The 143,054-nt window shown below is 34.9% G+C and overlaps 10 protein-coding genes, 1 long non-coding RNA gene and 3 pseudogenes across 21 annotated transcripts; 8 read left to right on the top strand and 6 right to left on the bottom strand.

The window, feature by feature from the left end:
* Positions 1 to 2,829: 2,829 nt before the first annotated feature.
* On the top strand, positions 2,830 to 7,276 carry LOC111021628 (phytochromobilin:ferredoxin oxidoreductase, chloroplastic-like; annotated as a pseudogene).
* Positions 7,277 to 7,462: 186 nt separating this feature from the next.
* On the top strand, positions 7,463 to 12,018 carry LOC111021629 (serine--glyoxylate aminotransferase-like; annotated as a pseudogene). The gene is made up of 5 exons (XR_015791199.1): positions 7,463 to 7,467; positions 7,563 to 7,818; positions 8,093 to 8,102; positions 8,279 to 8,645; positions 8,745 to 12,018. The product of XR_015791199.1 is annotated as a serine--glyoxylate aminotransferase-like (transcript).
* Positions 12,019 to 13,807: 1,789 nt separating this feature from the next.
* Positions 13,808 to 18,319, top strand: HY2 (phytochromobilin:ferredoxin oxidoreductase, chloroplast / phytochromobilin synthase (HY2)). The gene is made up of 8 exons (XM_022298678.2): positions 13,808 to 14,240; positions 15,584 to 15,700; positions 16,318 to 16,412; positions 16,906 to 16,999; positions 17,103 to 17,234; positions 17,359 to 17,463; positions 17,782 to 17,832; positions 17,907 to 18,319. Exons 1-8 carry the CDS (start codon positions 14,049 to 14,051, stop codon positions 18,093 to 18,095), a joined length of 975 nt encoding a protein of 324 aa, XP_022154370.1. The 5' UTR covers positions 13,808 to 14,048; the 3' UTR covers positions 18,096 to 18,319.
* An 848-nt stretch (positions 18,320 to 19,167) lies between these two features.
* Positions 19,168 to 25,532, bottom strand: LOC111021641 (NAD(P)-binding Rossmann-fold superfamily protein). Its single transcript, XM_022298664.2, has 9 exons — positions 25,044 to 25,532; positions 24,665 to 24,777; positions 24,390 to 24,443; positions 22,983 to 23,067; positions 22,594 to 22,699; positions 21,786 to 21,872; positions 21,553 to 21,650; positions 20,579 to 20,688; positions 19,168 to 19,459 (listed from the first exon to the last, which is right to left on the bottom strand). The coding sequence occupies exons 1-9, from the start codon at positions 25,327 to 25,329 to the stop codon at positions 19,397 to 19,399; spliced, it is 1,002 nt and encodes a 333-aa protein (XP_022154356.1). The 5' UTR covers positions 25,330 to 25,532; the 3' UTR covers positions 19,168 to 19,396.
* A 4,081-nt stretch (positions 25,533 to 29,613) lies between these two features.
* Positions 29,614 to 33,233, bottom strand: LOC111021605 (uncharacterized). 3 transcript variants are annotated; one of them, XR_002602851.2, is made up of 6 exons: positions 32,752 to 33,233; positions 31,755 to 31,922; positions 31,063 to 31,099; positions 30,758 to 30,824; positions 30,458 to 30,573; positions 29,614 to 29,818 (listed from the first exon to the last, which is right to left on the bottom strand). It is a non-coding gene; the product is annotated as an uncharacterized LOC111021605 (long non-coding RNA). The 3 variants fall into 3 exon arrangements; XR_002602850.2 differs by lacking the exon at positions 31,063 to 31,099 and having other exon boundaries at positions 32,752 to 33,231; XR_002602852.2 differs by lacking the exons at positions 31,063 to 31,099; positions 31,755 to 31,922 and having other exon boundaries at positions 32,752 to 33,230.
* Positions 33,234 to 52,199: 18,966 nt separating this feature from the next.
* LOC111021655 (indigoidine synthase A family protein) lies at positions 52,200 to 58,269 on the top strand. Of its 3 annotated transcripts, XM_022298681.2 has the most exons (12): positions 52,203 to 52,397; positions 52,479 to 52,593; positions 53,072 to 53,182; positions 55,114 to 55,196; positions 55,489 to 55,548; positions 55,661 to 55,721; positions 56,396 to 56,502; positions 56,595 to 56,672; positions 57,186 to 57,231; positions 57,368 to 57,488; positions 57,686 to 57,771; positions 57,992 to 58,269. In XM_022298681.2, exons 1-12 carry the CDS (start codon positions 52,293 to 52,295, stop codon positions 58,063 to 58,065), a joined length of 1,047 nt encoding a protein of 348 aa, XP_022154373.1. In that variant the 5' UTR covers positions 52,203 to 52,292; the 3' UTR covers positions 58,066 to 58,269. The 3 variants fall into 3 exon arrangements, with proteins under 3 accessions (XP_087982185.1, XP_022154373.1, XP_087982186.1); XM_088126059.1 differs by lacking the exon at positions 53,072 to 53,182 and having other exon boundaries at positions 52,200 to 52,397; XM_088126060.1 differs by lacking the exon at positions 52,203 to 52,397 and having other exon boundaries at positions 52,560 to 52,593; positions 53,072 to 53,178.
* Positions 58,270 to 61,147: 2,878 nt separating this feature from the next.
* LOC148210651 (putative LRR receptor-like serine/threonine-protein kinase At5g10290) lies at positions 61,148 to 62,372 on the bottom strand. The gene is made up of 3 exons (XM_088124708.1): positions 62,359 to 62,372; positions 62,176 to 62,198; positions 61,148 to 62,115 (listed from the first exon to the last, which is right to left on the bottom strand). Exons 1-3 carry the CDS (start codon positions 62,370 to 62,372, stop codon positions 61,148 to 61,150), a joined length of 1,005 nt encoding a protein of 334 aa, XP_087980834.1.
* Positions 62,373 to 62,388: 16 nt separating this feature from the next.
* Positions 62,389 to 63,096, bottom strand: LOC148210650 (uncharacterized; annotated as a pseudogene).
* Positions 63,097 to 69,678: 6,582 nt separating this feature from the next.
* Positions 69,679 to 72,070, top strand: SCL3 (scarecrow-like 3). Its single transcript, XM_022298679.2, has one exon. It carries the CDS (start codon positions 70,389 to 70,391, stop codon positions 71,802 to 71,804), a length of 1,416 nt encoding a protein of 471 aa, XP_022154371.1. The 5' UTR covers positions 69,679 to 70,388; the 3' UTR covers positions 71,805 to 72,070.
* Positions 72,071 to 73,893: 1,823 nt separating this feature from the next.
* On the bottom strand, positions 73,894 to 91,191 carry LOC111021638 (PHD-finger and DNA binding domain-containing protein). The gene is made up of 10 exons (XM_022298661.2): positions 89,120 to 91,191; positions 88,370 to 88,978; positions 86,750 to 87,785; positions 85,240 to 85,525; positions 85,012 to 85,136; positions 83,139 to 83,590; positions 80,659 to 80,687; positions 79,486 to 80,115; positions 75,292 to 79,339; positions 73,894 to 74,537 (listed from the first exon to the last, which is right to left on the bottom strand). The coding sequence occupies exons 1-9, from the start codon at positions 90,763 to 90,765 to the stop codon at positions 79,137 to 79,139; spliced, it is 5,016 nt and encodes a 1,671-aa protein (XP_022154353.1). The 5' UTR covers positions 90,766 to 91,191; the 3' UTR covers positions 73,894 to 74,537; positions 75,292 to 79,136.
* Positions 91,192 to 94,155: 2,964 nt separating this feature from the next.
* ABH1 (ARM repeat superfamily protein) lies at positions 94,156 to 126,816 on the bottom strand. 2 transcript variants are annotated; one of them, XM_088124967.1, is made up of 19 exons: positions 126,446 to 126,816; positions 126,295 to 126,354; positions 125,961 to 126,017; positions 119,475 to 119,546; positions 118,608 to 118,670; positions 118,278 to 118,454; positions 117,502 to 117,633; positions 116,516 to 116,582; positions 113,964 to 114,163; positions 107,949 to 108,022; positions 103,585 to 103,669; positions 99,806 to 99,874; positions 99,528 to 99,646; positions 98,255 to 98,393; positions 97,445 to 97,945; positions 95,770 to 96,069; positions 95,421 to 95,602; positions 95,195 to 95,303; positions 94,156 to 94,525 (listed from the first exon to the last, which is right to left on the bottom strand). In XM_088124967.1, exons 1-19 carry the CDS (start codon positions 126,527 to 126,529, stop codon positions 94,412 to 94,414), a joined length of 2,604 nt encoding a protein of 867 aa, XP_087981093.1. In that variant the 5' UTR covers positions 126,530 to 126,816; the 3' UTR covers positions 94,156 to 94,411. The 2 variants fall into 2 exon arrangements, with proteins under 2 accessions (XP_087981093.1, XP_087981094.1); XM_088124968.1 differs by having other exon boundaries at positions 107,949 to 108,019; positions 126,446 to 126,815.
* Positions 126,817 to 127,061: 245 nt separating this feature from the next.
* Positions 127,062 to 132,145, top strand: LOC148210649 (uncharacterized). Of its 5 annotated transcripts, none has more exons than XM_088124914.1 (6): positions 127,062 to 127,387; positions 127,476 to 128,461; positions 129,304 to 130,022; positions 130,104 to 130,825; positions 130,910 to 131,195; positions 131,281 to 132,145. In XM_088124914.1, exons 3-4 carry the CDS (start codon positions 129,852 to 129,854, stop codon positions 130,734 to 130,736), a joined length of 804 nt encoding a protein of 267 aa, XP_087981040.1. In that variant the 5' UTR covers positions 127,062 to 127,387; positions 127,476 to 128,461; positions 129,304 to 129,851; the 3' UTR covers positions 130,737 to 130,825; positions 130,910 to 131,195; positions 131,281 to 132,145. The 5 variants fall into 5 exon arrangements, with proteins under 5 accessions (XP_087981040.1, XP_087981038.1, XP_087981039.1 ...); XM_088124912.1 differs by having other exon boundaries at positions 127,062 to 127,391; XM_088124913.1 differs by having other exon boundaries at positions 127,062 to 127,391; positions 127,459 to 128,461.
* A 1,742-nt stretch (positions 132,146 to 133,887) lies between these two features.
* On the top strand, positions 133,888 to 134,790 carry LOC111021631 (uncharacterized). Its single transcript, XM_022298654.1, has one exon. It carries the CDS (start codon positions 133,888 to 133,890, stop codon positions 134,788 to 134,790), a length of 903 nt encoding a protein of 300 aa, XP_022154346.1.
* Positions 134,791 to 134,910: 120 nt separating this feature from the next.
* LOC111021633 (uncharacterized) lies at positions 134,911 to 135,312 on the top strand. The gene has a single exon (XM_022298655.1). The coding sequence runs from the start codon at positions 134,911 to 134,913 to the stop codon at positions 135,310 to 135,312; it is 402 nt and encodes a 133-aa protein (XP_022154347.1).
* Positions 135,313 to 143,054: the final 7,742 nt, after the last annotated feature.

Below are 143,054 nucleotides of genomic sequence, written 5' to 3'. Positions count from 1 at the left end.
TGGTGACGGTGGAGGAGACGTAGCTAGCGCAACGTGGGACCCGCCGCCGAAGAAGAAGACGATGATGGCACACAGAAAAACGTCGTTGGAAGACAGCGGGAGAGAGCGAGAGATGAGGGGGAGAGGGAATGAGAGAGAGTGAAAGGGGGAGAGAGAGGGGGAGATCAAGAGGGGGAAACGAGAGAGAGAGAGATCGGGGGAAACGAGAGAGAGAGGAAGAGATCGAGATCGAGAGGGGAAATCAGAGGGAGAGATCGAGATCGAGAGGGAGAGAGATAATTGGGATTTCGAATTTAATTTAATCACTTAAAAATCTATTTATAGAATGAATAAATTTCCTAAATTATTGAATAAATATTTATGAATTTATAAAGTGAATAATTTAAAATATTTTGAAATAAAATATGGTTTATCTTATTTATCTAAATAATAATAGTAATAAAAATAAATTTTGGTTAATTTAAATGAAATCATAAACAAAATTAAATGAATGGAAAGCAAATAAATAAAATTCGAAACAGTTTGATCAAATTCAAAATGATTAACAAATAATGTAAGAGATTAAAGATTTTTTAATTAAAAATTCGAAAAATAAAATGAAGGAAACAGAATCTCAACCCCTTGCTTTCTCCTCAATTTCCTTAATTTTAGTGTTTTAGATTTGAAATTTAAACCAAATTTGTTTAAGATTTATTTTGTCTTCCTTAATTATTTGAACTAATGATTTGGAATAGGAAATAAATCTATGTTAAAATTTAATTCACTTTGTTTCATCTCGAATAATTGATGTTAAAGTCTCAAATTTAAAATTTAATTAAAAAAAATTATTGATTGTATCAATTTTCCCCCTATCATTATGTGAAAGAAAAAAAACAATGGCCTAGAGAGAGAGCGAGAGAGTTTTTCTTTTCGTAAAACCCAACTGGAAAAACAAGAATGGAAGATTATTTGTCGAGAACAAAAGTCTAGAAAACATGAGTTTTTTGGCATATGTCTCTAAAAGTCAGAAATTCGAACCCTCACTCCACACGTTCTACTAAAATAAATAAATAAATACTGTCTCTTCAGGCCAAAATCGCATGAAAAATCCTTATTTCAACATTTTACCAAAATCACATAGCTCAGCAATATAACACTCGCTACAAAAAAACTTTTTTGCTCAATTTCACCAAAAAGACTTTGAAATCACGCACGAAATTTGATCTCCTTAGGAACATTTGACAAATCAGGTTACAAGTACAAATCAGAGGGAGGCACATCGAAGATCTTTAAGGGATCATTGCTAAAAATGTCTGTAACACTAAAGAATGGGCTGTATGTTTTGAATGGACACACTGTCACATGTTTATTTAATGTAGCAGACTAAAAAATAAACAAGGAGGCAGAATTGTGGCACCAAAGACTAGCTGATGTTAGTGAAAGAAGCTGGTAGAACTATTCAAACAAGGACGGTTGGGAAAAATCAAACCTGACAACCTTCCTTTCTGTGAAAACTACACAGTTGGCAAATCAACAAGGCTAAAGTTCAACAGGTCAGTTCACTCATTTAAAGATATCCTAGATTATATTCACTCTGATCTTTGGGGGCCAACTGGGGTTCAAACACTTGGTGGAGCTCGATATTTTCTTAGTATTTTGGATGATTTTTTCAAGGAACTTATGGGTGTTCACTTTAAAGAACAAGACGGAGGTGTTTGAAACTTTTGAGCAGTGGAAAAAACTTGTTGAAAACCAAATGGGGAAGAAGATTAAATATATTTGTACTGACAACGGGCTTGAGTTTTTAAATGATAATTTCAATCATATATGTAAGAAGGCAAGCATCCAAAGGCATCTTATAGTTCCTTACACTCCTCAGCAAAATGGTTTGGCTGCGAGATTCAATAGGACAATTCTTGAAATAGTCCGATGTATGTAAGGGAATGCCAAGTTACCAAAGTGTTTCTGGGGAGAAGCAGTAAGCACTAGTGCTTACTTGATTAATAGAAGTCCATCATTAGCTCTAAATTTCAAGACACCACAAGAAATTTGGACTGGGAAGCCTCCTAGTCTTAAGCATCTTAGAATATTTGGATGTGCAGCCTATGCACATGTCAAAAATGATAATCTAGATTCAAGATCCCAAAAGTGTATTGTCTTGGGATATCCTAAATGCATAAAAGGATACAAATTATGGCTTCTACAACCCGACGGACAAAAATGCATTGTTAGTCGAGATTTTAGCTTTGATGAAACAAAAATTCCATGGGCTGAAAAAGAAGATACATTTAAGTTAAAGGTGGGGCTTCTGCTTGGTGGGAGCAATTGGAGATAAATCGCAACGGTTTGGTAAGTTACCCATAAGAAGATGGGAAAAAATGAGAAAACTAATGCGAGCCTGATTTCTCCCTATTAACTATGAATAGGTTCTTTACAATCAGTACCAAAATTGTAGACAGGGGAGTCGAACAATTGTAGAATACATTGAAGAATTCCACATATTAGGTGCAAGAACCAACTTGGGTGAAAATGATCCATACCAAGTTGCTCGGTTTGTGGGTGGCCTTCGGACAAACATCAAGGAACGAAGACAAGTTCAACCTATAGGGTTCTTGGATGAAGCCATTGCCACATCAATTACAATCGAAGAACAACTAGACAATATATTTAAATACTAATATCAAAAGTTTTCTACTGATGCAAGTGCTGTTGGTTTCAAGAAAGGAATGGCAGCCACGGATAAACTCCTAAACCAAGACATCGCCTCCAGTTCTAAAAGTAATAGGGGGTGATGAAACCAAACTAAGGGAGCAAACCAAGAAACTCACTAGTACATATGCCTGGCACACGATGGGCAAATGTTTTCGGTGTGGCCAAGTTGGCCATCAATCGAATGAATGCCCTCAAAGAAAGGCTATTCATGTTATGGAGGAAGACAACGATATTGTTCAAGATTTGGACCTTGAAAATGAGGAGGACAGACTGCTTATTGAACCTGATGAAGGGGAACAACTTTCTTGCATCCTTGAACGAATTCTCCTTACTCCCCAGACCGGTTCCTTCCTGCAACGACACTTTTTATTCCAGATCTGCTGCACTATCAATGGTAAGGTTTGTAATGTTATTATAGATAGCGGCACTACCGAAAACGTAGTGTCCACTAAACTGGTAACAGCTTTAGACCTTAGAACTTCTCCCCACCCCAATCCATACAAGATAAGTTGGATTAAGAAAGAGGGAGAAGCCCATGTTACTAGTATTTGCAGTATACCTTTATCTATTGGAAACAATTATAAGGATCAAATCATTTGTGATGTTATTGATATGGATGTTTGTCACATTCTTCTTCGTCGACTATGGCAATATGACATCCAAGAGATCCATAAGGGACACGATAATACATATGAATTTTCTTGGATAGGTAAAGCAGTGGTGCTCCTTCCTTTGACAGGACCCTCCATATCCAAACCTAAAGAAAAAGGGCACCTGTTTTAAAATAAAGGCAAACATCTTATGGTGAACAAGCATGGTCCAGTTTTTGGCCTTGTCATCAAAGAGTTAATTCAACAACTATATAAAACAACAACACTACACCATTTGCCATAACGAACTACTGTCTCAATTACCAACCAAATCCGAATAAGGTCGGGTGACGAATGGAAAACAACCTTTAAGACAAATTAGGGTTTGTTCGAATGGCTAGTCATGCCTTTTGGCCTCTCAAATGCTCTTAGCACCGATGAACCAGGTTTTTCTTTCCTTCTTAAATAAATTTGTTGTTGTTTACTTCGGTGACATATTAATATATAACAAATCTAAGGAAGAACATGTACATCACCTTCGTTTAATATCCAGACATAGCTTAAGCCAGGAGTATTATCAGCAGATTCATGGTGTTTCTGACTCAGATTCTCTAGTAGGCTATGTGGATGCAGATTTTGCAATTGATTTGAATAAAAGGGGATCAACTACAAGATATATTTTTACTTTTTTTTGGTAATCTTATAAGTTGGAAATCTTCACTTCAATCAGTGGTTGCACTTTTAACCAATGCAACCACTAAATAGAGTATATAGCCATGTCAGAAGCAGTCAAATAGGCTATTTGGTTAAAAGGACTGATTAGTGAAATATTGGGCGAAGAATCAGTACCTAAAGTCTACTGCGACAGCCAAAGTGCTTTGGCACTTTCGAAAAATCCCCTATATCACAATCGTACTAAACACATAGGTGTAAAGTACCATGATCTGAAAGAGATGGTAATTAACAATACCATCAAGCTAGAAAAGATACCTTCAAGCAACAATCCGGCTGATATGTTAACAAAATCGTTAACAAGTTCTAGAATAACATATCTATGTGACCTACTGAGAGTAGGTATCAGCTAATATCAGAGGTTCCAAAAGTTTATAGTAAGGTCTTGAGCAAAATTTTACCTCCACATTATCGTATTCTCAGGGTCAAGAGGGAGATTTGTAATCTTTGTGCCCCTATTCTAATCCAATGTGTCAATTAGCTGAAGTCTACAAGGATAACTAATTTCTGTTTTAGCAGCTGTAACTTTCAGTTAAGTCAATTATCCCAAATCTGTTATGTACAACTTGTAATAGATATAAATCAGGAGAAAAGGGCTTAAGATCAGAGTGTGGTTGTATTAGAAATTAGAGAGCAGTACCCTTGTACAACATTCAGAAATTGATAAAGAACAGAGCTCACCTTGCGAAAGTGGATGTAGGCCACCCATGGCTGAACCACTGTAATCGTGTGGTTATCCTTCTCTTTCGCTTCTTCGATTCTTCTACTTTGCTATCACAAATGGTATCAGAACTTTCGTGTTCCTAGAAGAATACTACTCAGAAAGAAGGTTTGAATCAAGAACGTCAGCGAATGCTCTATTTTTCGCAAAAAGGAAAGAAAATTCTCAGAATTCCAAAATTCTTGGATCAACTACAGAACTTCAAAAATTCGAGAATGGTTGCCAAGTTTGAACTTGAAAAATTCGATGACAAGGGAGATTTCAGTCTGTGGAGAAAGAAGTTGAATGAACTTCTCGTTCAGTAGTTTAACAATGTAGGCCACCTATGGCTGAACCACTATAATCATGTTGTTATCCTTCTCTTTCCCTTCTTCGATTCTTCTACTTTGTTATCACACCTTCATATAGTTTAAAAATGACTTCCAAGAGAATTAGTATCAATGCTTAATAGGTTTCAGAATAATCCTTGCTCGTTAAATTTTAATAAAGCCATTGTTTGTAAAAACTCATTATAAGAATTATTATTGATGCTTATGAGGTTTCAGAATAATTTGAATCAACTTTCAACAAATTTCTTAACCACAATTTATGCAGCTATCTGGAACATAAAACGTAAAACCTTTTGTAACTTTTTTCTATGGTATGTAAATTGAAAACCTTAAACTACTAAAATTCACTTAAAAACCTGTGTAGGTACAAGTTTGGTAAGCATATTTAGTATCTATACTCATTTTGTAAGAACTGTTTCTTTTCATTTATGGTGCAGGTCTTGGATTTTCCTGTATTCCCATAACCAGAATTTGATGTTCCCATATTATGTGCAAATATTTTCTCTACTGCAAGTTCAAGTATAGTAGTCCTGTAAGCTTCTTTGAAGTTCTAGAGTCTGATAAGAGAAAGTAACCTATAGAATAAATAACCTTGAGCTTCGACGTTCGAAAGTCTACATAAATTATCACATCGTCAATCATGGCGTCATGGGAACCAAACTGCTTAAATTCGTTTATTTCTTATCTGCCACGTATCTATTCAGAGATATCTGCAGTTCTCCTACACTCGACAGGCTTAGTAAGTTACATGATCGAAAGAAGGCAGATATCGCGCTTCTGGTTTAGCGAGGCAGACATCACGCCTTCTAGTTTAGAGAATTTTCTCGAGTATTTGTTGACTTTGATATGAGATGAATGACCATGAAAAAGATGAGGATTGATCCTTTAAATAGGTTTTTTAGAAATCGAAATCGAGCTCGGGTTTTAAAGCAAACCATACATTCTTTTAGCCTAAATTATTAACTAGTGCTGTTGATCTTGCTAGAACCTAGATTGCATACGATTTGCATTCGTTGAGAACGCTAACTCAATTTTTTTGCAAGGATCTCAACTCTTTGCATGATGTCATCAACCAAAGAGATTATAGAAGTACTATGAAAGCTTATTGCATCTTGGAACTAAATATGCTGAGGTGAATGTTTTTTTGTACAACATTAGTCATATTTCTTGTATGACGTTTGGTATAGTCCATTCTAAATTTGATGCTATGATTATTGAAACAGAATTCCTGCAGCTCTTACCGTGGGGTGGAAAGTTTACGAGCAAATCTTTAAAATTTTTCTTATCGATCATGATATGGACTAAGTTTCCCTCCATCGAGTCCAAGTAAGAGATATTATTTTCTGCATTCGACGATTATTACAAGGTAGATGAAATTAATTAAGCTGCTACTTAATTCTAGCTTTATAGGTATTTGGAATATTATCTTAATTAGAATATATCTAATCTTATTTCGATAATGTTACCGAAAAGTTCCAATTTATTACTAGGCATTGCTTGAGCTCATGAACAATGCTAGGGAGGAAACGAACTCGTCTCGACTTATGGTTAATCGAGAAGTGCAACATAGATACCTGTCATGGAGGGTAGAAAAGGTTGTTATCTTATTCATACCATGCATCTCTTGCTCTCTCCTTTTATTATGTTTCTCTTTTTCGAAAAGTTCTTTGACTTAGCTCTCAAGATAGAGGAAGAAGCACTGGTCGTAGATGTATGGATGTTACCATAAGTTAGTTAGATAGCTACTGAGAGTTGAACTTTGGTAGTCATTTTTATTCTTTTGGTAGTTTCCTCAAAGCTAAAGCTGCAAGATCATTTATGAGTCTTTACTGTATTGCTTTTCTCTTCACAACTTCATCCAACTGTCTCTTTTGTTCGAACGCCTGCTGATGTTCTCGACATAACATTTGCAAAACAGGATCCGAGACATGATCTTCTAAAGAGATTAATAAACTTGCAAAGGTAACAAACACAAAAACTGTCGATATTCTTGCATAGTTCAAGATTCATTCTTTCACTTTGCATATAACTATTAGGATTTGCTGAGAAACTTCCTATTCAATGGCGTCGACGAGCTCGGAAGCAAAAGATTAATGGATTACTTTCTCGAGTACTATTGTGAAGACGGTACGATCAACACAAAACGCAACATGATTGGGAAGTCTTACGAGCATTGACCTTGGGATAAAATAGGTGAATTTGTTGGGAATTGATCAAAACCTGATGTTAGTCTCAGTGCTCTTCCTTGCTGATGCTTTTGGCTCTCTTATTTTTGCTTCTTAAAAATATGCTTTAGACTTGTAAAGTGAATTGGTGTAGAGTATTGTGAGAAATTATAACTATGTAACCTGTAAATTCGAACGAGCTCAAATTTTGGTGAGTTATTTTTTAGTAGTTGGATGCAGTTGAGTAGTAATTGAGAGCTGATTTGCTAACCTTATCATTTCTTGTTTCTCATTCTCAATTTTGAGAAATATAAGTCATAAGTATTTGGTAAAGTGCTCTTACAAACACACTGTCTCTTGGGGATAGGATTGTGTCCTTTCTGATTGGCTAGTTCAGCCTCCTTTGGATTAATCAGCAGCAGTGTCTTAATTTCAACATTGATATTGTCAAGAGTGAATGGGGCCAAGGTGCCGATCTTGATGTTCTGGAATCGAAGCTTGTAGCTGACGTTGCACACACAATCAATGCAATTTGCATTGTCCATAATGAGACAGCCACCGGTGTCACCAACGACTTGCGTTCCTACTCGGTAAGAACAGTCACATATTAAATTATAATTTTGGTCGATAAACTTTCAAAGTTATGTTTAATAGGTTTTTAAACTTTCAACATTGTAGTTAATGTCTAATAGGTCTCTCTGTTTTGTCAAATAGATCCCTGATTTATGAGGGACTAAAGTTCAAAGACCTATTGGACGCAAAATTCTAAGTTCATAGACTTATTAAACACTTTTTAAAGTCTCAGAATCTATTAGTCAGAGCATTGAAAGTTTGCGGTCCTACTAGACATTTTTTAGAGTTGAGGAACTCATTTGTTACAACTCTTAAAGCTTAGAGACCAAATTTGTAATTTAACATATTTTGCCTATGCATTAAGAATACGAATAAATTTTTAAACATACCATAACCTATCAACTTAAATTTTTGGATTTAGTAGTAATCTAACACTATGCATTATTAATCACTTTCCTCTTTCTCTACTAAATATAGGTAGGTACAATGATCCTGCTCTTTTCTTAGTCGACGGAGTGTCGTCAATATGTGCTCTTGATTTTTGGATGGATGAATGAGCAGTCAATGTGGCTCTAATCGGGTCCCAGAAAGCTCTGGCTCTCCCTACAGGAATTGGAATTGTATGTGCCAGCCCCAAAGCATTGGAAGCATCCAAAACTTCAACATCAGTTAATGTTTTCTTTGACTGGAAAGACTACCTCAAATTCTACAAATTGGGCACATACTAGCCATACACTTCTTCCATCCAGCTCTTGTATGGACTAAGAGCAGCTCTCGATCTGCTTTTCGAGGAAGGTCTTGACAACATGATTGCGAGGCACAGCCGTCTCGGGGTAACGACAAGGTAAGACATCAAGATATCTGAAGTGAAATTGAATTAGCATGAGAAACTCCATGGTTGTTATATGTAATTCTGAAGTTTTGAAATTGGAATACAATTCAGGCTTGCTGTAGAGGCTTGGGGGTTGAAGAACTGTACACAAAAAGAGGAATGGTTCAGTGACGCCGTGACTGCTGTTCTTGTTCCTTCTTATATTGACAGTTCAGAGATTGTGAGAAGGGCATGGAAGAGGTACAATCTCAGCTTGGGACTTGGCCTCAATAAAGTTGCTGGCAAAGTCTTTAGAATTCGTCGCCTTCGAAACCTTAAAATTGTAAACGTACAGTTTTCTTATTTACATTAGTATGTCTTAAACTGTTGGGTAATTGTGGATTCAAAACAAGCTAATTAGGCCTAGAACTAAGGCCCAATTTCAATAGGTTTTTGCTAAACACTTATATACATATATATGTTTGCTTTGCCATCAAAATGGGAGTAGTGTTGTTGCACACACGTTGAGCTGCGGCCGAGAGAAGTTGCAAAACCCTTTTTTTTGGTGTTGTTGCATCAAAAGAAAAAAGGTGGCAATAGTGGTGTTTGGTTGGTAGAGGAAGAAAAGAGAACTTGATCTGTAGAGCGTTGTCGGCAGCCCGTTATCTTGAGGTTAGTGAGGTTTTTGATTATGTATTCCTAAGTAGCTATTGTCATAATGCTTAGAAGCTAGGTGGCCATTGTTGTAGCATCTAGAGAGAGCTTTGTAGAGCGTTTGTGAGGTCCATTGTATTTATCCCAAAATCATAGTAGAACCCATTGTTGCGGAAGACTAGACGTAGTCCATAGTTGGGGTGAACCATTATAAATTGCTTGTGTCGTTTTCTGTGCTTTCCCCATTATTCTTAGTATTGTGTGTGACTTAGTTTTCACTGACGAACTGTGGAAAGGGAAAATATTATTGGTGAGTAAATTTTCCCAATAAATGATATCAGATCTAGGTTTTCAGAGTCATGGGAGACAAATATCAAGCACACCATTACTATGAAGGAGTTCTGAAGTTCAGTAGAGAGAATTTCAGTTTTTGGAAGATGCAAGTAAAGGATCTTCTTACGTGCAAGAAGATACACAAGACTTTGGGGGAGAGACCAGCGGATATGACAGACAAAGCTTGGAATGAGATGGACGAGCAAACCGTTGCAAATATCAAAATGGCATTATCAATGGGGTATGCAGTCTCGTGGCGAAAGAGACGACTGCAAAAGAGTTGTTGAAGGCCTTGCAAGACTGGTATGAAAAACCTTCTGCCAATACAAAAATATTTCTATGGACGAAGTATTTTAACATCCACATGGAGGAGGGAACCTCGGTGAATTCCCACATTAATGAGCTCACCGATATCTTGAACAAATTAGAAAGGATGAGTGTCAAGATTGAGGAGGAGGTGAAAGCTATGAGGCTGTTGACGTATTTGCCTGACAGTTGGGAGACGATGAAGACCGCGGTATCGAATTCGCTAGGAGAAAATAGCTTGAAATTTTCAACTATTTGTGATGCCGCCTTATCTGAGGAAGCGTGGAGAAAAGGAAAAATGTTTGTAACTACTTCAGGGGCAGAAAATGGGATTGAATCAGCTTTGGTAGCTCAGTTTAAGGGGGAGAGCAAGATGAAGTACAACGGGAAGCAGCAACATAGGAATAATAGGGGTAGTGAGAGTTCCAGTGGAGAAGTTGAATGTTTTTACTGTCATAAGAAGGGCCACTTCAAGAAACACTGCAGGAAGTTTAAAGAGGATTAGGAAAGTGAGGACACTCTATATTACGTGTCAACGGAGGTGTTAGCTTGTATTGAATGTAACAAAACACATGTAGACCGGTCATCAGAGTGGGTAGTGGACAGTGCAGTTTCGGTGCATGTAGCTTCAGACAGGAGTTGGTTCACGTCCTTTACTGCAGGAAATCATGGCGAGGTGAGGATGGGAAATGAGAAACTCTCTAAGATCAGAGGAATTGAAGATGTGCATCTGAGGACTGACAGTGGGACTAAGTTAATACTGCATGATGTCAGATATGTACCCAATTTCAGGATAACTTTGATATCAGTGGGGAAGCTGGATGACGAAGGCTACAGAAGTGAGTTTCCAGAGAACAAAAGGAAACTCATGAGAGGATCCAAGGTAGTGGTTGTTGGCCACAGAAAAGCTTCAGTGTATGTGTTGAGGTTTGGTGTTGCCAGAAGATCAGAGAGACATGTTATGCACAGGGCTGCAGATAGTTCAAGAGGAGACTTGAAAGAACTAGCAGCATTGACAGTCGGAACAGATCAGAAGAATCTGCCATCAGTTCAAGTATAACAGCTGGGAAGTAGAGGAAAGGGAAAAGGGGAACAACTCAGTGAGGTGTTCGACAGACTGTCAGTTTTGAGCCCCAGTTGTCAGACGGATTAGCGAGCTGATGAAGTCGCGTAGTTGAAAGGGTACATTGAGAAAGACTACAGTTGGTGCTGAGGTCGATGGTGAAGTCTTTAGAGTGGCAATGGACTTGAGTGGGAGTGCCAAGTCATCAGTATAAAAGCTTTCCTGCAAGAGTCGTTGGATGCGAGTGAAGAAGGAAGCGTCATAGACCACTTAGTTCGAGTTAGAGCACGTGGATGTGTCTCTAACGTATGGGAGACAAGACCACGTATGATTACTCAGTCTCAGGACAATCACAGATGGAGCCTTAGTTGGTGCTAAGAAGAAGTTAAAAACTGTCGGTGCAGTGGGAGTTGAACCTTGGTTGGTTCCAAGAGGATGTTGATCAGTTAGAATTTGTTGGTGCAGTCAGAACTGAGTCATGAGGGACACTGTTGTTGCAGTGAGAGGCGATATTGTTGTTTTGTCTCCAAGTGGGAGATTGTTGGGTAATTGTGGATTCAAAACAAGTTAATTGGGCCCAAAACTAAGCCCAATTTCAATAGGATTTTGCTAAACACTTATTTATATATATATATGTTTGCTTTGCCATCAAAATGGGAGTAGTGTTGTTGCACACACATTGAGTTGCAGTCGAGAGAAGTTGCAAAACCCTTTTTCTTTTGGTGTTGTTGCATCAAAAGAAAAAAGGTGGCGGCAATGGTGTTTGGTTGGCAGAGGAAGAAAAAAGAACTTGATTTGTAGAGCGTTGTCGGCAGCCCGTTCTCTTGAGGTTAGTGAGGTTTTTCGTTATGTATTCCTAAGTAGCTATTGTCGTAGTACTTAGAAGCTAGGTGGTCATTGTTGTAGCATCTAGAGAGAGCTTTGTAGAGCGTTTGTGAGGTCCATTTTATTTATCCCAAAATCATAGTAGAACCCGTTGTTGCAGAAGATTGGACGTAGCCCATAGTTGGGGTGAACCAGTATAAATTACTTTGTGTCGTTTTCTGTGCTTTCCCTATTATTCTTAGTATTGTGTGTGACTTAGTTTTCACTGACGAACTGTGTAAGGGAAAAATATTATTGGTGAGTAAATTTTCCCAACATAAACACACTAGAATTTAGTGCAAATTTTTCAAGCCAACGAATGAGGGGAGTATATGGTAACCTATTTGCTTAAGCTTTTATGTTTATTGATATTTTGACTTTTGTTCGTACATAAATTTTTTATATAAAAAGAACCTTGAGGTTCATTTAGTAACTCTCTCATTTAGTAACAATGTTTTACAAATTGTTAATCAGTTCTTATGGGTAACCATCATCTGTGTAATTCTTATCTCATGGCATTTATCCTTTTTGATAACAAATTATTTCTTGAGCATTTATGTTTACTTACATAGCCTCAAATTTGAAATATTCTATTCTATTCTCTGTTATATATTTTTTTTAAATAATTTAATAAAACCTAACATAGATATATATTACATACAAATGAATTTAATTATTTATTTCCATTATAATTTTAACATAACACTTGACGTGTTCATTGGCTGATCAATGTCGGTTTTTGGCGCACAAAATTGTTGTGCGCCAAAAACTTACCATTAAATTTTTATCAGTCGAAAACTTATATTTTCTTACCTTTGTACAGATCGACTAATCGACCTATAATTTGGTCGGTCAGTCTTGATTAGTTTTTGGTATATGCTGAAGGAAGATTCGTGCATGTTCTGGCTGTGTGATTGAAATGCAGAAACGTGAGAGGGAGAATTAGAGATGAAGAAGAGGGAGAGAGATGAAAGAAGAAATGAAAGCGCGGAAACAGGAGAAAGAAGAAAATTTGTGAAAGAAAAAAGAGGAGGGAGAAAAAAGTTTAAACAAATATAGAAAGTAAAAGAAATATGGATATCAAATAGGCAAACAGAAGTGTAAAAAGAAAAAAAATAATATTAAAATACCGCAGAAAATTTATGGCAGGAGAATCATTCTTTCTTCGATCCATTTCTTATAGCATCAGCATTGTATTGAAAATGATGCGTGGTTCATTCATTCCATTGATTGTATAAGTAAAAGGGAGTATGGTATTCCCATAATAGTAGATTTTTTTTTTATCAGCATTCACATGAATACGTGAATGATGTAGTAGGTGCAAATTGCAGTTTTTTTATTAACAAATCGGTTAGTTGGTCATTTTCTTTTATATTGGATGAGCGATCAACCGATTAATCGAATTTTCCTTTGATTCTTCTTTAAACCAATCTACCGACATCGATTTAGTTGGTTTTCATCACTCGAATCAGTTTTCTAGGTATGATTGATCACTTCTAGTAACACTTCACTCACTAAATTTATTGAAATTAGTCATAAATTTGTATTTAGGATTAATTTTCAATGTATATAAATTATTTAAAGCCAACCTAAATATAACTTATGTCATCGATATATCATCAATCATTAAAAAAAAATTTACAGATAAGATTTGAAATTGATCCATTTTTAAAAAGTAGAATAACAAAGCAGACAACAAAAGTAAAAAAAAAAAAGATTTAGAAAATAAAGTTTATAAAGCTTTAAAATGAAGAAAAGCTAGATAAAAAAGTCAGAAGCACCCAACCAAAATAATATTTAAATCGAAATGAAATAATATTAAAAGCTCAAACATCTAAGCGAAATCTAGTCCTAAAATCCTTTTAAAAAAAAAAATCCTAAAATAATTCTATCCAGATTCTTGTCTTGTCCAAAAGATAAAAGGTGAAAAACACGCAGAGAATCCCATTCCTACTTATCCTCTGTCAAAATTTGAAGAGAAAAATCAAAGCAAAAAAAAAAAAAGGTAGATTTCCTCCATAGCCATGAAAACTCCTTATTGGATATAACACTCGCTAGAAACAAACATTTTGCTCAATTTCACCATTTTCCCAACGTGGGTCGATCACAGAATCCACCACAAAACCACCTCAAAAACCCCAACAATCTATCGACAGAAAATGGGATTTTGGCAACGCAAATGCTGCAACTCAATCTTCGGTTGAAGCTTTTCCGCCATGGATTCATGTTCTCGTTTGTCCTTCTGCTCTCCCTTCAACTCTCCACCATTTTCAAGCAACTGTAGTGGCAAAAACAAGTGCAGAAGAGCTTCGTTCGTCCCAGTCTCTGCAATTTCGTATCAGAAATTCGTTCAATTCGCTTTGGATGAAACCAAACTCCATACCCATCTCTGCCCCACCCCTTTGCAGGTAATGGGTATCTAATCCAATTAGTTCTGGATTTGGGTTTTCTGATTATGCTTCACTTGAGCTAATTCTCTAATCTAGTTTGGAAATGCTTCAACAAATTGGCTGTTCTTCTCTTTAGATTGGTATTTTCTCTGTTGAATAGTGTTCTTCAGATTGGTATTTTCTATGTTGAATAGTGTATTTGTGAGAATAGGGATGGTTTCTGCTGTGTTTGTTGTAACCTAAACTTCTTCCCCTCTGTTCTACTATGAGTTGTTGAACAATGAGGTTTTTTCAGGGCATTTCTCTGTCAAGGGTTCTTATTGGTTCTGTGCAAAGAGGTTTATGGATTTGGTTCTGTGCAAAGAGGTTTATGGATTTGTTGCTTTAGATCAGTTTTCTTTTTATAATTAGGAGTTAGGAGCTTTGCTCTCCTATGACCAGAGGCACCGGGTACTAACCTCACCAAAAAGTTCGAACTTGATACCTCTAAGTCAGGATGGCCAGGAGACTCCAAATCCTTAGCAACTTGACCTGTCCCATTGGGAGTTCTACTTCTCATTGTTTAATCTTTTAATGGAAGACTCAGACTAGCGTTGACTCATTCTAGCAAAGTGTTATGAGTTCTTAACTTGTGACAAAATAATGTGTCTTTTGCATCATTTTATCATTTGTCATGCTAAATCAGCCAATATTTGTAAATTAGACCTGTCACACTGATAATGGTATTAATAATATGGCCTAAATAAGATTGGCGAGGCATGCAAGAGGCATCATGTTGGCGGCTGAGGTGCCACAAGTGTGCGGCTGCTTGGCCAGCGAACGTGCTGCTCGGCAGCTAGCTCCGTGCCCTAGGTCGGATGTAACGTGCCACACCTCGCCATTGGGTGAGGGAGAAGACTGTGGGATGAGTCCAACTCGGGGCTTGTCTCAACATTGGTCCTTTGGTCTGATGTAACTGAAACTTTTGGAGTAACTTGAATCATCAACTAAATTTGTAATTTAACCTTTCTTTTTCTTTTTTAGTTATTATCATTTTATGTTTAAAAAAATCTCAATTGTTTATTCCCTATTCATGTTTCTATTTCTTCAAACTTGCACTCTTCTTGCTCAAGAGATTGTCAGATTGGTCTCTTTTTCTTATGAGTTTTTGTAAATCTTTCCATGCTAGTTTATAACAGTTTGTTATTTATATTTTTCTATATAACTTCCGCATATCTTTTTTTCTTAGTTGTTGCAATTCTTGAAGTGTATTTGGTTAAAGTTTTTAAACCCCTACTAATAAAATCTTTTCGAATGGTATGAAGTCAGATACTAATCATTATTTCTACCATCGTAACAATATAACTATTTTTATCTTGCAGGAAAAATATAATTCCATGATTTCCATGGACAAAAAAGCCAAGCTTCAAATGTTATCTTTTCAAGCTCCAAAGATCAGACTTCTTCGCAGTTTGAATATTGAGAGTGAAGCAATGCAGGTTTTACTTCATACTTCAATCTTCCTGGGAAGAATTTTATTTGCCGTGCTTCATTTAGAGTGTTCCTTTTAGGTGAAACACTTTTTATACGAGCACTTTTTTTTTTTTAATAAGAAACAAACTTTTCATTGATGGTCACCTACCTTAGGAACCAATAATTCCTACGTGTTTCTCCGCACCAATATTATTGAAACTACTTTTACCATGTGACCTAACACCAAAACTCCCCAAAATCTTGTCAAACTCGCCCTTCATATAGTTGAAAAATGACTTTCAAGAGAATTAGTATCACTGCTTATGAGGTTTCAGAATAATCTCTGCTCCTAGTTAAATTTTAATAAAGCCATTGTAGAAACTCATTATAAGAATTATTACTGATGCTTATGAGGTTTTAGAATAATTTGAACCAGCTTTCAACAAATTTCTTGATCGCAGTTTATGTAGCTATCTCGAACATAAAACTTAAAACCTTTTGTATCTTTTTTCTCTGGTATGTAAATTGAAAGCCTTAAACTGCTCAAAATTCACTTCAAAACCTGTGTAGGTACAAGTTTGGTAAGCATATTTAGTATCTATGCTCATTTTCTAAGAATTGTTTCTCTTCATTTATGGTGTAGGTCTTGGATTTTGCTGTATTCCCAAAACCAGAATTTGATGTTCCCATATTTTGTGCAAATATTTTCTCTGCTGCAAGTTCAAGTATAGTAGTCCTGTAAGCTTCTTTGAACTTCTGGAGTTTGATAGGAGAAAGTAACCTATAGAATACATAGTCTTTCATTATTTGTATGAGTTCCGATGTACGAAAGTCTACATAAATCATCACATCGTCTATCATGGCATCATGGGAACCAAACTGCTTAAATCCGTCTGTTTCTTATCTGCCACCTATCTATTCATAGATATTGTAGTTCTCCCACACTCGACAGGCTTAGTAAGATACATGGTTGAAAGAAGGTGGACATCGCGCCTTCTGGTTTAGCGAGTTTTCTTGAGTATTTGTTAACTTTGATAAGAGATGAATGACCATGAAAAAGATTAGGATTGATCCTTTAAGTAGGTTTTTTAGAAACCGAAATCGAGCTCAGGTCTTAAAGCAGACCGTACATTCTCTTAGCCTAAATTATTGACTAAAGCTCTTGTTCTTGCTAGAACCTACATTGCATACGATTTACGTCCGCTCGGAACACTAACTAGATTTTTTGCAGGGATCTCAATCCTTTGCATGATGTCATCAGCCAAAGAGATTATAAAGAGAAATACTATGAAAGCTTATTGCATCTTGGAACTAAATATGCTGAGGTGAATGTTTCTTTGTACAACATTAGTTATATTTCTTGTATGACGTTTGGTATAGTCCATTCTAAATTTGATGCTATGATTACTGAAAACAGACTTCCTGCAGCTCTTACCGTGGGGCGGAAAGCTTACAAGCGAATCTTTGAAATTTTTCTCACCGATCGTGATATGGACTAAGTTTCCCTCAACCAGGTCCAAGTACGACATATTATTTTCTGCATTCGTGGATTATTACAAGGTAGATGAAATTAACTAAGTTGCTACTGAATTCAAGCTTTATAGGTATTTGGAAGATTATCTTAAGTAGAACATATCTAATCTTATTTCAATAATGTCACCGAAAAGTTTCAATTTATTTCTAGGCATGGCTTGAGCTCATGAACAATGCTAGGGAGGAAACGAACCCGTCTCGACTTATGGTTAATCGAGAAGCGCAGCATAGGTACCTGTCATGGAGGGTAGAAAAGGTGGTTATCGTTTTCATACTATGCATCTCTTCCTCTCTCCTTTTATTATGTTTCTGTTTTTCAAAAATTTTTCGACTTAGCTCTTAAGATCGAGGGAGAAGCGTTGGTCAGATGGATGTTTCCATAACTTAGCTAGATAGCTACTGAGACTTGAACTTTGGGAGTCATTTTTATTCTTTTTGGTAGTTTCCTCAAAGCTAGAGCTGCAAGATTATTTATGACTAATTATGAGTCTCGTTTTTCTCTACACAACTTCATCTAACTCTCTCTTTTGTTCGAATGTCTGCTGACGTTCTCAATGTAACATTTGCAAAATAGGATCCGGGACACGGTCTTCTAAAGAGATTAATCGGGGAGGCACTTGCAAAGGTAACAAACACGAAAACTGTCAATATTCTTGCATCGTTCAAGATTCATTCTCTCACTTTGCATCTAACCATTAGGATTTGCTGAGAAACTTCCTGTTCAATGGCGTCGACGAGCTCGGAAGCAAAAGATTTCTGGAGTACTTTCCCGAGTACTGCTGTGAAGACGGTACGATAAACAAAAAACGCAGCATGGTTGGGAAGTCTTACGAGCATCGACCTTGGGATAAAAGAGGTGAATTTGTTGGGGACTTGATCAAAACCTGATGTTAGTCTTGGTGCTCTTCCTTGCTGATGCTTTTGGCTCTCTTATTTTTGCTTCTTAGAAATATACTTTAGACTTGTAAAGTGAATTGGTGTAGAGTATTGTGAGAAGTTATAATATAACTATGTAACCTGTAAATTAGACCTAGCTCAAATTTTGCTGTGTTATTTTTTAGTAGTTGGATGCAGTTGAGCAGTAATTGAGGGCGGATTTGTTAACGTTATCATTTTCATTCTCCTTTTCAGTTTTGGAGAAATATAAGTATCTGTATGTTTCTTGTTTTCATTTTTAAAAACTTTTCTAAAATTAGAAATAACAAAATCCAAGTATCTTGTTTTTTTTTTTCGATTTTTTTCGTAACGTGAATAAAAAAGACTTGTAGTTTGAATGTTTGATTTTAAAAATTGATTATCAATTTATCATATAAAATTTTTGTTTTTTTAATTTAAAATTTTGAAAAATAAGAAATAAAAAATAATTACGAGATGCATTTCTATTTATATTTTCAAATAAATAAATTATTAATGTAATTCTATTTTTCTTTATTAAAAAAAATGAAATAGGAAATAAATCTCTATTTATATTTTTAAATAAATAAATTATTAATGCAATTATATTTTTCTTTATTAAAAAAAAGATGAAATAGGAAATAAGAAATAGAAGTGATGCCAAATTGACTTTGAAGAAATCAGGATCTAAACTCATTAAAATTCCATTGATAACTATTTTATTTTTAATTTTCTATTTTATTTTTTTTTTAGTTTTCAAATTATGGTTTAGATTTAAAAATTATTACAAAAATAAATAAAAACCTAAAAAAAACAAGAAAATAGAAGTAATGTTTATGAGCGTAATTTTCAAAAATTAACTAAAAATAAAATAGTTATCAAATGGATTTGATCAATATTTTCGTAGGGCACTCAAAATAATTATAGGCTTGATGAGGACTGGCTTTGCCTTTGTTGAATAAAAGCATGAAATTTCAATTACATAATCCAATCCTCCAACCAACATGAACTTAACTCAACAATAATTGACACTCGTCTTTGACCAAAAAAAGGCACGAAAAGGACATGAAATCAAATCCCATGTTGTACTAAAAAAAATAATCGAATCCTCCCCTCTTCCTCATCACAAATTGAGTTTTGTATCATATTATACAGTTTATGAATTATGAACAAAAATCTATTTTGACTTTTGCCATTACATTTAGAAGTGAAAGAGAAGCAAATCTCAAATGAGAAGTGGAGACTGATATATACATTTTACAGTAGAAAGTGAGATGATGATGAAGAAAACACTGTTATGTCTGAGCAGCTTTGAAGAGTTCACTCCATTTTTGAGGATCATTTCCAGGTCCTTCCCCCTGCATAAATTCCAATAAAAAAAATTAGGATCCTCTATTATCTTTGGGATTAGAGAGAGAGCGCTTATCAAGACTTGACGGTTTGAAAGAAATGTGAAAGAAAATAAAAATGCTACGGCAAACAAAAACTAGCCCCTCAAAATGAGTCCCGACTCACAAACGTACTGGTACTTCAATTCAAAAAAATAAGACCTAACTGATAATTACAAAACAGTTTAGAAATCAATGCTAGTTTCGTTGTCAAAACTGTTTAAGTGACTTGTAAAGTATTAGGACAACCATTCAAGAATTCATGGTTTTTGAAAAAAATAACAATTTTGTTTCTTCTAAAAAATAAGTTGTGCATGAAAAATAAAGTTCAAGATTTTGGTCCTAATTTTGCTTTAGTTCAATTTGGTCCTTCAACTTTTAAAACGTTCATTTCGATTCCTATAATTTCAACTTTGTTCATTTTAATCCTTGTAGTCAAGACATCTGTTTTGATCCTTATACTTTTAAAAAATTGTCATGATCAATTTAGTCCCTCCTTGCAAAATTTTAACACAACTTTCAAACACGGTGAAGTCTTGTAGTATGACTACGTTTTGAAAAATTTAGTGAGTGAAATGTGATTTTTTTTTTGGAATCCGTGTGTCCGAACCAGCTTGCGCGCACCTCAGGTAGGTGGCCACCATGATTTGAACTCATTCCCTCTAAGTCCTTTATTATTTACAAAGGCCGTTATTGACCACTTAAGCCATCCCATGATGGTTTGAGTGAAATGTGATATTAAAATTGTGATCGGAAGAAATGAGATAAAAATAAAAATAAAGGTGCCCAAACCGAACATTTTGAAATTACAGGGACTAAAATGAACAAAAATTGAAAGAACAAAGAACAAAACGGATGTTAAAAAGGTACTGGGATCAAAATGAACCAAGACCAAAATTATGGGTACCAAAATAGTATTTAAACCAAAAAATAATACAGGAAATTAAGAGAAATGACTTTTTTCATAAGAAGTACCCAAACATGTAACTGAATTCTTATCTTAAAAAAACAGAAAACTATTTTAGAAAAAGTTTCTCAAACAGGCCTTCATTCTCAAAGTCATGAACTGCAGCCATCTCAGAAGCTTACCTCAACTGAGTTAATTTCGTAAGCCTGTCCTTCTGTGAAATCAATGTCCAGAGCCTGTATGCAGGCTTCAGCAACCACAATCCTGCTGGCCTCTCCAACAAGTTTGTCACCTGAGATCCACGAGAGGAAAAAAGGGGCATAATTTCAATGCGAATTTGATTATGTTACCTAAGAAGCACGGAACGAGAATACGATGATGGGTATATATTATATGGAAGTATGTTAATGGGAAAGTGTTTGAATATGATCCAATGTCTTTAGATGAAAAGAAAATTCAAAGACCAAATATTTGTCTTAGTTATACACTTGAAAGAAAAGGCTCGAGCCTCTCCATTCAAAATATATCTGGTCAGATCTGCCTATTCCTTTTGTAATTTGATACCATCAATGAAAATTTTTCTTATTAAAAAAAAAATCTGCCTATTCCTATCTGCTCAAATTGTGACTTATCCAAAGTTATAAAAGAGCTAACCGATAGTTTAAGTGCCAAACAAGTCTTATCATATTGATATGACAGAATATCATATCTAAAGTATCAATGCTTCATTAACAGAAACAGAGAAAGAGAAAAAAAAAACATGATTAAGATATAAGCACCCAGCCCCAAACTGCACCCCACTGAATGCTTTATTCCTTCGTAAAAATATTTTTTACTCATTCAGTTCATGATAAGAAGATATTACCTTTTTATGTTCCTCGTTAACCATCACAGTGACTAATTTAGTTCTCTGATAATTTTACAGAGCATCTGGCTACTTGGTTCAAAACTTTTTTAATGATTTTGTTTTACAATATTTTCTCTTCTTTGCAAGCTATTAAAATCAGCAAAAAGTAGTGAAATGAGGCCATAGGATCTATAATTGGTAAATATAATTATGGATAACGAAACTACACCAGAGGAAGGACAATGGGTTCTTCATACCATTCTTGATTCTATAGAGAAGCAATGCAACATGTCATTTTTATATTTGTACCTTGACCAAGGATGACACCACGTCGTTGTCCTGCTGTAGCTTTGAGCAAAGTATTGAGATCATACGAGGTGTATGGTCCATCAGTCAACCTACCAGCTCTGGAACACACATATTTATACATGAAGGAGCAAGAGAGTCAGCTCAATATTGAAAAATTGTATTAAAATGTCTAGCAACAAAACACAAATCCATTAGCTTAAGTAGAATGAAAAGTTCATGCGAACTACGCAGACCTGATTATCGTAAATGGAAGACCTGAGTCACGAAGAAAATCCTCCCCTTGCTTTTTGTATTTGAGAACACCAAAAAGATTCATAATGCTACCAAAATTATGAAGGCAAAAAAAGGACCAATTAGTGGATTGAAGCATAGTTTATACACTTTATTTTAACCTTAAAATTCTGTGTCTATCTTAATTGAGGGACTCCTCTTTAAAAAACCAACGGTGATAGAGACTCCTCTTTAAAAAACCAGCAGTGATGGAGACTCCTCTACTTTCTACAAAAAATTTCAAGTTTTAAACACATAATTGCAATAAATGGTAACTCTGTGACATAATGCTACGCCTTCTGCTAAGCAATATAAATAATTAAGTAATTTAACAAGCAGAAGTTTGTGCGTCGCAATTATCAGTCTCACTGAACTTTTGCTATTAAGATCACTGGATCAGGATGCATTGTACTATATAATATGTTCAGTACTGAGAGCAATGAGATGATAGATATTGTAAACATAAAAACAATTTAAAACAGCAGCTATATGTATGATTGAACATTCTAAAGGAACAAACATCAATATGATAAACGAGAACACATTGTAAGAGTTTATGGTTACATAAGTTATTGTAACCTAAAATTTATCCCTCCAAATAAGTAATGCAGATTGTGCTTCAAAGAAGAAATCAGCTTAAGCAAAATCCACACTAGTCATTACTATTTTCAAGAGGAATCATTATTCACAATAAAATTATTTGACAACTTATAACAGGTTTCTTCAATTCCTTCCCACAAAACACTGCTTTGTAGAAATAAATTGACCTACCTCCATGGCAACTCATTGAATTTGGTTACACCTATTGATGAAACAAGAACTACTCTCTTTACTGATCGAGGAAGTGCTGATATAAGGTTTCTCACACCCTCCCAATCTACAATTACAAGGGCATAGTCAGAAAGTGCTGACTGCTGAGAAGCATAGGCATGATTGATGTGAGAAGTGTGCTTAAGCATATCTGTTCATGTGCAACTATCTTCTGGAAAAATAGAACTAACAATGCGGTATGATGTTACTTTGATTTCAACAATGTTGTGGAAAAAGAAGTAGAGATTTACTTAAGATCTGTAGTTTTAGGTTTTTAGCCAAACCACAACTCCACATAACATTAAAATGTAACATCTGAAATCTGATACTAACAGTTAGCATAATCTAACCTACTCTTTCAGGAGTGTTATCCCCATCCCATCGCCTGGAAGGAAAGGCTGTTGTTCCTGTGCAACAAATCACATGTGTGACACCCTGCAGATGATTATCAAATAAAATAAAACAGAGATTTAAATTTTTAAACAATTTATACTACCAAAAAGTTCGGCTTTAATTTGTTTTTAATATGAAACAACAATCACACCAATTAATAGACAGTTACTTCTACAAAAAATAAATTATTATTATAAAAAATCAAAACTAAAAACTAAAAACCAAAACAAAACCATTACAACCCAAAAAGAGGACTACTTATTTTATTCCAATCTAACTCAAGAAGGAAACTGATAAAAATTTATAAATTTGCAAGTTACGAAGTTAAATAGCAAAAGTAAAACTCTGAACTCCCTCATGATAGGTGGAAAGATGCATGTCCTAGATTATTTATAGTCTGATCAAAAAGCCCATGGAAGAACTTTTATAGTGAGTAAAAACTAAAGTTCATGGTGATATTAGAGGAAGCGAACTGATAAGCCTGGGATCATAGCCCAACATTGACCTTGTTGGGGGTGTAAGAACAACGCCTATTATTTAAGATTACAGCCTTCGATGAGATTTATGTTGTGATATTGGAAGCCACCATATGAATTTTCTTCTACTGTTTTTCATTGTAGTGATTTTTCTCTTCAACTCCTGAATTTTTTTTATTTTTTATTTTTTGGCAAGGATATTTCATCTAGAACTTGTGAGTTATCAAGATTTCTTTTCTTTAATTTTACATTCCTCCTTTATCTCACATTTCATAACAACTGGTAATAATAAAGAAGCCAAAAGGTAAATCCATCTCAAAGACTGAAAAACTCAATTGAGGCTTGAAAAGTTCTCCCATTTCTCTCCTTTCAAGTCCTGCACATAAAGAAACTATTAGTTGAGCTAACCCAACCCACCACCACACCATTGCCAAACTCCAATGTCAACTGTCACCTCGCTTCTCCCACTCGCCTATACTCTCTCCTGAGGATATCTCCTCTACATGAGTAAAGAGGCAATCTTCCCTCCCTTAACGACCTCTCTCTCTACCTCTTTTATTTCTCTTAGACAAGAGGAATGAGCTACTTTTCACTATGCATGAGGAAGAATGATTCATCCTACGCCAAAAGATGCTTCCTCATGAGAGGAGCCGAGGGAGAAGTGAACTAAAAGTAAACTTTCATGCAAGGTTAGTACAGTAATATAAAAGGATCCCGAGTGAATAAAAACTGATAATTTTATGTGGTGCAGACCTGTGCCAAAGCATTGGGGTGCCCAACAATAATCAAATGAATTCAGAAGTTTCCTTCAATTAAAGCATTAGCAGAGAATTTGAAACAAAATATAACTGTGATAAACTGATAATGCATCTAATCTAGATCACAGACCTCAAATATAGATGGATCAAGATCTTCTGGGTTCCTTGTATCCCCTTTGCGTACCTGTCAAAGTTAAAACTCTCTGTAACGACAAAGTATACCTGAGAATATGGTGATTGACATTGAAGCCAATCGACCAAGCACAACAATCCGTTCTCTTGTTTAGCAACAAGGACCTAAAAGCACCTATTCCTCTCCATATGCTACACACAACCGAATGAAATAGACCATGAAACCGTAAGCTTCATGCCACGACCTTGCATAACTAAGACAGACCATGGTACCTGTAACAAATCTTCATCTTGTTCACCAAACAATGTATTTGCTTTCTCCGGGTCTCGCAGTAACAGCCGTAATTTGACATTTCGGTCAAGCAAAGATGCTGCCACCAACTGTCCTATAAAAGAAAGTGAAAACATCAAACCGAGAAAACAAATCACCGAGTGGACAGAAGAATTCCTCCACCTCGCAATCCCAACATGAAATAAATCGTTAAATTGAGAGCTCTGAACTTCACAAGAATTACAGCAGTACCGTTTCCTTGAAGAACTAACAAGAACTGCAATCAATAGCTCAAAATACACTCAATTTCAAGGGAGATTCACGATGAGATTCACATAGATTGTACGGAAAGATGCAAAGGAAAATATAGATAGAACCTACCGACACCGCCGGAGCCGCCGACGACGAGGACGAGTTTGGAAGATGCAAGGGGACTAGATTTCGACTCGCGGATCGAATCTGAACTTGGAGACTGAACAACTTGCTGATTGATTGCACGAATAGGTGGTGAGCGTCCTCTGCAGCCTTTGCGGAACTGATTCTCGGAAGATGAACACGGCGGCGGAAGGCCAACGAGAGGTGGCTTTTGAGTACGAAACGGTTTCTGGAAATTAAGCGGTGGAAGAGGAAACTCGGGAATGAATGAGAAGGAGAGCTTGGTAGCCATAGATGAAATGCGATGAGAGACCAGAACAGAAACTGCAAGGGAAATAGTGATGAAGAAACTGATTACAGAAAATGATTTGCAATGTCTGAAACCTTTATTCTACAGAAATTGCATGGATGATTTGTGTTCTGAAATTGATTGCAATTGCAAGTGAACTAGATAAATACAAACAAAAAAGACCTTCACATTGTAACAATAAGTTCTAAAAAAATAAATTTGAGCATAGTTTAACAGACGAGACGTAAATAATTGTAAAGGGTTAAAACGATCTCATTTAAGAGTATATAGGAAGAAGTTGTGCCATGAAAGGTTGAATCTTGTGATTAGTTGGACCGGTTAAGTGGGACAAAGTTATATGACTACATTGCGATCTAGGGAAATCTCGAAAGTGGAATGTTCGAGTAATGGCATGTTTAATCTAAACTTAATTAGATACATTAAGGTATGTTCATGCCTACGAAATGTGAAGGTTAAAAAACGTGATTGGTACTTAATTATAACATCATCTAGTCATATTAAATATCTATTCTACCCCTTTAAACTTATATTTGAATTTTTAACTAAATTAAAAAAAGTAAAACTAAATTAAATTTTTGAAAAAATAAAATTTTAAACTATTTTTTAATTTAATTTATAATATAACCTTATTTAATATATATATTTTTTCCTTTGTTAGAGGGGAAAAAACGTATAGCCACAGAGAGGTATTGGAAAATGGGTGATTTGTGGTTTAATTTGAAGTAACTTTCGGTGGCTACAATGATTCCACGTGGCTGGTTAGAATAAATTTTTTAATTTTTTTTCCACAAATTTGACCTAGATTTTGAAAACAAACAATTCGTGGGGTGTACCATAATTGAATGGAATATTATAATTGAGTAAAATAACAGTTGATCAGAATATTATTAAAAAAAAATAACTGAACAGTATTGTTATATACATTACATTTAGTAAATGAATTCAATTCAACTCCGGCAGTCGTAGTTTTATTGTGAAACAATTGCCACGGAGAATCACAAAAGATTTTGGAGAATCAGTTTTGGTTTGGCAACGAAGATCTTTTCGCTTTTTCAACGGCAACCGGAGTTCCTCGTGCTCCTGCAAATCGACGGCGGTTTGGCTCTGTTCATGTTCATCACATTCACGGCACCGTTTCTCCCGGCGGAGGCCGGTGGTTTCCGTAATCGGAGATAAATTCTGGCCACATTGATGAACATTGTAATGTTCATAAGGAAGAAGGAGCGCCGGAGAATGCATTTTGAAAATTGATCGTATTCAGTACTCACTATTCAATGTCTTGTTTTTGCTCTGTGAATCGGAGCACTGAAGTTATAATAGGGGGAGAAAACGAAAGCGATGAGGAATTGGAATTCGATTATTAGAAGGTTTACGGATTTATCTTTTTTATTTATTTCTTTTTTTAGTTCTAAGGGATTTCGGATTCGCTTATAAATTATAGGGATGGGCGGTAAATGGATTTTTTTTTAAATAATGTTTTTAATTAAACTTATTTTTAAAATAATGCTAATTTATTAGAAAAAATGGAAAATATATAATTTTAGAAACTTATTCCAAAAATATTGTTGTTGTAAAAAATACAATATTTTTGGAATAAGTTTCCAAAATTGCGTTTTTTCCATTTTTTCTAATAAATCTGCATCATTTTAAAAATAAGTTTAATTAAAAACAATATTAAAAAAAATCCAGCGGTAAATTGCTCGTTTATTACGTCATATATACATAATATTTTTATATATATATATATATATATATAAATTATCAATTTATCACTTCTCCACTTGTGTACTTTTTTACTTTTGTTTCTTTTTATACTTTCGACTTTTATACTTAAATGTCTCTTTTGTATTCGTACTTTTTTTAAATTACTATTTTTGTTTCTTAATTTTCATTTTTTATTTCATTTCTTTTTATTTTAAAAAAATGTTTCAAGAAGTCCGGTAAATAATAAGAGTCGTAGCTTCAGAACTACTATTTTGGTCAAAATATGACTTAGGTTATTTTTGTATTTATTTTAGAATATAATATTACAAATATGAGGTCAGAATTTAAACTTTTGATTAGTGGGAGAGGTTAGAAATGTTGAAACTCATTTCTTACCTAAAAAGAGTGAATGAATTCATTGGAGGAGTCTCGCTCGCTTCAAATATCCTTACCATTTTTTGCAAACGTTTTTATCATAATGAACATGCATACATCTGTAGTCAACCAAACTAACGAGAAAGTTTTCACATATTTTACATGATCGAGACGAAGCAACAAAAAGTTATTTATTTATATTTTACTCTCCAAGCTAACTATCATATTCAGACATGTGGATTTTTGTTTTAAACTTATGTTTCTTTAGTCTAACTTTGATTTAGTCTTATACTTTAAAATTAGTTACACTTTAGTCTCTGTCGTTAAATATTAGGTTGAGATGAATGGACTAGTTCAACTTCAATTCGGTTTGGTTCAAATACAATTTCAAAATTCTAAGGTTTTGTTTTCTTCTTCATCGCGAAATGTTCGGCGACGTCGCCGCCGTCCCAACCAAGACCACACGTGTTCCTCTTTGAAAAAGTTTAGTTCTTCTTTTTTTAAGCCTAAACCATTCTAAATTTAAACATGCCATATGACCCTTTAATTATTAAACATGAATTTATATACTTAAATCTCAACGTATATTTAACGGCAGGAACTAAATAATCATGAAACAATTTAAAATGTAGAGACTAAATTGTAACAGGTACTAAATCATTATTTTTTAACCTTTATTATATTTTAGTCTTCACTACGATTCTTAATTATATAAAAGTATAAACATTACTTAACTTTACAAATAATGAATTATAATATAATTAAGCTACCATTAAAATTTCATTTATTAATTTAAACAAACTTCTATAAGTTTCCATGATTTCCACCGTTTTCTTGAAATTTCTGTCAATATCAAAATGTATTCCATAAAATTGCAACATGTCATTTCTTCAGTATATCAACATTTTAAACCTTGATTTACTATTTCTCTAACTTCTCTCTCTCTGTTTTTTTTTTTTTTTAAGATCTCAAGCTGCAATTCTACTACTTCTATGACTTCTCTTGATCTTTTTCTTAAATCTCATTTTGGGGAAAAGAAATTTGCTCGAATTTCTTTCATTGTCGTTGAACTGTGAATTGAACTATGATTCCTCCGATTAATCAAATATTTTCTGTAGCAATGCCAATTTGTGACGACATTAATAAGGTGCGTCATTTTAAATCGATTAATAACTGTCAATCTAAGTAGAACTCTATGGATTAAAGTATATATCTTCATTAGATTCAAATTTCCGACTCTTACATATCATTAAACTAAAAAAAAGGATCAATTTCTAGTTTGTAATATTAGATCAAATCACTATAACTTTTGTTGCTGATGCTCTAATTTGTTAGAACTTAAATTCAAGTTATTTAGGTTTTTGTAAAACTTGATAGAATTAATTTAGTAAATTGCTGAGACACAAAAAGAAAGCAGGTAAAATATTAGACTAACAAGGTAGGTGAAAGGATATACATATTAGCAGATAAATGACGATGAAAAATTATAAATGACAGTCTCCCTCTCTTAAAGTCAAAAGTTCAAATCTAATTAATACTTCACATTTCTTGTTTTAAACAATAATACCACACATTAGATATTCACCTTTTTGCCCAAAAGAGAAGATAAAGGTGAAATGAGAGGAAAACAATGTGGTTAGGATTCTGAACACATAAACTCTAATTTACAAAAATGCATTGACAAGTAGGTGTGGCTTACAGGGAATTTGCATAAAATTGACTAAACTGCCACTGAGAATATATATAAAAATTTGCATAGAACTAATCTTAAAAAGATATCTAAATAAATAACACTAGTAGAAATTCGGTTTATTCTTTCATGACGTTTTTGACGCAGTCATGTATACGTCCATCATGAAAGGTATACGTGACGTTTAAAAAACGTCACAAAAATTAGCACACGTGACGGTTAAAGACGGTCATGCAAAAATTAGCGATGAAAGATCATGCGACATCCTTTCGTGATGTTTCACGAAAAAAATATTTCATGACATTCAATAATCGTCTTAGAAACATTTTTGTGACATTTTAAAAACGTCACGAATGGTTTTATTTTGTGACGATAAAAAAAATCACAAAAAATGTATTTGGTTTCGCTTGCAAATGTCGCATAATAGAAATATCATATAATGAAATTTTCAATCGAACACGTAAATATATTAATTTAGATAACAAAGATGAAATATATTAAACATGAACAAGGAAGCTAATATATTAATTTTGAATATATTAGTATTCTCTGACTTGCTAGTACATTATATTAAACATGTCCAAATTCCTACAAACACAAATTACATAATTAAACAAGTCTCACACACCAACCCCAACAAGGAAGCTCATCCATCAATTAGTTGCATTCCTAATTGTCGACTTCTTTGGGTTCGTGAAATACCTAATGAAAAAACAATACTCAGGTTAGATAAATGAATAACGAAAGATAGATAAGGGAAGAAAGTCACTTCTAAAAGAACGTGTCTATCTATTACAAATTACAAAGGATCGTAATCTTTGCAAATAACATTATTAAATAAACGACATACCTACCATTTGTCTACATCTTTAAATTAGATAGCACAAAATATCAATACAATCATAAGGTTTGTAAATGTACAATCATCCTGTAACGAAAGTATCAATATTAAGCATTCATAAAACTCTTATGTACTTACACAATAATATGATACAATAACCAACAAAATGACCAAACCAAGTTCCAAATAGAACAAAAGGAGGTTACAATAATAAAAGAACCGAACACTTCTTCTATATATCCTTCAGCAACATAGCACAAAATATATTTAAACAATATAGCACAAACTAGCTAGTATATATATTAGAAGGAGTGTAAACGTACATTCATCGTCTAATGACAGTATCTATAATCAATATTCAGTCTTCCTTGTAAACTTAGTCAATAATCTAATAAAGGTGCTAAATTAGTTATAGTTACAGCACATAACAAGTTCGATTCAGAAAGATTTAAGATTCAAATGCTATAGTATGAATGATGATGAAAAGCAAGTTAGCTTACCTTTGTTATAATGGAACTTTAATGGAGATGGCCACAACATGCTTAAGCTCACCTGGACGCAGTCCGACAAAAAAAAAATGTCCTTACAACTTCTCGTTCCAGTGCGAAACTTGCTCCTGTCATATAAACCAATAATAAGCAAGTTAGGAGGGGCTTTATCAGGAGAAGGAGCTTTATCAGGAGAAGGGACTTTATCAAAAAATTTGACATAAACAATAACATTCAAACAAAATTTTAAGTAATGCAATATCACATATGCGTTGAGGTACGAACCCAACCAAATTTTAAAAAATGCAGTACCACATAATCGGCACACTCATCCCGTGCCTAGTCACTCGAACTCTCTATAGAGCTTTTTTGAACTGAACTGCAAGAAAAAAAAAGTGATAAATAATATTAGTATTTTAAATATAGAAAGTATTCAACATAATTAGAAAATGTCATAACAAAGATTAAAAGCTTTGCTATTGATATGTCCAAATAAAGAGAGAAAAAAGTATAAGCTTTAGTGGGTGTTGTGCAGTTGGAGTTTGTCGACGAAATTCTCCAAGGGTGTTAGCTAAGAAAAAAATTTATAGGTGCACAAGTTATATAATGATTGGAACCTTCACTGTAATTCTGCTATAAAACTTGATTCCCAACCTAAAACAAAGAAAACAAGCAAATAAAGATATGCATTTGAAATTAGATATTTTCAAAGAACAACGGACAGATAACAACTTAAATACTTTAAATCTCCTTTATTAAGTATAACCAAAATCAGTTCACAAAATAATTTGAAATTCTCTACAACCCACTTAAAATCAACACTCAAGAAAATTAAAAAACACAATAGTTAGCATCACCTTAGTTGTGACAATGGGTAGATACAAAAGAGTAATCCTATGCAAGATACTTTCCAGAGAAAGATAAAAAGAGACCTATAGGAATAAGTGGCTTTCTTCGGCATAGATAATGAAATCTATTGTGCTAGGCACGGATGCCTTTCTTCATCATAGATACAATGAAGCACAAAAACTCCACAGTTTAAAGAATACTTAATTTCTTCTAGCCGTATGTACAAACAACAAGTATGCAATTTCCTACTTTTTCTTATCTATTTGGCCTTTCAGAAAGTGGCTTAGCAAAAAATATTTTCTGCATTTAAGGCTATCATTCGCTTGTTTAGAATCATGTAGAATAAGATAGCAAATTAAACAATGGGATATAACTTACTATTTGCAGAGTGGATAACGAAGCAAATGCAGTGGAAAAATTATTAAAGAATCCAATTGAAAGAAAATAGAAGAAGATGTACCCATCTAAGAAGAACAAATTCCCAAGGGCAGGGAATTATCCGTCAAATTGGAAAAGTTAGCACCGGAATCATCATAGAGTAAGCCTTTTGTATCCTACTTTAGTTTGCCCATAGTCGAATTCCAATGTAGAAGAACAAGCAACAAGAACGAAATAGGAGATCGATGACCTATACTCATAATCAATTTAGAAGAGAAATAAAATTCTTTCCAAAAGGTATCACATGCTAAAATCCTTAATGAGAGGCTATATTTGGTTATTTAAAAAATGCAACCGACACAAACAATGACATTCACGGTCAGGCATCCACTTCCATTTATCACAAAAGGCAACAAATATATCAATAATGACAGTAATGCATCAATCTCTGCGTACCAAGCTCATTAGAAGGAGGAAAGATAACTCAGACAAAAACTTGTGATTGAATAGTAAAAGTAATATATACTCTAGAGCATTTAGAATAAGGAAAATTAAAAGCACCAAGCAACTCTTGCACTAGAAGTGCAAGATCAGCCCAGAACAATAAATAAACATTGAGAATTTTGGTTCATGGATATGCATAAAGCCTAACCATTTACATTATAATAACCACACTACAGCATAAAAATTAGATTAAGTGTCTTTTTCTTTCACTATTCATTATGTTCTTGATGAAAACCAAAAACTCAATTCTATAAGCGCCATTTTTCTTAGAAATTGTAACCAGATCAGAGAAAATCAACTTCATAAAATAAATTGCAATGAAAATAGAAGATTCAAAGTGAGGAGTGAGTTGCATTTATGTATTCAAGCAAGTCGAACAAATAAAACAAAAAGAATTAATTAAAATCAATTGGTTGCAGAGTTGTACAAGCAGAAGTGGGTTTTGGAGAACATAAAATCGCAGGAGATCGAAAAAGAGAAAAAGAGGGAGGGAGATTTTGTCGAGGGCTTTGGTTTGATTTGTTTTTAAGGAAGAACGAAAAAGAAAAATAGAAGTTGAGAGCGGGGAAACTTACGAAATATTGGACTCCCAGTAGCAGGTCCTTCGGTAAAAACTGACGCCAATGAGATTGGGTCTACAGTGGCTCTTCTAATAGGGTGAAAAAATGGCTAAATGAGTGGAGGCAAAGACAAGTAAAGGCTAAAACGATAAGCGCGATAAAACGAACTGAGCAGCAAAGCCGAGCGGCACAAATGGAGAGGCTGAAGCGAAACTGTTCGGTTGTGCCCGCAACTCAATGGAGAACAGGTCGTCGTCGCAGAAAACGAACACCGCACACTGGAAATCGAAGGAAACGCCCTAGTTCTCAGGTTGCACTGCCGTCGACCGCCACTGGAATGATACGCCGCCTCTAATCGCGCCGCTCGTGTTTTCGTGTCCTGCCACTGGAGGTCTGAGACTGCTGAAGAGTGGGTGAGGTTGGACGGAAAAATGGGAGGGAGAGGAGAAGTTACGAAGAAGAGAAGATGGTGGAAATTTGAATTTGTGACCCCTTCAGTAACTGAATAAATGAACCAATTTTCAAAAAACCTAATTTGTGACCCCTCCATCCCTTATTTATGATCCCTTAAATATTTTATTCACGGGAAAAGATCAATTTACCCTCCTTGTTAATAAATAAATGTGCATTTATGATTTCCACCTAACCATTTCACCAAACTGTAAACTCATATTTTACATATGTTTGAACTTGTTAATATTTTAGATTATGAAAAACTCACAGATCAAGTTTTCAAAATCCGCTCAAAGCATCAACGTGTTTGATTTTTCTTTGTCCCCACACTATCCAAAATCATTGTCCCCACAATTTCACTTCTGAAAGCTAGGTATGTTACCTTTACACAAACTTTTGTACTCTACAATTGTTGAACTTTATTGAAATATTTTCCCATTAATGGGTTCAACTACTAGATTTGGTTGTTGACAAGGAAAAAAATCAGATTGTTGTAATTACTTCAATCCCGGATCTATACCTGGTCCGGGATTGAATGTAAACAATCCCGGTGCATCACGTATCGGGACTGTCTCGGATATATCTCGGACCTGTCTTGGTTCGAGACATGTCCTGGACTAATCTCGAAGCATATTTAGTCCGGGACATGTCTTGGACCAGTCTTGCTTCGAGATTTGTCCGGGACATGTCTCGGACCAAGACTGGTCCAAGATTTATCCGACACATTTATTTTTTTTATTTTCTTAATTTTTAATATTTTATTTTTAAATGATCGATTTTCCTATCTCACTTAATTTTATTTATTTGCAAGATGCCTCGTGTTTTCATAACATTCAGTGGAGAATGGAATGATAGTGAAAAAGATTATGTCGGCGGTCGTACGAGGGGATTGACATTGGATAGTACAATCACATACAGAGAATTTCTAGGTCACGTGTATAGATTGAGTAACATTAATCCCCTACAGTTTGATATTATAATTAGACGCGTGTATCATTTTAAAACCAAAATTTGTGTGATGGAAATAACTGATGACGATGACTTGCGTTTTTTTTTACTGGTGAGGATGTATCTGAATTGCCTATATATATATCTAATGTGCCAAAGCAGGTACATGAGAATGAAACGTACATGCCTTCTTTCCCATATTATGTAGGCCAAAACGTGTCCTCGATTCCTATGTCCGCAGCTTGTATTCCCCCATTCCAGAAACCCACATATCCTATACCCTCATTTCCTTCCTCATCATCGAACCCCTCTTCTTCCCGACAGCCACACACGTCCTACGGGCATATAGGTCATGATGTAGAGGGTTTAACACCATTGGCGTCAGATGTTGTTCCATGTAATCTGGGAGATGACAGGGTGTGTGATTGGGATGTGCCGGGAGTATGGAATGATAACGAAGCTGAAAGTGGTGAATCATATGACCCGTTGGCAGAGTCTGAAGAAGGACACTCTCAAGCAAAATATGGGAACGAAGAGCATGACGATGCGCTTGATGATGAGCTTGAGCCTGATGTGGAACATGTGCACACTGAGATTCGCAGGGATGAAGAAACAGTCCTGCCACCGGGATGTAATGGTCTCACCGGACACCCTAATGATGAGAAATTGCAACTCATAGTACAGTCTTCTGGGACAAATGATGTTAATGAGGGCGATGTATTTGATAATAAGGAGTTGAGTTTGAAAATGCATTTAGTTGCAATGCGGAAGAATTTTCAATTTAAAGTAATAAAGTTGACGCCGGAGCTATATATGCTGCGGTACGTTCATGCTGATTGCATGTGGAGACTTCGAGCTACCAAGCTAAAGGAATGCACTTTGTTCAAGATAAAAAAATATTGTGCTGCCCATACGTGCTATGGTGGGGCTTTGAAACATGATCATAGGCAAGCCAAAAGTTGGGTGGTAGGACATCTTGTGTAGGAGAAGTTCACAGACGTCTCCTATACGTATAGACCGAAGGACATTATACAAGACATGAGGAAGGAGTATGGTATCAATTTAAGTTATGATAGAGCATGACGTTCTAGTGAAGAAGCACTCCGACTTATTAGAGGTGATCCATCATCGTCATATGGTCTACTTCCAGCTTATGGTGAAGCTTTGAAAATCATGAACCCAGGTACTATTTTCGAATTAGAACTAGAAGGTGGCAAATATTTCAAATATGTATTTATGACATTGGGTCAATCGATTTGAGATTTTCTGGGTTGTATTAGACCAGTGTTGGTTGTTGATGGGGCCCACCTAAAGGGGAAGTTCAGAGGGGTATTGTTATCAGCTTCTGGTATCGATGCGAATAACCAGATTTACTCGGTAGCATTTGCGATTGTCGATGGTGAGACGGTAGCATTCTGGCTTTGAGTTGTCCCATTCTGCCTTTCATCTCGGACTTGTCCCGGTCCGGTTCGGTCCGGGATGAAGTTCGATCCCGGAACCGTCCCGGTCCTGTTCGGGTCAGAGATGAGAGGCAGATTCAATCTTGGATTCAATCTGCATCTCATCTCGATCCGAACAGGACCGGGACGTGTCCGGGATCGACCTTCATCCCGGACCGAATCGGACCGGGACAAGTCCGAGATGAAAGGCAATCCCGGACCCTCGAAGGCTTCAATCTTGGATGCAATCAGTATTCAATCCCGGACCTCAGTGGTCCGGGATTGAATACGAGATAGAATCCGAGATTGAAGCAATCTCTGGATTTTTTATTCTCCTACAATCACAACGTCAAACTAAACCTAAATCTATAAGGCCACTTCAGATAGCGCCGGTCATGCTAATACAACAAAGAATAGCAACTTTCGTTACATTGTAAAAGATAGAAACTAACCTTGCAGCCTCCGAGATGAATCTGACGCTTACAGATGAGTGCGAAAGAATGATCTTCAGAAAAAATAGATGAGTGCGAAATGGATTCTTCGAGACGGAGATTCTCCGAGATGGGGGTTTAGGGTTTTACTTGGGATAGGAATGCCACGAAACATCCGAGATTGAGGTATGGTTATCTTTACTGCAAAGGTCTTCTTACACTAAAACAAAAAAATATGGTGATTGGCCAACCCATAATTGAAGATAATAGAAAGGTATGTGAATGTTGCATCTATGGGAAAATCCATAGACTTCCTTTCCCTAAAACTTCGTGGAGGGCTAAATTTCCACTAGAGTTGGTACATGCAGACATGTGTGGTCCTACAAGAACTCCAACTCTCACTAACAAAAGATATTTCATTTTATTTGTCGACGATTTTACAAGAATGATGTGGATTAATTTCCTTAATGAAAAATCAGAGGCTTTTGATACTTTTCTTCAATTTAAAGCTCTTGCAGAAAAACCAAAGTGGCAAAAAGATCAAAACTTTGAGAACAGATCGAGGAGGTGAGTTCATCTACAAGCCATTCATGGGCTATTGCAAGGAGAATGACATAATGAGACAATTAACAGTTCGACACAGTCCACAACAAAATGGCGTTGTTGAAAGAAAGAATCGAACCATTGTGGAAATGGCACGGAGCATGTTGAAAGCTAAAGGACTTCGAAATAATTTGTGGGCAGAAGCTATCAATACAACTAACTGTCTATATCCTCAATCGGTATCCTACCAAAGCAATAGAAGACAAAACTTCTTTCGAAGCATGGAATAAGAGGAAACCTGTTGTTCATCACTTCAAAGTTTTTGGTTGCCCAGCTTATTCTCTAGTTCTTTCCCGGGAAAGAGAAAAGTTCGATAAAAAAGGAGCTAAATACTTATTCATCGGCTACAGTGATGAATCAAAGGGATATCAATTGCTAATTCCAGAGACGAAGAAATTGTTGATATCAAGAGACGTAATATTTAACGAAATGGCCAAATGGGATTTTGAGAATAATGGTTCTCAACCTTCCCAACAGTACGAAGATATTCAAGAGCTTGATAGCCAACAAGACTTTCAGAATTTGAGATCACCAAGAAGTTCTCCTTCAACTCCTACGAGATCGCCAGTTGAAGCTACTTCAAATCAAGAAAGCTCGGAATATCCCCCAAGAAGAATGCGTTCTTTGCAAGATATTTATGCTTCAAGTGAACATTTTGCAATGTTTGCTTGTGAGCCACAAAATTTTGATGAGGCAGCAAAAGAAGAAGTTTGGATCAAACCTATGGATAAAGAAATGGCCAGCATCGAAAGAACTAAGACATGGGAGCTTCAATACTTGCCACCAGGAAAAGAAGCGATTCGCTTAAAATGAGTCTTTAAGACCAAATTTAAAGAAGATAGTTCCATTTAGAAGCACAAAGCTCGTCTAGTGGCAAAAGGCTATTCCCAATAGCCTGGTGTCAACTTTAACGAGACTTTTGCACCAGTAGCTCGCATGGAGGCAATAAGAACTATTCTTGCTTTAGCAGCCCAGTTACAATTGAATGTGTTTCAATTGGATGTCAAATCTGCTTTCTTAAATAGCGAGCTGGAAGAAGAAGTATACGTAGAGCAGCCACAAGGATATATTGTTCATGGAAAGGAGGAGAAAGTTTATCGACTCCATAAGGCCTTGTACGGATTAAAGCAAGCGCCTCGTGCATGGAACAACAAAATCGTTGGATATTTCTGCCAGAATGGATTTCAGAAAAGTTGCAGTGAATCATCTCTCCATGTAAAGAAGGAAGGTACAAATTTCCTTGTTGTTTGTTTATATGTTGATGATCTAATCTATTTTGGGACTAACTCAGAAATGCTGGAAGAATTCAAACAAAGCATGATGAAAAATTTTGAAAAGACGGATTTGGGTCTCATGAAATATTTTCTTGGAATTCAAGTAAAGTAGCATCAAGGTGAGATTTTTTTTCTCAAGAAAAATATATTGATGATTTACTCAAGAAATTTCATATGAGCAATTGCAAGTCTGCTACAACTCCCATGGCAAACAATGAGAAGTTATGTTGTGAAGATAAATCTGGTAAAGCAGATCCACAGACTTTTCGTAGTCTGGTTGGTTCATTAATCTATCTTACTAATACCAGGCCAGATATTATGAATTATGTCAGCATTATTTCAAGGTACATGAATGATCCAAGCAAATATCATTATGCTGCTGCAAAAAGAGTTTTAAGTTATTTACATGGTACCAAAAGTCATGGGCTCAAGTATGTAAGGGAGAAAGATTGCAAGCTTGTTGGCTACACTGATAGTGATTGGGTAGGTTCTCTTGATGATCGAAAGAGCACAGCAGGATATGTGTTTTGTTTAGGATCTAATGCAATATCTTGGAGTTCGAAAAAGCAACAAACTGTAGCTTTGTCTTCCACTGAAGCAAAATTTACAGCCGCAACTGAAGCTGCTTGTGAAGCTGTTTGGCTAAGGAGAATCCTCAAAGATATTCAAATGGAGCAGGTGAAGCCGACAAAAATTTTTTGCGATAATATGTCAGCAATTGCAATGCCCAAAAATCCTGTCTTTCATGCTCAGTCCAAGCATATTGAGCTACGTCATCACTATATCAGAGATTTGGTAAACAAAGAAGAAATATTTTTGGAGTTCATCAACACCAATGATCAACCCACAGATATATTTACCAAATCTGTCACGGCTGAGAAGTTCAAGAAGTTTTTGAAAATTACAAATTAGGAGGGGGTGTTGAAAAATAGTAATTTGTAACTTTCAAATATGCTAGAAACTTCTAGAGCTATCCACACAATTAGTTATCTATAGATTTATCTAGAAGTTTGTAAATAAATATGTAAATAAAATACTCTAGAAACATCTAGCTTTTTTCTAGGTTTCAAGGAATTCTAGAGAATTCCTTTGGATAAAAATAAATTAATATGTATCTAGAGAACTCCTTAACTCTTTAGAATTCTCCATAGAGTTCTCTCAAACACCTATAAATAGAGGTGTTATCTCCTTTTTTATGTAATCAAGAAAAACCAAAACTTAAATTAAGAAAGTGCCAAAGCACAATATTAGAAGTTTCTCTCTATATTTGTCTCTCCATTCTAAATAATCCCCTGCTCTCTTTCATTGCCTCCAACAGTTAAAACGCTGACGACTCATTAAAGTTTCTTTTTCTATTTATAACCAAAAAAAAAATTAGGTCTTTTCTATAATTAATGTTTAGGATTTTATTTTCAATGTTTGTATTATATTTTCTAGATTTTGGATTTTCTTTTCTATATTTATACATAAAATTTTTAGATTTATTTATCTTTATGTTTTAGTAATAAGTATAATGATTCGCGGGACTTTCCTTTCCGGTGAGATTGACTTCTCTCCCTCCTTATGAATTGAAATTGAATATCTTTCCTTCTGGAAATTGAGATAATTGAGATCTCCTATAATTGAAATTAAAATTGGGAAGAGACAAGATTTTCTATATTGAAATTGAATTGAACCAAAAAAATCTTCCATCTTGAAATTGAAATTGAACCAAGGATTTTTTTCATCTTCAAATTGCAATTTAACCCATAATCTTTTCGTCATAATGAGACTTAAAAAGGAGATGAGAAATATTACACATAAAATTCTAAATTTTCAATTTTGTGACTAATAATTTAATTTTTAAAAAGTGTCGAATGCATTGTAGACTAATTAATGAGACGTAAAACTGAAAGTTCTTAGACAAAATTAAAATTTTCACTGACACATTAGTACAATGATGGTTAGATTTTAAAGTTTCTTGACTTACTAGTTAGGCATCTGTCATAAAATATATACATAAATATATATATATGTAGAAAAAAAAAGTTATGCATCTAAAAATTTAAAGACTAAATTTATTATTCCAACTTTGATATTTTAATCTTCTATGATATTATAATTGAAAATTCAAGAACTTATTTGAGACAAAGTAAAAAATTCAGAACTTAGTAGACAGTAAGAGTGTTATATTAGAAACATAACTTTATTTAAATAATAAGTTTAGTAAAAATAAAAATACACTTTTTAGTCTTTGAGTTTGGAGATAGGTTTCTATTTAATGTGTAAATTTCGAAAAGTGACAGTTTGGTCCGACCTTTAGAAAATAGTTCTAAAACATTCATGAGGTTAAATTTTATAACGAAATGGTGACGTGACTGGGTGAATTGGATATTTATTTATTTTTAGGGAAAAAAACACGTATGGTCCCTTAGGTTTGAGGTAGCTAGGTGTCTATTAGTCATTTGAAATTTCTAAATGAACATTTTTGGAAATAGTCTTTGACCGTGAGTTGACAATTAGTGGCTTTCCATCCCTCTCCTCTTCCTCTCTCTTTCTCTCTCCCCCATCTCCGACCAACAATTGGGACCATTTTTCTTCCTTTTTTTTTCTTTTTTTGAAAATGATTTCATTTTCCTTTTTTACATATCACTGTGATTTTTTCCTCTCTTTAACATATATTTTAACTTTCTAACTTTTTAAAAAGAAAACTAAAAATGATTATTAAATATATTTGGTTTTATGTTTTTTCTTAAAAAAACAAAAACCAACAAATTTTTATAGTCTTTATTTTTTTAAAACTAAAAATAGAAAGTAGAAAACAAAAATCCAAAAACTAAAAATAGAAATAGTTTTCAAAGAGTATAATTATTAATTTAGTTTTTAGGAGGTGTTAATTAGTGTTAAATGAGTTAAATTTTTAAAAGATTGTTGCTAAAAAAAAGTTTTATCATGCCAATTTGATGCTAAATTAATTTTTCGAAAACATATTTAAATTCTTAACTAAATTTAAAAAACAAAAACAAAATTTATGCTTTGGTTTACAAATCTTGGCCTAGTTTTTGAAACTATTTGTAAGAACTATATAATAAAATAAAATAAAAAACATAGGTGAAAGTATTGTTTCTAGGCTTTATCCAAAAATAGAAAACTAAAAACAAAATGGTTATCAAAGGAGGGCTAAAAACTTTTTTTTACAAACTAATTGAGGGGCCGTTTGATAAGTATTTTTTTTTTTATAATTGAGGACGATCGTGGTCCGAATGCTGGGCCAGGGGCATTACATAATAGAGAACGGAACGCCTACTAGTACGATGTGGTTTGGGGACGAAAAAACATAAGCTGGTGGACACGTGACGTCCGAGAGTAGAGAGGATGTGTACATTGATGAACTAGCACCACATATGAATGAGAGAGATAGATCCTGAGATCATGGAAAACATTGTTAAGAAAGGCTTACAACAATTGTAGTTACTACCTATACTAACAAGGTGCACCTTCCTTTTCGGTGGCTCAATTATAAGAACTCTAAAGTTAAGCATGCCTGGGTTGGAGCAATTTTTGGTTGGATGACTCCTACTTGATTTCTAAGAAGCATGTGAGTGAGGACAAAACATGCTAAAAGGACAAGTATTGACCTATGACAGTCTTCACTCTTCTAAGTAGCTCAAGGTCACTACGGATGCAGAGGAATTCCAGGGCAATTAAGTGCTGAATCGGATTCTAAATACTAGGCCTTAGGTGTTACAATTTCTAAGCTTGATTTTTAAAAGCAGAAAACAAAAAATGAAACGACTATCAAATGAGGTATAATTTTTTTTTTTTGCCAATATGAGTAAAGCTAAACATATAAAACATTCATCAACATATCTCAACATTCGAGAAGTTGGAATCTCCACTCGTACATATAATCGAATGCCCAATAAGAATATTATTGAGGCAACTGCAGAAATGACCAAAATAAATAAGACGTTTTAAAAAGTGACCAAACATATCAGATATTGTACAAACTGCTAAATGATATTTTTTTTAGAATCTTAATTATTATTTTAGACAAATATACCCCTATAACAAATGACATGTATATATGATTAATTTGAGGGATTTATTTGGTACTTGCAAAAACAACAAACCTTGATTGTAGGAACGAAGTCTAAATAATCAAATTTAAACAATTAAAATCTAATTTAAAATTGATGCTCTATATTTTGAAATCAAGTATTTTGAAAGTAGATAAATAAAAAATTATTCAAAATTTGACTAATGTATAAAATTTATAAATTTCTAGGTTAAAATCTAAAATTTTAAATTTTAAATTTCTAGATGGGAGGGGTAAATATGTTTATTAGGTTCATAGCCCTAAAATCAAATCAAATCAAACCTACCTTGTCACATGAGGTTGAAGGGTTTCTTCCCATTGTTTCTATTCTTATTTTTTTGGTTTGTCAAGTTCCTCTCCGTTGGATTCAAAGCTGTCGTCCGTTTCATAGTGTCGTCGTGCCGTCTTGCCTCCATTCCCATGATTAAGTCGCCTTGTCGTCCATCCATTCTAAGTCATCTTGTCATCCATTTGTTCAAAGTCGTCTTGCTGTCCGTTCAAAACTTTAGGTTCATGTTAGGAAGGAGGTTGTAAAAAATGGCAAGGACAAACATGTTATCTCTGATTTAGAAGATGATGATGGCCATATATTTTTTAATCGCTTTAGTAACATATGTACACTGTATATATCAGTAAATATACGTATAACTACTGGTGAGTTGTAGTACGTACTTCCATTTATGGGGTCAATGTTAGTATCTACACTGGTCTGTTGGTGTCGCACTTCCATTCATGCATTGATGGTGAGTTGTGGCACTAAAGTCGCATTTCTATTTATGGGGTCAATGTCATTATCAATAGTGATCTGCACTGATCCCGCACTTCTATTAATCTGGGGTCAATATGTTGCAACAACAGTCGCTTTCCAACTCAATCAACAAAACCATTAGAACTCATGTCACATCTCTATCTTTAGATAACCTAATAATGACGACTTGTTTACAACATTCTTGAATAACAAGCGGCGTGCAACTTTCTTTTTATCGGGTAAATAAATATTTCTTGTAATTCATATAATGAAATGTGATAAAATAGAGTCATTACGAATTGACATATGAGTGATTTTGAAATCGTTGTAGACATTGTTGTGGTCTCAAGTACCATCATATGTAAATGTAATCAATACAAAATCTATTGTTGCAAAGAGGGAGAGCTTGGAAGGATGAGACATATAATCTACCGTTGTAGGAGAGAACTTGGAAGAATGAGAGATCGTCCACTTGAGCAATATTGTCAATCAAATCAATCGGTCGAGGGGAGAGTTTGGGGGAATGAGAGATCACCATTGAGACTAAAATTTAAATGGTGGAGATATAAAATCCAATAGGGTAAATCCCTTAGGGACGTTTGTTTTTTGGAATGCAAATATCCAGCATCTTCAGATGTTTGAAATTTTAAATGTTGTACGACATCTTCAGATAACCATGTTTGTTTTGTTAGAAAATTTATAAAGAAAAATATATGAAAAACGACATATTCATATAATTTAATATATTAATTTGATATAATAAATTTATTTTTATTAATTTAGTATTTTGTTTTTTTTATATTAATTTCGTATATATTAATTTTTACGTTATTTTGCAGAATTCATATTAATTTAAGACTTTTTTTTAAGTTATTAATATTAAATATAAATTTCATTTTAACTTTAATATTTTTTTTCAAAGACAATTATGTAATTAATGTTATATGAGGTGAACTTTATTTATCATGTTATCAAATTATATTTTTTTTAAGAAAAAAATATCAAACGTATGTTGGTGGTTAAAAAAACGTTGCTTTAAAATTATATATTTAAGATAATAAATTTTAATGATAATAATTCCTTCTAAATATTAAAAATAAATTGAGAAATTATATAAATTAATTGAAGTTTATTTTATATGTAATATATAAATATAGTTAATTGCATAAAGTTATTCATTAGTCCATAAGTACATTAATCTATTTCAATTATAAAATTAAAAATAAATGTATAGAAAATTGATGCAAGAAAAATATATGAAAAACGAACTAAGGGCAAAATTGTAGAGAGGAGATGCCCTGAAATAGGAATCTCCGGAATTAACTTAAATGCCTTCCGTATGGTATCCTAGGATATCCAGACATCTTAAGATATATGACTATCTTACACTACTAAAAAAAACATGGGAATATAGTGTCCGTCTCACAGACTCTTGAATTTCCACTAAACAAATGATCCTTTAAATGTGGAAAAATGAGGTTGGTTTAAATTTCTGTTAGGTGGTTTTAAATGAGAAGTGACAAAAAAAAAAAGATTTAAGGGAAAAGTTAGAAAATCATCCATTTTTTTAAATTTTCTAAAAATTAATTTAACTCTTCGTGCAAAATGTGATATTATTGCCATTTATTAAAACAGGTGCCCAAATTTAACCACTACCTTGAATTTCTCAATCTTTTATTATTGACCCAAGAAACAAAAGGGTTAAGGTTGGAAGCCTACTTTGGTCCTTAAAAAATAAAAATAAAAAAACTATTTCGATCGTTGTTATTATTCTGCCATATAATATCTATCTACAAATACTTGCTTCAATGAACTTATTTTTCTACTATATGTACCCATATCGACACGTTAATACACATACTCCAAATAATTTTATTCTTATGTAAATAATTAATGGCAAAATAATGATGAGAACCAAATTAATTATATTTTAAAATTAGAGGTTAAAATAGATATTTTTAAATTAAAGGGACCTTAGAAGCCTGAAAATTAATGGACTAAAATAAACTTTTAAAAGTTCAGAAACAACAGTTGAATAATTTTGAAAGCTCGGAAATGTGGCGCAAACCTTAATTTTTTTTGGAACTGACAAAATATATATATATATATATTTATTTATTAGTATCTTAACTTTTTAAAAAACAGTATTAGGTCATTGCCACCTAAAATTCACTCATTCAATACTCGTGCTTAGCCTACCTATGTAACTCTAACATGCTACATCAGTATGTTGATACTTAATGTATATATTTGATGATATTTAATATATATATTTAAAGTCATGTTATCCATCTAACAAATAAATAACAAAATATATATATATATATAAAAGTTTAAAGACCCTTTTTTTTATAAAAAACAAAACAAAAGATAAACTTCATTAACAAACAAGCGTGGCCATATAGGCCAATCAATATGGGATATCAAACTCCCAGTCATTACTTTCCTCAACAAAGGGAGTAAGCACTACCGTTTTTATCTCTGTCCACCTTACTCAAACAGATATCCTTCGAGCACATTATTTCGTGGATCACCCACACAATTTTACTGAGATCGTCTTCTTTCTTTTGCAGTAACTTCACCACCTCGATCGAATCAATCTCTACTCGAATAGGGTAAGACACCCTACAAAACAGGTTCTGCAAACCTTCTAAGATAGCCATGACCTCCAGAATCTTCACACTCTTTCAAACGTCGACGAAACGGTTACCTGCAAAGATGACAACACCTTCCCAATTTCGCAATACCCAGCCCAAACCCCCTTTCTGATGAGTCTCCAACCATGTGGCGTTATCACTCAACGTCCAAATATGAAGAGGGGGGTTTCCAATTTATTATTGGTTTTGGAGCTCTGCTGATTTTGTGTCCTGTTACTGTGCAAAGTGTTTGTGACTCCAATCTGGTACCATTTCCTGCGATAGAGAAGAACTTGTGAACTAGGTTGCTCCATTTTAAAAATCACATTATTTCTACGCGTCCAAATCGCCCACGAGCATATCATAAAAACCTACAGCTGTTCCATGGTCACATTATTGAACATCCAATCCCAATAGTCCCAGATTTAACAGCTTCTCTTGTCAATAACAAAAAAACCCAAATCAGAATTAAAAAAAAAAAGTATTTCTAATCGGTTTTGTTACCTTATAATCCTAGAACAAATGAATCACCGTTTCTTCATCGTTCTTGCAAATAACACAAAACAAGTCAGTAGAGATTCCTTTTTCTTGCAAAGATTAGTTTTTGTAGGAATAATGTCCTTCAACTCAGGAACCTCCAACTCTGTTTTGCTAACATTGCCTGGTTGAGAGAAGTGATGTCTCAAAAGCCCATTCCCTCTTGATCCTTCCTGATACATAGAAGCTTCCATCTTTGCCAGTGGATTTTCCTGTCCTTTAGTTGACCTTCACCAAAAGCGTGATCCACTACAATGAAAATGAGACGAAATATTTCGTCGCTAATCATCATCAGCGACGAAAATGTGATCGTCACTAAGCCCGTCGCGCAAAAGGCGTCATGAGTGGACTAAAAAACTAATTCCAAACATTTTTTTGACTAAAAAACCCTAAAAGAATAACCTTAAAAGAAAATGCAGTGGAGAACAAAAATGGAAGAGGATTGAAGAGGCAAAACAAAATGGAGGAGAAAAGGGGTTGGGGCGTGTTAAAGGGGGCTGGGTTTTCGTCGTATATGTCAAAATAGAGCCAAAATGGGTGCCAAAATGCCAAAATGTGTTTTGGTACCCGCTTAACTTATGTGACGAATTTAATTTTTGTCGCTTCTGCAGTGACATTTAATTTTCGTTGCTTGAATTATTTTCGCCCCTAAATAATGTTGTTGTAGACCTTTTTGTTGTAGTGTGAGAAAATGGAATGAAATTTATTTCAAAGAGAAGTCGGAAGTTTAAAACAGCTATGCACGTGGGATTGCCTTTAATCAAAATTCTTTACCACCCACTGAAAAAAACTTTCCTTTCCGTCCCTGTAAAAGTCTTCCCGAGCCTATCTTTCAAAGAGCTAAAAACTTGACCCCTGTTTCTAGAAACTTGAGATGACAATCCAAAATACTATCCCAACTGAGCAAAGAAAGGGACGTTAAGTTCTGTTATGATGTAGTGGATCCTTGTTTGGCTTGTGTTCTTGCTTGTCATAAATAGAGACTTCTCGAAATTGATGGTTTGATCCAAAGCCTTTTCATAGGTACTAAGAATCTCTTTAATAGTTTAACAATCTTTCCGAGGTGCATGAAGAAAATAAGGCTGTCATCTGCAAAAATAATAATAGTAATAAATGTGTGATTGAAGGACAGTATTTACTAATACTAAAGCCGTTAAAATTGTGTTTCTCTTCTTCTTGTGTGAGAAGAGCAAATAAATCTTCGGAGCACAAAAAAAAAAAAAGGTAAGGGGATAAAGGATCTAAGTCCTCTGTTTGGCTTGAAAGACGTCTCAGGCACTCAGTTTATAAGAATCGAGAAGTTGATTGATTCCACGCAGTTCATTATAAGATCGATCCATCTGTCGTAGAATCCCACCTTTCCCGTCACCAGTCTCAAGAATTTCTATTTCATTCTATAGTAGGCTTTGGACATATCAAGCTTAAAGAATTGCTCCCACTTTGCCCACTTTTTTATTTTACGAGGAATGAATGCATTCAAACTCCATTAATGTATTATGCGAAGAACAAATAGAGATTAGAGAGATTAGATCGGAGAGATTATGCCATACAAAATCCGTTAGTACTTAATAAAAAGTTCAAAAATAAAAATGTACCGAAGAATATAGCATTGCAAACATTAATGAGACGATTATTACGATGTTTTTTTTTTCATCTTCTAATTTTATGTATACTTATGCAGTAAAATAGGTTATTTAAAAATTTAAAGGTCTTTTTTTTCTCTGGCGAAAATTTTTTAAAGATTACTACCAAACATTCCTGCGAGAATTGAATTTAAACCATTTTCATTTCCTTTCTTTTTTCATTAACATCCATTCAAGGAAACGATTAATAAGATTGAATCCATTTCCATTTTGTGCCCCCACTTAAATTACGCCATTGTTGTACTAAAAAAAATTAAAAAAATAAAAACAGTTGGAAATGTTTGGACAATGTTTCAAAATAAGGGGATTTGTAATGGGTAGCATATAAGTTTTCTATATTTAACAAAATAGCATGCTTTTTTGATATTTTCAGATATAGCATTTTTTTGAAAATCTTGATTTTAAAATTTTCAGTATTCCCAAATTACCCTTTTCAGTTATCGCTTCGTTATTATATATCAAATATATATCACATATATATCAGGAGTATATCTGACAACATTAGTATATCAGAAGTAAATCAATAGTATATCAAAAGTCAATCAGTTCTATATCAGTTGTATAATAGTAAATCACTATTTTACCTGCTTTAACTCTTTGTCTTGTATTTTTTTTATCAATTAGAAATTAGTAGGTATTGGCATGCATGGAAAATGAGAAAAAAATTTGATACTTACTAAAAATGAGAAAGAAAACTTGAAAGGAACGTGAATGTGAACGTCAATGGTGATTTTCGAAATTACTGTGAATGAGAAATGAATTAGAAATTAGAAGTAAATAGAAACTTAGGGTTTTTTGTATATCAATAATATATCAGTGATATATCAAGTATACATTGTACATATATCAATAGTACAATTAAGTTTTATTTAAAGTTTTAAAGATCAAAATGGAAGCAGCAAAAATGTCATTCTTAAAAGGTTTAAATATCATTCTTGGGTAGCAACATCAACATCAAATCAGCAGCAAAGTCCTTCAACCAAAAACTTAAAGGTTTAAACATCAAAACGAACCAGTAGCATAAACCAAAAGTAGACTAACAATGTCATTCTTAAAATTCTATAAAAGAATAAGCATAAGTTCCAACAGTCTAGAAAAGCGTAAGTTTCATTCTTTTATAATCTTTAGGTAAAAGCTTGAGACATCAAGTTCTTGGTGATTGTCGTGTTTTCGGAGATACTATCTTTGAAGCTTTCCGTTTTTCCAAATACAACACTTTTGGCGTTGGTTTATGTTGTCTTTTGGGACGAACGACATCAACATTTTCGACGATGTTTTTTTATTTCATTTTTCGTGTTTGTACCATTGCTTTTATCTGAAAAAAAAATTATTTCATATATTAGTATATCATAAAACATATATTAGATGTAATATGTTCGAAATAATTGGTAGATATCATAGTTATATAAGAAGTAAATCAATTTTATACCATATGTATATCAAACATATATCACTTATATATCAAGAGTATGCATGTTAATCATAGTTATATCAGAAGTAAATCAATAGTATATAAGAGTCAATCAGTTTTATATCACATATAGTAGTAGATATCATAGTTATATCAGAAGTAAATCAATTTCATATCATATGTATATCAAACATATATCACATATATATGAGGAGTATATCTGTCAATCATAGTTATATCATAAGTAAATCAATAGTATATCAAAAGTAAATCAGTTCTATATCACCTATAGTAGTATATATCATAGTTATATCAGAAGTAAATCAATTTCATATCAAATATATGAAACATATATCACATATATATCAGGAGTATATCTGTCAATCATAGTTATATCATAAGTAAATCAATAGTATATCAGAAGTCAATCAATTCTATGTCACCTATAGTAGTAGATATCATAGTTATATCAGAAGTAAATCAATTTCATACCATATGTATATCAAACATATATCACATATATATCAGGAGTATATCTATCAATCACTAGTATATCAGAAGTCAATCAGAAGTAATTTATTGTTGGTTCGGGCCTGTAGGGTATATTTGTAATTTATAACGTGGGCCTCCGTTTTTTTGCCAAAAAAAATGCTATATTTGAAAATCTCAAACCTTATTGCTATTTTGCTTATTTTCCTAACTTTTTTTTGTCATATCTCAAGTTGCCCCTTAAAATAATCTAGTTTTAAAAATAAATTAAAAAATAATATTAGTTTAAAAATAACTACAAAATAAATGTAATTTAAATAAATAAATTCAGATGTAAGTTAGGTTTTCAAAACCATTGACAAAAATAAAAGTCAAAACTCGCGATACAATGCCTACAATTCTCGTGCAAACGTGTATATTTGACGTGACAAGTGATTAGGCGAAAATCACTTTTTTTTCTTTTGGTACGCGACTTCCACATTTTTATTTTTATTTATATTTTAATTTATATATTGTTATTTTATTAATATTGCGAAATTTTAATTAAAATATGATTAAATTTTTTATTTTTTTATTTTAAATTTGGATTAAAATGTCATTTAAAGTCTAAAAGTTTAAAATTATATTAAAAACAAATTCGATGATTAAAATGTCATTTAGCTTCTCGTGTTTCGTCTTCGTATGTTCTATAAAATAACATTTAAATTTAATGTAAACTAAATCGATAAAAAATTATTAAATTAATAAAAACATAAAAGTCAAGGTATAAATTACATGAAACCTACATGTTTTTTGTCATTTACATAGCGAAATACATAGCTTTAAAATAAAACCGAAATTTTGGGATATGTATAATTAGAATTTTGTTTGTTTTATAATTATTTCTATGGATAAATATCACATTTAATTTTATTGTGGAAGTAAGGATTACTTCCTTTTGTAAACACTGGTAATACTGTATTACCACGTGCAATGCACGTATAAATTTTTTTTAATTATAAGATAACTTAAATTTTATATAATTTCACGTAAAATATTTTAAGTATAATTATTTTAAAAAATAATTAAGATTAATTTTTATATATATTTATTATTAATGACAGCTAATTACTAATAATAAAATGTACTATTTATAATTATTTTTTAAATATACTATTTATAATTAATTGTTAATGATATATTTTGTAAATAAATAAATTAAAAGTAAAGGAAAAAATTATATATTAATAAAAAAGTAAATAGGTACTTTAATATTTTTATTTTTGAATTATTTCAATCTAATATGGGTCATTTATTTGTTTTTTAATATTTTGTTTGTTTATTAAATATTTGTTTAGAGTTGACATTTTGTTATATATGTTGAATTTTTTAATTAAATATAAATTATTTTATTGATTTAATTTTATATTATAATTAAAATTATTAAAGAAAAATTCTTCAAATTATTATTAGAAAATAAAATGACCAAAAGTTTTATATTCCACCTTTTATACAAATTATTGTTTATAATTAATTTATTAATTAAACATTTTTTTATATATTGACTTCTATGATTGTTTTTTTTTCAACAATAAGACCATGAACTTGTAATTATCTATATTTTAAACAAATATTCTAAATAAAATTGCTCAAAAAAAAAACATTCCAAATAAAAAAAATACACTAAACAATAAAAAACATTAGTAACAAAAAAAAATCCAAATCCTAAAATAAATAAAATTGCTAAAAAAAAGCATTCCAAATAAAAAACACACTAATTAGAAAAATAACAATAGTAACAAAAAAAAAATCCAAGTACTTACTATACACTCATCTTTTAGAGTAAATATGCTCAGATTGCTTGACAGATACTATTATTCGACTTTGTAAAATTGTGGAATGGTAATGTCACAAACCTAGTATTCGAGATATGTAGATTCGACACATGCCTCCCTTGCAACTTGATGAATATGTTACAAATATCTCGAGATGTTTTCAAGATTGAATCATCTTTGAGAGATGTTTCAAGGAACTAAGAATAAAAAAGTATTGAAACTTGTGGAAAACATGTAGAAGAAAGGTTATTTTTATAGTAGTAGAGGATAAAACGTTACAAAAGCTTTTCAAATTCTAAAACTCTTAAAATTCTAGTATGAATTTTAATTAAAGAAAAAATTAATTTTATGTTGTTGAAAACTTTTTGCATTCTAACCTTTTCTATTCCATGCATTTATAGTATGGATAATTAATAATTAATAATTAATAATTAATTTAATATTTGTAATAATATATTAATGGCATAATTTGTAAATTTAGTAAAGGGCAAAAGTGTCAAAAAATGTTTTTCTACCTCCTACCTTTTTAATATAGTATAGATATAGATATAGATATAGATTTACTCCTTTTATTTTAAAATTTGTTACAGTTTAGTCAATAAATTTTTTCAATTTACATTTAATTTTATTTTATTGGGAGTAATGTTTACTTTCTCTTTGTAACAATTTATTCCTTTTATTTTAAAATTTGTTACAATTTAGTTGATAAGTTTTTTCAATTTTAGTGCAGGCTAATTTAGTTGCGTACAAAATGTCGGTGAGTGGTAATAATATTTCTTATATACATAGAACAATAACAAAATAATGAGTTATTTAAAAAAAACAAAATAATTAGTAATTAAATATGTTTACATACTACTAAATCGTTACATATAAAGAAACAACATTGTTACAAATTTAGACCGAGCGATCGAATTATTTATTTATTTATTTTTCAACCTCCTTTTAAATGGTAATGTTGCGGGGAATTCTGTAAACTCTATCATTCTGCCGCAACTAATTTTGTGATTTAGCCCAATTATCCACCACCCCCCAGTCTGATCAAAAGAACAATGGCGTCTTATCCTTCTTCTTCTTCTTCTTCAGCTCTCTCAAGAATATCTAATCTCAGTAGACACTTCCACCCTTCAGACTCGAGAAACACAGATAACCCACAGGTCAGAATCATCAAAATTATCTCTTTGAACTACTTTTCCATCTTTTGCTTACTGATGTGTCTTCTTCTGTAATGTTGAAAGGGTGCCATTGACGCTTCAAATGGAGGAGGCCTAATTAAGATGTCTGCCGAAGTTTCTGCTGCCTTGTCTCGCGGCCATCCCGTTGTTGCCCTTGAATCAACCATCATCTCACATGGTGACTCTGTTTTTCTTTGCCATTTCAATAATTTCATGCCATGAGCTTTCGGGTTTTGTAGAATTATTTTAAACTTTTGATCCCCTTTCGTCAAAACTAGTTTTCTTCATCCTTATGATGGATGATGATATGATTGTACCTTGGACAAACTTGGACAAAAAGAAACAAAGTGACTCGGACAAATCTTGTAATGGATCAAACACTAATATTGTGTATGATTCTCAGAGTAGAAGAACCATTGCATTTGAAATTAATTGGTTTTACAGGAGCTTGAAACACAGTAGGGGGCATTACAAAAATGAAGATTCATTTCTGATGACTTAGGCTGTAGGATCCAATAATGTTAAGTTTGAAAACTAGGCAAATTAGTGAAGGTCGACTATTTTTGGATATTCAAAAACTAATGAACACAATAAAATTGTTATTCTTTTCATTCATTTCGTAATAGTTGGAAGCTGTTTTCGCTCTTTGTATCTAGGGATGCCATATCCACAAAATCTGGAAACTGCAAAGGAAGTAGAGGCGATAGTGAGGAAGAATGGAGCAGTTCCTGCAACTGTAGCGATTTTAGATGGCACACCATGCGTAGGTGTTTATATTAAACTACTCTATCTCTATATACTTGTTGACACTGCTTGTGCTTGCTAATGATAGTCTTACACAATTTATTAACCATCTAGATATATTTGAAGGCCTACAACTTCAATGTAATGAGTGAACTAAATTTCGTGTCATGGTTTGAACTGATTTCAATTTTTGATTGTTTAACGCATTGACTTGTGCTTGAAAATGGTAAAACTTTGTGCTGATGCTTCTTGGGGCTTCTTTGGAGATCATGAAGTCACCAATGAATTGTCGAGGTGATAGATCAGATCCGGACACGGTTGCTGCTTTACGGCGATTCGGACAATTATGATCTTCAATATATCTTTGAGACATAATTTTGCATAATGTATGTCTCTGTAAGTGGTAGTTGTAGTGTCTCAACCTCATCCTTGAAGATGAAATTGTGTGTTGCTCGACATATCAAATAATATATCTATGTCCTGCCCATTGATTTGGCCTTCTATGCACGTGGTCTTTGGCTCTTTGAGACCTGCCTACTACTTAGTCTCCTCGTCTTCTATTAGATTAGTAACTGCAACAGTTAGTTCTTGCATCCTTTCCATGGAGCAAACTTTTATCACAATTAACAAAAGCTCGTTCTCTGGGAAACTTTCACTCCAATTCAGATAACTTCTTAAATTCCATCCAACCCTTCCTGTTGATCGAGTTTTGTTAATGTGTCCAACCAATCTAGCCCTTGAAGTCAACTAATTCAGAAGAATCAACCCATCCCATGTATGATGTATCCAACCCTCCGTATCCATACTGGAAAACACTACCCTTTCTAGCTTTCTCACTCTCAACTTGCTCATGGAGAAGTATCCCCGCCAATTTTCCCAATGTAAGCATGTGCACTCACAAGGGCTCCACCTTCCCCCATTGGTTTCTTAAGCTTTTGGAGTTTCCACTTCCACTCAAGTTTTGGGAATGGTTATACATCGTTGCCCCCAATTTCTCATGCAGAGCTTCCATGATTCTCTCTAGGGTTGCTGGCTTGATACATGGCCCAAGGTTGTAGTGCCCTGATTCCAAACAATATGTTCTCTACTCATAACTTGAAGTAGTTTCAAGTGTTACTTTGAGTTAAGAAGAGTTACAGCTAGAAAAGATTTCAAGAGTCCAAAGTCTTTCAACAAACTCACTTTCTAATAATTGTATATTTTGCCTTTCTCCTCTTCTCCCCTTTTAGCCCAGGTTCCTCTTTATTTCCTTTGTTCTCGTGCATGGTTTCCTACCGAATATAAATATAACCAACTATTAAAGGACACCTCTAATAACTCCCTACTATTTATTGCCCTGCATTTCTGGCTAGATATTCTCTTCTTCCTCAGTGATTTTCTCATTGTCAGCAAGCAGAACAGTTTAGTTTTTCTTCTCACGTCGTTTATACATGAAGAACATGGGGATTCTATAACTTGCATTTTGAGGACAGCCCCCTTTTCATTTCCAGGTATAATGGTGTGTGCTTTACTAAGAAGTGGTCTAGTTGGGGGTCTAGACCATGTTCTAGTGTATTGTCCTTTTACCTTCTGCGTGTGGAATTAGTTTTTCCCGTGCTTTGGTATCTTATGGGTTCACTACTGCAAGAGTGACTCTGTGTTGAAAGGAGCTCTAAAGCAGTTATCATTTGACAATATCTTTTTGGAGTGTGGTATTGTAACATATTTGTTGAGGAATTTGCAGAGGTATGAAATTGTTTTGGAGGAAAAAGGCTTTGGATGCATTGAATTGGAATAGAGTCTATTTACCACCAACCCTTCTGCTAATTTCACTTCATTGTTGAAAGTATTCATTCAGAATTAAAACTTCAAAACTTTCCTTATGTTGGTTCTGTTTTTCCCACAACTACTTATCTCATTGATTGCTGCATTTTCACTTTGAGATTTCTAACTCTGTGGAGCTCTCTGTATGCAGGCCTAAATGAGGAAGAATTGGAGAGGTTGAGTATTCTGGGACACCGAGTCCAAAAGACTGCTAGGAGGGATATAGCACAAGTTGTGAGTATTAGTTTACCTTTTGTTTTGTCATTGACCAATTTGGTAATGTAATGAAATTTACTCAGAAATTATCAAGGTTTGAACTTAAATTGAATATTTGAATAATAGTCATAAAAATATCGATGTTGGTAGTTGTATGATATAATAATTATTTCCTTTCCTTTTCTCCATTAGTCTTAATTATAGGACATGGACTTATTATAAACTACGTGGTAGTTTATAATTAATGTGTTTTTTTGGAAATATGCTTTTTACATGGATAATTACATGTTATCTCGTCATGTCTTATAAGGTGGCTAGCAGAGGAAATGGTGCTACTACTGTTTCTGCAACAATGTTCTTTGCTTCTATGGTAAGCACCTCATGGTGGTTCCGTCGTATTCTGCATTTGATTCAATAAACATACTTCATCATTTTGCAGTCTTTTAACCTTCTCACCAGTTATTTACGTGGAATTATTGTAGGTTGGTATCTCTGTGTTTGTGACTGGGGGCATTGGAGGAGTTCATAGACATGGTGAACAAAGTAAGATACGTTTGTTTACAGTTTGGAACAATTATTTTGGGGAAGGGTGGGCGAGGGAAGATACTTTCATTTACAAGCTAGAAAGAGAGAAAATGATTGAGACAAAAACTCATGTGATGAACAAAATTAGAAGCGAGATATGGAGGAGAACAAAAGAATGATTGATGATATGCATGGTCAATCAAGATACATTCATAAGCTATAGAGAGAGAGGGAGGGAGGGAGGGATTGGAGAAATGGGTGCACAACCTCAAAGCAAGGGCATTTGTGGAAGGCTTGGAGAGCATGCTTTCGTGCACGATTTTGAGTGATGTATAGATTAGATTGCACCTTTCTCTTATCAATCATGGGCCTTACAGCTTTTGTAGAATCGATAGCTTTATCTTAAATCATATTCGTGTATTGCTCCCACTTCGGTCCAATGGTGTCTAATGGAATATGGAGATGTTAGTTGGATTCTTTGCGAGCTTTTTGACAAATTTTTCTCCTAAGGTTCTCTGGTAAGTCAAATATTAATTTAGTTTTTTACTGGATGCTCACGCTGAGATTATAGATCATCACATTAATTTTTTTCTGGAGTGTTCAACATAAAGTTCTGACATGTTAATGTTTCAACATGGAGCATTGAATAACTTTATCGATCTCCCGTACTTATTTTCAACTGCTTTTTGCAGCACTGGACATATCTTCTGATCTCACTGAGCTAGGAAGAACTCCTGTAGCAGTCATCTCGGCTGGTGTAAAATCAATTTTAGACATTCCTAGGACACTTGAATATTTGGTACAGTTGTCTATTTCTCTCCCTTCAATCTTTCTACACATCATGCACTTTTCTTTTTAATCTATTCACTGTCCCAAAAATATCATTAACAGGAAACCCAAGGAGTGTGTGTTGCAGCTTACGGGACGAACGAGTTTCCTGCATTTTTCACTGAAACCAGTGGCTGCAAGGTATTTACCTAAATATCTGCTTTTTGCCTTCTAGATCTCTATATATTTCTAATGCTGCTGGTAATTTACCAAAGCCAAAAAGTTTCTTCACTTCCTCTATTTAGTTTAACGGGTATTAAATTCCAGTTATATTGTCCCTAATATTTGGTGTTATATCAAGCCCCTAAGTGACAGCTTAGTTGGCAAGAGTTTGGGGTCTCTTGTTCATATTGGCTCAGAAGTCTCAAGTTTCAGAACTTCTGGTGAGTTTAATATCAATAACCTTTGAAGTCTCTCCAGTTTAAGCCTTGGGCTGGGCACGGGTGCCCCTGGATATAGGAGAGCAAAGCTCTGACTCAAGTTCTAAAATATATATATATATATGGTGTTATACCTAAAGATAATCTTTAAGTTTGTGGTTGGTTATCTTCACTCATTCTATAGTTAGGGTGTAAATTTTCACTGGTTGATGTGCTAGAATGTTCTTTATTTGAAACTAAGATTGCTTTTTTGTTCATGACATACAAAATGCAGGCGCCTTGTCGTGTCGATACCCCAGAAGATGCTGCAAAGCTTATTGGCAAGTCACTACAGAGCTTTCAACCTTTGTTGATCTAATAATAGACTTCTTGAATATTTCTTCGCATAGTTGGCAATCTTGTGATTTATTCCATTGTTTTCTTTATTTATTTATTTTTTATGGTCTTCCTCTGCAGATGCCAACTTTAAGCTTGGGCTTGGAAGTGGAATTCTGATTGCTGTTCCAATTCCAAAAGAGCATTCTGCTTCCGGAAGCTTAACTGAGAATGCAATACAAAGCGCACTTCAAGAAGCTCGGTAAATAATAAAGAGTTGAAGCTATTATTCAGAAGAACTACTAATAAAGTCAGAATATTACTTATATTTCTCTTTTAATTATTTTGAAATATAACATTGCAAATATGAAATGAAGATTTGAACCTTTTGACTTGTAGGAGAGGATGCCTTTACCAGTAAACTCAAAAACTCTTTTTATTTGTATGTATCGATTACAGGGAGAAGAATATACTTGGAAATGCTGAAACTCCGTTCTTACTTAAAAGAGTGAATGAGCTTACTGGAGGAGCCTCGCTTGCTTCAAGTATCCTTCAATTGAGACCATTTTTTTTTCCAAATATTTTTAATCATAACGAACATGCATTGTCAGTTAGGCTAACAAGGAAGTTTTCGCATATTTCTTACATGATCGAGACGAAGCGAAAAAAGTTATTTATTTATTTTTTTACTTTTCCAAGCTATCATATTCAGACCTGGATTTTTGTTTTAAGCTTATGTTTCTTGGTTTCCTTAACTTCCCCAAGATATTGCACTTGTTAAGAATAATGCTATTGTTGGGGCTGGAATTGCTGTAGCCCTTGCCAAGCTTAGAGTCTAATAGCAGGAAGTATTTTCAAGTACTTTTTTTTTTCGTTTTTTTTTATTAATAGAATAACAATGGCCAAATAATTGTATTGTATGGTCATTGGAAAAACAATCTGTTAAGGCAGCCTAACTCTTTGTTTTTAATTTCATTTATTGGTTGGGATAGTTCAGATATAGCAATGTGATGAACATCACATCAGAGAATTTCCTCTCTTAAGTTAGTATGTTAAATTGTGTGTGCTCGTGCGTGTGTGATAAGAACCTGAATAAACGCTCGATATAAAAGAGGAAGACGAGTAATCTTCCAACAATCTTACGACAAAAGTGTAACAATTTCGTGCGTAGCTCCTATCCTTGTTGATTAAAGAAAATATGTTGACTTGGTCATTTTGAATTTGGCGACAAAAAATTGGGGATCGAAAAACTTAGGCGCCATTTGATAATCATTTTATTTTTGGTTTTCTGTTTTTGAAAATAAAACTTGTAAATACTATTTCACATTTGTATTTCTTTACTTTATCATCTACTTCTTTGAAAACGTTTTTAAAATCAAAGTCAAAATTTGAAAACTAAGAAAGTAGTTTTTCAAAAACTTGTTTTTTATTTTTAAATTTTGACCCAGAAATCAGTTGTATTTTTAAGAAATGTTGAGCATACTTAAAAAAAAAAGTGAGAAAACAAGCATAATTTTTAAAGTAAAATTAAAATAGTTATCAAACGATTCTTGTTTGCGCTTTCAAATGGGAGAGTACACTTTGAATGCAACATTGATTTGGGCAAAATAATGATATGGTAGAGTTGGTAGAATTTGATGCCTTTTAAGAAATAGTTTGTTTTTCGAGAATGTAGATCTGACATCTATAAATGTATGCCAATGCTCGGAATTTTAGATGTCATATAGAATGTTCAAAAAATGTCCTTATGAATATTTATATAATTTATAAATTCATTTAATATAATAAATTTATTTGAATTAATTTAATATTTTTAGTTTTTTATATGTTATTTTGTAGAATAAATTAATTCAGATTAACTCAATATAAATTTTATTTTCAACTTTAATAGTTTTCCAAAAAGACAATCATATCATTTATGCTGGTAGTAAAATGAAATTTACTTATCCTATCATCAAAATATGACAAGTATGTTGGTAGTAAAAAAAAATGTTGCTTTAAAATTATATATTTATGATAATAAATATTATTAATAATGTAATTCCTTCAAAATATTAAAAATAAATGGATATATTATATAATTTTATTGCAATTTATTTTACATGTAAATCTAATGTACAAATATGGTTAATAGCATAAAGTTGATTATTAGACGATGAATTCATTAATTTATTTTAAATATAAATTTTAAAATAAGACTAAAGAATTTTTTTGAGGAAAAATTTAAAAAAATTGATGAAAGAAAATACATGAAAAAAAAAAGTAAAAAGATGGATGCCCTCAAAACGGGAATTTTGGAAACCCGTGTTTCAAAAGGGCATCCAAAACTCGTAAGATGTTGTATGGGCATCCTACGATACTCGAGCATCTCAAGATTCCCGAATACCCTACATTCTCATAAAAACAAACATTGGAATCTAGACTCCTGTCCAATGGGAATCTCGGATTCCCACGAAACAAACCGTCCCTAGATGTTATGTTTATGGGCAAGAAACTTGACTCTTTGATCAACAAGGAATTGCTTTGGCATAAAGAGTATTACTCCAAGTTTTACCGACTAATCTCAACTAGCATTTATTAATTGTTTCTCTTTAAATTTGGGTGTTCCGGATCATACTCCTTATGTTATTATGCTTATGGTCCCACTCTCGCTAATCTAGCTTTAAAGTCAACTCCAAAAGTTACTAGGGGATCCGTTTGATAACCCTCTCATTTTTTGTTTGCTATTTCCTCTTTTTTAAAAAAACATGACTATTTCTTTTCTTCATTTTTTCCTATGAAAAAAATAAGAAAAGTTGGTTTTGTTAGAGACGGGAACAAGAAATAGATTGTTTTTTTTCCTCCAAAATTTATATACAAATTTGGGAACATTTCTAAAAGAATGAGAAAAAATAAATATAAATAGTTGTGAAATTTTTAGGTTTCTTAATAAAACTAGAAATAAGAAACGAGACGTTAGGACTAGTTTGGTAATGTTTCTGTTTCTTATTTATGTATTCTAATTTTTAAATAAGAGAAATAGAATTGCATGCTCCAACATCCATCAATTTAAGAATGATAAAATTGTATTCTTATTTATGTTTTGAAACAAATTGAAAACGATAACAAGAAATAAGAAATTTGTTTTCGTTGTTCTTAAAATTTCTATACAGTTTTGAGAATGTTTAAAAAAAATGAGAAACAACACATGTAAATAGATGTCATATACTATTGTTTCTTAATAAAATTGGAAACGAGAAATGAGAACATTAACAAACGAGGCCTTACCAAAATGGGTCGTATAACTTGGGGCATGACCTAGATGTTTGAAGGTTTATCCAAATATCCTAAGCTCTATCATCTATCAATTATTTCGTTCTCATTTATTGTTAGGAACCAATTATTTGGGCTCGTTTCGTTCTCTTTTTTTTTTTTTGTTTCCTCTTTTCTTGATAAAGAAAAAAGAATTGTATGACTCCCCACACCCATAGATACAGGAACGATGAAACAAATATATTTACTTATGTTGGAACTGTAACAAAAACGAAGATGAACAACAAAGTGCAAGCGAGAGAATCGTACGAAGGAATAACTTTTATTCCTTGAATTGAGATTGTTACAAAGTATTTATAGGGAATAAGAAAACCAACCACTAATCCACTACTTAGGCCACTAACTCACCACTTAGGCCACAACCTTCAAATTCTCCCTAAACCAACACCATAACTCCACTAAGCCACTAACCTATTAATTCTCTAAACTTTCAATCCACTCATCCACTACTTAATAAACTTCCCAATATGAAATTAATTACGGAGCATAACTCCTAAAATTGTGGAACCACTAACAAAGAAACTAATACATGTTTGCACTAATTCTTAACACTCCCCCTTAGTGCAAACATACAGATACAGGCAACAACATTGTGCACTTTTGATTACTTCAATCTTCCTCCATAGGAGTAGAAATCGCTTTTGCCTCCCTCATACGAAAACAATTCATTGTTTCATTGAGTTGCTTCTCCCTTTTCAGTTTCTTGACTTGATCGAGGAGTAGAACATCATTTTCGTCCTGAAAGCACAAAAAATCAATTTGACATGTAACAAGTTCCAAACGAATCATGTCATAACAAAAAATATCAATCTTTCCTAAAGATTCTCCGGTAAATAAATACTTCAATTCAATATGACCCATTATTTCCCAAACTCGAGTGACATAAGTCATGCTAACACCAACGGACTTCATTAGGCCAAAATCATGAACAAATGCTTCAAAATCTTCATCAAGCAATACATTAGCAATCACAACATCTCGATAAGTAATCTTTGGATTGCAACTTTCAAAACAATACTCTAAACCTCGAGTTGTGTCCAACAACATACACATTTGAGTAGGCCAATCCAAAGTAAGTTTCCTAAGCTTAAGTTCTACAAGATGGTAGACAACACCAAAATTCTCATGTTGGAAAGCATCTCCCTCAAGGCTTTCCCTCCATGCAACTCCTTTCAACTGATCAAAAGAAATTTTTCGATCAACTTGACCTGCAACATCTACAAAGACTCCGTATGTGTAGCCTTTATAGTCACCCTTGCAGAAAAACAATAATCCGACCAAACAACCAAGTGTTAACCCAGCAATAAGTCCAGCTATAAGGCTAACCTTCGGATTATTTAAACAATTTAAGCTGGAACCATCTTTAGCACAAGAATGAGCATAATTCCTGCAACAATTCAACTTGTTTCTAGAAACACTCCCAACATCAGCAACCTGAGAGACTGAAACAACATTCTTGTTCAAATTTGGACCATGACAACCATCTTTACGAACAACATTGCCCAATTCACGACTTTCAATATTGACATGTCCTTCTTCCTCATCAGGATGTAAGGAATTACCAGCCACCGCATTGACTCATCTTCCACAAACATCATAAAAAAGAGATACATCTTCAGTAGTATGATGAAAACAACCAGAACCATCAGACCAATCCTCACTATAATCAAAAGAAGCATTAGTACAACAATTAATGAGTTGATCAATAACTTCAATTGATAAACAATGTTCCCAATTGAGTTGTTCAGGCTTGTTAATTTCTTGTACAACATCTGCTTCTGCTTCCTTAAGTTTCACTCGACAATTTTGTTTAATATTACCTGGTTTCCCACATCGACTACATACCACCTTCACCCGACAATCACGCTTGATATGTCCTGGCTTTCCATACCTAAAACATCTTTTCGAATTACCTTTGGACTGCCTATCATTCCCAGAATGCTTGCTATCATCTGAAGAACATTAAAAAGCCTAACTTCTTTCTACTTTGTCTCTTGTATAAAGAATACCTTCTATCTCAGGAGAAGACCACTTGTTGTCACCAAGCATTTGTTTCACCAAGGCTTCCTGATTTGATAGCAAATTTCCCAACTCAATGATAGAAGGTTGATTTACACAACCTTGTATCGAAGAAATAAACGGCATAAACTCTTTTCGCAGTCCACGAATAAGATACCGACGCAAACGGGCATCGGTAATGGGTTCCTCCTTGTCCAATTCTGAAATTTCATAACACAAAGTTTTAACTTTCAGAAAATATTCTGAAACCGATAAATTACCTTGAGTTTTTCCAGCAAGTTCATTCTCCAAATACTGCAACCTTGTCGTGTTCTTCTGAGTGAGCAACCTTTCAAGTGTATCTCACCCTTCTTTTGGAGAATCCACATCATGAACATGCTCGATATACTCCTTGCCAATAGAAGTTTGCAAAGCAAATAAAGCTTTGCCACATTTGATCTTCCACTTCCTTCGTACCTCAGCATTTTGTGGAGTATCATCTAGAATTACACAACAGATATAAGATCCCACAAATCTTGCCCTTGTAGAAAAGCTTCCATAAATAGTCTCCAGTAGCTATAATTATCACTGGTAAGCTTATCTACACAAACATTGCTTCCACCGTTCATCTTTGCAAGCACTAGACTAAAACACCGAGCACTAAACTCAAAGCATAGGAAAAAGAACGTGGTTGCTCTGATACCATGTAACGAAAACAAAGATGAACAACAATGTGGAAGCGAGAGAAATCGTACGAAGGAAGAACTTCTATTAATTGATTTGAGATTGTTACAAAGTATTTATAGGGAATAAGAAAACCTACCACTAATCCACTACTTAGGCCACAACCTTCAAATTCTCCATAAACCAGCACCATAACTCCACTAAGCCACTAACCTATTAATTCTCTGAACTTTCAATCCACTCCTCCACTACTTAATAAACTTCCCACTATGAAATTAATTACGAAGTATAACTCCTAAAATTGTGGAACCACTAACAAAGAAAATAATACATGTTTGCACTAATTCTTAACAGGAACAAATTGGAAACGGGAGCAAGAAACAAAAGACCTATTTTGTTATTTCCAAAATTTCTATACAATTTTTGAGAATATTTCTAAAAAATGAGAAACAAGTAACATAAGTAGTCATCAAATACTTAGATTTTTTAATAAAATTGAAAACGAGAAACAAGAAATGAGAACGTTACCGAACGGGCCCTTTGAGTTCTTATTGCTCGTTTTTTAAAATCTTCATTACAAAATTGCATCACAACTTTATTCCAAAGGGTTCGAGATCGTACCGTATTGAGTTTGGTTGATATGGACATTTATCTAACATCTATTACCAACATGTCTTGTTCTATATCTAAAATGTAACTCGGGATTGCTATGCCGAGTGAACGAGATTCCCTCACTTTTGAGTGTAACTTCCTTGACACCATAATCCCTACCTACATTTGTTGCTTGGTGGCTTTGTCTTAAAGAGTACCAATTATAGATGGGTATACCTATGACATGTGCTACAAATGTGTAGATTAGGACGGGAAGTACATCTCACTTATTGTTTGTACAAATCTTTTACTAATAAGTGACAATCACTTTAAAGTCATTGTTTGAATAATCATATCTCAAATGAGTCTTTAAAGTAACCAAATTCTTTTAAAATGTGATTTATTTATTACCCTAAAATATATATATTTTTAATTATCTAAACTCACTTTAAAACATTATTTATTTTTTACTTAAAAATTACTTTTTTGAACCTCAACTAATTAAGGCTCTGTTAAAAAGATCGTGAGTTCGAATATCAATTTCAACTTGCTGTTGCATTACAAAAATATATACCTTTTTCTCCCTCTTCTCTTGTCTACCTACTCCTTTTTATCTTGAGTAATCTTTTATTTATGTTTTTTATAGTGCTCTATTGTATTATTTTCATTTTTCTTTCGTTATTTTTAATTATTATGAAGTGTGTTAATTAGAGGTTTAAGAAAGTTGAATTTTTTTTTTTTTTGAAAATCGAACATGCTCAATAAAATTCATTGACAATCTATATATCTAAATTGAATTGAGACAATTTTAAGTTGAACCGAGATAAAGACCGGACCAACACTACTCAATCAGCTTCATTAGCATTTTAGTTTTGACATGTTTCTCCCTAGCTTAACTACATCTCCTTGCAAATTAACAACAAAATAAAAAACTATTTTGAATTTGATAATTTGTATAGTACTTGTCAGTAGAATTTGAAAATTTAATCTTCAATCCAAAAATTGGATAAATTTGTTGGGTAATAAAACTTGTAAAGCATATAATTAAGATTCAATTACATAAAAATGGTAAATTGAAAAGTATTTCTTTTATTAACAACATAAATAAAAACTAAAATAATTTAATTATTAAAAAAAAGAGTGAGAGTGGGGGTGAGAGCGAGAGAATTCAAGCTTCTAGATTTGAAAGTTTATAGCTCGTTTGATCATGATCTCGTTTCTAATTTTTTGGAAATATTGTTGGATAAATATACGCTGTATATATTAACTGTGTAATACTGACAAACAGATTACAACGTAACTGGCTACAAACGATATAAATTTGAACAACTTGATGAACACCAAAACTTGATAAAAATAGTCGAGGCACGCTTCAATAGCGCTAACCTGAAAACAATTATTCGCTCTGCATAAGTTGCTAGCAGATTACAGCGATCGTCTCAGCAGGATACAACGACTAACTCTGGTAGAACTGCAACCTCGAAGTACTCGGATCTAGCAGAACTCTTAGATACTTGCTGTCAACATAAACAAGAAGAACAACTCAAAAGAAGAGAGAATTCTTGTGGGAGGAGGAGAATACCCAATTTTGATATGTTTGGATATCTCAAAATGAACAAAACCACAACAATATATAGTTGTCCAAACATGTAACTTATTACACAAAATTAAACTCATATGTAACCTTTTTGCATATGTTACATAGGTAACTTTAACATGTATAAAGTTACAAATTAATAAAATAAAGAAACAACTTTTCCATTTAAATAAATAACTCCAAAATTAAAAGAAACAAAACCACAAACATATTCACAGCGTATGTGTGAATAAGTTTCTTTAAATTACATTTTCTTTCACACCTTTAAATCCAACAAATATAAGCTTTTGATAATTGTTTATGTTTCTCGTTTTCAAAATTATGTAGAAATTTTGAAACAACGAAATCAAGTTTCTTGGTAAACAAAAAAAAAACAATTATAAAATGTAGTTATGTTTTTCTTTACTAAAAATTAATAAATGAAAACAAGAAACAAATGAAATAAGAAAAATAACAGTCACCAATTGAGTTCTTACAAATTAAATTTCATTCAAACTAACAAATCTGATTTCAATAATGGAAGTAAAAGAATTTTGAAAAAATAAAAGATAAAATAATCTATGACTTTTTTTAGTACAGCTTCCTTAAAAAAAATGGTGTGAATTTGAACCTATACTAAAAAAACAAGATAAATAATAAATGAAATTTATTTTATTTTCATTTAAATGGTAGCACCACATATATTTATTTATTACCATCGACATTTAGTATTTTCTCTCTTAACAAAATAGCATTTACTAATTTTTTTTTTTTTGAGAAAAAAATAGCATTTATTTTTAAAATCAAAGCATTATTGTTAGTTTGGATATTTGCAACAGTACAAAGATCTTACTTTTCAGAGCCAAATTATTGTTTTGCCCATAGACTATATACGAACTTCCGATTTTGCCCCTAAAGTTCTGCAAACTTCAAATATACCTTTTAACTTTGTTATTATTTCTAAATTACCCTTTTAACTTTGTTAATATCCCTGAGATTTTAATTTTTCCTTTTTTTTAATAGAAGAGAATACTGAGTTCGAACCTCCAACCTAAAAAAACGTAGATGTTAATTATTGTTGAGTTATGTTCATGTTGACGAGTTTAATTTTCCACTTAAACTATCTAAAGCTACAACTTCATGATCTATCCTTGCACTATAATCATAGATGATTTATTTAGAATGTGTTTAACAATGTTTATGTTTCTTATTTCTTCTTTACTATTTTTTTAATAAATAAAAATAAAAATACGTTCAGTGATTGTTTCTTGTTTTCTGTTTTTTTCGTTGAAAAATAAATAGAAATATGCTTGACAATTATTTTTTATTCTCCTATATTAAAAAAATTATACAAAAATTAACTTTTTCAAATTAAACATTCAAATTTTTATGTTCATATTTATTATTTATTATACATTTATAAGTTAAGAATAATAAACTAATACTTTTATTTATATTTTTAAAAATTTTGAGAAATAGAAACAAAATTGTCATTGTTGTTTCTAAAACTTGTACGCAGTTTTACTAGAAACGAGAAGTAGGAAAACATAAATGTCAGGGTCAACACAACAGTTGTAACATTTTTTTTTCTTTTTTAATTGCAAGGAGGAAATTGAAAAATAGCTATAGTACTTTAGGAGTAAAAATCATAATTTAGCTATTTTATTTTAGACTGAACTTTTTAAATATTTCATTTGTATAAATAATAATTGAAGACAAACCAAAAAGAATGCAAGAAAATAGAAATCAAAATGTACCAAACAGGTGTTTTTGTTTTCTTAGTGATGTAATTATTGTTCATTTAAATTTTTTCTCCAAGAAATCAAATCAAATCAATCATTTCCAATAATTTAATTTTCATAATTATTTCTATTTTGATGTTTAGACTTTTAAAATTACATTTTAGAGAATGAAAGTTGCATTAAAAAGCAACACTTCTGATTTCCATTAGTTTCCATTAATTATTTAACAAAAATCTAATTCACTTTTGAAATCCAACACATGGCCCTACACAAGTGAACTGAAATACTTGTAGGATTAGGTAAACTGATTAAAAAAAATATGTCTATTTTAAATTTTATTTTAATATTTAAACTTTTAAATTTATTTTATTTTAATCAACTTTCAAAATGTCTATTTCAAATTCTAAAAACTTTAAAAATAGAGGTATTTTGATCTTTTGAGTGTTCCATTCGTCTATTTTAGTCATTGAACTTTAAAAGAAAGAAATAATTATTTCCATCATTCCTATTATGTGCCCCCATAACATCTACCCACCCAATCAGCGAATCTATATGGCTCCAATACATGCACGCATTAATCATGTTAAAAAATTGACGACAAAATAGACAACGAGGGCCAAAACTAGTGTTTATTTATTTTTAAATTTAGAGATTAAAATCAATATTTTAAAAGTTTAGGAACGAAACAAAACTAGAAAACTTAGAGACAAAAATAAACATTTTAAAATCGAAAGACTGCAAATAAAATCAACAAAAAGGCTCAAGAACCAAAATGAGATTTGAATAAAGAATAAACCAACCACGACATGAATATAGACCCAAACAAACAAAGTGGGTAAAAGTCCAAAGATTATAGGCTGAAATCAGCCTAAAATTTTAGAGACCAAAACGAAATAAACCTGAATTCAGAGCAGCAAAGCACGATTCAATCCAATTTGAAGAGTTAAAATAGTTGCAAGAAAACAAAGAGGAAAATAGTGAGAGAGAGAGAGAGAGAGAGGGTGTGAAGAAGAGTCAACAAGTAGGGATAAATGAAGTATCTTGTTTTGGAAGTTAGCTTAACCACCATGTCCTTTTGTCTTAATAGGATGAAGATAAAACCAAATTGTATGGTCATTGCCATTTGAAAACAAAACAAAATTTGGTGTTTTGGAAGCACATTGGATTGGGTTGAACTTTGAACTTTGTTTTGCATTTTCCCCCTCTCTCTCCCATCACTTGCCCCACTAGGAAACGAAACTCCAACAAATGGGTATCCCTTTGGTCTTTGTTATGGCTTGTTTGGATGTATCCATCTTTTGGGAATATTTAAAACCCCACCCTTGATTCCCCATCCACCTTACATCAAGACAAAATGCAACTCAAGTTGGACCTTTAAACACAACTTTAACCATAGGGATACTCAACCCAAACAAGACTCTTGCTTTAGAGAGGGAAGGCTTGGTTTTTCTTTTGGTTTCGATGCCACTTCGATCCGTAATTTTTAGGTAACTTTCAGAATGTTAACTTTGATTGATGCATGTTTAGCTTAAGTCTATTTTGGTTCATGTACTTTTAAAAAATGATTCTTTTCGTCACTTTTTTTTTTTCTCTCAATAGATTTTGTCAAATATAATATTGCCATGGATTTTTATAGAGGAGAATTGTAATAATGTAATGGGTAGCAAATAGTTTTTTCACTTTTGCCAATAAAATACAAGAAATAAGAATTTGCAAATATGGAAATTTGGTATACGTGTGATGTTGACATATGTTGATGGAGGTTTTTGAAAATTGTATCATATTTGTAAATCTTTTTAACTTGTGCTATATATGCTATTATTTTAGGCTAGATTGCAATATGTGCAAACAAATATGGACCAAAAGAGTCACTTTTAAAAATATATGATCGATGTTTTTTAAAACGGCAACGATTAAAATAGATAGATTAAATTGCAAATTTGGTTCCTATGGTTTGGACAAAGTTTCAATTTAGTTCATACAATTTGGTTAATTACAATTTGGTCCCTGTAGTTTGAGTTCAGTCCCTATAATTTTAAAAGTTCTAGTCAAGTCTCAATTGTTTGGTCAAACTCCACAAATCATCTTTGCTACTCTCAATATTGACAGTTTTTTTTTCATGAGCCAATTTTCTATTCGAACAATTGTGTTAGACTATTGTATTAAGGTTTAGAGTTTGAATAAACTCTAAGGACGTCTTGTGAGATTCAACCAAACCATAGAGACAAAAAATAGAGATCAAGTCCAAATCTTAGAGGTCAAATTAAAACTTTTAAACGAATAGAGACCAAATTGAAACTAATTCAAAATTATTGGACTAAATTGAAACTCTTAAAATTATAGGAATCAAATTAAAACTTTAGTCTTAAAACGGATAAAAATTTAAAGTTGATGAGCTAAAACAGATATTTAAAAAGTAGTAGGAGACAAAAATTGAGTAACAAAATAGAATTTAAAGTTGGATTTGTTTTGCACCCCTTTTGGAGCGAGAAGAAAACAGGAGGCTCGGCCTCTCAGAAATTCCATATTCCCCACTTTAGAGTAAAGGACAAAAAATGCAATGACGACAAAAACGATCATACCACCACGCTTTGTCGACAACGTAGTCTTCTCATGGAGGAGGAGCCTTTTCAAAACAGAGCTTTAATTGAGACTGATGATGGAAACAGAGGAAACCCACAAGCACTCGCAACCCCAGATTCCAAGTACTCTTCTCTTCTGACCCTTTGGATTGGATTTTTCCCCCAATTTTCCATTTGGGTTTTCGATTCTCTACAAAACCCAGTAACCCTTTCTTGATTTAATGAATCTTTCTTTATTTCTTTCTTCTTGGTCGTCTCCTCCACTGCTCTCCTGATTCTTGTAGCTTAACAAGTTTGTTTATGTTCATGTTTTCATTGAAATCTTCTGTTTCCACTCGCCCATTTCAGTATCTTCTGTGTTTCCTTTTTGGGGTTTTTCTTTTCCTCTCTCTTTCTCTAGTTTGTGTAATTATTCTCAGCAGCAAACCCATTTTGTCTTTTGCCCTTTAATCCCCATTCTCATGTTTGTACAATCTCCCATGAGTTCTCTGAGAAATGATGAGGGAAACTGAGGATTTTGCTCACTCTGATTCATGCAAGTTGGTTCTTCTATGTGCTATATAATACCAAGAAGAAACTACTGGTTTCTGTGAAGTTGATTGTTCATAAATCATAGTCTGTTTTTTTTTTTGGCTCCTCCGCTCTAGAAATTGGTTCTAGGTTTACTGCATTGAACAATGTTTCAAGACGAAGGCACATCCTCCGTAACTTCCTCCCCTCTCCAGTTCTTCACTATGATGTCTCTTTCACCTAAATTGGGTTCTCCATATCCATGGCTTAGAGAGCTCAAATCTGAGGAGAGGGGCTTGTATCTGATCCATTTGTTGCTTACTTGTGCAAATCATGTGGCTGTTGGTAGCCTTGACAGTGCCAATCTTGCCCTTGATCAAATATCCCATCTTGCTTCTGCAAATGGTGACACAATGCAGCGGATTGCAGCTTATTTCGCCGAGGCTCTCGCAGATCGAATCCTCAAAACTTGGCCCGGTCTTTACAAGGCCTTCAACTCCACCAAGATGCCAATGGTTTCAGAGGAGATTATTGTTAAGAAACTGTTCTTTGAAATGTTTCCATTCCTCAAGGTGGCTTTTGTGCTTACTAATCAGGCTATTGTTGAAGCCATGGAGGGGGAAAAGATGATACATATAATTGATCTCAATGCCAATGAAACTGCTCAGTGGCTTGCACTTCTGCAAGTTTTGAGTGCCAGGCCTGAAGGACCTCCCCATTTGAGAATCACTGGGGTTCATCCACAGAAAGAGGTTCTGGATCAAATGGCTCGTAGGCTGACCGAGGAAGCCGAAAAATTGGATATCCCGTTTCAATTCAATTCTGTTGTCAGCAGATTGGAGAACCTTGATATGGAAAAGCTTCGAGTGAAAACCGGGGAGGCTCTCGCTATCAACTCGGTTCTTCAGTTGCACGCCCTTCTGGCCTATGATAATGAAGTCCCACAAAAACCATCTCCTTCAGCATCAAAGGGTGCAAATGGAGTTCAGTACTCGAGATACCCGCATCTGAACCAAACCACCTTGAGTGAGTTACTCGAAAAGGATTTGGTTAATGGTTGCAGTCCAAGTTCAGACTCAGTTTCCTCATCAGCACTATCTCAAGCAAACGTGACGAAGATCGATAGCTTTCTGAATGGATTGTGGGGTTTGACGCCAAAGGTGATGGTTGTAACCGAACAAGATTCGAACCACAATGGTTCAACACTTATGGAGAGATTACTAGAGGCTCTCCACACATACGCAGCTGTTTTTGATTGTCTGGAATCGAACATGTCAAGAACATCCCTGGAAAGGTTGAAGTTAGAAAAGATGCTATTTGGGGAAGAGATTAAGAACATAGTAGCTTGTGAGGGAGCTGAGAGGAAGGAACGACACGAAAAGCGCGAGAAATGGAGTCAACGGTTGGATCTCGCAGGGTTCAGGCATGTGTCTTTGAGTTATTACGGCATGCTGCAGGCACGGAGCCTGCTACAAGGGTATGGTTGTGATGGTTATAGGATGAAGGAAGAGAATGGTTGTGTGATGATATGTTGGCAAGATCGACCGCTGTTCTCGGTATCGGCTTGGAGGTGTTGTAAGTAGAAGAAAATATAGGATCTGGTTTCTTATTATAGTCTAAAGAATTCTTTTCATTCTGATTTGATCAGCGTAGGAGAACGATCGCAATGTCGATGCCATATTCTTACCCGAAAACCCCCTGTGGCCTTCTTGTTTCTTGAAAGTAGATCACATTTGTTTTAGTTTTGCTCATTCTATATGTTGCTGAAGAGTACTGATGTTTGGTCTCAATCATGGTTCATTTTTGTATCAAAGGGAATCCAATATAACCTTTTCATGTGGGGTCTCAATCATGGTTATTGTATAGTGTTAACATTGATTTATTGTCCTCTTTGTTTTTCAAGTATAACAAAATTTATAAAATCGTGGAAGTTTGTGTTAAATCACCGCTGAACTCAAAAGCTTAAACCGATGGGTTATATTAAATTTAATCTTTTAAAGATACCTTAACACTCTCCTTCAAATTTGTACAATGATCCAACACGTGATAGTCAATATTAAAAGAGGAGAAAATGACATTATAAGAGTACATAGGACCTTCTAATTACCATTGAACCCAAAAATTTGACCATGTTAAATCACTACGGATCTCAATAGCTTAAACTGATAACCATAATAAATAACACAGTAAATTTAATCTTTCATGGATAGTATTTAAGCCTAGCAAGTTCATTAAATAAGAGTGTTTATTGGATTCAATCCAATTGTTTGAAATGAAAGTTTATGTGTAATGTAGGGTTGGTTGAACACTGAACCAAGTATTAGAGAGAAAAGTTGCTCAGAAAGATCAAGACATTTTGGTGGATCCCCATAACTGCACATTGTTTAAAAGGATTTGAGAGTATAATTATTTAAGACCAGGTATCAAATAAAGTTTTTAAAAATTAATTAAAAAATGGTGAAAGTCCATTCGGTAACGTTTTCGTTTGTTGTTTATTGTTTCTCGTGTCAAATTTAGTAGCTATTCATGTTTTTAGTTTCTCAGTTTTAGAAACCTTCTCAAAATTATGTAACCATTTTAGAAATAATAAAATCCAAGTTTTTTTTGTTATTTGTTCTCATTTCTATTTTTTTTTTTCAAAATATAAATAAAAACATTATTTTATCATTCTTAACTTATAATAAAATGTAGGATAAATGTTGAAAAAATGAATATAATATAAAATTTGAATATTAACTGAAAAATTCATAAATTTTTTAAATTTAAAATTTTAGTGAACGTAAAATAAAAAAAATAGATACTAAACATGTTTCTATCTTTTCTCAATATGAATAATAAGAAGAAGAAACAAGACACTCTAAACACAGTTTTGTTTTTATTTATTAAAAATAGCAAAACAAGAAACGTAACCAATAAACAATAAATCCCAACCAGGTCCAATGTGTTTAATTACCTACTCGATAGTATAATTGATTTTTCATCAAATGATACCTTAAAATCATTTTTTTAATTTGCTAAATATGATCAATGAAAATAAAAGTGATTCTAACAATGGAAAAATTATTTTGATCATGTCAAAATCACTCCCGAACAAATCCTAAATCAATTTAAAATGATTTTAAACTTTTCTAAAATAAATTTTTTAATTTGCCAAACATGATCCATGAAAAAGAAGAGTGATCTTGACAATGGTAAGAGTGATTTTGGTTAAATAATTTTGGTCAAACCAACATCACTCCCAAACACACCAAAGTTATTTCAGAAGCGCTTAGTTCATGCTTCTTTCAGAGAGGCTTAAATGACATTACGTATGTCTCAAAAGTTACCTCAAAATTCTGGAAACATTGTAATGTTCTTGTATTAAATTTAAGAAATGATTTTTTTTTTTAACAGCGACTGAAAAGTTCAGTCTGATTGCAGAAAACTTGGTTCACTATGCAACCCTTCTGCGTTCTCTCTTCATAGGAGATTCAAAAGAGAGAATTTGATCATTACACTTGGAAAAAACTGCATTTTTAACTTGATCTATAACCTATGTTCATTTAACACAGTTCTCTTCCGAATGGTTTGAAGAAGAATATCGAAACCAGCCGTGCACTTTCACCAAAGTGGATGGTGAAGACAAAGTCGTGTAATGGTATAACCACGAACTTCTCTGTGAGACACATGAAGTTACAGCAAGAACTATACAAAACCATCAATCACTATCCATGTCGATACAATCAGAAACCGAACTAATGAATTCGACATTGAAATTTTATCGGCTGAAGTTTGTAATCTCAATGGATTCACAAAGGGAGTCCAATGTTACATACAGTCCCGCAGCCAGTAACTATAATCATTCTATAAATCTATGCTAACTACAATCTTCAGTACTCAGTGGATATCTGCAGTCCCTTTCAAATCCCGAGCGACTCTATTGAAAAAGGTGCCATCAGTACGTGTAGATCAGTAGAACTGTGTTTAATCAGGAACTGAATTCCTAGTTCCAATACATGCGTTAGAGGTCGAGCTTGCTACCTAAGAGATGGGTTAATGCTAGTCCAAGAGATCGTGACTAGCCTAATACAACGTATATTCATGTGGTTAGTCTATAACTGCAATCGTACTGTCATCATTACCTAACAAGTGAATCAGTCTGGTCTGATGTCGCCCACTTCACATCCAATTCGGCAACTTTTTTTTGTTCCTAATGTTCTAGGTTCAAACATGTATGCAAACCATACCAAGCCAAAAGTTAAGAACTTGTGGTATCTGACTATGGAAGTTAGCCATTCAGGTCTTCACCTTCAATGAAGTAGATTGGTCCTTTGAACCTGCGTTTAAAACAAGATACTTCATAAGAATTTCAACGATGAAAAATTATGAAAAAAACTTAAATAGGTCCATGCTGGAATCTCATTGTTTTTTATCTAACAGTTCAGGAAGGCTGGGATATGGGAATAGTTTACAAAAAAAAAAAAAAAAAAAAAGTTATACGTTAGGATAATTGGTCCGCATACGCGAGAATGCAATTTAAATCTGTTGAGAGCATACAAGAAAAGAAGACGACTCAAGGTCGGAGCTGCCACATTCAAATAGATAGTCTCATATAAAGAACAGGTACTACACAATTAGGTGAAAAAGTAAGAGCTTAACAGTACAGATGGCATCAAAAATAAGAATTTTTTCCATCAATATTGCTCTGGTTAAATCACTGCTGATTAGTTACAACAAATTTAATCATTTATCAATAACTTTAACACTCTTCTTTATTTGTTGGCTTGGAAATTTATACAAGGCACAAAGAAGTGGTTATCAACATTAAGAATACAAGACTTCCTACTTGATACCACGTTAAATTACTACTGAACCCAAAAGCTTAAGCTGATGGGTTACGGCGAATTTAATCATTTATCAACACTCTAATTAACAGCTCTATATTCCCTTCTCTCCTTTTTCCATTTTTGGCCACCTAAATTTAGGAATACTGAAAATACAAAATAGAAAGATGGTACACAAGCAAGGCATACAACTAATGCTATTAACCCTCAGCATACAAAATTGAATTATTCAAACACATATTTGTACCATGGGACGGGCAGCAACTAACCCGCAGCTCTGATCTGTCCTCATAAGATTTCAAATACGCAACACCGCAACGACCATCTGCCTCATCTTTTCTGAATAGCACCTTCAAGCTGGCTACTAAGTACAGCTTTCCAATTCTCTCTCTCATTTTCACAAAAGAATCTAATTCTTCTTCTTGTTATCCATATAGATAACATATCTTGTTGTTTCAAACTTTAAATACACATTCTCTATCACATCCATTTACCTAATCATGGAGGCACTATATTCAAAAGAAAATGAACACATCTTCAGCTTACCAAGTTAGTTACTCAGATTCCAAGAAGTCAACACAAATATTTTATAAGAAACAACACTTCATTAAAAATCCAGTTTACAGAGAGTAGTAGTCTGTACTCCTACTGAAACCCCAAAAGGAAAAATAAAAAATAAAAAGAACAAGAAAGAAAGAAAGAAAGAGGTAGCTTTCATTTTAAAAAATGAACGAATACAATGGAAGAAACAAGTACAAAAGTTCTAGAAAGACAAAATAAAAGGGTACAAGTACAACTAGTCTAGCAACAGAAGCATTAATCCCATAGACAGATAATTCTTTAAATGCTTAGTCATAGAGGCTCAAAGTGATGCAATGAAACAACTCTAAACCATGCAGTACTCTCCAATAAAATTATCTCCGATAACCTTTTTGCTTCTATTCATCCAAATACCCAAATACTTCAATAGATCATGTGTCTTTCAGGTTCCTGTGACATCCCCTTAGTTAAACATGCTTCATTTCTAAAAGAGCAAATTAATCATTCAATTACTTGAAGTAAAAATGCTTACTTGCTTTCAGCGTGAAGTTAAATCAATAGTCAGAATGGAATCACACATCCGAGGCTGTGATAATAAGTGGTTATCAAAGTACATTGAAAAGACGAAATATAAAAGGCTAAGTACATAATACACCTACAAATAAAGCAACGGCCATGTGGGAGCATAGTACCAGAATAGATCCCCTTGATCCCTTCCTCTTTGTCATTGTTGCGTATGTTTTTAGTAGCTTGCTGGATCATGGGTATGACTTATGAGGCTGGCCTGCTGGAAGGATTTGTGGTGGAGAAGGATTGCATCCATATAACTCATCTTCAGTTTGCTGATGATACCATCCATTTTGCCATGAATGATGCAGGAAGCTGACCAATTTGCGAGCAAATATAGGCCTTTTCAAAATGATGTCAGGGCTGAAAATTAACTTGAATAAAACCTTGCAAATGGGGATTAATATTCAGCAAGAAGCAGTGAGAAGTACAGCTGATAACTGGGGGTGTGGTGTAGTTGGTCTATAGGTTATCTAGGGATGCACTTGGGGGCAATCCTAAGTGTAAAGGATGTTGGGAACTGATTGAAAAAAATATCAGTTCTAAATGGGCAAGTGGAATGGTTTTCTGAGCTCAAGAGGTGGGAGATTAACCTTGAATAATGCGGTTTTGACAAACATCCCATTATACTGTTTCTCAGTTTTTCAATGCCCTAAATCCATAATTAAAGGCTTGAGAAGCATACGAGGCAAAAAAAAGACCCCACTGACGAGAGTTTTTTGTATCAGTGCACAACATGTTGCTTCGTGGTGGTCTTTATACCACAAAAATTATTTTGTAATTATAGCCTACATTTGATAGCTAGAGATGGGAAGGCTACCATTGTCTAGTTTTTGGGGGAGGCTTTTCTCAACCCCTGCCCTTAGGTTGTCTCCTTTTTTACAGATCAATGAATACTTTGATTCTTATCAGCAGAAAGAGGAAAAAAAAAAAAGAAGAAGAAGAAGAAGAAGAAGAAGAAGAAGCAGCATATGAGGGACTTCCTTTGGAAAGGAAATGATAAGGACAACGGCTCTAACTTGATAACTTGATAATGGAAGATTACTTCTCCGCCCGTGTGTAAAGGTGGTATGAGTGTGGGCGATTTGGAGGACTAGAAACATTAGCCTTTTAGCAAAGTGCGGCGGCTAGAGATATATGAGAGAACATAATTCCTTATGGAGGAAGGTGATTGCTAACAAATATTAAGGCAGAAAGGATTGAGGGATCCCTCCCCATGTGCACCGCTCAAACTTGTTTTAAAGGCCCTTGGACTGGCTATAGCCAAGTGCTGTGGGCTGGTTGACAGATGGTATAAATGCAGATTTGGGGAATGGAGAAAAAGTCATGTTCTGGCTTGATGATTGGGCAGGATGTGGACCTTTATGTAATAGATTTTCGAGGAGCTTTAGAATCATTCAATGCAAAGAGACCATGGTTCAGCAAATGTGGTCAGAAGAGTCCCATCCGTGGAAGACGATATCTAGAAGGAACCTCACTGAAAGGGAAATTTATGGATTAGTCTTCAGCAGTATTTTTCATCGCTCAAGCACAGTAAGCAAGACACAAAAGTTTGGAGTTTAAGTAGCTCTGGAGGACTCTCGGTAAGTTTACCGACCGCTAAAATTACGACGCAATATCCCCTCAGATTAAACCAGATGCAACTGGAAATCTAATATCCCTAGAAGGTGAAAGTGTTCCTTCAGATCCTTAACCAAGAGAAGCTGAATACTTGTTATAGGACTCAGAAGAAAGGGCAAGCTGGTGCGTCATGTGTAAAGCAGAAACGGAGTCTCATCCCCATCTCTTCATGTTTTACGACTTTGCAAATGCTGTGTGGTCCAAATTCTTAAGGATTTTCGGTTTAAGCTGGTGTTTCCCCAAGTGTTGCAAGGAGGCTTTGCTCCAGCTTTTTGTTGGTTCTTCATTAAAAAGGAAAGCTTTGGTTATTTGGCAAAACTGCTGAAACGTGGTGTCAGCTACAGTATCCTACGGAGGATATGGTTTGAAAGGAACCAAAGAGTTCTAAAAGGCATTGAAGCATATCTTTTCAGGGCTTTTGGGATCTTGTTCACATTTTTACTTCTACATGGTGCCGCTTCTTTCTAAAAACTTTTGTAATTACAGCTTTGTGAATAATAGTGCCAGCTGGAGATCTTTTTTGTAACCGTTGGCTTTTAGGGGATTGCTCTTTCCTTTTTCTTTTTTCTAAAAGAGCTGCCTTTGATATGAAATTTTTAGTTTCTTAAAATTAAAAAAGAAGAAGAAGAAGAAGAAGATCCTAATAAGAAGTGAAAAAGAAAAATTAATGGTTCTACTGGAAAAATATGGGGAAAAAGAAAACCTTATAGGAAATTTTAACCATTGCAGGAAATCAAAAAGATCTTAATAAGTGAAAGATAAAAATTGATGGTTCTACTGGAAAAATATGGGGAAAAAGAAAACCTTATTAGAAATTTTAACAATTTCATAAATAATTTATATGCAGGAAATCCACAAGTAGGAAGTGCATATTCATAATTAGCTAACCAAGGTTTTATCTTATTCATAATTGATGGTTCTACACGAAATCCACATCATTGTTCATTTTCGTTAAGTTCATATCTTATTCCAAAAAAAAAAAAAAATTGGCTAACCAAGGTTGCAGAAAGAGAGTTTCCTCATCTTAATGTTGTATAATAACTCAAATATAACAAAGAAAATAGGATAAAACAGGAACAGCAAGATTTATGACCAAAATTGGGAGAACAAACGTTTGATAGTCACATTTACAACAATTCGGCAGTAGGAAGTAATCAGGACGTCGATAAAAACTATACTGACTCCTATAGCTCCAGGCCAATTGTATCATCGGAATCAACTAATTTTGAAATCTCAAATTTCTATTTAGTTTCAGTCAATACACAATAGACAGGAGAATGCAGTTAATTTTTCTTTCATTTTGCTTTTTCTTTTTTTTTCATAAGAAACATAGTTATCTCTCCTACAATATTTGATATATCATATCTATAAAGGGGAGGGAATGGGTTCCTCAGAACAATTAACCACAGTAATATTTTGTACCTCAGGAACCTCCAAAATATCAGCCTTCTGATTCATTTGATGGGGACAGACAGGAGGCATCCTTTTCCGACATGTATGGCACCTAAATCCAATCAATTTATCTATTTTAGTCTGATCAAGTCCAAAAGCATCTCCATGAAACCACACTGCATGATACACAAAGGGGAAAAGAGAACATATTAGTTAAATTCTTCCACGCTACTTTACTATAAGCCAAAAGAAATCATGTTAAAAGATTTTTTTTATAAAAATAATTCCAATATGAGAGAGGAACAGGAAAGAAGGCACTTACCGCCACAAATTTCACAAGCAATATAATTCAAAACAGAAGCATATTCTGCTTCAGAACAAAGATTGCATCTTGGTTTTTCAAGGTTCACAGAAATACTCTGAGATAGAGCAAGAAGCTTTCTCTCTCTAAAGTGTGTCACTCGTTCATCACCAGGCTTCCTAGAAAGGAAGAGACCGTTAAGCCAGAAGCTATGACACGCCAGAGTTCTCTTCTTCTGCAAAGAAGTCTCTCTCTTGCGTTTTTTTGGTGTTCCCTTCCTGGACTTGATCTTTTTCCTTTTCACACCTCCTCCAACCTTTTTATCTTGCTTTTTCTTTTGTAGCGATGAGTATTTAGCCTGTCTTGCTGAACGGCGTAGAGGGATACCTGTTGGAATTTTGGACTTATTTTTTGTCTGTACTTGTTTTCCAGCCCTTAACACTCTTTTTCTGTTTCTCAATCGCAATGCACGTTGATCACTAGAAGCTTTTTTATGTCTTGCCATATTCAAATTCCCTCCTTTTACACTACTTTTCCCTCTTTTTCCACCAGTCTTCACAGATATACCATCCCAACATCTGTGGCAGGCGTATGTACATTTTGCAGCAACGGACTCCACATACTTCTTCACATGCTTTTTGTGAAAAATTCCTGAAAGTAGAATAAGAATAATTAGGAACCGAACTTAAAATAGAGATTCAAAAATATTAACTTTTCCAAACAAATTTTATCAGCATTCTTATTTTGGTTGACAATTTAGGCATTCAACTTGTAGATGAGCTAGCATAGCAACCATACGCTTATTCATCAGTGCTATCTTTTCAATCAGAATCTAATTAATCACTGCATAAATACAGAGAATTAGAACAAGTACAAAAGTAAAGGATCTGCTAGAAGGCGCTATCTTCATGGGATGTTAACTATAGAAAGAGAACCATGATTATCCCCATCAAAATTAATATACATCATGAATGGCTGGTAAAATTCATTTCCACTGTGAGATATGAAGTACTAGAAATTTAAATTAATAGAACTCGCTTGAAAAGGTAAATGTAAAGAAGAACAAAATGTAATACTACAAGTACTATATCACAATCCTTTTCTGCAATCTGATACTAACAACTCAATAACTTGACTTGTGGTTCCCAATACGCAAAACAAAAGGGGTCCAGAGAAGAAAGCCGCCAAATTTACCTTGACAGTAGCGGCAACTAACAGCTTCCCTACAGTTTAAAGAAAATAGAGTCAATAAAGTGATAAAATGAAGATACACGAAGTATAACGCAACAAAAGGCCACTTAAGTCATTTAATAATGATGGTTAAATAATCACTAAACCTAAAAACTTAAGCTAATGAGTTACGGCAAATTTAATCATTTATCAATATTTTAATTTGTTCCCTCACTTGTGAGCTTGAAAATTTGTACAAATCCCCACAAATGGTAATCAATATCGTACAGGGAAGAAATGAAATTACCGGGTTCAAACACAGGATTTCCTACTCCGATACTATGTTAAATCACCACTAAACCCAAAAGTAAATTGATGGGTTACAGCAAATTTAATGATTTATCAATATGTTTAACAATGATATTAATGATATTAACAATGATATTAATGACATCAGAGGCCTTTTGATATTTAAAGCATAAAAGTAATCAATTTCATCATTTTCTACATTCATTAAAAAGCCTACTATTTGCATAAATAAACCTTGAAATTTGTAGTTGTGGTTGCTTTGGCTCGTTGGCTTGTCAAGATCTTAGATTTTTTTTTTTAACAAGAAAAAGTTCACGGATATAAGCTCCTAAAGGAAGCGGGAAAAAAAAAAGAAGAAGAAAAGCAACCAAATGTAAGAACCAACTACAAGGAAATAGACGATATTTGAAGTCCAAGAAATATCAAAAAGGAAATTAGATGTTAAAAAAACTTTCAACAACAAAGTTTGCCAAACCAAAAGGACTGTCTGAAAAGATCGCTTACTGAGGAAGAAACCAAACAACCACTTAACACAAACTGATAACTAAAAAGAAGAAGCAAAGAAACTGAAACCTCTCTTCACCAAGAAAATACCAGAAAACCGAAAGATCTGCACCCTCAAAACTTGTTGTTTCAATGATACACTTATTTTTCTGACTATGAAGAAGGATAAATTTTTCAATCTTCTTCAATGCATTAATCTTTTAGGCTTTAGTTTGACGGTCAATCCTGCTAAATTAGTGGCTACAGGCCAATGTGCTTCAAAATGTCTTGTCGTGTGGCTAATATGTGGGGCTTCCAGTTGCCTATTTTCACTCCTTTTAGGAGTTTGTATCTTAGATGTATTTTCTTTTCACCATTTCAATGAAAAATTTGTATCTTGTTCTAAAAAATATGTGGGGCTGCCAGGTAGGCAGCTATTCAATGATTTATTTAGGATTACTCTGTAATTCTAGAATCCACTTGTGGAAAAGGTAATTCTAGAATCCTTGCTCAGTCCATGCTTATGAACTTGCTTACTTTATCTTTTCTCAGTTTTTAAAGTTTTAACTCTTATGTCAAAGTCTAACAAGTCAATTTGATCAAGGATTTCTCTTGGGAGGGGGCTTGGAGACGTTTCATAAGGAACTTGCCTCTTTGTGGCATACATGGTTGTTAGAAAGTACGGTTTTGATGATTTTAGATGGTTGATTTTTGCCCCATGCAAGAACTAGAAGCTCCTGATTTTCCATGATGGAACTTAAAGGTCCTATCCCGAGAGACTTGGTGGTTAACATCAAAGACGAGTTTGTGATCAAATTTTGGGAAGATGATTAGTGTGACGAGGAGTCCTTTGTTGTGGCCTTCCAAAAATTATTAGATCTTACTGAAAGTTAGAGGTGTGGAACAATAATGGGACTTAGATCGAGTTCTGAGATGAAAAGAGGAGGATGCTTTGTCTTGTTACAAATGATAGCCAACTATGAACCTTTCAGTCTCAGGAATTTGGGATGTGGATTCTTGATGGTTTAGTACTATTTATTCGCCCAAGCTTTTTGTGCATTTCTGACTGGAGTAGAGTAGCTGCATTAAATCCTTTGCTAAGCAATCATATACTGAATTCTAAAATAACCAAAGAAGTTCGAAATGTTTATAGATATTGGAAAACTCCAAAAGGCTATATAACAAAAGCTGTTGTAGATATTTTATTCCCATGTGTGCCTCCCTAGATATGTCAACTCTTCCTTCTTATCCTTATTACATGGTCTTAATACTAATAGAGCAGGTAAAAGTTCTTCAGAATAATGCTATTAGGACTCTTCAATCATGGGCGGTTAGATTCACGAGAAATAGAAGATCTTCTGGGATATCAAAGGATGCTGGGAAGAAATTTGGAATTGAACAGCTTTTGTTGCTGCTTCTCAAGTTCCCTCTCAAATTATTTTTGTGGTTATAATCATATATAGCTATAAATTGGACTGATTTTTGTAATCCTTTGGCCTGAATGTCTGGAGAGAGGATTTTCCTCTTGCCTCTTTTATAATGTCATTCATTCAATGAAATAGATTTCTTAACAGTAAGAAAATAGATATAAGAATAACAGTAATAGACTACAGAAACAGGTCCTATATTTCCGAAAAAACTAGAAAAGCAATTAAATTGAAAATTTGAGCTATGAAGCACATCCAAGTGAACAAACAATAAATGTGAAATACCTGACAGGCACAACTTTGTTACAGCGGCCACATTGATATAAATCAGGTTTATCTGCTTTTGAAAACAAATATGCAAATCCCTTCTTCTGGGAGGACTTCACAGTATGCAATTCTGCATTTTTAGGCTTAACCTCATTTGTTTTGCGTGCAATTCTTTTCTCCTCAAAATTCTTCAACAGATGCAAAGGAACATAAGTCTCATTTAGCCAATATCTCTTTCTTTCGTTACTGGAATCCTCAAGTTTAACCCCATATTTTTTAACAATGTCTGGAATAACTCTTCTCTTTCCAAAGTCAAGGAGATATTTTACAAAGTCCCCTTCAACAGACTTACGGCGCACAATTACCTTCTTGAAAAGCCTGATTGATTTTCTTAATTCCTTTTCTAACGTAGGAAGAGGATGGGTATTTTCAATGTCATCCCACCTAATGTTTGAATAAAGCTCCCTAACCTGAAAGCAATTAAAGAACATACGGGTCACCAAAAAGGTACATAAAATGATACTACAATCTATCCAAGCACTGATCAGATTCTTCAGAAAAAAAATTATTCATTTATTAAGGATTTTTTTCATTAACCAGCATTTACAGGATAATAGTTAAACGACTTTATTATGGCAGTATAATACTGCTTGGAAGGCTTTAACCATCTTTTAGCTACCCCGATACTAAAGGTAACTAATACCTTGTTAATATACTCTGTCATCTTTCTCCCAATTATTAACAATGCAGAATGTTCTCTCTCGGTCTCTCAACTTCCACCAAGAAGGGTACATTAAAGACTGAAGTCCAGTAGCTTTTTCATTTTACTTTTTACAGAAGAAATATATGTATGTATATATATATATATATCCATACGGAATTGTAGAAGTACAAAAAGCAGCCGGTGGCAATAGCCATGAAAGAGGAACAACTCACCGAAACTCAGACCCTAAAAGGAGGGATGGACCCAGTTAAAAGTCCCCCACTACTCCCCCCACATGGACCCCCAAAAATAGGAAAAGATAATAACGACGGAAACAGAGTTCCCAATTTTAAATGTGGAAGATAAAAAATGAAAAAGAACAAAAATAATGGAAGAATGAGAATGGCATTTCTAGCCTCCAAGAGGAATGAATCAACATAAATGGTCCCTAATTTTTCTGCAGAACTCACATATTAGAAATCATTCACCCTCCTTTGTTTAAATTTAGAAAACAATGTAAATGAGAGCAAGGGAAAATGATTCTCATTCTCACTAAGTAATGGGGGCCTAAGGATTGAATTCTCTCAAAACTATGAATGATATCTCCATTTGCAGTCCCTGTTTTAATCTACTTCCTTCTCGTCCAAAGAGATCAAAATCAAATTATGTAACAATTCCATCATTTGTAAATTAGTCCAAACATGACAACCATTAGATAATTTCAATATTCCATCTTCTAAAACAAATGATCAAGGACTGGAATGGAAACACTACACCAATCAGAGGGATAAAAAAACATTCATAAAGTTCTCCTCCCACAAGGGAAAAAATAACAGATTTTGAATTTAAATAATATTCCTTTTTTTTTGCCACTAGAAGTTGAATATAAACAACAGAAGGGGGAAAAAAAGGTCATGGCAAGAAAGAGGAACTAGTTTTTTTTTTAATAACAAAATACAAGATTTCCATTGATAAATGAATTGGACAAAAATGTTCAAAGATACAAACGCAGGAGTGAAAGAAAGTACAAATAATAAGAAGAATCAAAAGATTAAGACAAAATAAAACCATCCTAAGAACAACGGATGATACTAGAAGAATAACTCGAGAATAAAACTGAAAGAGAACATTAAGATGCAGTAGAAAGAGGAACTAGTATTATATGAGTATAAATGCAAATTAAAAAACCTGGAATGCAAGTTGCTCCACACTTGTTGATGCCTCTACAGCAGCTCGCCAGGCAATACATCTGCTCCTTCTCGCACATTCTGAACCCTCAGGATACGCAATTCCTGGTATCTTTGTACAGCCAGCTGCAGAATTTTAAACTTCAAAAGAATTCAGAATCACTATTCAGTTGACTTCATTGCAAATGATGTCAACCCAGCTTCAAGAAAAAATTAACATGTCACATACCTTGTCGTGCAGCCTTCGAAACCAATGAACGAGGTAGGACCTTCCAGTTAAACATGCGTCGAGAGAGCTGGCCACCCCTCCACCAAAACATACTTAATCCACTAGAACCATTTGAAGAGGCACTTGACTCAATATCTGAAAACCTAGCCCTTTTCCTGCTTATTCCATGTCTAGTAGCACGTAGTGAACTGGTAATGAAAAGAGAAGCTGAACCCAAGGTGTTAACAGAGTCGACATACTTAAACCACTCAGCTGATATAGCAGGATGGCGCAAATTTGATTCTATCTGTGAAGTTTTTATAAGAACAAAAATTAGACTTCATAAGGACTAAATAATGGAATCAATATACGTAGCAATCGAAGAAAACTGTGAGGCCATGAGGAGTTCTCAAATTTTCAAAGTTGTAACAAATCTCAATTGAATGACATTTGCGATCAAAGATAACAGTTACAAAAAAATGGTAAGTAATGTTAGCCCAGTTGTTCCTTTTCTTTTTCTCTGTTGAATGACATTTGGGATACCTTACCCATCCCCCTTTTTTCTCCTTTTCAGTTTTTTTATTCTTTTTATAATCAAAAGATAATTAAATAGTAATAAATAGATAAAAATATAAGAATATAAATTTTTAAGTACTTGGAGTAAAAGATTTTAGGCCATTAATCTGGTTTCTAATCTGTGCCTAGGCCTTGGCAAGCAAAAGGAGAGACTTCAAGAAGCTTTGACTAGGGTCTTTGGATAAGTCTGGTGGAGAGAAGGGTTTTGGTTTAAGTTGAGGCCCCTGGATTTGGAATTGTATTCATTCAATTAATTATTCTATCATATTTTACAGTAAGCCTGTGGATAGGAACTTTTTGTCCTCAAGAGGTATTAGATAAGGTGGTTTCCTGTCCCTGTGGTTGTTGATGTTCATAATAGTTTCATGTCTCGAGGAATGGATAGGAAATTAGTCCAAGGTTTTCATGTGGGAAGAGGAAGGTCCTCACTCGCCTCCAATTTGGAGACAAATATTCTTTATTCTGCAAGAGAGGATCTTTTGTTCTACAAGAAAGTTTCTTGTCAAGATTGTTCCATCACAGATTTTTTCTTTTAACACAATTTTTTTAGGGTTTGGGCAAAACTAGAGAAATTTGATATTCAATGTAATTCATCAAATACTGTATGATACTCTAGTCTTAATTGGAGTAGTTACAGTCGAGAAAGTGGAAGCCAAGATTAAAAGTCGAGAAAGTTTCTGTACGTGTGTCTCTTGGTTGCTTCACATAGAGCCCCTTTGTACTTTCTTTAGTAAAGGTCTTATTTTCTATAAATAAACTAATTAATCTTTGTTATGGTTCTACTCAGTAACTATAACTTGTAATTTCTAGCTTCTGATTTTATAGGAGGATGCATTTTACTCTTGTTGTCACCAGTACTCATCTACATAAATACAATTTCCTAAGAAAGATTATCTAAGAAGCCTTAACATAAGCCAATTTTAAGAAGTAGAAAATAATAACAGGACGAACTTACCATTAATAATAGAGGTTTGACAGAATTAAAATCAAATGCCAAGAGACCTTCACGCCAAAGTTTAGAATAATGAGAATGCAGCCATGGACCCAAAAGTAACCCTTGCAAACGATTCTCAATCGAGAGAATTTGACATATAACATCTATGAGGTGGCCTTTTCCCTTCCTTCTGAGTTGAAGACCAGGAACATCAACTCCCAAACCCTCCTCAATCCGACCAATGTTAGTCCTAAACAAGCATTCCAATTCATCACTGGAAGATTTGCAAGGAAAGCACCATCCACATTTCTCTTTCTGAGTAGCTATGTTAAGATTTTGAATAAACGGCCAAGAAAAATTGCTTGTTTTCTTCAAAATGACCTTCATCTGTGCTGCAATTATTTCTTCTTCTGACATAGTAGACTTTTCTTTAATTTTATCTTTCTCGGATGATTTACGCATGAACTCGTCGGCCACTGAAGATGCTGTTTGTGCAAAGCTATAGAAATTGGAGTAAACATCATCATTTTCAACTTCAAGGACATCCCCTTTTCCTATGCTTATAGATGAGGAATGATCAAGACCTGAATATTTTGTATTGCTTTCTTGCATCCCATCTAGACAAGGATCTATCAAAGAAGGATCTTCTCCAGAAGAGAATTTGCCTGATATTCCTTTATCCTGATTTGTGAAATCGTAACCGTTTGAGTCATTTGTCTGATGCTTTTGTATAGTCTGAACGCTAGGGTTCAGCTTACTGTCTAGAGCTGGTTCTTCAGTATTCATAGTTTGACCTTCCAATACAGTCTCTGCTTCAAACAAGTTTGCGGACTTCGCACCTTCATGGCAAAAATTACTATAATACCCAGTCGTACAATGCAGAGAACCTGATTTACTAATTTTTCCGTTTAAGAGGAAAGGAATATTCCAGTGCTTGTAAATAGCCACTAGTATGTCACTGTATGATGAATAAGATGACCTAAGCGCTTCAATAACAGCATCCAGATCACTCCTGTGGTAGTAACTGACAGAGGACTCAATGTCACATGAATCAGACCTGCAAAAATTTCAATAAAAACAAATTTATTTTAAATGAAAACAATAGTAAATCAGAAATAACCTAATCTGGACAGAAGAGTTAATGCACTACTGGCCAAGTTTTCTTTTATCAGAGGCCTTAGCATTCTACATGGATACTTGATACATACACATTACACACCCATGCATCATTGTTATTCAGTTACTTTTATGCGGCCAGTTTATTAACTTGAAAATTAGTAGCTATTATAGGCATGAACCAAAAGGGTATTTTTCCCCTTTTCTATTTTCTATGGAGTTTCATGATTAATATAAATAGTAGAATTATTGTGAGGAAGACCGACCTTTGCAAAAAAGGAGGAAGGGAATTCAATGTGGGTGGCATACTATCTAATGGGTAGAGATAATATTTATTTTTCCCATCTCCAAATCGCTTAAGGTACAATGATTAAAGCATATGCAACTTTTGAAAACTATGAATTAGAAAGAATTAGAAACATGCAGCAGTGAATGATAGTAAAATAATATAATCAGATCTGAAATTTGCAAAAGCAACAATGCATAAAAAAACACCATTTCGGAGAAATAAATGATCAAACTTACACCAATAGGTAGCCACAGCTACTGAAGTATGTACGACCATGAGGATCGATTCCTAAAAATTCTGCTCCCCGAAGTGATCTTTGTGTTTTCATCCAGGGTTTGTGCCGGTCAATGGCACACTCGGGACAAAACCAGTCACCTTCTGGCAAGAGATTATGGGCTATTCCTACACATTTCAAATGATAAGCAGCAGGACAGCCATCACAGCATATTAAGCTACCATCCATTTTGCACAGACAGCATTCATCACTATTCCAGTCTGTGGTGTCATCCAAAATGTCCTCTGACAGACAAGAGTTAACAGCAGCATTTGTTTTCCTCTTTTTGCAGACCTCTGACTTCATGTTTCTATCACGAATAATTTCTGGCTCAGCTGCCAAAGACCTTCTGTTAATCTCTGACCTAATGGCTTCCACTTCAATCATATCGTCACATAGACAGCGAAGTATTTCAATCTTAATGCCCGTAGGTAGTTCGTAGTAATCATTTTTTAGTAATTTCAAGTGACAAAGATCAACACCAGGTTTCAAACCTGAACCATGAATCAATAGATACTCAACCATAAAAATAGGCCACGTAATCAAGTCTAGCATATCCCAGTTAAGACTCCTGATCAAAATTTCAAAACAGAAAATATAACACATAATTATTTATGCATATAAGTAAATATATAATCAAAGAAAAAACTGCATGGATATCAATTATAATCATATTAAAAAATAAAAAGATAAAAGGGGTTAGAATTTCTACCTTAAACAACTAGAAGCAGATTCGGAACCTTCATTAGAGAGATCCTCCAAACGCTTTCTTAGAGTTTGCAGAACAGACAGATGTATGTTATCAAATAATATAGTAGGAGATTTGCACTTAAGGGCTGCCACGAAATCATCCAATTCAAATGGGCTAAGAAACAACAGCGTACTAAATGATCTCAAACAGGCATAAATTGAGAACAAGTCAAGGATGGGAATATCAACAAGATTCAAGTTTTTTGAAGAGAGCGGTAATTGCAACTTAGAAGGAAGGTCAACAGGCATGTCAGATCCTTTACAAGCATAAGCTACCTGTTTTTCCTCAGTTACCACACTAGCTACAGGGGAAGATATTTCAGATGATGCAATTGGGACAGTTTTCTGTATGGATCCTCTACGTGTACTTCTCCTCAAAACTGTCTCCGATGTATTAACAACATCCAAACCCTTCCTTCTCTTTCTTCTGCCACTTCGTTGTTTGCATTGACCTTCCGAATTACCTTGGCAACCATCAATTGCTTGAGGACCAGCCTCAGAACCCACATCGTTCACCTGAATATTGACCAAATCACCATCATTAACACAATTAAGATCGGAAGCCCTAAGTGAGGCTTCAACAGTCACATCTCCACCAGAACTATTGCTGTATTTTGGCCATTCTTCCTTGATATCTATTTGAACTTCTTTCAGATCTTCATCCTCAGATTCCATAATTTTGTCTTGAAGCCCTTCCTCATTATCAAAAACTTTGTCTATTACTGCTTCGGCCATCCCAAAAGAAGTAACTTCTTCTCCACCATTATTGTTATTATCCCCGGGGTCATCATTAACCTCTATATTTAAGTCAAAATCCCATTTCGTTTTCTTTATTTCCACTGGCGAACAACTTACATTGCCCCCAGTAAGATTCTCGTCATATTCAGCATTGACATAAAGATTCAAATCAATGGATCCCCTTCTCTCTAAGTTGGCATTTTTATTAGGACAGGCATGAACATCACTGCCGTCATTTAAATTCAACCACTCATTCGAATTAGACCTCGCATTCAAATCAAAGCCGTCCCTAAAATCTTCATTTCTGCAAAGATTCCCATTGGCCGACCCATTTCCTTCAAAATCCTTCTCATACTTGGGTCTCCTTTCCAAAATATCTCCAAACCCATCACTGAGATTAACATTCACATTAAAATTCTTATTTCCCTCGAGACTTTCATTCAAATTCCCACCAACCCCATCAACTATTTCTTGGGTTTTCTTGACTTCATCACTCAAGTTAAAACTTTCATTTAAATCCTTAACACAAACAACACTTACCACAAAGTCCATTTCTAGGGTTTCATCCGGATTCGCGTTATCTGGCACCAAACTCTTCCCAGCATTACTCGACACATCGCCAATTCCACAGCTGCCGTCAATTCTCCGACGCTTCTTGGGCTTCCGGCCACGGCAGGGCCTCTTCTCCACTGGCTGAGATTGACCCTCCAAAAGCAGAGACACCTCAGACAAATTCAATTCTTCAGAATCACCACTTTCGAACTCCACCTCGAAGAACCCAGTAGTGGTATCGAAGGATTTCACAACCCCCAATTGAATTCCACCGCCTTCGAACTCTTTCTTCACAGCTCTGCCCACAAACTCCATCATGGGTGTTAAAGAAAAACACCCAATGAAGAGCTGGCACTGTGATCTGCTGCCGAAAAAAACCCAATTCAAACAACAAAGCCTTCCCCCACTGCTCCCTCTCTGTGGCTATGTATAAAAATTGCCCTTTAACACAGAGAGAAAGAGGGAAGAAGCGAAATTTCCCCTCAGAAAAATGGTAAAAACATGCAGACAGAAACGGGTTTTGTGTCAGTTGAACCAATTAAGTCCCTTTTGAGGGGAAATGGGTCGTGCCCTCAAGAAGTGCTGTGGGGGTGAAAGAGAGAGAGTAACGTGAACTGACAAAAAAAATCACAATGAAAATTATATTCTCTTCTTCTTCGATTCCGAAAACTTTGCAAATTTGTAATTGGACCGAAGAGAGGGAATAAAGCAACCAACCAATCTAAACCAAAACGGATGCGTGAAGAGAGAGAGGTGGGTCATATGGGAAGTGGCCAAACAGATTTGGCATTGGCAATGGCAAGAACACTATTTTGTTTACAGTCATTTTCTTACAAAATTAAATGATTATGCTATCATCTCAAACCATTGTTTTTAGCATAGCAACTCACTGCAGTGTTCAAATTCACGACTTTTTGGTGAGATGTTTAACCAATGAATTCATTTAGTACTTATCTTTTGTTAATTACTATTAGAGTTTTGACGGATAAGATAGAAAAATTCAGAAAATAAAACAATTTTTTTAATTTTCAAAAGAATGATGAGTGGCCAAATTTTTAGCAGGGCTATCAACAAGACAGGTGCTTTGGTTTGAAATGTTTTGTCCATGACATGTCTAACTTGAAAGTTTTCATATGGGAAAAACCTGATAATATCTATTTGAAAGTGTGTGAATTTTAGTTCACATAATGGATATGAATTGGATTGTCTGACTAAATCTTAAATAATCAATCTAAACGTGGTTTAGTAGATAAGATATTTATGGCTGAAAGGTCAATCCCGCACTCCATTTATACTTAAAAAAAAACTAAATCTTATTTAAGGTGAGCTAAGTTGGAGGTTCATATATACCATGTCTCTAAGTAGAGTATGAAATTAATTTGATTACATTTACAAGAAATTCTAAATCTAATTTTTTTTTTAATCATGGTCTTTGGTTGAACTCAAATTAAGTAATAAAATTAGTGTTATTTATTGTCATTTTACAATGGCAAATGATGTAGAGTCTAGTCTTTAATAGGTTTTTTCTTTTTGATAAATGGTCTTTAATAGGTTATTTATGAAAACTAGATTTTATCATATGAATTGTCTTTTTAAGATGGTCTCTTTGTTGGTTGAGTTTCTGTTCTTTTTGTTTTAATTTAATATTTGTGATTAAGGGGTCATATTTTCATGATTGAATAAGATTGTTTTTGTTAGTGTTGGTTTTTAAAATTGTGTTCGTAACATTTTTCAATAAAATGTTACCTGTTCAATTACCATTAAATTTTTCTAATCATTTGCTAATGTAACACTCGTAAATAATTAAATGGTATGGATGAGATTAAAAAATGTTAAATGCATGAGTGAAATAGAACTTAAAAAAATATATATTAGGATGAAACTAAATATCAAAAGTCAAATAACATGGATTTGTTTCTATTTTCCAAATAATTTATAAATTTCACTAATACTTTTTAGTTGTCAATATGAACTTCGCTGAGCGGTACTCAGAAAATAATTATAATAATAAATAGAAAATAATACCTTTTTATTTAAAACATTTTGAAAAAAAATTATATTTTAATTGTGTACTTTATTTTAGTCTATAAACTTTTAAAATAAAAATTGTTTCAAAAAATTTAGAAATCATGAGCTTCCATGGTAGAGTATTCTAATAAACCAACAACTATGATTAGTATGAGATCATATATTCAACTTACCATGCCTTTTTAACTTTGGGAAATTGTCATTTTTCTACCCAAGATTTTTAATTTTTAATTTGGATTGTTTTTTAGCCTCTCTTTAAAATAAAAAAAACATTCTTTCACTAACTTCTTTCTATATACTTAAAAAATATATATACACAATTTTTTTCTTAAACCTTTCTCACAAACAGAAAAAACATTTTTTCTTAGAACAAAAAATTCAAAAAATTTACAACCTCAATTTTTTTCTTTCTTCTAATTGATTTGCTTCCAAGATTTTTATTTTTTCTAAAATTTATGAATCTTCTCGGTCTAGAAAGAGGTTGAAGTTTTTGTTCTCATAAAAAGTTTTTGTTAGGAAGAAATGAAGAAAGTTGAGAATGAATAGGCAAAAAAGTAATTTCAAACTACTAAAATAAAAAACTTTTAACTTTCAATTTCATTTTGCAATAAAAACAAAACAAGTCTGGTTATTTCAATGATGTTTTGAAGTGAAAAAAAATATAATTTTAGTAAGGTGTCAATGGTTAACTTTCAATTTCATCAAAAGAATTTTTAATTTAGATGTTGTCATCCCTACTTTTTTTCTTTTGAAAAGTATAAATATTGCAATTTTGAACCTTCTAATACACTATTTTAGCGAATCGTTAATAGTAAAAAAAAATCTAAGAAACTTCAAAGAAATGTGGCTCTAGTGCCAAAATTTATATAAAGACTACAAACAAAATAATTCAGTTTCAACTGCATCTTTCAGCCAAGTAGGACGCCATTGTTCATCGCCTTCTTCGCCAACTTGTGCAGACTTGTTCTTCTCCCATCTAATATGGGTAATGGAGACAACTCCTTCTCCTCGACAAGAAGTTCGGTAACATCGATGTCCTTCGACAACCGAGTTGCTTCAATTGAGTTAGATTTCAAATAAATTGGGTATCGTTTTGCATAGATCCCGCTGTTAATTGCCATGTAAATTAAGTTTAGAGTTCAATCAAATGGAATAAATTTATGATAAAATATTGAACTTCCACCCTTTTCTTAATATTAGTTGGATTTTTTTTTCCAGAAGAGTTGTAATTATTTCATCAAGTTTGTTTAATCTTTATTCTTAATTATGTCTCATGTTATAATCTTTTTAGAAATATTTTAGGCACTCAAAAATAAAAACATAAAATAAACTCTATGATTTCATTCTAATTCATCACCCTTAATCAACTTAAGATAGTCCAACTAGTCAAGACATATATCTTTGACCTTAGTCAAAGGTTCACATCTCTATCCCTATATATCGTTTATATCGTTTAACAACTTGAACTTTAGGGGGGAGAGAGAAAAAAAAACCATTCCCCATGTTTCATTTGAATTTATCCATCTAAATTATATGCAGATGACTAGTGTTTCAGATAGAATCCATCCCTGTCAAAATCTAAAATTTAACTAAAAAAACCCACTTCCCACTAACAAAACTTAGGAAAGCATCTGATAACTCTTTGCTTGGAAAATGTCTCAAGAAAATTGTCATCTGGTATGAAAGAAACGACCATAACACCCGTGCGATTAAAATAGATATTATGATACAGGAATTCTTGAACATAACTCAACAACAGGTATAGATAAAACGGTATCTACAACGATTGGCCAGTCTGATATGCATTTTCTGTTTAGCCAAATGTTACATGACACTACTGAGAGATCTATTCACCTAATCTACAAAAAGAAAAAGAAAGGTGGATCGAGGGGAAGAATAGAAAATGTTTAGATAAGTACTATAACAAATATGATTGTTAGATCGCATCTATAGATCGCCGAAGGCCGCTATAGACCGCTTTCCTGAAAAGTGGGTGTGCTTCCTCTGATAATAAGACTTCTGCATCCAACTTCTCAATATGTGGCCATATCTGTGAATGCCACAATGAAAGTGTTCAAGTAAAAAACAGCATACATGTTCTGAAAATTTACTTATTGGTTATATTATAAATTTGGCCTTTTTGGTTTTTTGGAGGTACACCATTGAACTTTCATAATTGTTTTTAACAGGTCCCGAAACTTTAAAAAGTATCTAATAAGTCCATAAATTTTGAATTTTGTCTAATAGGATCTTGAACTCTAAAAAGTGCTTGACTGGTCTTTGAACTTTTAATTGTATCTAATAGGTTCCTTGAATTTCAACTTTTTGTTAGCTCCTAAAGTTTAAAAACCTATCGAACACAAATTTAAAATTTTAGGGACCCATTAGACAACTTTTAAAATTCAAGGACCTATCAAACACAACACTAGAAATTAAGAAACATATTATTCACGTTTTAAAGTATAAGAGAGCTATTAGACACTACCCTAAAAGTCTAGAGACCAAACTTATAGTTTAATTTATTTTGTTGGGTTGTGCAGGTGACTTGGGTGCTGGTGCCCATGTTTTTTCATTTTTTGATAACTGGATTTCCTCCCCTATACTGCGATTGCTGGATGTTGTTATTATATTTTCAAATATATATCATAAAACTTGCATCATTTTTAGTTTTTATGATTGGGAGTCCAGAAAGTATGGCATATCTATAAGACAAAAATACCTCAGAAGCGTATTGCCTTGAGAAGGCCTTGACATATCCCAAGGTTGTTAGGCACCATTGTTCATTTTCACCAATAGTGTAGGTATGCTCTGTCTTACCATTCAATTGACTGCAAAATAACAAAAATATAGTAAATTAATAATTAAGATTAAAGGAACTAGGAAAGATATGGATTGAAATTTTGGCAGAGAGACATCGCATCAATGTTTTCTTGACGAAAGCAAACCTTTTTTCAGGTCTTGCATCTTCATTGTCCATCTCCATGGCTGATGGTTCTTCAAGATCCATGGCATTTGCATCAGCAGCATTAACAGACTTCAAATCCTGCAGAGTTTGAGCACTGGACGCAGCTGGAAGGCGTTCGGTCAATGTATTGGAGAAGTTTCTGTACAATGATAGAAATAATGTCTGCACATGGAAAAGATTGGTTAAAATGGGAAAGAGACTGTTAAAGTTACAAACTGTATGGTGAATTTAACAGAGAAAACCAAAGACGTTGATTGTGGACATCAAGGTTGGGTAGGTCAATGCTCAAGGAAAGGGGTGCACATTATTTCTAGTCTTGTAATTAATACCTCATTCTCCTCAAGAGCTCGCGAAAGAAGAGCTTCTTTGGCTTCTAAATTGTCGCGTGTTGACACTTCATGCTCTTTTGCTTTTTCAGCATACGATTTCAATCGCTTCAGTCTCACGGGATTCTCTCCCAAAACAGGTTCGCCATCCACAAGTGCAAGCTTTGATTCAGCAGCATTCAATTCTTCCTGTGTCTTGGCAACAGCTTCTTCAGCAGCCACAATATCTTTCTTGAGGGAGGATATTTCTTTTCTAAGATCCGAAATACGATTATATGTCTTGCACAGTGCATTTCTTAAGATCTGCACATGAGGTAATAAGAGAATTTTACTGATCTTTGAGGATAGAGCACTTGAAGCCGTTTGATTGAAAATATAGTAAAATCTAGGTGGTAATGAACAAATTTGATATCTTATTCTTATAAAAAAGATATCATGTATATTCGAGTACAAAGCAGTATAAGTGTTTGTACAGATCTGAAAATATACAGTAGATATTTACACAACAGAATCAAAGAAAACTACAAACTTGCACAGGAGATTGGAGGAACCAAAATAGAAATTTGACGGGAGAAGAAAAATCATATCGATCAATTCAGAAGTCTGAAACAACTAATATATACCTCAAATGAAAATTGAAGGGGATGAAACGTACAATTCCAAGCATCTCTGCTGATTAGTAATTTATTCCCTCTAACCATACTCCTCCAAGAGATGGAAAGCACATCAAATGTAGTATGAAATCTAGGAGCCAAGGTTGAATGTGAAAAAGAAATGTTTCTTCATTGTTTATTACTTTTTTTTTTTTATAAGAAACATCACTTTCATTGACAGAAATTATTACTCTTGATGTTCATCTTTTCAAGAACATCCAAAACAAGCAAAGAAAAGTTTTCTTCTCCTCTCTTTTTCGTTTTATATCCTTGAGTGTCCGAGTCAGCTTACGCACACCTTGACTAACCTCACAGAACAGCTTGACCCACAACATTTGGTACCGAAAAACACAAAGGAATTAATTCCTAAGGTAGGTGACATCATGGGGTTTGAACTTATTCCCTCTCAATTTATCCTAGACCAATGATCCACCCATAACGATTACAAGCTAAGAAAAGTTGAACACAAATCTTAGGTCTTCAAACACAATATTAGAAACTTTATCCTGTTTCCAAAATTTTTATTTAGCTTGATTTTCATTCTTTATGTGCCTATTAAGTAAATAGGACCTTAGTTTAAACTATCATTTAATAGTTAAAACAATACAGAAGAAACATAAATAACTCAGCTATGGTAAGGGGGGCTGTGAACACACATACAGTGCCTGATACAACAAGAAAGGTCCAATTAGAGTAACCTATTCAAACCATACTACCAAAAAGTGGAGGTAAATATAAGCTACTTTAAACATAATGTGAAGTAAATTCTTTATTCATCTTCAGCTGGATAGGATGCTCAAACTCCATCCAAAAACCGAAAGGTAAGCAACACTTATATTTTCTCTTTAACGACCATGTTATATCCAAACAATGTAATTAATCTATGTCATATCATCATGCAATAGCTACCACCACTTAATCTAGGAAGCTTGAAAGAGAGACGTAAATCTAATCATGTTGAATTCAGAATACAAATACAAAGAGAAACTGCAGTAAGGTAGTCAAAAGAAACGGCAACTATGTACCTCCCATGGACGATCTGATGTATGAAATTGCTGAATGTTCTCTGGAGAAAAGATCCATCTAACGATGGCCAAATTGGATATTAGCCTGTAGCCCATCATTCTATCAATTGCTATTGCCGTCATTTGAGTGTTATTCTTCCAGTAAGAACCCACTTCAGATATAAGCAAGACCTGCTTGTCCTGATCATTGCACATTCTTAAAATAACTTGTCCATATCTCTCCAAGACTGTTATCAAATGAGTGAAACTCTTTGACCCAATATCTAGAAGAGTTTGCACAACCACCACGAGAGAAACATCTAAACTATGCTTAGGAATTACACTTTCGTCCAACCATGAAATTACTTCACGGGCTGCAGCTCGTCCTTTCACCAAATTGGATAATTCAGCAGACACTACATGTTGTTCACTTTTTTCTCCGTCATCATCCGTAGAAAATTTGAAATTTGGTCCACCCTTAGGAGGTAGCAACTCTTCTAAACCAGGCGCATTCTCAATGCTCTACATAGACACAATATACTTGACATGTCAGAAAACAAAATGAAGCATCAGGAGGATAAGTTCGTATTTACTGCCTTTTCTTATTTTTTAGGCATATACAATTCTTAAGCTGGAACATCCCACAGAACCATAGTCACCGTTTGGTGGATCCTGTGTCACACGTATTGTTCTTCTCTTGTTGGCCAAAAAATCATGCATTCTGTATTTTGTATGAAGGACCATCTTGTTTTACAAATATGCCGAGTACAAGAGATATGAACTAGAAGTATCTGTGGTGAAAAAGCCAATAGCTTCAACATGAAAAAATACCTGCTTTATTTTATCCCAGTATGATAGACGGACTTCTCTATTCAGAACCTCCTGAACAAAAACTCGCTGTGGGGCCCATTTTGGGAGTTCTAGTACGTAAGCCCATTCGTCCCAAGGCCATATAAATTGAAAGTTTGATCTGCATAACCAGTGGCGGTGGCAGAAATGATGTAAATACCAGGCAATCTAATCTTATTGGGAGAGTAAACATTTTTCAGTATGATGCAAGCATAAAAAAGTTTTACATCCTAAACACAAAAATACAGGTATCAGGCATGCATACTAACATGCAAGCATATATAGAGAGAGAGAAAAAAGGAATGATATTATTGAGGAAAAAGATAGAGGAAAGGACAAAGGGAACAAAGAGCCAACAAAGACTAGGGAACATGTTTTGATTGCATTTCGTTTAAGAGCTCGACAGAAAAAAAAGAGCTGCACATGAACAAATCGTTCATCTAACTTAAAAGAAGGCTTGAGAGTATTTATAAATAGGTATATACATATATATATAAAATGAAATAAAATAAAAAAGACTACGGTTGGTTTTTTTTACTCATTCCATTGTCTGGTATTTGGATAATCAATCAATTGATTGAGAAATATAGCAGGAGTCCCAGTACTAAAACTGCAACTATTTTCTTTAAACGTGAATGAACATGCAATCTCCAAGGAAAGAATGATAGAGCTTCAACACTCAAACTGAAGCACTTTGCATGACAAATAGCTCCAGCACCATATGATCCACTATAATGAAGCATCTCCCCTGTTGAACTACAATTAGCTGACCTATTAAATTAGGCAGCATCTCTTCCTAAAGTTTATTTATTGTGGAGGGAGGCATTGAAAAGAGAACAGCGTTTTAAATTAAAATGTAAGTACAGAGACCATTAATATCCAACAGATCATATACATGAAAGAAAGGGAGTAAAAAAATTCAACTCCTAATTCAACCGGGAACCTTTAAGAAAAGGGAAACGGGATAATAATATGAGCATTCAAGAAGCCGCAACACATTTATTGCAAGAAGGTTTATGCTGGAACATGCAAATTTTGAGTACACCAGGTGGGTGTGGGAATTTGAAACCACGACCTTTTTGATCGAGAATACATGTCTTAAGTTTAACAAGTTCAGCTATGCTCAAGTTGAATGCAAAAACATAGAAATGAGCTAAAGTTTGATGCTAAAACATAGAAATTATAGTGAGTTTTCCAAAAACATTGGCTAATGCCTAATATATAAATTATTTAGTGTTTGGAAAGTTGAACTTACAGATGGTGTGAAAACCAAAGTATTAGCCGTATCCGGCACTCCATGTCTAAATCAGCTATTTTCTCAAACAGGGCACGAACTGCACCAGCTACAACTGCAGGAAAGGCCCCGGGAAGAGCCTAAATATACCTCAAAGTTATATTTTGACTTATAAAACTTGCTGGTTAAAAAAATTTGACAAGTTAAAAGGAACCAACAAACCATAATTACAGTAGCAAATAGAAAAAGGAAGAAGACAAGATAAAAAAAGCACATATACAATAACAAAAATCACGTACCTTGCAAAGGTCCATAATAACCAGTGTATAATAAATTGGCTTGAATGGAGGTTGTGGTAGCATGAGTAACTGCAACAATGAAACAATTTCAAGTTTTTGGGTGGGGATGGGAAGCAACTTTAAGTCTGACTTTAAAGTAACCAACTTAACATAAAGAGAAAAATAAAAAAGTAATTTTTTTGTTTTTAAAATGAAGGAAAACTTTAAATTAAAAGAGCTCAATCTTGCTTATGAGAGAAGTCCGCTCTTAAACCTTCTGACCAAGAAAAGCCTCTCAAACAACAAAACCCAGCCAGGAGCTCTAGGACTTTGGTATCACGTAACTTTTCATATGAAAAGTTAGTTTTCTTGTTTAAAAAGAAAGTTTCGAGCATATATACTAATGTACTCATCTAAGCATATACTCCAGCTGAGTTGGCTGAAACGAGTATTGAGTGAGTATATATTAGGTAGCACAATAAATGGAAGGATTAAATAGTGTTTTTTTAAAGTTAAAAGACTAAAGGTAAATATTTTAAAAATTTAAAGACCCAAATGATTATTCTTTTAAAGCTTGGAAACCAAAATGGAACAAACATAAAAGTTCATAAATGAAAATCGAATTTGAATTAAATTTTATATTACTATTTCATAATATTATTACTATATTAGCAGTGAAGTGGTGGTGGAAAGGAATAAGAAAACAAAAAATCAAGTCTTAGGAGGGAAAGTGAAGTGATCAAATAAAAGTGATAATGCCCTCCATTCCCCATCCACCATTATAAATACCAGTTTACTATGTGGAGACTTCTGTGCTAAGAACCTTCCTGAAATCTTGTAAGGTCCCTGCAGAGAGACTTAAAAATGTGCTCCCCTTATCATTGACAATAACCAAGCTGCATTTCTTAAGGGTCGACAGATTTTGGATACTATTTTGATTGCTCTTGAGAGATGATGGGTCATGAGAGAAGATAAATCATAGCCAAAAAAGAGAGGAGGAGACTGAAAAATTTGTCAAAACCTCCCTCTTTGTCATTGAAAATCCTTGTGGTTTTTTTTCCATCCAAATGAACCAGAATCGTGCCCTGGAAAATTTGCAGGCTTGAGCCAAAGAATCTTCTTTTCCTTCTTGAAAGGATTACCAACTGGTATATGGGACATAAGGGAGAAAAAGTCCCCTGGCATAATGAAGGACCAGCCAAAGATGGATGTAATCATCCTCCAGTAAGTTGATGCAAAGGAACAAGTATAAAAAATGAGTCTTTCAGTCTGAGTCAATTTTGCAAATAATACAGCAGCTAGAGAGATACAAAGCCAAATTTGGATACGCTGCAATTTGTCTTGTATTAGCGCATGAGTGACTAAGTTCCCAGATGAAGAATTTGAGTCTTTTGAGATATTTTCCTTTTCATATGCAACAGTATTTTTTTAAATTTTTTGATAAGAAACGAAAATTTCATAATCAAAAGAGAAGTACAAAAAGGGGAGATGAGCTATCCCTGCTTGCCAAGGAATTACAAAAATGCTTCCCAATTGGCAAAAATTTGAGAGACACTATAATTACAAAAGATTTTGTGACTAGAAGCCCACGAAGAGACATAAATTCTAACATTCTCCCAGAAAATCCTCTCGGACCAAAAAATATGTCCTATTCCTTTCGAACCATAATTTCCACAAACCTTGGAGAGATAGGGGGATTAGCCCAACTTTTTACTTTTCTAAAAAAAAATAAAAGCTTTGAACAGAGGATATTGAAAACAATTCAAAATTCAGAAGAACTCTGCATTAGTTGACCTAAGCCGCACCATTACTGCTGGGGTGGCAATCCCGAGAGACCACAAGAGATTCGTCCTTCCTTTAAAGAACAGTCCTTTAAACAACTGTAGGAGGCCATCGGCAGCATTGTTGGGGGAACACCAGCTCGTATTAAACGTTTGGAGGAGATCTGACCATAAGGATAAGGCAAAGGGGCAATTAAAATGCAAATGCCATTGGTCTTCTTCACTGTTCTTACACAATACACACCAGCTGGGGGAAAGACACATATTAGGCAGCACCTTTTGAAGTCTGGAGCAAGTTTTCAGCCTTTCATGCATCATCAGCCACAAACAAATCCTCACCTTCTTAGGAACTTCTTCATATGCAACAGTATTTTGAATTGAAGTATTGGAAATTTTTGACATATACACATATTTGAAAAATAAATTAAAAAATTGTGTTTCCTGAACATGTCTGCATCCTACTTTTTAAAAAAATTGGCGTATTGTGTCGTATATGTGTCCCATGTCCATGTCCATGCTTCTTAGATGGACTCTAAGGAGGAAACTATATCTTTGAGAAATAGTTTTTGTGTTGTTACATTAGGAGCATATTCCAAGACACCGAAAGAAGCCTCAAGTTTAATTATTTTTGTTTCTTTCTCTCAGTCCACTTCATCTTTACATTTTCGTAATTATTCCTTCCCCTTTAGTCATTTCCAATAAGAGATCTATATGTTACTCCTTTGGCTTTTCAGCTCATGCCTTTTGTACATTTCATTCATTCATAAAATTGGTTATCTACCCTCCTCCACACCAGTGAAGACTCTTGGATTTGGCCATTGGACAGTAGAGGTACCTTCTCCACCAGATCTCTTCTCTCTGACATGGCTCCGAAGAGATCTTTCCTCCATCCATCTCTTGCCAAAGTCATTTGGGGAGATAACTATTCCAAAAGAACCAAATTCTTCATATGGGAGCTTGCCCACAAGGGAGTCAACACCTCTGATAGGCTGCAACGAAGGTTTCCGTTCCTTGCTCTCTCCCCACACTAGTGTATCCATTGGAAAAAAGATGGAGAATCCCCTCTCATCTTTTTCACACATGAACATAGGCCACGGAATTTGGGAACAGGGTCCTCCATGCCTTTGATTGGACAGTTTCTCTCCCCTTTGACATCCAAGCCCTACTCTCTTTTGTTTTTGTGGGACACCCCTTCAAGAAAGCAAAGGAGATCATGTGGAAGTAGGGATCGCAAAAAACCCACAGGACCCGACCCGATCGGGTCGGGGAATTCCCGGTTTGACCGGGGACGAGGCGGGGAAGGGGGAAGGATTCCCCGCCCCGTCCCCGTCCCCGCCCTGTTTAATATTTTATTTTATTTTTTCTATTTTTTTATATAATATATTAATAATATAGAAATTTTATAAATACTTTTTAAACTTTAAAAAAAAAAAAACTCAAGCTAATAGCCCAATTAGCCATTTTTTCTTCACTTCTTATACTAGTAATAAAAAATTAATTAAAATTTTTAAAAAATAAAATAAAAAAATATATTTTAACGCACCCCTGCCCTGTCCCTACCCCCAAAATTTCGAGGAGGGGGCAGGGATAGGGGAAAAAACCCCCAACGGGGCGGGGATGGGGATGGCCCCGCCCCACCCCACCCCGTTGCCATCCCTATGTGGAAGCACATCATCCAAGCCTTTCTTTGGACTTTTTGGAATGAAAGGAATCATAGGCTCTTCCTTAACAAGGAACTGCCTTTCCTCAATCTTTTTGACGACATCATTTTTCTTGCTATGTCTTGGTGTAAAGCATCCCCTTATTTTCATTCACATTTGTAAGAACTCTCTACTAACCAATTGGAGAAGTTTCCTGTAGATCCAATGGTTTTTGTGGGTTTCTCTTTCCCTTCTTGTAATTTCACCCATCAATGAAATTGTTTCTTATAAAAAATAATAATAATAATAAAATTGGTTATCTCTGAAAAAAAAAAGGCAGAGACAACAAATACTTCAATAACTAAAGATATTTGGATACCTGCGAGAAAATTGTCTCCGCCATAAGATACTCATATCGGAAAGGTACAGGTAGGCCAACCATGAAAGATGCACATTCCTTTCGACTAGCTTTCCATGAAACAAGAAAAAAAATAATCATAACAGGTAATATTTCAACACGCTTTGCATTAAACAAAAAAAAAATAATTATAACATATAATATTTCAACTTGTTGGAATGTATAAATATGGTATATTATATATAATATTTCATTCCACCAAAACATTTACGCTAAGCTTTCAAGGTTATATATTTATATATTTTTTTTTTAACAAGAAACAAGTTTTCATTGATATATGAAAAGGATAAAAAGCTAAGCTTTCAAGGTTATATATATATATATATATATATATATATTTTTTTTTTTTTTTAACAAGAAACAAGTTTCATTGATATATGAAAATGATAAAAACTTCCGAAGGAGAGAGAAAAAGAGAAAAGAAATAAAATAAAAAGAGACCCAACTAAGAGCAAGCAATACAAATAATGAAGTGACAATAAAAGCCAAAAGGACCATGCTAACTATTAGCAAAACGATCCATTAAGATGCAAAGACACAATAAGAGAACTTTAAGAATCTTTAACTTCGGGATCGCTAGCAACTTCATCAACGTCTTTGACTATTGGAAAAAGGACATTGAGATTTTGAGAAAATTTGGCTTGAATTTCAGCTATTTCTCTTTACCGATCAGCTTGAATCGCCAACACTTTTCTATAGTGCTCTTCTAGCATTGCCTCCTGTTCTTTGCGAAGCTTGACAAGCTCAGAATCAAGAAAAACCTAAGTATGCTTCCAATTCTGAAGGTGAAAGACTAGAGATGTATATGAGGGTATCAACAATGAATTCTTTGGAAACATTTAGGGGAGTATCTTTATCCATGCTGCCGAGGGAAGCTGCTAATTATATCTATTTAGTACTTGCACTTTAAAAAGTTCCTATAAGTCTTTTAAACTTTCGAGGTCATATCTATTTGGTCTCTATACCCTAAAAAGTTTCCGATAAGCCTTTGGACTTTCAATTTTGTGTCTAGTTGATCCATGAGGAACTAATAATGATTTTGTTACACACTAACTATATCATTCAAACTATTCCTTTCTCTCCATGTATTCCATAGAAATGCTCTGATAAAGAGGGACCACATAATCTTCTTGTTCTTTTTGAGAGGATGTCCCCCAAGGTTGCTTGCAACAGGGTGTTTATATTCGCATGTTGAGGGATTTTCCAATCACAAGCTTCAATGATGGAGCTCCAAAAGCTGTGAGCAAATTCACAAGTGACAAAGATATGGTTTTGGGTTTCTGCTTCCTTGAGACATATTATACACCCATTTGGAGATAAAGCCATCATTGGAAGACGCCTCTGTAATCTACCTTGGGTGTTGATAGCTTTGTGACTAAGCTCCCAACAAAAGAAGTTTACTTGGGGTACCTTTCTGCCCAAATAATCTCAAAAGACAAGGGGGAAGGAGTGTGATACGCTGTGAGGTGCTTTAGGAGGGATTTAACCATATAGGTTTGAGTGGGATCCATAGGCCAAATCCATTGGTCTTCCCTATGAGAGAGATGAATAGCCGAGATTCTGTGCTCAAGGTCAAACCATTCTGCCAGTTCCTCATCTTTGAGCGGTCTACGGAAATGGTGATTCCATGAAGCTGTGGATTGTTCCCACGTCTCACTAACCTTAGCATCTTTCTTTGTAGAGAGTGGGCGGAGAATTATTGTAACTTAAACTAGAAAGTGGAGAAAGTTAAACTAAGAAATAATACAAGGCAAGATTCAATGTCTCTCAATCTGCTGTCAACAAGAAGAATTATCGTAACTTACTTGTATTTTCTTTGGGTTAGCTAGGAGAGTTTTTGCAAATCCTCAGTATTTCAATACTATGAAGAAACATCATAAATTCTAATACGATAAGGCATAGGGTCATAGTGAGCAAATATGATCATCTACTTGATGGGTCCCAATCTGGGGCTAAAGAAACTCTAAAGAACTCTTGAAATTTACCATTGGAGATGACTTGGTTGCTCACTTTAAAGAGGATTGTTAGGCAGAGGATACTCCTCTGTCTTCTCTATCTCCATGCACGGATGACTTTTGTCCTCCCCTGCCTAAAGAATCCACCTCATAGACTTTTGGTTTTAGGTGCTTGTTGCCTAATAAAGAAATTTGCTCATGAGATTTGCTCATGAGGAAAAAGGTTTGGGGAGACGGGTCATTGGAGCGATCTACGGGGTTGAGACCTACGGTTGAATTTCTCGATGGGCCAGTTTCTTAGAAAAGATTGATTTTTTGCAGCCAGACAACGAGAAAGACAAACTTTGGTGGAAAGGGGACAGCAGTGGGTTTTTCTCGGCAAAATCAGTCTTTTCTCTTCTATCTAAGCCTTCTCCAAAACTGAAAGCACCTGTTGCCTCCTACATATGGAATTTTAAGGTTTAGAAGAAAGTGAAATTTTTCCTATGGACAGTGTTCTACATAAGTCTAAATACGACAGATAGGATTCAAAGAAGATATCCTTTTTGGTCTCTCCTTCGGTGTGTGGGCTTTGTAATCGTGCAGTGGAGACGGTAGACAACCTTTTTCTTCATTGCTCTTTTGCTACTCAGGCTTGGGCATTTGTTCGGTTAGAGTTGGATTTTCAGTTCTGCGTACCTAGAAGGATAGGCGATCTGTTTCTTGAGAATTTTGGGGGAGGTTTGCTTAAAGGCAAAGCTTATGTGTTGTGGAATTGTGTTGTGAGGCAGCACTGGTTGATTTGGAAGGAAAGTAATAGGAGGCCTTCTGAAAAGAAAAGTCCCATCGATGAGAGATTTTGTAACAGTATACAGCATGTTGCTTCGTGGTGGTCTATATACTACAAGAAATTCTTTTGTAATTATAGCCTAAATATGATAGTTAGAGATTGGAAGGCTGCCATTGTCTAGCGTTTGGGGAGGGTTTTCTCAACCCACCGCCCTTAGGTTGTATCCTTTTTTGATAGACCAATGAATTCTTTGTATTTTATAAAAAAAAAAGAAAAAAAATTATATGAATAAATAACATAGTAGGGTTGTTCAAGAGTTGTTTCCAAATAGCTTCCTATTATTGTGAAACAAAATTCACTGAAAACGTATTCCAGTAATTTGAAAGGATTTTCCCCTATTTTCCTTCAATTTGTTTTCACATAACTTTTTTTAGAACACAACTTCTCTTTGAAAAACATGCTAAATACATGGTCATTTTAAGTGCATAATGACCTTCCTTTTACAAGCCACCTGGTCATCTCATCAAGGACGATATTTTTTAGGGAAAAATAAACTTATAATATCTAAAGTTTGAAGTAGGTATCTATTTGGTTCATAAAGTTTTAAAATGGACCTTTTTAGTTCTTGATGTTTGAGAAATTGTTCTAAATATTCCCTGAGCTCTTTTGACTATTGGTTGACTAACGTTAAAATGATGTTGCAGTTAAATGGGTGATTGTATTTGCTGACTTAGAAAATATATTAATTTAATAATAATATATATGTGTGGGTTATTGAGACTTTCTCTCTCCTTTCTTCTCTTCTCTTCTCTTCCTCTCTCCTCCCTCTCTCCTTCCCTTTCTCTAGCACACCTTTTCGCCACTGCCACCCACCGTCTTGTTGTTGTCGCCCACCATCTCCGACCAGTCACCCCTCTCCCAGATTTGGAAGAAAAACGCTCCTTGGAAGAGGAAGGAACGAAGAGTCCTCTTTGTTCGGTGGAAGAGAAGTTACTCTTCATAGGAGGAACCTCTTCATTCATCTTCCCAAAAAGAACTCTTACACTTCCTTTGAGTCGAAGAGGGAGTTCTCTTAGATCTAGAAGAGGAATGGGTGGTGGCAGCAAAGATCGCAGGCAGTAGTAGCGAAAAGGGGGCGGCGGCTGCGACGGCAAGGTGTGCCGGAGAAGAGGAAGAAAGGAGGAGGAGAGAGGAAGAGAAGACAAGAGAGTAGAGAGAAAGTGTTAATAACCCACACATACATTATTAAATTAATATATTTTCCAAATCGTTTGTTAAATAATAAATTAATATATTTTATCCTCAACCGTTCGTGGCTCTGAAGTTCTTTTGGGAGTTCAGGAACCATTTAGAATCATTTCTCAAACTTGAAGGACCAACCGTGTCTATTTTAAAATTTTAGGGACCAAATAGACGCTTACTTCAAACCACCTCAAGGACCAAAGAACTTAACTAATTAATTAGCCATAACTTTTATATTTTGAGAAGAAAATACCCCTACAAGCTACAACCAGATGAGCGAAAGTTTCATGCTACAAGCTACTGATCAAAAAACAGATCGTATTCGTTCTTAAATTATAGATTTGGAGAATTTAACGAACCAGCCATTGAAGAACAGAAGCACATCTAAAAGATACTCCTCCATGACAAATCGATCAATAGGTTGCAGATCCTGCTTCAAATAAAGGTCCAAGAAACACAAAGATTCAATTAAGGACCACATATAAATCTGGTAACATATCATGTAGTCATCAACTAATAAAAAATTTATAACCAGGCTAAAATAAAAGAGTTTAGAGACTAATTCACAACTTTTCCTAAAAAGTCAAGATAGTGAAGTATGATACAGAGATTATTTTTTACAGAAGTTTCCATTTACATTATCAGATTGTATATTAATAATATGATACAAATTTAACAACCGAAGATCAAAGTTGAAAGTCGTTACAGCATGTATACCATTGTATATTGATTTAAACATCGTTTTCAAAGTTATAGAAGTCCATTACTTTTTTTTTATAAGAAACATAAAGAATGAATTCAAATCAAAAAAGCCCAAAAAGGCGAAAAAACCTAAAGGCGGAGGGTACCCTCTGCAAAGAAACTACACATTCACAGCCTTCCAATCTTGAAGAATAAAAAAAAGACTGTATTTATAAAAAACTTTCTTATGGATTGTTGCCAACCAAGAAGCTATTTGCTTTGTATTCACACAAAAAGAATAAAGTGAGCATTCACATATGTCCATTATTATTGAAGCCCATTACTCATTTGTCCTTTATTATAATTTTGCATTATATTATCTTAGAGCATTCACATATGTCTATATATCTGACTCAAGTGAGTATTCTCTCCTAACATTTTGTTAATATGCATGATGATATAAAAGTGTTTGATCGTTTAAGGTTTCTTAGAACTTTTAGGGATTTCTCTACCACTTCGTAGTGGTCATTTATATACTACCCACTCAAGGAGTGTCACCAACTAACCTATTGAATCGTCATCACCAATCATCAAAAGGAATCATGTGTGCGCCTCATGTGCTGCCAGAAAACTCTTATGCAAACCTTAAGCACTGAAACACGTGGGGCGCACGCATTTTTCTTCTCGCGCCAGTCATTCTCAACTCAGCTTGTGTAGTACATCCTACCTATATGCTTAGTTGAGGTATGAGACCATTTCAAAAAAGGATCAGATTTTCTAACTATTCAGCTCGGTCAAATCTTGTGTTTTACATATTAGCACCGACTCTCTTGAGAGATTTTGTTTAGAGGCACTACGATGGTGGAAATTCCAGTAATCCCAGCTTAACAGTACAGTGACCTTATTGAAGTTTCTCATCTGACTTGTTGAACTCCCTACAAGAATTCGTCCAAAAGGACCAAAGATTTATGTTTTCCTTCCCACTAAGAAAGGTTTGATGCTGATTCGTTTTCTTTTTCTTTAACAAGAAACGAATAATGAAAATGAACAACAAAATTTCAAAGATACAAACTTTCGAAATAGTGAAAGAAATAACAAGCAAACAGGAAAAATAAGAACTGAACCTCAAAAGGGAATAAAGCAAAAAGAAAAATACATCAGAAAATGAAAAAGCTAACAATGGGTGGGAGAAATGAATAATTCCCAATTCAAACAAATGTCTTGGAGAGAGTAATCTGAAAAGAATTTGGAAGGAACACACCAAGATTTTAATCTAGCTGCTTTAGCATGGACTGACCAATGATTCTGCGAATACAAAGATGCTTTTTTTCCCTTTGGTACTTCAAGAATACAAATTCTGCTTTCATCACACTAGGTGAGAAGCCCACCGGGTTTGCTAATGTATTCAACTTCAGCTTAGCCAATGGGGAACCAAATTAACTTTATCTTCTTTTTCTCAACATTCTACAAGGGCCAAGAGTCGATCGTCAACAGTGCACTTCAATATAGCTAAGTTCAAGGCTTCCCAATGGTGTTCTTTATCGAAATTATTTAGTAACTATTCCCCTAGCACGATTTCCTCTAATTGGAATGCTTTGATTGTAATTCGTTAAATTTAACTGTTTTTTTGTTTTCCCTTTGTTCACTGTCTCGAGAGTTTGTATCCTTGGACATTACTGTTCCTTTTCATTATTTCAGTGAGAAATTCGTATCTTTTTTTTCCTGAAATCCGTGTGTCCGGGCCAGCTTACGCGCACCTCGACTAATCACGGGCCAACCGTCTGACACTACTACATTTGGTTGACAAGGTAACTCGTAGGATATTAAATCCTAGGTAGGTGGCCACCATGGTTTGAACTCATTCCCTCTAAGTCCTTTGCTATTTAAATTCGTATCTTGTTCAAAAACAAAAAAACATTCTCCAATTCAAATTCTTGAATAAGAACAAATCAGGGCAATGTTTCTTGAGGTATTTCTTCAATGATGTTCTTTTACAACCGTCACCCAAAACTCTTTTTCTCCATGAAACAATCTTCAAAAAGAAAGATTTTCTGGTTTCTGTTGGCTTTTTTAATTGATTTCAAAAACTTCTAATCCCTAATATTGCATAAAACTTTAATAAAAGATGAGAATTTTGAATCTTCATTTCAAGGACAGGAGATGAAGGGTCAGAAATAATGTTGTCTAATTGATTAGATACTGAGGAGACTTTGATGTTTTCCTTTTCAGGGATGACTTCTAGGAATGGTGAAAAGAGAACTTCATACGAGATTTCATTCCATGCTTCGTTGTCAACTTTAGATTTAGGGGAGAAAAGCTCAGTTTCAACGCTGCTCTATGCTTACAATAGAATCTATATCATAAAAGATCTCATCAACTGGGGATGATTGAATGTTGCTAAATCCATTTGTTGAGTTGATAATCCCGAGAGAAAAGCCAATTCATCAATCAGTTGTTTGCATGGAATGTGGAAGATGTTGTAATAAACGATCTTCCACTAGAGATTCATCGTGAGAAAAACTTCCCTTTTCAATAAATCCCAAGATTTTCATGCAACTTCCTCAAATAAATCAGAATCGATTTTTTCTTCCCGATTTTCCTTAGTAAATGTAACATTGTTAGTTACTGTCCCATTTTTTCTCGTGTAAAAGAAGGGATATGCTTCATTTTTTTTTATATGAAACAAATATTTCATTGATGGTATGAAATATACAAAAGGCCATAAAGGCAATTACAAGAATGCTCTCCAACTTGTAATAAAATCATTTAGAGAGTAATTGTTGAAGGGGGATAAAAACATTTACACCAACTAAGAGCTACCACAATAACTCTATCAAAAAAAAGTTCCAAAAGAGAGTGCTTTGTCTTTGAAAACCCGATTGTTCCTTTCAATCCACAATGACCATAAGAAAGCTCGAACAAATTGAACCCACAATATAGCTTTGTCTTTGCTTAAGGGGGTGTCCCACCATGATGCTATAAAGTAATGTAGTTGGTTCTGTGTGGAGAGCCGTCTGCCATCCAAAAACCGAGAGCATCCTGTTCCAAAATTGAGTGGCAAAGGTACAATGAAAAAAGAGGTGACCCTGAGTTTCTGGAGCTTCCAAACATAGGTGGCAACAGTGTGGAGAGAGGGACATATAAGGATGCTTCCTCTGTTTTCTGTCATGTGTGTTTAAGGCCCCATGGCTAAGCTCCCAACAAAAGAACTTGATTTTCTTGGGGCAATTCCCATGCCATAGACAAGGGTAAAGGGCGGAGGGTGGATAATCAATATTAGAGCTAAGAATTTTGAGAGCAGATTTTATAGTGAAAGTACCCGAAGATTCTAGGGGCCAACTCCATAGATCTTCCTAGGGGAGGGGGCGCACAATCTGGTTGATCAGATTTGTTAACCTCATCCACTCATCAAACTCTTCCTCCTAGAGAGGCCTGCGATACTTGTGTGTCCATGAGGAGGTGGTTCTTGACCACTGTTCAGCAATAGTAGCTTCCTTATGAGTTGCTAGTGTGTAGAGATTCGGAAAAAGAGAAGATAATGGACCCTGTGCTAACCATTTATCGTTCCAGAAACTGATGTTGCTCCTATTCCCCACCCTGCATACAGCATTGTCCTTTATAAAGGTTGTTAGTGGGGTGATTGCAAACCACGGTCATTTGTATTTAGGATGGGAGCAGGTAGGCCAAAAAGTGGAGCGGGATCCATAGTATTTTGCTGATATGAGTCTTCTCCAAAGATGGTTGGGTTCAGTTTTGTAATGCCATACCCATTTGGATAGAAGAGCACAATTTCTCTGTTTTATATTCCCAATGTCAAGGCCACCTTCATTGATAGGAAGTTGAGTTCTCTTCCAATTAATGGGATGAGAGTTACCATTGCTGTTTCCTTCCCATAAAAAATCCCTAAGGATCCTTTCCAATTTTTCTGCTGCTTTGCCCGATAGTTTGAAGAGTGAAGTAGTATGTGGGAAGGTTGGTGAGGACGGATTGAAGGATGGTGAGTCTCCCTCCTTTAGAGATGTAATTGCTACTCCAACTACCAACGAGATTTTGAAGTTTCTCGATGATAGGCAGCCAGAAGGAATCCTTTTTTAGGTTGCCATTTAGGGGTAATTCTAGATAATTGCTTGGCCAAGTCCCCGATGTACAGCCCCATGCTTTGACAATATTGTTGATGGTCAGAGAGTCGATAGAGATAGCAAAGATACTTGATTTGTTGTAGTTGATGTTGAAACCCGATGCCATCTCGAAAAACTTAATGATCTTGTGGAGGTTTATGACGTACAAAGGATCCTTGTTGGAGAAAAGGAGAGTGTCATCTGCAAAAAAAATAGATGATTTATCTTAATTAACCACACCTAGAGGCATAACCTTGGAGATGGTCATGTTATTGTCCATGTTGAAGCAGCCGACTGAGAGCGTCTGTAATGAGGATGAAAAGAAAAGAGGAAAGGGGGTCCCCCTTGTCTCAGTCCCCTAGTGGCAGTGAATTTCCCTCTTGGCTTTCCATTTATGATGATAGAGAAACTTGCAGTGGAGATACATGCCCTTATCCATTTCCTCCATATCTTCCCAAATCCTTTGTGTTTAAGGACCATATCTAGAAAATACCAATCAACCATGTCAAAAGCCTTCTCAAGATCGAGTTGGATCACCACCCCATCAGATTTTCTTGCTTTCCAATCATCGATAATCTCGTTAATTTCTGATGTCTTCTAATGCTCTTGGGAATTGGAGAATCTTTTTCCATGTGTTTCATCATGGACCACAAGTGACGTGCTCGCATTCTTCATTTGAATTTGGCTGAATAAGAAAGGATGGTTCATGCATGGCTTTAGCATTTATTTCTCTAGTTCAACGGTGTATCATTAATTCTGACTTCCTTTGGGAATGCTTTACTTAATCATTTTAAAGAACTCTCATACATGACCTGAGCATATATATTCCCAAATACTTCCCTGTTCCACTGTTTTAATATCGACTTAATCATTTTAAGCTCCTGAATGAAAAAAAGACCCTGTCGACCCACTGGGCTTTGCTTCAACCCACCATCGATCAAGGTCCTCAAGGAAAGACTTGTGGCAAGCCACAAGTTTTCGAATCTAAAAGGCAGGGACCCCATCTGAAGCTCCATGTTTCTGTTAAGGTTGGAAAATGATCTAAAGTTGGTCTGGAAAGCTCAACTCCTCTGGAATCTTTGAATTTAGTAATCCAATCTGAACTTACGAAGAATCTATCAATAAGGGAGAAAACTGGAGAATCTCTCCTATCAGACCATGTAAAGTTATCGTTGGTAAGGAGAACTTCCATTAAATTGAGATCGTTAATCAAGGTATTAAAGTTCCTCATCCTTTGAGAGATTCTGCCTTCTGAGCTTCTTTCAAAGGGCATAAATATCATATATTAGACTCCATTAGTTATTTGTCCTTTATCGTGATATGATACTCAAATAGTTTGAAGCTCTCATATATGTAAATGACTAGTAGATGGAATAATATTGAGTACTTTCTCATAATATTATGTTAATAAACAATAGTCACCCCAAAAAAAATCTTTTGAAGGAGACCAATCAAAAAAATTTAATCACATGAAATAGAACTCTTTACACAAAGTCTCTTTAACATACCTTTAGTAGATAACATTCACAAATCGATAAAAAATGAAATATATTAAAGTCTCGAAATAAAGAGTACCTCAAATTTGCTTGACGGAAATATATTGAGTCGTCGTATCCTTTGAGGATAAGTTAACTCTGCAGTAAACTTCTGTTTGCCATAAGTAATCCCAGAAAGTGTTAAAGGTGGATCAGGTTGCTCTGGACAGCTGATGGTTCCAAATTCATGAGACTTTCCAGCAACTAGCTGAGCTTCAAAGAGAAGGTGAGGCCTTGGAACTATCACACAAAGAGAAGATATAAATAATAACTGAAAATAAAAAATCTACTAAATAATATGAGAATCAAAAGGAATGACCGATCCACCAATTCCGAAAGGTTAAAGATGACACGCTTGATTGGGAAAATGTGTGAGAAAAAAATTTTCTTCTTAAATATCTTTGAAAATTCAACATAAGAAAAAAATGCATTAAATCTTTCAACTTTTGTATAACTGCACCCAATTATTACCATTATTTTCATCCAAGAAGACGGTGTTGGTTGGAGTCAATATTGCGAGAGAAGTGATTTTACGCCAGGCTTCAGCTCTGGGATGTAAAGCAAAGTCTCTTCCCATCAATTATTTGGGTGTCCCCTTAGGAGGTAACTACAGAAAGGTGTCTTTTTGGGATTACATTGTGGATAAGTTTAGGGCCAAGTTCGAAAATTGGAGAAACCTTGTGCTTTCAAAGGGAGGCGGCTCACTTTGGCTCTCTCTTTTTTTTTTCTTTGGATAAGAAACCGAACTTTTCATTGAGACTAATGAAAACAGAAAACATATACACGGGCATACCAAAACAAAAGCCCTAAAAGAGGAGCCCGAGCTAAAGAAAGGGCTTCCAATCCAAAAGAGGAGCCCCACTTAAACCGAACTTGGGCTCTCTCTGTTTTTAATAGCATTCCCCATTTACGCTTTCGCCATTTTTAAAGCCCAAACAGAGTGGTTATGGAAATGGAAAGGATCGTAAGAAAATTTCTTATGGAATGGTCATGTCAACACCCCAGCATCACCTAGTGAGTTGGATCGAACATCTATGCCAAAGATCTATGGTGGGCTAGGGATAGGTGCCTACAAACAAAGGAATAATGTCCTCCTTCAAACATGGCAGTGGAGATTCATTCAAGAAGAAAACCCTCTGTGGTAACGAGTGATCTCGAGTATTTATGGTAAAGATCCCCACGATTGGCTGCCTTCCCCTCCTAAAGGGACTCCTAAGGGGAGGCTGTGGGAGGAAATCTTCAAGCTGAGTACTTCTTTTATGAGATTTTTATCTTTTAAGGTTCGAAATGGGCAAAGAATCAAATTTTGGAAGGACACTTGGTTGGGAAGCCTCCCTCTAGAAATCCATTTTCCAAATTTGTACAGAATTTCAACAAAGAAAGACAGTACAGTGGCAAAGTGTTGGAATAGTGAGCAAAATGATTGGAGCTTGGGCTTTAAAAGAGGAATCATGGAAAGAGTGCTGAACAGTTGGATGCGTCTGGAGATGCTAAATTCCTTTAGATGGGGTTTGGGGGAAGACAAGGTTGAGTGGACTTTGGGAGGTGAGAAACCTTTTACCACTAACTCCACCTTTCTCAAGCCAACGGAAGTTACCCCGCTCTAAAGTCCCCTCTTATAAATCTAATTTGGAAGTTCTCTTGCCTTAAGAAGATCAAAGTTTTTTTGTGGAACCTTGCTTATAGAAGCCTCAATACTCATGAAAAGTTGCAGAAAAAACTTCAAAATTGGGCTTTATCCCCCTCGGCATGTTCGCTTCGCCTTAGTAGCAAGGAGACAATCGACCACTTGTTCCTCCATTACAAATTTGCCTCAAAGTGCTGGTCTTTTTTGATGAAGGAATGCGGTTTCTCAGGTTGCCTTCCCCGTTTGATAGATGATTGGCTTGTTGAAGTGGTTCAGGGAGGCTCTCTAAAAGGGAAAGCCAAGGTTCTTTGCAGTTGTGCTAGTAGAGCTTGTCTTTGGAGTATTTGGAAAGAAAGAAATGAAAGAACTTTCAACGATGAGTCTACTCCTTTTAATATTTCACAATATTTTTTGTGAAATGTACAAATTACTACAGCCTCTTGGTGCCTTACTCATTGGAGATTATTTTGTAATTACAATTTAGCTTTACTCTCACTCAATTTAAAAGCTGTGATGTGATAGTTTTCTAGGAGGGCCTCCTCGACCCTTGCCTGTAGACTGTCTCCTCCTTTTGTTTTAATATATTTTGTTTCTTATCAAAAATAAAAATAAAAATTTTGGGTGGACAAATATAAACTTGCTAGCTAATTTCCATCTAAAGAAGATATTAAACCGATCAAAAGTGACATTAAATTCTTGCAACTGAGTGATCTCATGTTCCACTGAGAGTATCTCTCAAAGGCACCAAAGCATCTAACAGGAATATGAAAGAAAATATATGATTCTTGGTGTAAATAGGGTTCTCACAATTATTATCAAACTAATCAATCATGGTATTTACTTACATCACTTCTATATACTCCGATTGGAACAATTTCCCTTCATATATTTGTAAGATAAGATATTGCGTCGTAAAAGGAACAGAGTAAATAATCATATTTAGGCTCAAAGTTAAAGAAAATCACCACTATCCACTTTCCATCCATCACTAGATAGCACTTGTATACGACCCCATAAATCTTCTAAAAAATCCTGTAAAACACCACCAAAAGAAAAATATTAATGTAATTAATGTTGCTAATGTCATTACAAAAATGTGACATGTTAGACAAAAAAACAAACTTTATCTATTTTAAGCTCTGGTGGAGGCAGAGGCATGGGGAGGAGGGAGGAGGGAGGGAGGAGGGAGGGGTAGGCAGGGAAGGCATGGTGGGAGGTTTTTCTCCATGGACTGGTTTATTATGAAAATTCTTTTACTATTGTTTACAGTAATTTGTTCAGTTTCTAAAGGCCACTGGTTTTTAGCTAGTAGCCCGAGTTGGGTAGTTAGTTGGGGGTTGTTAATCCTGAGTTAGTAGTCCATTGGCTGTATTTGACTTCCTAACTGCCATAAAATAACTGAGATCCTGTTGTCAATCATTTACGTTTTGTACTTTCTGCTTCTAAAATATAATCTTGCTTATGAACCATTCTTTTGTTATGTTTTTATTCTTTTAAATCTCTTATTGAAATCATAGCTAAATTTGAAAAATAAACAACAGGCTTTTAGATACTCTTATTTTTAGTTTTAAAATTTTGAATTTTCATTATGATTTCTAGAGCATTTTAATAAATGTATATTAGAAAAAAATCCTTAGTTAACAAGCTTAATTTAAAAAATTCGAAAAACTAAAAACAAAATCATTGTCAAACCAATTGTGTTTAGTTCAAATCATGACCATTTACATACGCAGTCCATTAATAGAAGGAATATTCTCCAACTTAAATAACACAAGTTTTTCTTATCACATGACAGATTGGACACCAGCACGCCTTTATTTATGACAGATATGACTAATGGGCTTGTCAGATAAAAGAAACAGTCAACCTGAAACACAGATTTCCAATTAAGTGGAAAAGCTTAGAATGATGATAATGAATAATCACAACTAATCAAGCAAAAAAGGTATACCTTCTCATTAAGAGTTTTCTCAACTTCACCATCATCCTCAAAAAAGGATAAACCAGTGTCGAAGGTGTGCCTTCGGATACTTAAGTAAGCTTCTACTCCAACCATAACTCTCTCGAGCTCTTCAGGAACTTGCTGCATTTAAAAGTGAGTTATCAATAGTAGAGGCTCTATGAATAATTCTTTTAGTGCAGTCAACTAGGAAAAGAACCCAATTTTCTCTCAAAGTTAAGAGAATAAAGGAGGGGAGCACAGAGAAGGAGAAGAAATTAAATAACTATATCAAGATTTCTAAGTGTGTTAAGACACCAGTGTGGCCCAAACTAAGATTGCCACATTGAAAAATGGAAAAAAAAAAAGAAGTATTTTCTTTTAAAAACCATGAAACAGGAAGTATTGAATGAAATGCAAAACACAAAAGTTTCTTATTAAAAAAAAGTATAAAACACAAAAGTGAGAATATTATCAAATATGACTTTAATGTCTCAAGCCGAGTGACCCTAGGTCAAACCATGACCACTTGGTTTAATCCAAGGGATTTCACCAGATCTTCAAAAGTTATTTTTTAAAAAAGATGTTTTACATTATTAGAAAAATATTCTAGTAACTATACAAAATTATACGTCAGAGAAAAGTTCTTTCAGTAGCTGGACCTGTTAAAGTACATAAAAAGTAAATTACATCAATACAAGGCTCAATTACCTAGGATATAAATCCAATTCAGAACAAGAACATGAGAACAATGTTGAGAAAGGTGTCCAGAAACGAAACAACAATACCTCAATCAGTTCAGCTCCTCCCCAAGGAAAACAAGATAGAATGCAAGTAATGTAAAAGTCCGCGCGTGCCTGCCATGCGGGGTTTCCCTTCTCTTCATCCACTGTCGTGGCAGCTGAAGATAATAATGTTTCAAAAACAACAACTAGAGAAGTGGATAGCAGGACTTTACTGCTCATCTACGTAAGACAAAAAAAAATGAACCCACTTAAAAAGTCAGAATCTATTCTTGAGATGGAAAAAGAAAAGTCTAAGATGTTAAGTTTTCCAAATCTAGAAAAATGACAATAACTCAGTCATAAAAAAATATATCATTAATAGCAAAACCATACCATTGCAGTAAGAAAGCGTAACAAAATCCGGATCCTGTGGCAATTTCCAGAGTTTAAGGCATCCTGAGAATGAACTAAGAGTAAGACAAAATATCTCCGATGAAATGATTGAAATTTGAATAGTAAAGATAATAGTCAGACATCCCAAAAATATTCAATTTATTCCTCTTCTATGATTGGCACTAACAGAAGAGTAATCACATAACAAAGAATACTTACCCTAAATTGCACCATGCTTAAGCTAGTTTAATTAGCAAGAATTGAAAGTTGCACCATCCAAGACACCGAAATCAAAATATGTTTAAAATGTCCAACCACCATAAGAGAGGAATTTAAGGAATGCCCAGTAAAGGTAAAAGCAAGAAAAGATGGCATGAACGCTTTACCTCACTATAGTTGAAAATTTATTAGAATAGAATAAGATGTTTAAGGATGCATTGAAGTGGTTTTCGGGGGTATGACTTAAAAATCATACAAGCATGAGTAGCAGTGACTTGTCAGGGAACAAGTAGTGGAAGTCAATCATGATGTCAAGTAATTGGATATTGTAAGTTTTTGACACTGAGGTGTATTAAATTTTGAACATTAAGGGTTTGACGTTCTATGGCTATTATTTTCTTTGCAAATTTAAACCATATATAGTTTTTAAGACTTTTTTATATAAGAGTGTCCCACCTAGCTCTAAGACAATAACAATATCTCTTTGTCCCTTCTCACCTTAAAAGCAATTAAGAGACTTGTCACTTTGAGGTAATTGGATCAAACTTTGAGGGGATGGGTGATTGTGGACATAGGAGTTTAGAAAGGAAAGAATTGACGCACAAGGAATGAAAGCACCTCAACCATTTGATCTTTGAAATTGCTAACCTGAAAATTTGTATGAGTTTGCTCCACAATTTTCTTCACAAAGTCTTCATTTTCCAAATTCATCAATCCAATCTGTATACACAACAAGATAGACATATGTCACTATAACAAACTGAAACAATCACATAATATATTTTTCTAAGGAAACTACAACAATATTGAAAATTATGTGTACTGCCATGAAATACGTTAGAGGGAAATAAAATTAGGCTATGTTTACCTACATCAATATAAATTATAAAGGAATCAAAAAGAAATCAATTGAAATAGTATAAATAAAAATACAACATTATGTCTACTGAAGATTTATTAGGAAAAAATCACAGTTAGACAAATTCTCTTTGATTTAATTTAGGAAAATTACACTTTTGGTCTCTTAGATTTTAGTTTGGGTATTATTTTAGTTTGGGTTTTGTTTGATTCCTAGAGTTTAAAAGTAAACTTCAATCGTAAAAGTTTGAGAAATAGTTCTAAACGATCTCTGAGGTAGGGGTGAACAAAAAATTCCAGAAAATCGACCCGTCTGATCAAAACCAATCAAGCTAATGTCGGTGTCAATTTTTTCAAGGTCAAACCCGATGTCAAAAAACCAAAAATACCAACCAACCTATAAATTATTTTTTAAAAATTAATTAAATGTGAACTGCACAGTGTGCAATGTGCTACAAATTATTTCAATCTGCAATACCGCTCTGAGAAAACCAATGGCATTGTTGGTTTTCACAAAATGGTAAATTGTTTTTTTTTGGTCTTTTTTATTTGTTTGAAGTTTGCACCTCTGCCCTCTCACCCCTCCCTCTCTCTATCTATTCTTCTCCCTCTCTCTGCTCTCCCCTTCTCTCTTCTTCCTCTCCCTCTCTCTGTCTATCATTCTCTCTCTCTGTCCATTCTACCCAAAACAAGAATTGTTCCTAATTTTGTGGTGGGATCAATAAGTCAAGAACAAGTTATCCCATGGTAAAGCAGCAACAGTAATAAATATGAGAATGATTTATGTTCACTCCTTTCCACGCTCGATACATATATGTATCCTTGAGCCATAGTTAAAACCAAGTGGTATTCACAAGGTGCAAAAGTTGCTCCAACATGCGAATCATAATTAGATATCTTTTGTGACAAAGCAATTTCCTCCCTTTTCTTTGAGGCATCTACAATAAGTAAATAATATTTTCAAGGAATTTTGAAATTTTTTTTTTTTTGAGAAACGAACTTTTCATTAAGGTAAATGAAAAAGAAGCATATACAAAGGGCATACAAAAACAAAAGCCCAGGAGGAGGAGCTCTAACTAAAGGAAAGGCTTCCAATCAAACCCAACTGATACAAAACAACTTTGAAACAGAATCCCAAAAAGAGACATTTAGTCTAATCAGGTCCCAAACCGACTCTCCATCTCTCTCCACCCCCTAAAAATTCTATTGTTACTTTCCAACCAAATTCCCCATAAGATAGCAAAGAAGGACACCTGACACAAAAATCTCCCTTTCTCGCGGAAAGGAGGAAACAAAAGCACTTCCTCAACCATTGCATCCCAATCTCTATGACGAGCCCAAGAAACCTCAAAAAACTCAAAGAAACGGCCCCAAATGCTCTGAGAAAAACTGCAGTGCCAAAATATGTGATCAAGATCCTCTGATTCTTGCTTGCATAGAAGCACCAATGTGGCCCCATAGAACGCACCAAGGAATTTTGGAATGTTGCATGCTACAGAGCCTCTAGTAGATATTTATTTTGAGCTTTTTCCAAGATATTCCTCTATTCTGAAAAAAAGAGGAAAAAAAAGTTGTCCTTGCATCACAATCCAACTTCCAACAGGAGGGGGATCATCCCACGCTAAGAAGCTATCATATTTGTCCATATGAAAGTACTGATATTGATCCTTTTTCCACACAATGCAACCTTCAGCGGCCAGTAGCATAGTTCATGACAAGAGCAAGATTTAGGATGCAATAAGAGCTAAGACATTCTCAATAAGTCCTTTCCTAGTTAACGCTTTATTTATGAGAAAACTAAATTTCCTTGAGATGAAATGGAAGGATACACAACAGAAATGCAGAAAAGATGAAAGCCCAAGAAAGAAGGAGCCGATAAAAAAAATAAAAAGCTTACAAACTACGTACGTAATTACAAAAGAAGGCTTCAATTTAAAATAATGAGAAATAAACAATACTCACAAAATTCCAAAGTAACTGAGACCTAAAGAGAGGCATGAACCTAGCTACGACCTAAACCTCCTCCCAAAGCTCTCCACTCCACTAAAAACCTCCATGTTCCTCTCAATCCAGATATTCCATGAGATCGCAAAGAAGTTCGCACACCAAAGAGCAGTCTCTCTAACTTGAAATGATGGATGGAATAGGATCTCCTACATCATAGTCCTACATGATCTATTACGAACCATCTAAACCTTGAATGCCTCCAAACAACTGTTCAAAATCATGAAAGTAAACTAACAACTCCAGATAACATGCTCCAAATTGAAACCTCCTTACACAAGCTACACCACTAAGACCCAAGAAAATAAAAGACAATCTCTGGACACGGTCAATGGTGTTAATTCTTTGATCGGAAACCAGCCAAGCAAAGAATCCAACATTCTTAATCTTGAGAATACGAACCTTCCAAAGCCAGGAGAAAAAGGACAGGAGGTAAGAACCAAGACCAAGAAAAACTAATAGTCAATGCCATAAGCTCTGCATAATTTTCTAAGGCTGCCAATAGTTTATTATCATTTTTTCTTACATGAAGAAATAACATTAAACAGGAGGAGGAAGGAGACAGAAAAGAGAGGGATAAGAAACTCCCCAAAGGCCAAGGCAATTACAAAAGAAACATCCCACTTGACTAAGATTTAAAGAAAAAAAATATAATTAAATAAAGCTTTGAATTGAGTTGTAAATGAGGAGAGAAATATCTAACAAGAAACCAAATGACATCAAACGAAGTGAAAGAGTTCTGAAAGATCCTCCGATAAACCAAATTCTCCAAAGAGCAAAAAAAACAACGAAGCACTGAACAATCTAGCTTGCAACTTTCCTTTTAAAAGTCTTATAAAAACCTGTCCTTTTGAAAGGATGCACGCATAAGAACTCAAGAGTTGCATTCTTGCAACTTCTAGGAAAGCATCAAGCAATAAAACCACATGCAAGGGGATTATTCCAACAACCGATAGCAAAAACACACCAAAAAAAAAATAATAATAATAATAATTAAAATTTAGATTTAATCTTCTTCTGAATGAGTCAAGCTTTCATTGAGAAACATGAAACCTAACTGATAATTTCAAAGTGGTTTAGTAATTGAAGCCCATAAAGAGGTACTAAATCTAACAACTCCACTTCTCTTCTCAGCGACTTCTCCACTTCTCCACTCCACACTACAAGCCCAACACAAAGGAGGAATGCCTCTAAAGACGACCTAAGGTGTTAACTCTCCCATACAAAAAAAAAATTGTCACGTAAAGGATTTGATCTTCTTTGGGATCTTAACCTTCCAAAGACAAGAGAAAGAAGGGGCATTAGGAGGGGATGAAGGGATACATAAAATTTGGAACAAAAGTTACAAAAACATCCCCTAAAAGGGTGGTGCCCAAAAGAGAACATCCCTCCTCTCCAGACCCATATGAACATTACCCAAAAGGAAAAGAAAGGTAGACACATCCACGTCTCCCTATCCGATAAAGGATGGCGGAAGTCTAGCAATAAAGAAAAATTAGAACCCGAGAAAGGCATAATAGAGACCACCGAATGCAACATTTTATCAAAAAGGTGATCCAAACGAGGGAACAAGCCACAAAGGGACTTATCTCCTACTCAAAAATAATTCTTTGTACCTTCTTCAAAAAAGCATTTTACAAAGAACAAGGGGAAACCTGAAGAAATAGCATTCCTAGGACTTCTTGAATAACCTTTAGACCCGCAAGCCGAGACCCACTCAAAAGGGTGCAGATTGTATTTACTCACAATGATCGTATGCCATAAAGCATTCAGTTCCTTAGAGAAACACTACAGTCATTTGGTCAACAAGGCTTCATTACGCAACCTAAAGTTACCAATGCCCAAATCCCTGGAGCCAAAGGCCGTGAAAAAATCTCCCACTAATCAACTACTTCCATAATTCTCAAGCCTTTTATGCACCAAAATGAGAACTTAAAATAGGGAAAGGGAGTAGGTCGAAATCCCACTTAGGACTGACGGGATGAAAGTTGATCTTCCCCCTTAGGCAAGAAAGCCTTTTTCCAAGAAGAAAGGTTCTTTTGAACCTTTTCTAAGACAGGCTTCCAAAGCGTCAACCTCCTCAAATTGCTTCCCAAAGGGAGGCCGAAGTAAGAGAAAAGAAAACTACTCACCTCAAAACCCACCAAAGAGACCTAGGTGTCCAACTTCGAAGAGTCACAATTAATCCTTGAGACCAAACTGCTCACAAGGCGCACCCCAATTAGCAAGGGCATGGGGCCTTGCAGTGTCACCTATCATGAGGTCTTGTGTTAGATCATTTGGGTGAGCTTCATTGATGTCTCCTAGGTTTGGGTATTGAACAAGCACATTTGCCCCCAGGGTAAAAAGGCTAAAAGAGTTACCGATTCTGAGTCATCCAAAAATCCCAAAGACCAAACATTTTCTTCTATTAATCTTGAGGCCTGAAATAGACTCAAAGAACAAAAGAAAACCATTAAGATTAATGAAGCACTACTATTGGCTGGAACAAAAGAAGAGAGTATCATCAACCAAGAAATGGAGGTGAAAAAGATGCATACTATCTCTTTCCACCTTAAACCCCTCAATAGCACCCTTCTCCACTCCAATTTAGACCAATCTGCTGAGGGTTTCAACCACCAAACTAAAGAGGAAAGAGGAGGGGGGTCGCATTGCCTAAGACCTATAGAAGCAAAAATCTTACCTCTAGGTCTGTCATTGTTTAGCTCTTTGGGGAGGGTTCTCTCTACCCTCTGCCTTTAGGCTGTCTCACTTCGGGATTTTCCCTCTTTTAATACAACTTTTTGATGTTGTTTATCAAAAAAAAAAAAAATACACTCCACCAAGCCCTCCATTTAAACCCAAACCCTTTCTTCCAAAGTACCTCGTCCAAAAAATCTTAGTTAACATGAACATAGGCTTTTCCAAAATCTATCTTGCAGATCACCCCTTCCTCATTCTTCTCTCTATAGTCTTCAATCTTCCGGCCAACATTTTGACGATTATCTTATAAAGACTCATAACCAAACTAATCGACCAGACGTCCCTGACCCTTTTCACTTCCACCTTTTCAGGGATAATACAAACATAGTTCTCTCATTCATGGAAGCATGTAAAGCATCATAACCCCTATCTCATAAAATTCACTGAAAACCTTCCAAAGATCCTCCTCGATGCACTCCTTGAAAGAAGGCCATAGTGAAATCATCGAGTGCAGGGGATTTATTTCTATCAAACCGAAAAACCACCCTTATGATTTCATCCAAAGTGAAGGGGCCTTCTAGGCCTTCCTTATCCGAAATGGGACACCATTGCAAGTCTTCTAGGAAAGGTACAGAGAAAGGGGGAGGAGCATAATTGCTTGGAAAGAAAGAGACAATCTCCCTCTCTCACCACCTCTCCACTGTCGTTCTCTAAAGATTCAATGAAGTTCTTGTTCCTACTTCCTTTGGCAAAATTATGAGAAAGAGTGGAGTTGTAATCTTAACTAGACTGCTTGCACATAATGCACCGATTAGGATCGAGGTTGAGCAAAGGAAATATTCTTTGCAACTTCACACAAGTATTCATACCTTCTTGAAGAAAAGTCCATGTTAAAACCTTAATTTTCTTTGGAACCTAGAGATTCCAAATTTTTTCATGAAACATAGATATCTATGGATGCTCATATGGACCCTTTTTTTCACAAAAATAACTTGACCTAATTAACATTATCAAGAGATCTGGGATTTTGAAAAGCAATGGTTGCATGAAGCATGAGACGTCTAATGTACATAGCCAAAAGGTCGACCTTGTATCGTGAACTATAGTAAAAGATTTGGAATTGCCACATTCTTGAATCTTACTTCTATTATAAATAGATTCCTAACAAAATGAAACCTCAAAAGCTTCCTTTTTCTATAAGAAACTGAAACATGCAATTTTGTAAAATCAAAATAACGAAATATAGGAAAAGGAGAAATGCCTAGCCAATGTAGCTATAATGTCACTCTCCAATTGGCACGAACGATACTTATTTTTTTTTGGGATAAGAAGGCACAAACGATACTTAGAAGAACAAAAAAAAAAAACAATATCACAAGGAAGACTATTGCATTTCATAAATTTGAATCTCAAGTTCGGCATTTTGAGGGAAACATTTAGAAACTTTAAATATTTGTACAATTGTACAATAACATGAAACAAATAATTGAGTTCTAGATCACACAATGTAACAACATAAGCCAATCCACGAAATACATAAACTTAAAGAAGGATATGCACAGGAGGTTTGAAGGATGTAGTGTACTTTACCAGTGTCCCGTACAAAGGAATCTTATGAGGCAATTGTTCAACACATTGCAGAAGGAACTGTAAGACGATTAAAAAACAGAGTAAATACCACAAGCATACAGTAGTTAGACACAACTCGCACTTGACATGAACGGATACGACTCAAAATTAACCAACAGAAATGCTCAGATTACACGTACAAGTAATAAAGTAGATAGCTCAATATACCCAGGAATAAAGCCACGCGAGATGGTAAACAACTTAACCAGTATAATTCCATTTAATACAAAGACTGCATTTTTCGCCAACAACCAAAGAAATTAAGAGCAATAAATGTGTAGAAACAAGTAATTACGGGCAAAATTTCATCTCCATAGTGATCCAGCTCCCGCCGAATCGCAGCAAAGCACGTCTCCTGCAAATGGCCGATAAAAATCAACGACCCAAAGTCGAGTGCTAGAGAGAAAATGGGAAGGAGGGTGAGAGAGAGAGAGAGAGAAACGGACAATATGATCTTTGAAGTCGGAGGAGGTGCCATATTCCGGGGACTTGTCGCCAATTCGAAGAAGAAGACTCTTCCAGCTGCTCATTCTCCGTATAAGCAGGAAGGAAGTCTTGGAGAGGGAAGATTATGAGATGGGGAAGTGGGTTCGAATTAACACACGGCCCACAGGACTGTAGAAGCAGAGGAGCTTCGGAGGTGGGAAAAAATGGGGGCCTTTAGAGAGAGAAGTGGGAGATTGAGAATGTTAGCTTCGAGGAAATAACAGGCTTGAAAACAGAGGGGGGATTTGAAGAGTTTTGGGATTTAAAATTACGCACTTCACCCAAACCCTAGAATAATAAACAAATGGCTCATGGTAGTAGATACAGTGAGTTTTTTGGGATATCAGTGCAAGTAGCACAAAATGGATTTTTATCCCTTTTGAGGACTTAAAACAATGGGTTTGATTAGTGATATGAAAATAGAAATCTAAAATCAAATGATTAAATGAAAACAGATTTATATTCTTTATTTTCACATGTAATTTGTTATATATTGATAAGTCATTGATTATCAACTAAATATTTAATTTAATCTAAAATATTATTAATATATATTATATTTTTACATGTTTTAATCTAAACGAAAAAAAGGATTTTAATCTGTGCCCTCATCACACGTTACACCAATCTTGCCGTCATCACAATTTATGGCTCCTAGTGCTGACAATACGGCCAAGAGCGATAACGAGAGATCTAAGAAAGCGAGAGAGAGCGAGAACTAGAGAGGGAGAGCGAGAGATATCTAAGAGATCTGAGAGATTTGGGCAAGAACGAGAACGAGAGAGAGATTGTAAGAGATCTAAGAGATTTGGACGATTCGTTGGAGACGTGGTCTAGTAGTGTGACCTCGACTCGGAGCCACCGCCTCAATCTCCTCTCTCCAATTTATTCTCGTCTCTGAAGCAAGTAACTCCCAGTTTCAATTTCATTTTCAATTATTCTCCCTCTCATGATTCTCACTCATAATTTGTAGGTTCATTTGCAAAATAGGTTAAAAATGGTTGAAATTGGAGCGACAATCGCTACAACTGTTTATCTGCCATTGCCAGGAGAAAACGATTGTTCATCAGTCGAAGAGTCGCTCCATGTTTTTCCATTTGCCCCAAACCAACAATATCTCAACCCTGCAAGAAAGCAACGATTTTCTTTTTTTTACGTGGAATTTGAGAATTTGTGATTCTATCTTGTTGTTATTTGTTGGGTGTATTTCCCCCTAACTAAGTATTCTGAAGGAAAAAAACAACGATTAGTAGCTTTTATTGTTCTCTCTTTTGGTGTGAACTCAACTTGAGTTCCTACTTGAGTGCTGTGTATTTGATCTTTTTTTTTTGTTTAAATTTTAAGATCCATAAATTGAGTCAGTGAGATGAAATAGCATAAACAAAAAATCAAGAGGCAGAGGTTTTTTTTTTGGAAAATTGACAAAATAAGTCTTCTAAGGGTCTCTTAAGTTTTTTAATCGCTTTTCTCAAAATACAAGTTTTCTAGCTAACATCACCAACTTTGCCAAATGACCTCTCATGTCCCTCCTTGCTTTTTTTTTTTTTGAAAATTGACAAAATAAGCCTCCTGTAGGGGTCTATTAAGTTTTTTAATCGCCCTTCTCAAAACACAAGTTTTCTAGTCACTTGCTGACATCACCTACTTTGTCAAATGACCTCCAATGCCCCTCCTTACTTGGGTACCAAAAGTTTTTAGTTTTCCCTCCCTTACTTAGGTAATATCAATAGTCCGAACTTTCAATTTTCCCACGTCCGTTCCATCTTTATCGCACTCACACTGTAGCATTCTTCGCTCGTTCAAATTTGACTTGTCTTCACCTGCGATTGAAATTACATTTCTCAAAATCTCGTTCTCGTTCTCCTTCGTATTTCAATTGCAACTCTTTAAGGTAACTCTGACCCTGTCTTCAAGCGGTGAGACGAAGTGATTTTGGTAGCAGATTACAATGAAGGAGATTTCATCGTTAACTTTGGGTTAGTGCATTTATCTCTCGATTGCTTAAGATTTTCATTTTAATTTCCACTATTTTAGCTATTGTTCGTAAGTTCTGTACAACCCCAATGTTGGTCGTCTGTCTCTTTTGCGATTTTTGTGGATTTTATACACTGCACATCTAGGGCTTTCGGAGAAGAGGAAAATAATACATAATCGCGCCATGGAAATGAATCGATGAAGGAGAAAATCGTGTTATTGAAAACCAATAATACTGAGGGGGGGGAGGGCTGATGTTGAAATAGCCAGAGCGAAAAACGAGATCGAGAAATGCAGTGAACATGAAAAATCGAGAGTTAGAAATATCGAGAGCTAGAACATCGAGAGCTAGAAAGATCGAGAGTGATAAATATCGAGAATGAGAGAATCTTCAGTGATTTACAATTACCGTGAGTGTGCAATAGGAAGAGCGAAATCGAGAATCATCGTGATCGATGCAGTAAACTTGAAAAATCCAGAGCTAGAAATATCGAGAGCTAGAACATCGAGAGCTAGAAAGATCGAGAGCGAGAAATATCGAGAACGAGAGAAGCTCCATCGATTTGCAATTATAGTGAGTGTGAAATAGGTAGAGCAAAATCGAGAATCATCGAGATCGAGCATCATCAAGATCGAGCATCATCGAGATCAAGAAACATCGAGATCGAGAAAAATTACAGTGTTTTACATTTTGTATTTCAACTCGTTGCGTGTTTCCCTTTCCCTATCTTCTTAATCCGTGATTATATATCATGTTCAATTATTAAATTTTTGAACTACTTGCATGTTTTCGTTTCTCTATCTGCTTAATTTGTCATCATATATCTTGTTCAATTTGTTGCAGGTGCACAATGGACCATCAGTTGAGGATTAAGGAGAATGACAGCTTTCCGGCTCAAGCTACCAGCATGTCTCACATGAGCAATGTCAACAGGCTTATCAAGGATAAGCTCACAGCGGACCAACTTGATATGTTTCGTACAAGAACAATATTTGGTCGATTTATCGACTTGGAGATGATGTTCTGCAGTGGTGTAGTTCACCACTTTCTATCAAGGGAGGTTGCTGGTAGCAGTGACGACAACATGAGATTCTTATTTGGTGGCAACGTGTTGACATTCTCAAAGGATCAATTCATGCTTATAACGGGATTGTGGCGGCTGCCCGGTAAGGTGGTCCAGAAAAATATTGGAAAGAATAGGTTGTAGAGGAAGTACTTCAACGATGAAGCCTCCATGCTGCTCAAAGAATTTGTAGAGGTTTACAAGCAGACTGATTTCGAGGATGATGAGGACGTCGTTAAAGTGACATTAATTTTGTACACGGAGCTTGTGATGATGGGAAAGAGCAAGAGCAAGTCGAAGGTTGACATCGACTTGTACAACCAAGTCGATGACTTGGACTACTTCAACCATTTGGACTGGGGTTCTGATGTTTGGAGTGACAGTTAACGGCCTAAAGCGTGCGATGAATGGAAAAGTTGCACTATATAAGAATAAAGTAAGAACGAACAAAAAATATCTAGTAAAGTATAGCCTACCAGGATTTCCGCTTGCGTTTCAGGTAATCAATACGTATGCATACGAGTTTGTTGTTTGTGAAAACTTTTTTAGGTGTGAGACTAAACTGAAATTTTATATTCAGGTGTTGATATTTGAGGTTGTCTCATCTCTCATCACTCTCGGTGTCAATCGTTTGAGCGAGACCGCGATTCCCCGGATAATTCGGTATTTGTGCAGTAGAGTCGTCGGTACAAAAGATCTAGGGGAGGAGGTCTTTGGTTCAGCGGTGGCAAGTGATCTAGAATATATTTATTGTTGTGTAGTTGTAATGGTATTTACACTTCTTTATGTTCTTGTGATGTACATTCAATTGGTCATATTTTATCCACTTGTGGAGACGGAGCTGGATAGGGACTACCAGAGGTGTCCATTGGACGAAAGAGAGGTGGTTGATTTAAATGCGCCTGGGTGTTCCACTTCCGACAGCGACGATGGACAAAATCCTCCCCCCATCACCGACAATTTTGGCGCCAAAGACGATCTCCCGCTCGACGATGCTCAGTCGTTGGAAACGAATGTACAGGCAGTGCCGGATGAGTCTTCAGATATGCCACGTACAGAGGCCGCGTCCGAAGGTGGGCAACAGACATCGATCGAAATACTTCGACCAAGTACTTCTATTCGTTTGAATGTGGGGCAAAGCACGCGAAAATCACCGCGAGCGACACCCCGAATGATAGATTCGGGGCAATGGAGAGAAGGCTGGATCTTTTAGCTTCGAACATGGTGGAGGTGAAAACGGATTTGGCGAAGGTCAAGTCGGACTTGAGTGAAATGAAAGTCATGCTTTAACGATTGTGCCAGGTAGCTTTTTCCTATGACTTGGTATAATTCGTATACTATATGTATTCATTCAATCGAAGTGCTAATACGTTAGTTCGTTTGCAGATCGATAGGCGCGAGGTGAATATTGGTGTCTCTCCGTCGGATACAGTCCACCTGTCACATCCATTGGTATCCGATGTTATCCCCGAGCATGATGGGGATGTTGATAACCATCAACTTGGAGGTTCCAATACTGGAAAGGATGATGATGTGGTTGATGCAGAAGCGTCGTTGCATGAAAAGGCAACGGATGCCGTAGAGATGACCATACACTTATCCGATCCTGAAGTTGCTACACTTATCTGATCCTGAAGTTGCTAAACTAGCTAAGGAGAAGGTTGAAAACCCGGTAAGTGATACAACACATCCCATAACTCTAGGCCCATTACTGCACTGTGTCTCACCAAACATATCTGTTGTAATTGTGAGTGCAGAAATTTGCTGGCATAACATATTTCATTATGAGGAAGCTCGATAGTCGGCCGCACCTGTGCGTTCAGAAGTTTTCTGTCCTGGACCCACTACAAATGGTAAGATAGGTAGTTCATACACGCATAATATTTATGTTTCGACAAATCTAATGGTGATTGTCCTGTGTGTGTGATGTTGCTGTTATACAACAAGTCCTTGCCGCCGCAGGTGGTCCCTATGCACGAGTCAAGGGGAAGGTCGTCTAGGACACGATCAATGCTTGGGACGAGTATAAAGAGTGCATGGATGTCGTGCTGGGTCAGGTGGAAAATTTCATTCCATCCTGGGTGGACGTCGACGTAGTGTACAACCCGCTTCTTATCAGGGATCACTAGGTCCTGGTTGCGATAGATATGACCCAGTCCAAGATTTTTGTGTACGACTCATTGCCAGGCCACATTTCCACATCGAAGTTGATGACAGACCTGCGGCCGTTGAGTCATACATTCTCATCGCTTTTGTACGCATATGGGCTGATGGATACGGTCGATTGCAAGCTGAGGAAGACTCTGTGGCATGTATACCGTCCTACAACCGACACGAGGCAGAAAGGTAGTATAGATTGTGGTATTTTTGCATGTAAAATTTTGGAATATCTTGTGTCTGGTAATACTTTAGAAACTCTTGTTCAGTCTGAAGTGTCGCACATTAGAAGGCAGTATGGGACACAACTTTGGCATAATTGGCATAATGAATCGTACTTTGAATGAACATGCCATATTTTTTTTATTCATTGCGTCTTATAAGCTCGCTCTCGATATAGCTCGCTCTAGATGTAAATCGCTCTCGATGTAATTCGCTTTCGATGTAAATTGCTCTCGATGTAAATTGCTCTCGATGTAATTCGCTCTCGATGTAATTCGCTCTGGATCTGATTCGCCCTCAATATAACTCGCTCTCGATATAACTTGATCTCGCTATGTCGCGCTTCTTTCAGTGTGTGTATCGCTCATGCTGCTGTATGCTAAATTTTTTCTCGCTCTCGATCTAACTTGATCTTAATCTAACATGATCTTGATTTCGATATGTCACCTCTCGACGCTCGCTTTCTCGATATTGTTGTTAGAGCGCATGATCACGATCATTCTCGCTCTCGATATCGTTTTTTATTCATTGTCGCTTCTGCTTCTTTTCTTTTCACACATGTCGTTAGATGCAATGCGATGCGGCTGATTGAACTGCATGACAGAGTGTAATGGTAACATGTCATTCACCAATCCACTCCCATTAATTTTATTATATTTTGTCAATTTTCACAATATCAAAACTCATTAACTCAATGTAATGTAATTAGAAGTGGATATAAACCCAGGTCTCACCCCCCTCACTGCATTAAGTTCTTCTTCTCCTTGCTCGGTTGTTGAAGCATCAGAACGACATTGATTGCATTACACTTCCTTATCATGCTGTAAGCACTCTCTCATAACCATTAATGTGTATTCCCGCGTTAAATTAACTATTCTGTTGATTAATACATCAGACTTCCCAACACATCTGTCACGTTTTTTTTAGCTATCCCACCCTCACTGAACTATTTTGTCCATCTTGCAAGTACAATTTAAATAGATACCATTGTTGCTGCTTATTATTGGCCTTCCATTAACAATGCATGATACGTAGATTAATGTAGACTGAGGATAATCTCGATCGAGATTGAGAGTGCACGAGAGCGTGACTTAGCGAGATCGACATTGGTCGAGAACAATAACGTCATTGAGCGAGAACGAGAACTTCCACACAGGACTCTGTGGCCTGCAGGATGAAGATTGGTAAAAGTTTATTCATAAGATTTGGTGGTATGTGGGAAGACAACACAAATTCGTATGTCGGCGGTGAGCTGAAAGGAATAATTGTCCCACTTACAGTAACGTACAATGAACTGAAAAATCGGTTATACAGAGTGATGAAAGTCGACCAGAATGAGTACGACCTGGTAATTAGGGTACCGTACAACTTGACATGTGATTCACCACCAATGTTCGTAATGGATGACGATGACCTCCAATTTGCATTACTCCAAGAATAGGTTTCTAAAGTCCCACTGTTTGTATCGACCGTCCTTCGCGAAAGCATTGACCTACAATCATCTAGATTAAACCTGCAGTCCATTTCTAATGGAGAATCTATACTAGAAGAAGGTTACACGGGAGTAGAGGAGTGGGGGTTGAACGACGTATACATACACGACATGTACAGTTCAGACTGTATATACACTCAAGACTCGAAATTGGTCACCCCTGCGACACGCATGCCTCCTGTAATGCACGTCCCATCAGATGAAATAAATAATACAGCAGAAGTACGTGGTGCAAGTCCTCGTACAGAACATGTTTTCCCATCTGATGAAATAAATAATACAGCACAAGTACAACATGCAAGTCCTCGATAGACCATGTTTTCCCATCAGTAGAACCCTCATCCACCGAGCCCGGTAATGTTGGTGATCACCAAATCCAGTACCTCAATCCGCATGCACCGTGACTATAGAACAGGCCATAAGGTACAACCTTTTACCAGACAGATAAGAACTGCACGTGGGAAAGATATTCGTTTCAAAGCAAGACCTGCGTATGGTGCTGTCAAATGCAGCGATGCGATCTAACTGTGAATACAAGGTCAGTAGATCAACGAAATCAAAGTTCGTTGTTCGCTGCATCGACAATACATGCAATTGGAAGGTTGCAGCCCACTCTGTTGGTAAATCTTGGATATTTTGTATATCAAAGTATGTACATGCACACACCTACACGATTGACACTGTGAACCATGACCACAAACAGGCGAGCAGCTGGGTCGTAGCGAATCTTATTAAGGATAGAGTTCCTGGAACCGGTCGTATTTACAAGATAAAGCATATTAAGGAGGATGTCCGTAAAGAGTTCGGGGTGACCATAAGTTATGACAAGGCCCATCGAGCACGAGAGTTAGCATACGCTATTGTTAGGGGCCGACAGGAGGACTCTTACATGCATCTCCATGCGTACGGTGAAAAGATAAAAATAGAGAATCCAGGTACTATTTTCCACATCGAGACTAAAGGTTCGCTTAACTTCAAATACCTGTTCATGGCATTGGGTGCCAGCATTAGAGGATTTCAGTCAATCACAAGGCGTGTAATTATGGTTGATGGCACACATTTGAAGGGGAAGTTCAGAGGAGTGCTGCTAATAGGTGTCGCCATGAAAGGGAATAATCAAATATATCCACTTGCATTCGCGATTGTAGACAACAAAAGCGATGCATTGTGGAAGTGGTTTATGAAGAACTTGAAGGACATGATCGGAAACCCACCAGAACCTGTATTCATATCTGATCGACATATAAGTATCGTCAATGCAACAAGTGAGATATTCCCGGACGCATTCCATGCTATATACACTTATCACCTAGGGAACAACATAAAGGCTCGATTCAAGAATGCTGCATTTTACAAATTGTATCAGGATGCAGCGTATGCGTATCGGAAGTCATAGTTCACGTACTACTGGAACCAGATACTATCGGTTGGATCTGGTTCACTTGACAAATACTTACAAGAAATTGAGGTAGAACGGTGGGCCTGATGCTACCAAGTTGGTATAAGATATGAAAACATGACGACAAATAGCGCTGAGTCGGTAAATGCCCTCCTTCGAGAGGCTAGAGAGTTACCTATCACTAAGATTGTTGAGTTCATCCGAAACTTGCTACAAAGATGGTTCCACGAAAGAAGGACTCACTGGTCCACCCAAAACACCTCTCATTCAGACTATGCAGATGAGCGACTTGCACTTCAGTTTGAGAAGTCCCGTCGCTACACAGTCAAACCAGTCGACTGGTGCATATTTCATGTTGAGGACGGTGGCTTGGACGAGACGGTTAATTTGAATGCCCGTACTTGTACATGCATGGAGTTCCAGTACATGAGCATTCCATGTTCGCACGCAATTGCAGCAGCGAGGCACAATAATATAAATTGCCACACGTTGATCGATCCATGCTACAGTGTGGACTAACTAATTGGTGCCTACACCGAACCAATCTTATTGGTAGGCCACATGTCGAAATGGAAAAGGCCAGCTGATTACCAGCATATTCCCGTCCAACCACCAAGACTTGTTAAACGTGCAGGCCGGCGTAGAACGCAATGGATCGCCTCAACCGGTGAGCGTCGTCGTGTCAACAAGTGTTCTCGATGCGGTACATCGGGTCACAATAGATAAACATGTACTAACTCAATTACGATGACATGAACATCTGCATGCATATATGGGGGGAGGGTGTAAGTCAATCAGATAGGACAGTTCCTCTATAAGAACACCCAATTTCTGTAGTAGTATATTTGTTCTTCAGTATTTGAAATCTGTCTCGCTTTCTAGTTGGCTCGCTCTCGTTGTCTCGCTCTCGTTGTCTCGCTTTCGCTGTCTCGCTCTCGCTTTCTTGTTCTCGTTGTCTCGCTCTCGCTATATCGCCGTTATGCTCTCGATCTCTTTCGCTATCGTTCTTCTCGATGTATATTTATCGCAACGATAAACTATCTTTCTCGCTATCTCGCTTTCTCGATTTCTCGATTTCTCTCTTTCTCGCTCTCTCGCATTCTAGATGTTTGTATCCATACCCAGTTATAATTAAGAGGTTAAGAGGGTGGTTAATTAATGCGCTCTTTCAAATCCTCAGTCTCAGTTGTCTTTCCACCTTTCCAATGCAGTAATTAATTACTCTTCCTACCCGTTATCCCAATTTTCGATTTAATTATTTTGTCAATTTTCCCTTGTCTTCACATCCATTACGAAACCAACCAAATTTCTCTATATATAGATACCACAAAGTACACAACAATGACATCCAGATTAGAAGTATCTAACATTTTCTTTTAGAAGCAAACATGTCAACATCTAACGAGTCGAACAGTTCCTCTTCCGACAGAGCAACCAGTCCTATCTCAAACCATCCCTCCTCCTTCGCGGAGAACGGAGTGCCAAGTAACGATGCTCTTCAACAAGCACGGGAAGAAAACGATCAGCTCAGGAGAGAGCTACGTCGAACACAACACGAGCTCAACAACACGAGGTATAGGTTAGCCCGGGTTGAAGAAACGCGGGACTTGCTAGAGGGACTGTTGAAGGAGGAACGACTTCGTCTGGAGGACAGGGTGGCTCTGTTACTTGCCCGTCTACGCCGATACCGTAATAATAATAATTTTTAAAATCTCATTCTAGTAGTAGCTTATGGTTGTTGTTTTGTTTAAGCTACTAAAAAAAACTTTTGTAATGGGATGGATGGATTTCCCCTCTTTGCTACTTTAATTAATTAATTATTTGTTGTTAGTGCTTACTTTCTCAATATCCTACAGTTTTCTTTCTCTTTCACGCTCATTCTCGTTCGCGATAATTTTCGTTGTACTTCTAAAATTTATCCTTTATTATGATCATCGTCACTTACTTATTACTATTTCTTCCACATTTATCCACTTATCGTATGGTGCTGTTAATCGTTCACGATGACGTCTCATTTTCGTTCAAGCTTATTCACGATCTCTTTCGTTATCTGTTTTGCATTCTCGCTACTGTTTTTCACTGCACCCGTTTATTCTCAATAAACTAAAATCGAATAAGTATAAAAATAAATAAATGCAGCCTTTAAAGAACATCAACCAACAATTGAAATAATTAAATTTCACGTCTTTTCATCTCTCTCGCTCTCGTTCATGCACGCTCTCAATCAAGCCCATGCACGCTCTCACTCTCGCCCATGCACGCTCTCGATCAAGCTCATGCACGCTCTCGCTCTCGCTCTCTCTCATGAACGCTCTCGATCTAGATCATCCTCTAAGTAGCTATCCATATCCATTTAACGCGCTAACGATCTCCTTCTTGCCTTCACGCCCTGTCCGTCAGCTTCTCTCCCTCCACGTCTAAAAATCAACAACCCAGTAAACAAACAAATAAATAACTTATATGAGAACAAGCCCAACGAAACATTTGAAAACAAAGATCGATGGATAATGGAGTTCGAGCATCGAGAGTTAGTCGCCTGTAGATGACAGAAGCAAAACAACCCTAACAGTGAGAGAGAAATGGAAGACCGATAGATGCTGGAGTTCAAGCATCGAGAGTTGCCTGTAGATGAGAGAAGCAAAACAACGAAAAATAATGAGAGAGAAATGGAGTGTTTTCAAATAAGGGAGGGAAAACTAAAAACTTTTGGTACCCAAGTAAGGAGGGGCATTGGAGGTCATTTGGCAAAGTAGGTGATGTCAGCAAGTGACTAGAAAACTTGTGTTTTGAGAAGGGCGATTAAAAAACTTAATAGGCCCTTACAAGAGGCTTATTTTGTCAATTTTCCCCTTTTTTTCTCTTCCAGACTCCATCTCTCTTCTCTCTCCTCCACTAATATTTTAGACTTCCCTTCTTATTTCCTCTCTCTACCTCCATCTCCCTTTTTTTCCAGATTTTTTTTCCTCCTCTCTGTTTTCTTATCGTTTTTCATTATTCTTTTTCGTCTTTTCAGCAAATTTTTTTTTTCTCATTCTCCCTAAAATTTTCTTAGAGTTTCTCTTTTCCATCTTCCCTCTTTCTCTATTTTTTCTATTACTATTATTCTCTTTCTTCTTTACTCACCACAAAAAACAATTTTTTTTCCTCCATGATTCCCGTGACTTTTAGCAATCGCTGACGATGGATGCATCAAAGCCGACGAAGGAGGTCGTTCGCCGAAGAAAGAAGATCAGTGGAAGAGGAATGGGGGATGGGATAAAGAGAGAGAGAGAGAGCGAGGTTGAGCGAGAGGGAGCGAGAGAGAGCGAGGTTGAGCGAGGGTGAATGAGAATTGAGGGAATCTAATAATACTATCTCAATATTAATTCAAATTTGTTTCTTGAAATCTATTCTCAATCTCATTAAATCTCTCAACGTAGTTTTATTTAGGATTGAAATAAAAACCCCTCATTTTGCTTTCATCTCTTTCATTCCTAATTTAAAATTTAATCAAATGAAAATATCAATTTAAAATCTAATTACAAAAAGAAAGTATTCGAATTTGAAATTTAATTCAAATTTGTTTCCCAAAATCTCTTTTTTAATTAGATTTTAAATTGATACATTTGATTAAAATTTAAATTAGGAATGAAAGATGGGAAAGCAAAATTGGGGTATTTGAAATTCAATTATAATTAAAACTATATTGAGAGATTTAAAGAGATTGATGAGAGATTTCAGAAAACAATTTTAATTAATATTGAGATTTTGTTTTTCTCAAAATTAATTTGATTGGATAAACATTAATTCAAAATTAATTTTTAGACACTATCAAAAAAATAATCTCATTAAAAATATTATTTTTAGATTCCCTCAATTCTCTCTCGCTCACCCTCACCCTCGCTCTCGCTCTCTCTCTCTCGCTCACCCTCGCTCTCGCTCTCTCTCTCTCTCTCTCTCTCTCTCTCTCTCTCCTCTCTCTCTCTCTCTCTCTCTCGCTCACCCTCGCTCTCTCTCTCTATCTCCTCCCCCATTCCTCTTCCACTGAGCTTCTTTCTTCGGCGAATGACCTCCTTCGTCGGCTTTGATGCAGTCGTCGTCAGCGAAGTCACAGGAACCATGGAGGCTGCTGGTTTAAAAAAAAAGCTGAGAGATTTAGGGTTTTTTTTTTAAAAGTAAATTGTTTTTTGTGGTCAGTAAAGAAGAAAGGGAATAATAGTAATTAGAAAAAATACAAAAAGATGGAAGAAGGAAAAGAGAAACTACAAGAAAATTTTAGAGAGAATAAGAAAAAAACTTTGCTGAAAGAGGAAAAGAGAATAATGAAAAACGATAAGAAAAAAAATCTGGAAAAAGAGGGAGATGGAGGTAGAGAGAGAAAATAAGGAGGGAAGTCTAAAATATTAGTGGAGGGGTAGTGAGGGTTGAAGGTGATGTCAGCAAATGCCTTTAAAACTTGTGTTTTGAAAAAGATGATTAAAAAACTTAAAAGGGCCCTATAGAATGCTTATTTTGTCAATTTTCCTAGCTTTTTTGGTGTTGTTTGAATTTTAAGGTCCAACGATGGAGTTAAAGAGGCGAATGAGAAGATAAAAATCAAGGGGGCGATGGGAGAGGAATAATAGCATAAAATTTGTATTCCTAGAGAATAAGAAAGAAATGGAAGAGAGAGGATACATAATCATAAAAGGGGTTGCTGGGTTGAATGACCATCTTCCCTTTAAAATATAGGGAATTTATAATAGGTATCCCTATTTATCATCCGATTTTGAAAAATGGCTAAATGATATTTGATAATGAAAAATGTCCATTCTATTTTTCTAACTATTTTGCAAGTTTGATTTTGACATTTCCACCCTTTTTATTTGATTATTATTTTTAAAATCAAATATCCTAACTTCCATAATCTTTCTGAGATTCTTTGATTCTAGTTTGATCAGAGTCGGAGAGAGGGGAGAAAGTGAGACAAGGCGAGGGAACAATGGTGGGGCAACGTTGTGAGTGATAGAGCTTGTTGGAAGTGGGGCGGTGGGTAGCGGAGGTGAAATAGGCCTATATATTGAGATTGTACAAATTGTGTAGGTAGAGTGCTTTTTATATTTTTTTTTGTATTAATTGTCCAAAAAAATACCCTTATTTCTTACGTTGTATGTTCACCTTATTTGTTCACATCTTTTATTCACCGTTTACCGTATTTGTTCCTCCTTTATTACTCTGTTCACCGTATTTGTTCCTCTGTTCGTCGTATTTTTTATTTGTTTCTTTTGTTCGCCGTATTTCTTATTTGTTCCTCTATTCATCGTATTTGTTATTTGTTTTTCTGTTCGTCGTATTTGTTATTTGTTCATCTGTTCCGTTTTGGGTTTTAGTATTTATGTTTCTAATTACATTTTGTTTATTGACGTTTATTATATATTCTTTAAGATTTTTAGTATCATTTTCGATAATGATTTTATTGTTTAATGAATTATACCTTTTTTTTTATAGATTTGTTAGTATAATTATCTAAAAGTTTATTGGGAAAATATTTGAGTTAGGTAAGATTTTGAAAAAGTTAGGTAAGATTTTGAAAATATTTGAATTATCCTACAAATGTGGTACAAAAAAATATAGGCAAATAACATATTCATTTTAATATCATTTTAGGGAGAGTAATTTCGTAACTAAAAAATTAATAGAGATTTTCCTATTTTTACGTTGGCCATTATTGAAAACTTAAAGTTGTTTGGCCGTCTTTTGAAATTGCCTATTTTAGATAGCTATCTCCGTTGTTCTCCTAAAATTTATCCCTTTTTTAAAATCTATGTTTTGCAATCTTTTGCTCACATCACCTTACTTGCCAAATTACTCTCTTTACCCCTTCACTAACTTGGGTAATACGAATAGACCCACATCAATTTTGGGATATTAGCAAAAGTTGTCTTTTTTCCGAGGCATGTTTGATTTTGCCACTCTTTTGAAAACCTAAGTTTTCGAACCTTTTGCTTACATTACTTTGATGTAAGATTATATTGGAAAATAAAGGACAAAATTGGAACCATGAGGTAAAAACGTTGAGCCGTGAGCGGAACCACTACCTTGAAAGCAAAATCGGCACGACCTTGGTGCTAAATCGTTTTACTGCCGGTATGCTCCCCAAGGTTAACACAACCTCCAATTCAGACGTGTACTCGTCGGAATGGGAGTAGAATCAATCTCATGCTCAGTTAAGATAGTTGAAAGAGGTGGAAAAGTGAAGGAATAGCGTGGAGATTGAGATGAATGGGATGAAATGAAATGGCAGGGGAGTGAGCCTTTTATAGTGACGGGGTGGCCCAAAATAGAATTGAATTTTTAGAAAAAAAAAATTCAAAAATTATTTTGGCCACCCATGTGTCCTTCAACGTTCATCTATCTACACATCCAACAATTCCTCTGAGTTCGAGCCAGACGGTGGCGGTGGCGCGCGTGTGGGCCTTGGTCTTGACTTGCCTCACACTAAGTTTATAAGCCCAATACTGAGTCAATGCTTATAAACCAACTTCCCAAAGGTTATTCTTCTGATGTGGGACAACAACAAGTTTTAATATTTGTCATTCCCAACAGATTATGTATTTGCCCTTTGTTATTTTTTCTATTGTTTCTTTCCTTATTTCTTCAGGATTTTGGGTTGAATAAGTCTTTTACCGAGGTAGTATTGTTTTTTAGTTACCCTTTTCAAAACCGATGTTTTCTAGACTTTGGCTGACATCACTTAGACACCAAATGCTCCTTATTTCCTCTCGCTACCTCATCTCCCTCTTTTTCGAGATTTTTTTTTCTTTCCTCTTCCTTGTTTTCTTATCCTTTTTCATTCTTCTCTCTTTCTCTCTTCTGTTGAATTTTTTTCTCTCGTTCTCCTTAAATTTTTCTTTGGGGTTCTCTTTTCATTCTTCCCTCTTTCTTTCTTTTTTCTAATTACTATTATTATCTTTCTTCTTTACTCACCACAAAAAGCAAATTACTCTAAAAAAAACTCATTCTTTGTTTGTTTTAACCAACAAACTCCATGATTCCTGTGACCTTCAACAATCGCTGGCGACGGATGCATCAAAGTCGACGAGGGAGGTCGTTTGCTGAAGAAAGAAAGAGGTTCAGGGAAGGAAGGAAGTTCGACTTACGATGGAGAGGAGGATGGGGAAGGAGATAGAGAGAGAGTTGAGCAAGAGAGAGAGAGTTGAGCGAGAGATGAGTGAGCGAGAGTTTTTTTACGCGTATTATCTAATTTTTAATAATTAATAATAAAATTTATTAAATATTTAATTTAGATTAAAAAGTAGAATATTTCCCACAATCTATCTGATGAGAGAGAGAAGGGAGTTGAGCGAGAATTGAGCAAGAGTTTTTTTTACATGTATTCTATAATTTTTAATAACTAATAATAAAATTTAATTTAGATTAGAAAGTAGAATCTTTCCCACGATCTCTCCCTCCATGAGCAAGACAGGGATGAGCGAGAGATGAGTGAGAGATGGTGAGCGAGAGAGTTGAGTGAGAGTTTCTTTTTACATGTATTTCTATAATTTTAATAATTAATAGTAAAATTTAATTTATATTATAAATAGAATCTTTGTCGCTCTCCTTCAATTACATTCCTTAATTCTCTCCCTCTCACTCGAATTCTGAGAAAAAAATGGGATACGTTTTTCCTTAGAATATTTCAATCTCGCATTTTTCATTTTTACTTATTATTTTTATCTCATCCAATTTTAAAAATTAAATAATTATTTTTCCTTTCACACTTAATTTAATAAGTCATTTTTAATTTAATTGGATTAAATTTTAAATTTAATTATGATTTGTCACTAATATCATTGAGATTGTAGGAGAGATCGAGATTTAATTAGTGATCGTGAAAAAGAAAACATCTAAATTTCTCCCCAATCTATGGGATTTTTTTTTAAGAACCCAATCTTTCGAATTCAAGCTTAAAATTTAAAATTTTTAATATATATATTTTAAATTATAGAGTACATGCGAAAGTAATAAAAAATAATAATAAAACTCCATCGATCTCTTGTTCTCGGTTTTACTAAAAAAATAAAAAATGAATAAAAAATTCTAATTCTCGTTCTCAGTCAACTCTTGACTCTTGACTCTCGCTCTCGATCAATTCTTGATTCTCGCTCTTGATCAACTATTGATTCTCGCTCTCGCTCTCCTCTTGGTTTTCGTTCTCGCTCTCGATCACTATAGCCAAATGGTAGATCCCAAAAACGAATAAAGGGATTTTTGTTCTCTGTCCTTTCGCTCTCGATCTGAAA

The sequence above is a fragment of the Momordica charantia genome (genome assembly GCF_013281855.1).
Source record: "Momordica charantia cultivar OHB3-1 chromosome 6 unlocalized genomic scaffold, Mcharantia_2.0 BLBB01000006.1, whole genome shotgun sequence".
NCBI classification, from domain to species: domain Eukaryota; kingdom Viridiplantae; phylum Streptophyta; class Magnoliopsida; order Cucurbitales; family Cucurbitaceae; genus Momordica; species Momordica charantia.
This window is presented reverse-complemented; position numbering and strand designations above follow the sequence as displayed.

Coding starts and splice junctions, on each gene's coding strand:
- HY2 (XM_022298678.2), top strand. CDS start 14,049: ATGGATTCATGTTCTCGTTTGTCCTTCTGCTCTCCCTTCAACTCTCCA. Junction 14,241..15,583: donor TCTGCCCCACCCCTTTGCAG/GTAATGGGTATC, acceptor TTTATCTTGCAG/GAAAAATATAATTCCATGAT. Junction 15,701..16,317: donor TTGAGAGTGAAGCAATGCAG/GTTTTACTTCAT, acceptor TTTATGGTGTAG/GTCTTGGATTTTGCTGTATT.
- LOC111021641 (XM_022298664.2), bottom strand. CDS start 25,329: ATGGCTACCAAGCTCTCCTTCTCATTCATTCCCGAGTTTCCTCTTCCA. Junction 24,444..24,664: donor AAGATGAAGATTTGTTACAG/GTACCATGGTCT, acceptor TAACTTTGACAG/GTACGCAAAGGGGATACAAG. Junction 20,689..21,552: donor TGGTGTCATCCTTGGTCAAG/GTACAAATATAA, acceptor CGTGGATCTCAG/GTGACAAACTTGTTGGAGAG.
- LOC111021655 (XM_022298681.2), top strand. CDS start 52,293: ATGGCGTCTTATCCTTCTTCTTCTTCTTCTTCAGCTCTCTCAAGAATA. Junction 55,722..56,395: donor TCATAGACATGGTGAACAAA/GTAAGATACGTT, acceptor TGCTTTTTGCAG/CACTGGACATATCTTCTGAT. Junction 57,772..57,991: donor AGGAGCCTCGCTTGCTTCAA/GTATCCTTCAAT, acceptor AACTTCCCCAAG/ATATTGCACTTGTTAAGAAT.
- LOC148210651 (XM_088124708.1), bottom strand. Junction 62,116..62,175: donor GGATTGGTCTGATGGTTCTG/GTTGTTTTCATC, acceptor GTGGAAGATGAG/TCAATGCGGTGGCTGGTAAT.
- SCL3 (XM_022298679.2), top strand. CDS start 70,389: ATGTTTCAAGACGAAGGCACATCCTCCGTAACTTCCTCCCCTCTCCAG.
- LOC111021638 (XM_022298661.2), bottom strand. CDS start 90,765: ATGATGGAGTTTGTGGGCAGAGCTGTGAAGAAAGAGTTCGAAGGCGGT. Junction 85,137..85,239: donor TTCGAAGGCTGCACGACAAG/GTATGTGACATG, acceptor AAAATTCTGCAG/CTGGCTGTACAAAGATACCA. Junction 83,591..85,011: donor TGGAGCAACTTGCATTCCAG/GTTTTTTAATTT, acceptor AATTGCTTTCAG/GTTAGGGAGCTTTATTCAAA.
- ABH1 (XM_088124967.1), bottom strand. CDS start 126,529: ATGAGCAGCTGGAAGAGTCTTCTTCTTCGAATTGGCGACAAGTCCCCG. Junction 118,671..119,474: donor AAACTCATACAAATTTTCAG/GTTAGCAATTTC, acceptor GTTCATTCTCAG/GATGCCTTAAACTCTGGAAA. Junction 96,070..97,444: donor CATCAGATCGTCCATGGGAG/GTACATAGTTGC, acceptor CCTCATGTGCAG/ATCTTAAGAAATGCACTGTG.
- LOC148210649 (XM_088124914.1), top strand. CDS start 129,852: ATGACTTGGACTACTTCAACCATTTGGACTGGGGTTCTGATGTTTGGA. Junction 130,023..130,103: donor GATTTCCGCTTGCGTTTCAG/GTAATCAATACG, acceptor TTTTATATTCAG/GTGTTGATATTTGAGGTTGT.
- LOC111021631 (XM_022298654.1), top strand. CDS start 133,888: ATGGTGCTGTCAAATGCAGCGATGCGATCTAACTGTGAATACAAGGTC.
- LOC111021633 (XM_022298655.1), top strand. CDS start 134,911: ATGACGACAAATAGCGCTGAGTCGGTAAATGCCCTCCTTCGAGAGGCT.